At 46.6% G+C, this 144179-nt stretch overlaps 2 protein-coding genes and 2 long non-coding RNA genes across 4 annotated transcripts; 2 read left to right on the top strand and 2 right to left on the bottom strand.

Moving 5' to 3' along the window:
* Nucleotides 1-38076: 38076 nt before the first annotated feature.
* On the bottom strand, nucleotides 38077-96147 carry LOC144128119 (histone-lysine N-methyltransferase PRDM9-like). Its single transcript, XM_077661204.1, has 7 exons — nucleotides 95929-96147; nucleotides 64125-64226; nucleotides 63626-63702; nucleotides 54831-55019; nucleotides 54169-54421; nucleotides 40368-40533; nucleotides 38077-38821 (listed from the first exon to the last, which is right to left on the bottom strand). Exons 1-7 carry the CDS (start codon nucleotides 96032-96034, stop codon nucleotides 38311-38313), a joined length of 1404 nt encoding a protein of 467 aa, XP_077517330.1. The 5' UTR covers nucleotides 96035-96147; the 3' UTR covers nucleotides 38077-38310.
* LOC144130247 (uncharacterized) lies at nucleotides 76113-83551 on the top strand. The gene is made up of 6 exons (XR_013314027.1): nucleotides 76113-76290; nucleotides 76698-76768; nucleotides 80311-80417; nucleotides 80547-80727; nucleotides 83050-83166; nucleotides 83401-83551. It is a non-coding gene; the product is annotated as an uncharacterized LOC144130247 (long non-coding RNA).
* A 7435-nt stretch (nucleotides 96148-103582) lies between the features above and the next one.
* LOC144129662 (uncharacterized) lies at nucleotides 103583-104387 on the top strand. The gene is made up of 3 exons (XM_077663771.1): nucleotides 103583-103737; nucleotides 103846-104025; nucleotides 104109-104387. Exons 1-3 carry the CDS (start codon nucleotides 103630-103632, stop codon nucleotides 104385-104387), a joined length of 567 nt encoding a protein of 188 aa, XP_077519897.1. The 5' UTR covers nucleotides 103583-103629.
* Nucleotides 104388-133878: 29491 nt separating this feature from the next.
* On the bottom strand, nucleotides 133879-141411 carry LOC144130246 (uncharacterized). The gene is made up of 2 exons (XR_013314026.1): nucleotides 141359-141411; nucleotides 133879-134077 (listed from the first exon to the last, which is right to left on the bottom strand). It is a non-coding gene; the product is annotated as an uncharacterized LOC144130246 (long non-coding RNA).
* Nucleotides 141412-144179: the final 2768 nt, after the last annotated feature.

Genomic DNA, 144179 nt, shown 5'->3' with positions numbered 1-144179 from the left:
ACCAAAGTGGATTAAGCTGTCTCTATGTTTTTGTTGGAGGCCTGTTTGCCAACTCGATTTTGTCAGTGCCAAACAGTTGTTCAGCAGCAGCGCTAATGCTATCAGCTGCATTAGTTTATTTGATGAGGCTTCATCGGAGCCTTCAGCAAGAGAAGTAATCCATGCTCATTTGCATGTTTATCTGCTGTTTGTGACTCGCCATGAATACGATTATTGGCCTGCTGAGTGACAGTACTGGTTGGCCTGCAAGAACTTATGTGTCTTCAATGTAGTATGCTTCCGAGATTTTCTTAGCCCTCCTCGCATTTTCCACTGGCTGAAATTTATTTGCTCTTAAGCAAATTCACAATTGTACACTCCTCATTTATCAGATAAGTTGCCTGCAACACTTATCCGATCATATTTGTTTCATGGTCATGGCAGCACTATTCCTGCACATGTTCTCAAACAACAGCTACAAAGCTTTTTTAATTCCTTGAAATGGGCTATACACTGTTGCATGGTGATTGACTCTGCAATACCAATGCTCACTCATTCCTGCGAGCCCTGCAGTATTGATGCAACTGTGGATTAGTCGAGGCTGACACCAGATATAAATTGAACCCATTTCTTTTTTGCTTGGATCGGATGAAATTGTTGTGGTCATTAGCATTCACAGATTCTCCGCTTAGCACTGGAACCAAGTTCTGTTTCTGACTAACGTGCACACCTAAAACCAGAGCATTGCATTTTTCGTCTCTCAGTGCGCTGTGTTTAAACTTAATGTTGTGGGCTGCGGGAAATCATCTGTGAGGTTATAAAAGTTGTGAAGGAAGAAAGCAGTTCTGCTCTTTTTTTTTCGCCAGATTTATTTGTTTTGTGAAATGAGTTGTGTGTGCCAAGTAGGGAGTGGCCGAGCCGCGGTCATGATTTTGATACCAGAAAGAGAAGTGCTTTGACAACCAGAAAGAGTGTGAGCAGGAGCAATCAGTGTGCCTGGCAGTTCAGGGTTTAAGGTAAGAGCAGTATGAAGAACCCAGTGCAATAAATGGATATGGTTTAGTATGTGTTTGGCTTGTCCACTAAAATAAAAACATTCGTAACACTCTTTTCGCTGCACATTATTGTCTTGTTAGCAGAGTTGAGATTTTGTTCACACGGCTGTGCAGGTTAACACGAAAAAAAAAAAATTCAGGTGGCCACTATGTTGACCTAAAGTGCGGCGAGGTGAAAACCTTTAGTGCTTTCTTGCTGCTTGTGTCACTGGTGTGTTTAAGATGTTGATTAAGCACACAATTGTTTGTGAATCCTAAATGCTGGAGACACTGGAGGGCGTTTCATGGGCATCCGTCTGATTCGACACCTGTCTACAAAAACTCTCCGGCGTCCTTACGCTAGGCATACATTATTGTCGGCAGAGAAAAAAAGGAGAACTACATATGCCTTGGCAGGAAGTAGCGTGGTTGTTTGCTCGCTCGGCTGCGGATCGCAAGGATGGTGGTTCCAATACCGTCGTGCATTTTTTTCCGCTGATGTCAACGGTGCGACATGACTTGAGACCGGACATGAGCAGAGACCAGACAAGGTCATGGTTGCAAGTATGAGCCATTAAAGGCTTTCGCCTCAATACGTGCAACAATGGGCTGTATGCATTTTCACCCTGTCCATTGTGTGATCAGCGACTTTCTCTCGTAGTGAGGCGTACATGCTTTCAAAAAGTATAGTCCCCACAAAAGATGAACCTAATTCCTGTTCATATTCATGAGTTCTGTACTACCGAGGCATGACTGTATAGATGAAGTTTTAGCTGATCATTTACTTCACATGATGTCAGCAGCAATAAATTTTTGTGTGCCCTAACTATGTGACACAAGAAGTAAAGTTATCTTTGCATACTTTGAAAGCTGATGGAAGAGTGCGTTTTGTGGCATATGAGTGTGGTGGTTGAAGAAAAATACTTGCCTTCACCTGACAGCACTTTTAAAGGGCACATTGCAAATTGAGAATTGTGGAGGTGGTAAAACTGCATTAGGAACACAAATGACGGGAAAGAACACGACCACTGCATAGGGTGGCAGTTATAGCTCCGTTGGCCGCCAGTCACCTAGCAGTGTAAACATGTATTTATTATACGCTGTCCAGACACTTTCCTGCCTCAGCCCACTTTTCCCTCTAGATGCGTCCTACCAATGATCACCCTGCTCCAGTCACTCTACTTATGCCATTGGTGTGATGCAATCATAAATTATATTATGTATTATTGTTCTGCTAAATTGTTTTGCCCCATTAAATTGTTTCATCAGAACTGGCACGCATTTAGAAAGCATCCCTGTAATAGCCAACATGCTCTCGGTCTTCGTGACATGCACTTGCACCTTGAATGCAAATTGACCCTTGATTTTTTCTGGCTTTTTGAAAATAATGTGATAGGATCCCTCATCTGTGTAGGCTGACTCAGTCATGTTTTAACTTGCATCTAATCAATCTGAGCTGAATCCACTTATTGCCAGCCAGGCGTCGATACTTTGCCCGTACTAATTATTAATCATCCTGATTTCTTCCTGCAATCTCGGGCATCGCGCAATGCCTTGCCTTTGGCCCTCAGCTCTTTATTACATATATTCCAACCACCCTTAGAATGTTTCGCCTAACAATTCTTGATTGGTAACACTGTGGCCTGCCATCTTTCAATTTATTCCAGTGTTTCAGTTCTGCAGCGCATTCGTTTGCATGCACTTAAATAGCGCACTTCCCAATTTTACGAAGACAGTGTGCGGTAACGTTTTTTAGTGGCAGCATAACTTATCTGTGCCTACTTATAAGGGCTTGCCAAGCGGGGAATATTCACTGCATAATTGTTTTATTACTCGGCATTTATTAAGGCATACAGTGTAGCGTGCTCTCACCTATAAATCCATGTACAACTACCCACAGCGTATGACGTTTACGCATGTCCTTAGCATTGTCATCTTCCAAGTCTCTTTCAAATCTCCTGTGTAGCCACAGCCTGTGTGTAATTCCATATGCCACAAATCATGCTTCATAAATCAAGCTTCCAGAGATGCGCTCAAACCTGAGCCGCTTGTATTATTCCCTCAGACTATTTTACGAGATCCACTGTCACAGCACTAAACGCTCATCTTTAAATCTCTTGATCTCATGGCGAAACTGCAGGTTTTTTTGCTCCTTAAAAGCATACCACCAGCTAGTCTGTTCCAATTCGTGGTTCCTTCTGCACTGACCGCATTAACGCTCTTAGCTCATGCCACTGCATCTCAAGATTCATTTTTGTTCATGCCACGAAAGACTCCAATTGTCTTGTATCCCACAAGGCTGTGTAACTTACTGTCCTTCGAAGTGGTCACTTCAGAATTTATGCTAGAAATGACGAACTCTTCGAGCTCTTACCTGGCGCACCATTTCAAAACTCGCCACTCAAGCATGTAATTTAAGACTACTAAGGTGTGATACATACTAAAAATGGCGTGCCGTCACTCGGTCACCTCAGAAAACCAAAACAATGCTGTCTTGTCCATAACGTGGTCATCAAGACTTTTCTTCGTAACTTATTTCAAGCAATATCGGGGCAGATGTACACAATATTAGCATTTGGGCTAACCTCCACACTGCACAAGCTAGCCCTATCTACCTACATTCGCACAATGCAAAGGTAAACATGCATTAGTGCGCCCGTCTGTGTTAACCAGTCTTTCCTTTTTGCTTGTCTGTTCTGTTTAGCTAAGCAACTCACAGACCTCATAATGTGGCTCAGTGAGGTTTGTACATGTGTATGCTTATGCATGTAAATGTTATATATACACGTATACTGAGGATAATACTAACTGAGCAGTTGGTTAATCTTAAACTTAAAAGCTGTCATCATTAGGCTGCAGCACGTGCACTGACATCGCACAGTATACAGTCCTCTGGATTTTCGCCTCCATCGAAATTCGACCGCAGCGGCCAGGATCGAACCAGGGCCCTTCGGGTCAGCAGGCCAAGTGCCATAACCACTGAACCACCGCTGCAGCCCCGGAGAACGTATGCATGTATGCCCCAAACATACTTGAATAGCTTATTTTTCATTTCATTCTATCCTGCGCCCTCATAGTTCTCGTTAAGGAAATCCTATACAATGCATTCCATCCCAGCCGCAGCCAGGATTAGCAATGTCAAACTTTAAAATCGGTTCTTGCATTCCCTTAACCAGTAAGCCGGTGCACTTACTCCTGTATCTAACTATGTATACATTACTACGGAATGCACATGTTGGCTTTTCTGCAGTACTGAGCAACCGCTTTCTTTTTAATTCAAGCGAAAGTTAAGAATATGCTTTGTGGCCGCAAGCACTAAACGCCACCTTGTTTCTGTACATGTCAACATTGATTGCCCCTCAACAGAATGCTACCTTGTTTCTGTACATGTCAACATTGATTGTCCTCAACAGAACTCCCCTCAACTGCTTACAATGCTGCACACTTCTTTGCACAAAGTTCTTAGAAATGCAGCTCAGGAAACACTGGAAACAGCTCAGGAAACTCCGTTGCGTGTGCAATGTGCTTCGACCTGTTGCCGGAGAAAGTGTGGTTTTCGTTAAATATTTCATTGTCTTCTCGCGCTTGCAATCTCAACACAAGTCACAAATCCCTCGTAGTATACGCAGCAGCGTCTGCGCATGTATTGCAACGGCTGCCTGCATAGCAGACGAATTTTTTTAACGCGTTCGGCGCATGGAGCGGTTCTCTGCGTGCGGAAATGACGTTCTTGGTGGCGATTCAGGAAAGCGGAGACACAGCAAACCAACATTCCTTCTGATGCATCATAATAACTACGCTGCAGCTGGACGATTGCGTCGACAGCGAGGAATTGCGCGACTAATTGCAAGTTCGCCCTGTTTGTGTTGGCCATGTAACCACGCCAAATCTCTACACAGGAGCTAATCATCTGGTATCTGACGAGAGCCACCGACAACAGCAAAAACTTCAAAACGCACGCCATGGCGATGCCAAAGTTAAGCCTAGATTCAGCCTATGTGCGGATCGCCAAGGAACAGAAAAAAAAAACCAAGTGACCACGTTCTCGCGAAGGCTAAGTTGCCATCAGCCGCAGAAGGCTATTGGACAGACGGCAATACCGGGCGCGTAAATCGGCATTCACCTCGCTCCCAACCGCCAAAGTGATCGTACACCTTTCCGCCTGACTTCCTCCTGGCGGCCGAAAACGGCTGCCCGCCCGCCAAGCGGGCCTGGCGGAAAATGCTCTAAAACGATCGCACGACGGCCCTTAGACTAGCGAATGCTCTGTTAGGCATCGTTATCCAATCTGACGCCTTTCCATATCGTTAAGATGATCAGATTGCGCTTTACGGTGACGACACATCGTCAAAGCACAAGTTCCGACACGTTGCTCATCCATGGCTTTGTGTGAAGGTAAGCACACGTTACGCACTTTCATAACGCGAACGGCACGTCAGGCGATTTCCGGCAGTTGCGAGAGTACCATCGGATCCGCATGCGCAGCTGTGGTAAGGCGCAGCGAGCCACGCGATTCTATAGTTGTGAGGCGAGTTAGCGCCTTAGGCTCAAAGTGCGCACCTGTGGTGAAGCGTGACGAGTCACGTGGCATGACGTCAGAGCTAAGCCTCCACTCTTCCTAGTTGAGGGTCAAATTTCATAACGACCTGACCTTCAGTCTTGTATGGAAGGAGCGCAGTCTCCCTCTAGAACAACTTGCACAGCGTAATTCATGGTGCAAGAGTATTTGTGCAGATTCTTTGTGGGAGTTTTTTCCGCCTGTTACCAGGCGCGGTCGTTCTTTATCGTTCATAATAGATTATTTCCACCCGCAATATTAGAGGCGGTGCAGTGGAGAGCTAGCAGCATGCTGTCTTCTTCACTAAATGAACCAAGACAGGATATTTTTTACCGCCAGTTTAATGTGCAAGTGTCACCGTGGTTTGAGGCTTCTCGGAACATTCTTTATGCCTTCAGAGCGTCAATATCCCAGGCATAAAGAGGGCGCTGTTCTCTGACTACCTAAAAATAACGCCATTCGCAATCTGTTTTCTGTGATACATAAAGTGGTTTTATTCACTTATTTAAATTGTTGTCAGCAATAGGTGTCTTTGGATGTAGAAAGTAATGATGGCTCTAAGACAAATCTTGGCATCCCACTCCTTATCACCAGCTACGCAATCGGTGTGATAAAACCTAGATTACCACTGTCTAAGTTACTACAGTTTTTCTTTTTCATTTTGTATTATGTCTCACTTTTCAATATTTCGTCTACATATTTCAACTCTCCTCTGTCTGCACGTGGCATCCATTGTGGCTCAGCACCAGCCAGTGATCAGACCCGTGCACTCTCCTTTGGCTCGTTCATTCAGTCGCAACAACAACAGACACCTCAGAAGCATGGAGCCAGAATCGGTCACCGAGGCGAGTTCTTCGACTGAGCACTGCTAGCGCGGAACTGCATCTAGCGATCGCTACGAGAGATAGCGTCATGAAGTCCCGTTGGCTAGGGATAAGTGGCGAAAGCTGGTTCGTCGAGTTCATGAAACCGGTGAAGAAGGGGAAGTACTCTCAGAGCTGCAGCGACACAAGCTACGGGGCTATCTCAAGCGGAAAAGAGCAGCGGCTGCTGCCAACGTGCCCGCGTCGACTTCGTCTGCTTGTTCGGTTGCCTTTTGCTCTATATAATCTTGCTGAGCCGAGTTGAGCCACAGCCATTTTTTCGATGACGGCTTTATACAACCTTTGTCCGTAAAGTTTCGAGACTGATTTATTTTCTTCTCTAGAAATGACTCCACAGAACAAATGTGTATGCGTATGTGTAGCCCCATCTTTTCGGGCTAACCTGAGTTCTTTATGTTAATTGCTGTGGCAGCCGCTAGTGACACTACAGGTAGAAAATACGTTTCCACTAGTCTGCGCATTTTACTGTTAGTGAATGTGGAGAGATGAACGTTAACTTCCAAAAGCGTGTAAGCATAAAATTCTTTGTGAAGCTTGGCAAGACAGCAACACAGACTATGAGCACCTTCGGGACGCTTACGACAACGAGACATTATCGCGGACGCGAGTTTTCGAGTGGCACAAAAGGTTCATTTCGGGGAGGACGCCTGTAGAAGAGACACAAATCAGAGGAGCCCTTCAACCTCACGGAATGAAAACAACGTGGCTCGGATCTGGGAAATCAAACAGCAATACCACACCATTACAGTCCGCATGCTATCGATGCTCTCGACATTATTAATACAGCAGGCCACTAAATTTTGCTTGAGAAATTAGGGAAACGAAAGCTGAATGCCAGACTTGTGCCGCACTACCTCACACAGGACCAGAAGGACACGCGGGAATCAGTGAAATCTGATTTGCTCTCTGAAGCAGAGGAGAATGCTGCATTCGTCGACAGCATCATTGCTGAAGACGAAACATGGTGCTTTCAATACGATCCTCAAACAAAGAGCAAGAGCGCTGAATGGCGGTCCGCAAGCTCCCCGGCGTCGAGAAAGGTGCGGCGACAGAAGACGAAAATAAGATACTGATAGTTTTTTTCTTCGCCAGAGGTGTCATACACCACGAGTTCGTCGCACAAGGGCAGACGGTGAATCAGGAGTTTTATATCCACGTGCTCCAACACCTGCGTGATGCACTCCGACGCCGTTGCCCTGACTTATGGGCATCTGGACAATGGAGCCTTCTCCACGATAACGCAAGGCCGAACACTGCTCTCAGCATGTCAAAAATTCTCGTCAAGCACAGCATTACTGTACTTCCCCATCCGCCATACTTGTTTGACCTCCCTCCGCGCGATTTTTTCTGTTTCCTCCCTTGAAGAGAGCCCTAATAGGTCGCTGGATGGGGAGCGTGGAGGCCATTCAAAAAGCCACGACAAAGGAGCTGAGAGTCCTGCCAAAAGAAGCGTTTTTCAACTGTTTCCAAGACCTCAAGAAGCGTTGGAAGCTGTGTACAGACTGCAAGGGAGACTATATCGAAGGGGTGCTGCACATATGATTTCAATGTTAAACGCATTTTTTTAATGCACTCACTCTCGAAACTTTACGGAAAAATAGTGTACATAGTCGTGATCGTATAACTGCTGAATAAACTTGCAAAATGAAAAAAAGTTTTGTAAGTACGTGCCGTCGCCGTAGGCTGTAGCCTGAAGCATTGGTGCGCCGCCAGTTTTTACGCAGCTCGGCCTGCATAAGGCCACAATTTACGCGCGGTAGGTAATCAGCGACATCCCGGTTGTTTCCATCGGTAACGTTCGGCAGCATAGTGATGGCTTGCCTGCTGTGCACGAGCTTGAATAGAATTGTTGAGGTGGCCACCTGCAGAATGCTGTTGTAGGCGAAGACGATGGAGAGCAGGAGGATTAGCTTGATTAGCCGTGCTAGCGATGGCCTTGTTCAACCCCTGCGTAAGCAAACTGGTCAAAAGATAATAGAAATGTGTACTCCAGTGGCTTGTCCTACTCTATTGCAAAATGGCTTGGATCTTCTGAGCAGCGATCGCTGTTATTTTTTATTTTTATTATTTATTTAAGCATACTGTGAGCCTAATTAGACTCTTAGATGAGTGGGCAAAATAATGGGACAGTTAAACAAAACAATAGTATATACAGTATAAAATAAACAAGATAAAAACATATCCACTGCATTAGGACAGACCATAGCATGTAGGTTGAAAACAAATATACAATGCGTTAAGAGAACATCTACTGTGAAAGAGCATGCGCATTGCCATACGCGCTCATTTAGATGCATCTAAAACGCTGGAAAGAAGAACGACGAAACCACGAAGAGATACAATCAGGTGAACACGATAGTCAAATGGCACAAGTAAGAAAAAAATAATATTATACTGAACACTGGCGGTGAATAACTCGAGACTTCTTTGAAGTGTTTTTTTTACTGTAAGTTTTCTTTGTCAAAAAATGTTTCTACGATTTCCAAAAAGATATCAAGAGACACGTCGCCCATGAATTCCTGAGGCAGATTATTCCAATCTTCAATGGCTAACAGAAAAAAATGAGAACTTATATGTACTGTATCGCGCTGCGATGGTTCTGATGCATGGTTTAGTCGCTTTAAACGATGAAAAGTTACCTTGATGTACTGATTTCTATCAATTATACGATCATTGTAAAGAGTAAATAGAAACGTCATCGAAGCAACGCGTCGCCGACAAGTAAGGGCTGGGATACGCGCTTTAGCTCACAGGGAAGATACGCTGTCATGGCGTGAGTAGCAGGAATAAATAAACCGATTGTCCTCATTTTAAATTTTTTCTAGGTGTTCACTTAGGTATGACTGATGAGGGCTCCGAACGATGGTGCCCTACACAAGGAGGGGCCTTATGAGGGTATTATAGGCTTTTAGCTTTACATGACGAGGAGCTGCCGATAGTTTTCTACAGAGAAAACCTAGCTGTTTGAATGCTTTTGCACGCGTGTTGGTTACATGAGTGTTCCAACTTAGCTTATGGGTAGATTTAACGCCTAAATATTTCACCGCATCCACCCTCATTATTTGAGATTCTCATAACTTCTAAAGATATACAAAAGGCCCTTTGTATGGGTAAATTAGGTGCTAGACGTTCTGCTGATATGAATTTATATTCCCCATATTTCGCAGCACGTGGCAAGGTCATTTACAGAAGAATTTAATTTTAACTGGTCGTCCGATGCACGTACTGTAGTATACAGATTGGAGTCGTCAGCGAAGAGCATTATTGTTACTGCAGGTTCCGCGCAGGCATGGATATTGTTGATATATATTAAGAAAAGGATCGCTTCCTAAACGGATCACTGTGGGACCCCAGAGAAAAGTTTCAGTCGTTTGGATTGTGCATTATTCATTTCAACATATTGCGTGCGACATGTGAGGTAAGATTTTATCCAGGTTATCACATTGGAGTTAATGCCAATAGTACGGAGCTTGTCGATTAATATAGAATGTAGACTTGATCAAATGCTTTCCTAAAGTAAATCAGAATGGCATCTGCTTGAAGCTGGAAATCGATCACTTGTGCAAAATCGTTTGTTATTTCTAGTAGCTGAATAATTGTTGACAATCCTTTTCTGAAGCCATGTTGTCTGCTGAAAATAAGCTTTTTTTTCTTCCAAATACGTTGTGATGGATTAGTTGATTATATCCTCCACTAGCTTGCAGCTGCATCCAGTTGATGAAATTGGTTTATAAATATCTACAGATAGTCTGCTGCCGCTTTCGTGAATTGGAATAACCTTTGCACATAGCCAGTCGGATGGAAGCGCGCCTGTTACTAGGGAAAGTGTAAAACGTTTCTGCAAAAACGGGGCCAATTGTTCCGCGCATCGCTTCCGAAATGCATTTGAGATATATGGACCAAGACACTTTTTGACATCAATCTGTAAAACTCAAGTTCGCTATACCTGTCTCTGTAATCACGATATCCAGCATCAGTGATTGTGGCTCACTTACGGTAGCGCTTGTAGAAGGCTCACGAAAAAATACTGACTGAAAATATTGATTGAAAGAATTTGCGATAATGTGGGTATCTGTAACTACCACACCGTCTATTTCAATTTGTGATACACGGGGCTCAGAGCTCGAAAAATACCGTTAGAACTCTCCTGGATCGCGAGTAATAAAATGAGATAAAGTTGTTGAGAAGAACGTTTCCCGCGCGGTCTTAATTTCCAATTTTAGTTTGCTCGCAAGTTCGCTGATCTGAAAACTATTTCCTTTTCTTCTGCGCATTCGCTGTATATAGTCTTCGTTTCAGATGAACGATGGCACGTGTAATCCACGGGGTTTTCCTTTTTGTTCGTTTTATCCTTGTAGGTACACACTTTGCTTCACACTCTGTTATCACTGCTTTTACTTGTAGCCATAGTTTATTTACACTGGGTTAATCTGCACAAGAAAAACTGTCGATGATTGTTTCTAAATGACCTATAATGCCGGCATCATCTGCCTTGCTGTAGTCTTTAATAGTGACAAAAGAGTTGCTGTCATTACAGTCAGCGTTGTGGCGCAGGTGAGGGAAAGTGAGAAAAAGGAATTTATGGTTCGAATTCCTGTTTTCCACACTAATTTCAGGACAGCAAAAACTAGACACAGGGGCTAGATCTAGTACGGAAATAGCTTTTTCTTGGGCACGCGTTGGCTCATTTACTACTTGAGATAGCGAAAAGCTAAACATTATATCCGAAAGCATTTCGCAGTTATTTATTTAGTTCCTTCAGATTGCTAAGTTTCTCCAGTCGATACCTGGCAAATTGAAATCGCTCGTGACGATTAATTTTGCGCGAGTTAAAATTTGCTATGAAGGAAGTCGCGCACCTGAAGAAGGTAATCAATTGGTGCATTCGGTCGTCTATATATACCGCCCACTAGTGCTAAGTTGCTCTTAATGTTGACAGTGCACCAGACACTTTCTTGGTTTGGCATGCCTCATTATTTCTGGAAAGGGGGGTTCTGTTTTACTGCTATGGCTACACCGCCTCCTCGCCCACCGCGGTCTGGGCGGATCAAGGCATAGTAGATAGGAACTATTTCTGAGTCATGAATACCGGAATGTAGCCAGGTTTCCGTTATTACCGACGAGTAAAGCAACAACAGTTCTTCAAATTGTTCTGTTTTATTAACGATCCGTTCAGCCTTGAAACATAGCAGTGTAAATGGTGCTGAAACCTTTGGTCAGTCGCTGCTATCTGCGGCACTTTTGGCTAGTGCACCCCCGGCATGCTTTAACAGCGCTCGCTTGTTTACGCTTTTATCGCGCATGTACAAGTCGTAGTTTATTTTCAGTTTATTAAAGATCATAGCCACCTTTTTATCCGTTGTCTCTATTTATCTTGGATGATAGCCATAGCGTTTGGCGTACTTCACGAACCGGTACGGAATAGTCCTCGGCGATTTACCAGTCGCTATCTTTCAATTTGAAGCAGTTTTGCAGGTATTTTTTTCCGAGAAGTCGTGCAATCTAAGTATGAAAGGTGGTGCACGATCTGCGTTACTTTTTCCCAGCGGGTGGATACGCTCGATAGATCTCGCATCAATTCCTGGAGCGCCTTTGAATATGTCATTCTTTACCGGCTTCCAAAGTTCCTCGGTGTTTTCGCCTTCGTGTTTTTCTATGCCAAAAATCTAAATATTGTTCCCGCGACTTCTGTTTTCAAAATCATCAAGTTTGTTGTTCATTTCTTCTATCTGCTTGCGCAGAACACTCAAGGCTTCCTCGCCTTTTTGTACCTTTTCATTGTACAGCTGAAGGGAGGGAAGACTCGTTTCTATTTCGGAAACCGGCTTTGCACACTTTGCAGACCTGTTTTTAAGAGATCCTGGGAAGCCTTTATGGATGTGACAGTACGAAGAACTTGTTCTATTTTATCAGCATTTGGACCAGGGTTTTCCTCAACGTTTTCACTTAGTTATAACAGCAGACAAATAACGCGCAACGATTCTGTCACGGATTGACAAACAAGGCCAGAGCTCGGCAGCACCACCAGACAAACACAACTGCTTCTTAGAGAATCATGAGAAGGTGGTTTTTCACCAACCTGTGCGAAGCAAAGCACGAAGTTTAGAATTGTGTTCCGGGCGATGCTCCCATGCCCACTGGAATGCGCCGAGGGATAGACCGGGATATTATAGTGCTTAGATGATGTCACTGGGGTCGCTGTGGTGCCGAAGGTACTCTCCAAGGTGTACGTCACAGCGCAGTTCTCCACATCCGGTAGTTTTGTCAGATGCAGCGCGTCTGTTGGGCAATCAGGCAGTTGCTGCCGCGATATTGCTCTTGTACGCTGCAGACATAACCGTCGATGGGTGAAGGACTGCCGCCGGTGTATCCGAGCAGTATCCGCAAGAACTGTACGAAGCAAAGCACGAAGATTAGCATCGCGCTCCGGGAGATGCTGCCAAGCCCACTGTGATGGTTATTGATGATGGCCTATAATGGCCATTGGAGGATGCATTGCATGAAAAAAATACAGTATCTGAACTGCTCTTTCGCTTTACAGAAATTTTGTGTCGACTTATCGGATAAGTTGGTCTCCGGCGACTATTATGCACTTGTTTTCTGACGTCGAAGCCTGGAAAAGGCCTAGCAGGTCAACATTCATTGTCTGGAATTGCTTCGTGGATAGTGAAATTGGTCTAGAAGCCACCCAGGCTATTTCATTTGGGCCTTCCGTTGGTGGGAGTTTCCATGGGCTCCACCCATTCCGCATCATCGGATCGCTGACGTGGCCAATAATGTTTACTTTGGATACGGCATACGGTACAAGTAAATTCCAGTTGCCTAGCTGTCGAATCATCGTGGGCAGACTGTAGAATTTCTGGAAAGCTTGAAAGAGGGGAAAGCAGTAGACGTCCTTGTTGAGTGCAGTGGTTCTTCAAAAGGATGCTAGTTTGTAGATCTATAGAGGATCGCGAGCACTTGAGCGCTGTAGGGGAAAAATAAGACTTCGACTGGAGGATTACACGGTTGCAGCTTAGGGGCTGAGCAGCTGTGCTGAGATTAAGTGCTGGCGCAGAGTACCTCCAGAAATGCATTGCCATCTTCATATTTCGGCATGGTTTCGACAACAGGCAGTGAGCTCAGTGGCTCAGTGGTTAAGGCGCTCATCTACTGATCCGGACTACTCGGGCCGAACCCGACAGCAGCGGCCGCGTTTCGATGGAGGCGAAACTCAAAAGTCGCGCGTGTGCTGTGTGATGTGAGTGCATGTTAAAGATCCCCAGGTCGTCGACATTATTCCCGAGACGACCACAACGGCACCTCTTTCTTCTTTTCTTCTCTTAGTCCCTCCTTCTCTTAGTCCTGCCTTACGCCGCGGTTCAGGTGTTCGCCGATACGTGACACAGATACTACGCCATTTCCTTTATCCAAAAACCAATTTTCAATTTTTTGAATGTTCAGAACCCACCGAAACTTGTTTGGCGCACCAAATTTTAGAGATTAGTATTCCAGAAACGCTAAAATTATGCGGCTGCACTTTAGTCTGTTGAATAGCGGAAATGCGAAAGCCTTTATCTTTCCTCTCTCTAGTCAGTTTCTTATTTGCGGTTTGTTTCTTTTTCTGTATTATTATATTTTTCATATATATTGATTCTTCCTATACAACTTTTATTTTAATCTTCATTTGGCTTATGGGGTTCAACGTCCCAAAGCGACTCAGGCTCTAAGGGAGGCCGAAGTGAAAGGCTCCGGAAATTTCGACCGCCTTGGGTTCTTTAACGTGCACTGACATCGCACAGCACGCGAGCCTGTAGGAAGTTCGAGAATTGAAATTGAAAATTGGTTGTTGGGGAAAGGAAATGGCGCAATCTGTCTCATATCTCGGCAGACACGTGAATCGCAACATAAGAGAAGGGATTAAGGAGGGACTCAGAGAAAGAAGTAAGAAAGAGGTGCCGTAGTAGAGGGCTCTGGAATAATTTCGACCACCTAAGGATCTTTAACGGGCGCTCCCAGCACACGAGCGCCATAGCCTCTCACCTCCATCGAAACGCTGCCCAGGAGGTCGGGTTCGAGCTCGGGTGCTCCGGATCAGCAGCCGAGTGCACTAACCACTGAGCCACCGCGGCGGTAAATCCTTCTTCCTTTTTTCCGAGTACACAGCAAAGTTCTCAGCCTATATCAGCGTTGGTAATCTGAAGTAAGAGTTGGTCTATTTCGTGTTGTAATTCTCTGAGGTTTGATAATGGCAACAGCGTATCGACAGAACAGAGCAGTGAACAGAAAAAAATCCATAGACTGTTTACCTTCCGGTTAATCACGAATTATCGTGCGTTATCTTGGTTAGCCCCGCTTTTTCATGTTTTATCTTGGCTTTCTGTGGAGTCATGTTTGTCCGTGAAAATTTTTATGTTAATCAGTAGAATTGGTCATCCTGTATGATCATGATGTATGAGTGGTATAGGTATCCTGATGCTCTCCTGTCGCAGTGGTGCAGTGGTTGAGTACACCACTGCCCTTCGATGGCAGGTGCTACCATTGGTGGGGCTTGTGAAACCCAAGTTGGCCTTCCCGAGCACACTCTTGCGACCAGTCTGTAATTGAACTCCCGCTTGCCACGGTGTTGTACACCTGTCTTATGTCCACACCCCGGTAGGCAAGTGACCAACCTGCCACAAGAGCGGGGACCGCACAGCAAACTGACAAACATTCGGTTTCCGGCTGAGTGGAAGCCTTAGTGCTAGCGGTCTAGAACTACGTACATTATGGAAATCCGCGTCTTTTTCCCATGTTCCCTGGCAGGTGCCGTATACCGACACAAGTGCGCTCGCCAACCAGGAGCTTTCGTTTGTCCACTGGGGCGAGCTAGCTTGTTGCGAGAGATTAGACCTGGGTCAGCCGCGACAAACATAACAATTAAAAATTGTGGCTCCAATACACGCTGTGAAGGTGGTTGGACAGTGAAGCTGCAAAACGGCACCGATATACCCATTGCGATGTCGGTTGAAAATTCACACACGTGGCTCTACAAAGAGTGAAACCAGAGAGAAGCTAAATGTACTTATATTACCCTTTATTAATTCACAACGACATTCACAACTGCTTTATGACCAGTACGATATACACTAAGATTTTCAGTTCTAACTATAGGAATATTAGCTGCTCAGGGTAAACCAGTTCATTAACCATCAATGGTGCATGGTTGAGTCGGATTGGCGAAACGGTGTTCCCATTGTCAATACGCGCCTTATCATCCATAATGTGGTTTTGATGCTTGGTTTGTGCTTTTTCTTAATGAAAACGAGTACTGATCTGTATGCGATATGCCTGTTTTCAAAGCAGGTTTACAATTATTATATAGTTTTATATTTTTGTATCTTAATTTTTCATTTTTTATTTCTAATTTTTTTCCCCAATTTATACAGGATTTTTTTCTTTTATTTTTAACTCTGATCTTTATTATTTTTGACATTACAACTGCTTTATAATCAGTATTATATACGACTTGTATACTGTAGGGTACTATTGCGCTTCGAGTAGCACTCAATCTTTAGCCCGGCGTTTTTTGCTGACAACGCCGACGACACGGCAATTTTCTTGACGGTAGAGGTATACGGCTTCGCTGAAGAAGTGTTTCTGCAAAACGTATCAAGAAAAACACAAGCACTTGACAGGGTCCCACATGATAAGTCTATACAAAGCGAATGTGTGCTCGTTAATAGAACCCTAAAGATGAACTCAGTTACACTTTTATCAGGATGAAGAGGTCATATGCGTGAAAACCTGCCATTGAGTATGCATTTTTCCATGGAGTAGGGATGCTGACACTTTGGCGTCCAGTCGGAACAGTGCCGATCATCTGTGCGAAAAAAGCATTTTCTAAAGTCTTGGTTTTTGTGGCACTCAAGCACAGAACTTGAAAAACCCAACGGCGTTACCTGAAACTGGTTCCATTGCGTGTGCAAAGTTTCCATCGCTCTCTGCAATAACTTGCCTAATTTTATTGAATTGCTTTTAATGTGATTCTTTATTTATTACGACCATAAAGAGCAACAGTCCTATATAGGCATACAAACGCTCCAGTCCAGCTGCTAGCTAATAAAGCTGTAGGATAGCAGGCGTGAGTTCAAACTCATTCTACAACAGCGGCGGTAGACCTAGGAAACTATGCGAAAACATGCCGAACTGCCTCACGGGTCCTATTCAGCTCATGCGCAGGGCACCTTGGCGACCATGCGGCGAACTATGCTGCCCGCTGAGTCATAGGGAGTCGACATAATAAGCCCCTATTTAATATCTCACGGAACGCAAAAAAAAGAAATATACAGCCAAACGTCGGCTCAACTGACAGTTTTCTATTCACGCATGAAAATATGCCCCGATTACTTGCCTCGCCTGCAAGCCCTCCCCCCTTCCGCCCCTGCGAACCAAACAGCATTTTACCTTTGGAAATGAAAAGCCGTATTGCTTTTCAGCTTTTGTGCTTGGTATGTTGAACGCGCTCACCAAACTGTGAAAAAAAAAGGTTACTAATAATATTCATACACGGAGTTTCAATTAAGACTTGAAACAATTAAAGAAAAGGCTTCTTCAGTTACAAGAGGGCTTGTTTCGGCACAGAATTGTCGATGGTGCAGTACATTTTAATACAGCTATGATGTGCTAACTAGCATGCTGCTTAAGTAATATTGAATAGTGAAGTTTTTAACTATTACTGTTACGCTCCTTAACTATTCAGAGGCGTGTAGCCGAGCACAAGTAATACTGACATCAGTTTTTACAATTTATAAAACTGGATTACTTTCTGCACTGCAGCCCCAACAAATTTTGCTACGTCGCGCCAAAATGCGTGCTTTCGAGAAGCTTGCAGGCAAAGCAACCCTTCTAGTGCGGGTAACTCTTCGAAATGGCCAATAATTGTTGGCCTACAGCACCACGAGATACCGCTTTTTCGAAATTCTAAAAACTGATATGGATATTATTTACGGGTGGCTACACACCTCTCTATAATTAAGGAGCCTAACAGTAATAGTTCATAAGTTAAAAATTCAAAAGTAGTTAACAATCCAGCTAGTTACCACGTCTTAGTTTAATTCTCATATTCTATAGCGCTGACAATGCTATGCAGAAAAATGTGCTCTAGTAAATCAAAAAGCCCATTTTCAGGAATGGTGTAAAATTTTAGGTGGAACACCCTTTATATACCGAGAAATACGGGCAGGACGCAGTAATTGAAAAGAATGCGATCATCCTCTGAACTAAGCTCAGGTGTTTATCGCAGTGGCTCATTCTTTTGAAAAAAAAAAAAGACAAGAGCACCGAAACCTTTCTCTTTGTTCGGTCGCAGGCCCTGATCTGCGCGGCACTACGTTGGGAAGTTGAATACGAGGATGATCTCACTACAGACACTATAACAGAAGCATTATTACGCTTGCTAGGCGTACGGCTCACTTTTCAGTGATTCTGGGAAAAATTACGGAAGGGGGGGGGGGGTGCCGCGTTTTTAATTGAATTAATGAAAAAAGAAATGAACAAGTGACGATTACATGCAATGCGCTGTGTCAGCAGGAAAATCTTGAAAGGAAACTGCTCGTATATTAGGTTTTAAATCCATTTTAAAGAGTGAAAACGAGGTATTGATCATGACATGGGCAACCAAGCTATTCTGAACGCAGCATTAGATTAAAAGTAGTCCTTGAAGCTCGGCCCATTCTTTAGTGCTAGCGCAGTGACAGGCGAAATTAACGGCATGGCAAAATGAATTCCCCAATGTATGTTGATCAGACTTGTCCCTTCGTCGTTTAGGTTAGTCTTTTCTGCTGTCTGAAGAGCTGCAATAGATGCCTTCGCGTTATGCTAAGTGATATGCCCACTTAGCTGTCTCCGTATCGTAGAACCCGCATATATCAAACTCGAAGAAGATAATCAAATAGTTCGACATGGTGATAACTCGATGCACGAAGAAGAGCAACAGACACGCATATCTATAACCTTGAAGCAGGAATACGTTCCGCACAATCTTTGTGATGCGCTTGTTCCAATGAAATGCAGCCCACCCATGTGTGTGGAAGCGCAGGAGCTGCTATGGGCAGCCTGCTTCGCATCGATGGCCGGCTACGGCCTTTTCTATTCCTCCCGGAATACCACGGCCTATTGGATGCTTAATAGGCTACGTTTAAACGTCGCCTTCATGCGCAAGTACTTGCAACTAATTGGACAAGTGGACTCCCCGCCCGGACTGTACCGCATGTGTCGTGCTAGAGACTGTAGAGCATGTTTTAGTGGAGTGCCCAGCATATGCACGAGAAAGACTCACGCTAGCATCTGCTTTGAAGTTTCTTTACTTTTTTTCCCAAGCATCTCACCCAGATGAGCCGAGCACCAGGCCGGGGGAAATCTTGTACCTGTTAAAAACCAGTGGGCACCCGACGGCACTGCGGATCGAACCAAGCACCTCCCGAATGCGAGGCGGATGCCCTACCACAACGCCCCTCTCGGAGGATGTGATCCTCGGGGCTTGGCCAGATAGTTTGAAAACTGTAAAGGCAACGCGAGCGCTCTCACGTTTTTTAAGCGTGCATACATGCAAGCATGATGTACCTGATCATGCATGCATGATGTACCTTAAAATAATCAAAACTGTTTAGTATTTACGCGAACCCGTGAATGCAAACCACTATCACATAATGGCCTTCACTGACCATACTTATAATGCAACGCCAATAAAATGAAGTAACATACGGCTGCATAATCGGTTCCCATCACGTGCCAACTCTTGTAGGCCAAACTCGGTTACTTATTCGTCAACAGCACTAACTAAATCATTCGTCATATTCCACAGCGTCGAACTGTGCGGCGGCTCCTAAGAAAGCGAGCGCAGGTGTACCGGTTCCCGTTGTATCCGTGAGGGCCTGGCTACTCTCTTCGCAGTTTTGAAGGTCACCAACACAATACGAAACACCACCGTAGTTGTCGCAGCACAGACATCGTTAACACATGAAAGAACACGACGGCAAATTGTCTGTGACCGGCGCCCGAGATAACGCGCGACTGATGGAGTTCGCGAAACTCAAGCGAAAGATGCGTGGAGCTTGCGACGTCGCGCGGTTCGGAAATTCAAAAGGAATGGAGAGTAAGAAAGAGAGAGAGAGAGACCGTTTCCTTTCGGAACCTTGAGGTGGTTAGATCTTGTCCTCTACAACTGACGCTAGCGCCAATTCATCCCTCAGTTATGCTCACGGCAGCTGGTGTGCAGACTTACGGCTTCAGAGGATGTTTTTCAATTAGCCGGGACAGAAGTGGCTCGGCGCTTTCCTCCACCTGATCATACTACTACTGGCGCAGTGGTGCAGTCGTTAAGCGATGCTCCACTGCACTGCGATGGAAGAGGCTGCCACCGGTGGGGAATTGTGCTACCCAGGTTGCACTTGCCAAGAAAACAACCTCTCACGACGAATCATATAGCTGCCACCTGGCACAATGGTCAGTTCGCTCACAATTTGGTGGGCAGGTTGTCATGACGCTACAAGTCCATGTGACATAGGTGGCACACTTAGTTTGCAGGAGTGGCGGATTGCTCCGGCCGCTTTGGCTACGAGGCTTCGAACTGTCGCCAACGCCGAAATTGGTTTTGGGGGAAAGGATATGGCGCAGTATCTGTCTCGTATATCGGCGGACACTTGAACCGCGCCTTAAGGGAAAGAATAAACGAGGGATTGAAAGAATAAGGGCAGAAAGAGGTGCCGCAGTGGAGGGCTCCGGAAGAATGTAGACCACCTGGAGATCTTTAACGTGCACTGACATCGCACAGCACACGGGCGCCATAGTGTTTCGCCTCAATCGAAACGCAGCCGTTGCGGTCGGGTTCGAACCCGGGAACTCCATCGCCGACGCCACAAAATATTTTAGAACAAGGGTGTGTTAACGATCACGTGTTTTAAACAGCATTGAACAAAAACAGGCAATCTGATGGACGTCCGCAGAAAGGTCCGTTTGATTTATTGTCGAGGGGGGCATTAGTACGTGGCTAGGCGGCTGCATGGACGCGCACGTTGACTGAAGACAAAATACATTGAGAAATACTGACATGCAAGCTAGATTATAGGGCTAATACATTCCCTATAACTGCCGACAGAACTCAGTGGCGGCAATACCGGCAACTGTTCCCGGCGTTCGTCGATGATCAGAATGAAGACCGCACTGTGCAGCGTTCGTTTCAAGCAAGGTGTGAACTTTCAAGATAAGAAGCGTCAAACACCGACTGTAATCTCGAACACCGGAGTGGCAGCTGGGCGCGGATGATATGTCAGAGAAGCCTGGTGCCCCCTCTCACGGGTGAGAGTAAGGGAGCGCTATGTCAGCGATAAACAAGTAGCTTCTTTTTTTTTGCCGCGGTGGTCACATTTCGATGGTGGCGAAATGATAAAGGCCCGTGCAGTGTGTGATGTGAGTGCAGTTTAAGGAACACCAGGTGGTAGAAATTATCGGGAGCCCTCCACTACGGCTTCTGTCACAGCCATAGCCGCTTTGGGAAGTTAAAGGAACACTGAGGACATGCCATCAAATTGAACTCGTACACTAACACTGCAGCTGCGCATTAAATGATTCGCTTGCGTCCACTGCACCCGCCTTATCTGCAGTGTTCATCTTGGGTATCATCACCTTGCGACTGTTTTGAAACGGGTGAAGTAGATATGTGGGTGAAGTAGATACACATAATGACGAAGTCTTTTGAAAAATCAAAACGCCGCTAATTATGCACAAGGTGGAAAGAAATACTTCCTTATACAGATCGATACTTCATGTCGAAAGGAAGGATGGTATAGTTACGCGTTGGTTATGTGCTTTTCTCCAGTACACTTTGCGTAAATCAAACCCTCCTCAAGAGCGCTTTCGGAGGGCGTCTTCCAAAAATGACTGAAGACTGCACTGTACGCATTGTTCCTTGAACAGCGCTTTGTCGACTGACGACGCCAATAACTTTAGTTCACTAATACAATGTGGTATCATGCGTTTCCTGAACCTATACAGGCTCACACGAGGTCACCGCATGCATAGGCGTCAATCTAGAACACGGAGCTTTGTTCTCAAGCGTAAGTCAGTCAGAAATTAAGTGGGATAACTGCGATACTCAAGACTTACTACACGACAGTCATGTACCCAGAAAGCGCACGCATATCTGTTGTGGCTAGACAAAAGTATACCACTGCAGCCGTCGTTCATAAAGCTAGTGTACATACATTTATAACGGCCAAGTCACCTTTGATCCCTTTTGCGCAAAGAAAATCTTGGTTTTAAGAGTGGTTGCTGCTAGAGATGGGTTAAGAGGTCCACTGAAAGGCAGAAAAGGTTGAAGCTTATTCCTATCAACGCCTGCAATTTCCAAGGCGCAACGAAAATTTGCATAAATTTGACTGAAATATTAAATGAAAACCCAAGAAAAATTTACTTATTTATAGTTGTCAATAAAAATTCATACCCTTCGTCTCCCCGGCAATGTCGACGTTCGTCCGACAGCAAAAGACACTCTTTACACAGCCGCCACCGTGGCTGAGTTGTTATGGCGCTCGGCTGCTGGCCCGAAAGACACGGTTTCGATCCCGCCGCGGCAGTCGAATTTCAATAGAGGAGAAATTCTAGAGGCCCGTGTACTGCGCGATGTCAGTGTACGTTAAAGAACCCGAGGTGGCCGAAATTTCCGGAGCCCTTCACTACGGCGTCTCTCATAGCCTGAGTCGCTTTGGGAAGTTGAACCCCCATAAACCAAACCAACCAAACCTCCTAACACAGAGAAATTTGGACTTACAAATCTTCCGCCCTACGATTCAAGCTCACTACCTCACCAACAAGGACGGGTTGCTAGCGATTTCAGGCGAGCGACCTTAACTCGGTGTCGAGGCATGCATACGTTCTTTTGCCGAAATAGGACGCTGATGACGCCGCCTGCATTTCGTTTTCAGGCCTTATGCGGCTGATAAAATCTCCGTTTTCAGGGAGAGCGTTCTCTGTGATGGCGACGTGGTGCCTTATTGATACAGGCAAACGTTTGTTTGGCGCCAGTGTTCCTATACGATGAACTCATGTTTCAAGATTTCTGAGCTGACAAACTGGCAAAGGTCTCGCACTTTCAGCCGTATTAATAAATAAAGAAGATGCATCTAGAGACCGTCGTATCTCTGAACGCCGTAAAAAAGTCTTGCAATTAGGTTTGCTAATTGGGATGATCTTGCGCTTTTAAATACCCCTTCTTGACAATTCGAAAAAAACGCATCTTCAGGCAGTGTTAACGTTACTGTGAGTCGCGCCATAGCTGTGTTATAATAATAATAATAATAATAATAATAATTGGTTTTGGGGGAAATTAAATGGCGCAGTATCTGTCTGATATATAGGCGGACGAATGAACCGCGCCGTAGGGGAAGGGATAAAGGAGGGAGTGAAACAAGAAAGGAAGAGAGAGGTGCCGTAGTGAAGGGCTCCGGAATAATTTCGGCTACCTGGGTCATGGCCGGGCTAAAGGGGAGCGGCGCGCGCTCTCTCTTACGGCCTGCGCGCCGAACGAGGGAACAATAGGGTGCTTTCTCGACGTCTGGTTGCCACCGTCGCCTAGTGGGGGCGCTTAGACCCAACCCAACCTCTCCTCAGCAGACGCCTCGCCTCGCTCGGACAGGATTCACCGCACGTGTTTTCGAGGCACCGCGAACATTCACCGGACATCAACGCACACATTCGCTGCTGCCACGTTCTGCCAAGTAAGTATAGTGGTTTTGGCACTTAATTTGTAAGATTTTTTTCAATCGATTGCTGATTGCGCTCTTAAAAATTTTCAGGGTGGTTCGTGTTAAATCGGTGCACGTGGACTGATCGGCATCCATATGGTGTACTGCTGCGTACCCTTTTGCCGCTCGCGCTCTGGGAAATGTCCGGGCGTGTCTTTTCATCAGTTCCCAAGTGACGGAGAGTTGTGCGCGAAATGGCAAAAAAACATCGCAAGAAAGGACTTAATTATCAACGACAAGTCGCCGTCTACGGTCGTGTGTAGCCAGCATTTTCTTTCTACGGACTACGCTCCAGAGAGCCGCATCAAGAAACTTTTGCCTGGCGCTGTCCCCACCGTTTTCGAAGGCTATCCAACCTACCTGGCACCTCCTGCGAAAAAGCCTCGCAAAGAACCTGCTGCTCGTACTGTTCCAGTTCCAAAACAAACCAAGCGGAAAGCTGAGCCGCTTGAATCACTGCCTTTGGAGTGCAATCTGTCGGACTGCGTCGATGAACATACTAAAAGCGTCAGTACGCAAGCCACAAACAACGATCGCCAGCGAGCAAGTCGTTACCTCTCTCTGATCTCAAAGCTTCGCTCTCAAGTTTCCTATCTCCGCTCCAAGAGTCAGAAGTGGGTGGAAAAACTCGCGACGGAAGAACAACGCACTGCATTCTACCATAAAAACAAACATCATGCTTCGGTCGGGAGAATCGTGGCGGACTCACAGAATGGAGACAAAAAGGCCATATTTCTGCTCCACCAAATAGAGCGATACGGAAAGCAACACCAGACATATCCTGAAGAGGTTATTCGAGAATGCATCATATGGCGATTTCTCTCACTGAAGGGTTATGATCATGCTCGAAGGTCAAGGCTCCTGAATTTGCCAGCAAAATGCACCCTCCAGAAATACATGGGCCCAAGTCCGACCTCGTCCGGAATGAGTGGTGCGATGCGAACAAGACTGGTTCACGAGGCTTCACTTCTGAGCAGCAGGCAGCACATGTCATCATTAATTATTGATGAATCCAGCATAAAGCAGAAATGCATTTATGACCGGAAAGGAGATGCTGTTTTCGGTCTTAAGGACAGACCCGACAGCAGCACGTCGAACACGCAGGTGATTTTAGCAAACAGGGTTCTGTGCTTTGTTCTGTGCGCTACTAACAGCCAATATAAAATACCCTGTTCTTATTACTTCACAAAGCAGCTAAGTGGAAAAGACCTTTTTCAATGGACGAAGGAAGTGATTGCTGCTGTCGAGTCGTGTGGATTTGTCATAGTTCGAATTGTGACCGATAACTACTCGGCGAGCACCACAATGTTCAAGCACATGGGAAATGGTTGCTTGCGTACAGTTTTGACGCATCCGCATGACCCCGAGCGGGTCATCTCCCTTAGCTTTGACCCGTGTCATGTGATAAAAAATGTCCGAAGTCAGTTCCTCGAAAGGCAGCTCATGGATGGCAGCGACCTTATAACTGGCACATACGTTCAGAAGCTCTACGAGTATCAGAAGCCGATGACTGTAAAACTCGCTCGAAACCTAACAAGGAAACATGTGTATCCATCGAACCTAGAGAAGCAAAATGTGCTGCGTGCTGTTCAAGTGTTTTCACCGCAGGTTTGTGCGGCGCTACAACACCTGCAGGAGAACTACCGAGGAGATAGAGCCTTGTATGATTTTAAAGAAGCGGATGCCACCATTCGTTTCCTGAAAACGTTGAAGGAATGGTTCGATATACATGGCACTTCGTACGCAGGAAGTGGCTACAAGGCGCCGATCTGCAATACGGACGATCATCGTTTGCTGTGGCTTGAAAACGAGTTCAGTGTATACATAAAGCATGTGCAGTCATGTTCACTCGCCTCAGGCAACGGCGCACTCACAGAAGAGACATTTCAAGCCTTGCTCTTCACAACGCAGTCTACTGTGGAAACAACACGCTTCTTGCTGCAGAAAGGAGTCAGTTATGTGCTGACGAAAAAGTTAAACAGTGATCCAATTGAGGCACTTTTTGGAAGAATTCGACAGATGTGTGGCGGCAACGATCAACTGGATGCCAGAGCTGTTACGGCTGCCCTTGATAGGATTGTGAAGGCCAAGTCGTTAAGCCCGAAGGAAGCCGAAACACCCGGTATTGATGCTGAACAAGTGGCTGCAGTACTGTCTGAAAAGTTTAACGACGAGCTGGAAAACCTAAGGGAATGTCAAGACGCTGCACCAAGGTCGGTAACTTACTCGGGCTTGTCATATGTTGGTGGCTACATTGCTAAGTTGATAACAGATTTTGGTTGCGGGTCCTGTCAAATTGTAACAACATGCAACAAAGATGATCCTCTGTACGCACTTTTACAAGGCCAAGACAGGAGTGGGCTATGCTACCCAAGGCCAGAGTTTCTTGCTCTTTTGAACAAAGTAGTGATTTTTTTTGAGCGCGTGGCAAAGGACTTGCCACGAACGAATACGCTTGAAGTTCTTCAATTTCTCGTGGAGCGTCGGCTTGAAAGCGCGCCAGTACTAGGCTGTCCAGAGTGTGTTGACGACAGCCACGCAAAGCGATCAGCGGCTTTAATTGCCGAAAAATTCATGAGAATACTTCTCATCAACCATGCAAACAAAATAACAGACGCACAAAATAAGCCTTCCAAATATGTGCACAAGCCATCAAGGAAGTTAATCAGATTATGACCATGACATATATGAACTCAGGATCTTTGATGAAGAAGAAAAGGTCCAACTACAAGCTGCTTATTTACGCAGTCTTTACTTCCTCTTCTGAGTGACTATTTTTAATCGAAGTTTGTACCCAACTTTTCTGAAATCATGATGTTCGAAATGAAGCAAGTGTGATTCAATAAAAAGTACACTGAAGTGTAATTCGCATCATTTGCTTCATCTTCTTTGCGTTGAGCGTTTCTTCCAAATTTTTGTGATTCGAAGCTTCTCAAAGATAATTTAATGCTGTTCCGCCCATAAGCCAAGAATTCCATAAGTGCGAAGCAAATCACCCATTTTCAGGACGCCCATGGTAAAGGGAATGTGAATTGGAGGGGCGTCCGGTTCAGTCAACTGAACTGGCCAGGGTTGGGTTACAGCGCCACAAACTGGCGGCGGTGAAAGGTGGGAACTTGCCCCGAAGAGCAGGCCGTAAGAGAGCGCGCGCCGCTCCCCTTTAGCCCGGACATGCCTGGGTATCTTTATCGTGCACCGACATCGCACAGCACACGGCGCCTTAGCGTTTTCCCTCCATAAAAACGCAGCCGCCGCGGTCGGGCTCGAACACGGGAACTCCGGATCAGTAGTTATGCGGCAGTTTTTATTTTCGCTACAGAGTGTAACCAAAGTTTTAGAGAGCTGGCTTTTAGCACTGAGGTCTCCGGGAAAGTCGTAGTAGTTTGTGTCGTGAGGAAGTGCCCACGGCAAATGCAAAAAACTGTGGGTTGCCCCCTTTCTCTGGCGCCGCGCTGGTGTTGCAAAGAGCACGCATAACAACGAATGAGGCGTTACCGCCAAAGGAAAGGCCCTGCGAGTCTTTGGCCGAGGGCGCAATCAGAGGTGTCGTCTGCTGCAATGTCTGCTGCGCATGCGCAAGCGCACTGAGGCGGCTGCCAAGTACGGGAGAAGCAGGAGAGAACCGACTTCAAAAAATGTGACGTGACCGCCTCCCGGGAGTACGAAATTTGAGTGCCGCCATTTTGAAATCTCTGTAGCGTCATCTGCTGGCCGCGGAGTGAGCCGCACCACTTTCGGGCTGCCATGCGAAGCGACACGACACAGGGCGCATACGGAAACAACTGGAAAAAGGGAGTTTGTAAACGCTGCACGATGACGCAACAAACAGCATAAATTCCAGTTATATAATTGATTAGCCTGCGACATTCAGCGAGGCCGTTGGGTCAATTGGCGATGGCTTTTGCAGGCCCCTTATCCGTGCACCACCGATGTCTACGGTGAGCGCAAGGCGTTCGCATGAGATTTACAAAAAGCCACATGTTCTTAAATTTCCGCGAAACAAAAAAGCTGGCGGCAATAAAGCAGCGAGCTTTGCTACACACTGTTCGTCGTCATGCCTGCATTTGCGCGTTAGTTCGGGGATACCTGTACAGATAGCAAAAAACGAAAATTCTTTTTGCGGAAAGAAAATGACATAGTATGTCACATCTCGGCGGACACAAAAACCGCGCCGTGTGGGAAGGGATAAAGGAGGGTGTGAAAGAAGAAAGGAAGAAAGAGTTGCTGTAGTGGTGGGCCCGGGAATATTTTCGATCATCTGGGCATTTTTAACGTGCCCTGACATCGCACAGCACACGGCCGCCTTTGCGTTTCGCCTCCATCGAAACGCTGCGGCCGCGGTCGGGTTTGAACTCGCGCACTCCAGATAACTGGTCTCATATGGTTTTGTCAAGCGGTATGTCAAAACGTCCAAGGCTGGCACTTGCTGCGAACCATGACTTCAGAAGGCGCTCAAGCACCATGTTCTCACGAAATCCGGGGTGTAGACCAACAGTGATCTGTGACCCATGCAAGCAAGATGCGGTGGCGCGACATTTGCCATTTATAATGACTGGTGAAAAGTAGGCTTAGTGCCTATAGGAATACATGGAAGCAAAAGATTTAAAATCAGTTTGCTGATTTCACAGTCTACCTGTGATAACCTCCCTTCGTTCACAACAACAAAATTCGTCCTAGAATAAGGACTGGAAGTATGAGCGTCATTTTGAAGACGATGTATATTTAAAACACCTACGCACGGTAGTGACTCCCTGCTAGGACGTCTGACATCTATGATGTCTAACTCCCTACTAGAAACTAATGTCTGTGATGTCTAATTTAAACGGCAGTACTTGGGAGGAAAGGTAGTCTACTAGGCAGCATATTTCGGACTGCACTTGAAGCATGCGCGATTCTGGGCAACACGCGGCGGATAGAGTCCATTTTGTGGTAAGTCCTGCTTTATAAAACAGATCTATGGTGGTGTTTAACAAAGATTGCTTAGAAATGACGCAGCATACGCTGTCTCATCTTTCTTCAAAGCACTCGACAACCACGGTGCACTTCGAGCATGCGTCAGTTACCGCATAATATATCGATCTTCAGGTCACACAGTTTGCTTACATCGTATCTGCTTGCAATTTTGTCTACTTGTTGACAACTAAGTTCAATGTCTGCGGAGAGCATTTAAGCCATCCGTTAATTTAGCATACGTAAACAGCCAGCCATCTTGTTCGTGTAAATCAGTTCACATAGTAATTATAAAGTCGATACGCGCAAATGAATTATCAAGCACTGCGGAAGCACCGTATCTTCTAATTTAGTTCCACTTGTACTACACCTTGGAGCACCGAACAGAATGCAATGAGTAGCATAATAATTAACATCACAAGCAGTTCATGCGAAGGAAGGATCTAGTGATTTTATGTAAAAAACACGAAATATGTCAAACAGTAATAGGCAGATGGGGCAAGGCACCTCGACCATGCGTCGTTTTTTTTTTTTACTAATATGCGTGCAGTTACGATAGCAACTGATACAAGCAGCAAAACAAAGTATAAATAGAGGAACTAGGCAGTGCCGGACGCAACTGTGCAGTTTTCTGGTGCATCGCCCGATTGTGATGATTTCCGATTATGAGTGCTCGCTGTGGTGGAAGAGGAGTTAGATTTTCTTAGTCTTCAAGATGTTCGTTTCGTGCTCGGCTTGCCCTCCCAAACAGTTCGCCGGCTTCTCCCACGGTCGTCTCCTGCGACACATGTGGCAAACTGTACTCTGCTTAAGAGCTGTTGGAAGAGCACCAGTGAGACAAACATCTGCAGAGGCCGCAGGCGAGACATCTCTGGGCCTAATGACACTACAGCAGCGATTACAGATAAACCGAGGTATGACCACACCATGCGCATTTGCAATTGATTTCTTGAATAAGTAGCCAGCAGTGGTGGCATTGGGCTAAAGCCAGCATCCGCAATGCTACCTATCCGCAATACGAAGCATTTGGAAGCATATCGCTTCTGTAAAAAGAGGATGAGTGCGATAACTTAGTATTCTGTTCATTCAGGAAGAAAATGAGCTCTTAAACATGCAGGATGCCTGCCGATGCATTCCACAGCAAAGCTCTCATACGTTCCGTCTTCCTTCAGAAGGAATTCGTGATTAAAATGACATTTATATGGCTGAGAGATCCAAGCTCCGATAAGGGTTTTCCTCGCGCCTTTGTGAATCACGCAGGGACAACCTGTATACCTATATACGGCGTGTTTCACCTATGAATTTGCACAATCATTAAAAACAGGGTTTTTTAGATGGAACAGCGCTTCTTTGCACATAGTCTTGGCAGTGGTGAAGTACATCAGAATACAACTAAGACGTGCTGTCTTGCAGGCTGGTTAACTAATATTAAATAGTTGACTATTACAACTCGACTCCTTAAATATTATGAGCCATGTAACCCAGCGTAAGGAATATCCATATCAGTTTTTAGACTTTCGAAAATGTTTCCCTCGGCGCTGTGGCCCAACAAATTTTGGCTATTTGAACGAGTTTAGTGCACTGGAGAGGATGCTTTGGCTGGAAGCTTCTTGAAAGCGCATGCATTTTGACGCAATGCAGGTAAAATTTGTTGGGTCACAGCGCCGATGGTAACTTCGTTTTCGATATCCTTGAAACTGATACAGATATTCTTTTACTTTGAACCTCATACCCAGTAATTATTAAGTAGCCTACGAGTAATTAATAGTTAGAAATTCACTATTCAATATTAGTTAACTAGCCTGCCAGATAGCACCTCCTAGCTGTATTCTCATGTACTACACTGTTCACAATGCTATGCCGTAAAGAGCGCCCTTCAAATTCAAGAATATACGTAACAAACATTTTTAGAACCAGCGGTTAAAATTCTCTTCTGAATGCTTGACTGTGCACCTGGTTATTTTTGTATTAATAATGTTTGTTCGCACACTTAATTTTGGTTCTTCAGTACGGCAGCCTTTTTGATAATGCCGGCACATAGCTCTCGACGGCATTCGAGCGCCGCTTTTGAGACCTATGCAATTTGACTTTAGTAGCGCCCACAGTACAGTTCCCACGCAGAGGGGCACCACTAGCATCGTTGCGTATGTTTTCGATTCTGCAAATGCCGCGGTAAGAGTTCAAACATTCGCGCTTCCTATCACTAATAATTCTAGTTTCGAACAACCAACTTATATAAGAAGAACACAATGCGTGTGCGTTCTCCAAGATCTAACGTAAATAAATGTAAAGAAAAAGGTATGCGTTTTAAAGGCAGGCTGATCTCATAGGCCTCATGCGCTGGTTTTCCAGCGCAATCGTTATTTCATGCTTCCTCCCCTGAGCCTGCAAAAGGGCAGTTATGCTCAGCGCGCCACACCTCCTTCTTTTCTCATCATTTCTCACCCAGATCCAATGTCACCAGACACGAGCGGACCCACATGGGCGTGAGACACTTGCGGCTTTCGACTGCGCGGTCATCTCGCCCAACACCTGCTGGTCCACCAAGCATCCAGCCTGTCGCGCCGCCACAGAGAGCAGGGCATTTTTGTCACCGCGCTTACTTCGCTAATGCATCCCCGCTTCAGAGAAGAGTTTTCTCAGAGGCGAAACCTTGAGGACTACCGGTTGACGCACCCGGAGAAAAGACCCATGCGTCAGATATTCCATGCGGCGCCGGAAGAGGTTCCCGCAGCACAGCCAGGCTCAGAGGCACCACAGTGGCATGCGCGGCCGCCGATGCCCTACGCACAGGAGGCACTGTGGGATGGGCATATGTGATATAAGGGATCGAGCACGCCATGCACGCTGAACAATACGAAGCTCAGTGGGATGACTAGAAACGAAGACGCAAGTGTATGAGAAGCCCCCCCCCCCCTCCCCTCCTCCCCAAAAAAATATCAGATAAGAAATGAATTAGTTGCAATGCTGACATGAGCCCGATAAATAAAAACCTGCAACGAACACCGAAATGAAGTTCTGGTATTTATTTCGATGTTACAGGGCAAATTCCAGACGAGTAGAAACCATATGTCGATGCACAGCGCCATTGAGAGCACACAGCCACCTGTAAGTATGCCGCGTGTACAGACTTCAGGAAAATAGACCACGAAAACGCAAACGGCTTGTCAGCGCTATCTGACGGAGCGTGCCTGACGTCGAGGTGTGCGCAGTGCACCGCACCCTCCATAATATGCTGGCTTCTTCACGCACATGCATTGTTTTAGGACGCGACTTTTTCAAAAATAATGCCGCAAGAGACCGCGTTTCACTTCCGCAGTGGCATGATTACGGGGCTATAGCGAGTAAGCGCTCGCGAGCACTTGCATCAGTATATCTCTAATGAAAATCTTTGTCACGGCACAACTGTGCACGCACGCTGAGCATGTGTTCTGCCCGAGCAATTTGAGAACGGCCGGGATGGCTTAAAAATATTTTTTGCGCTGTGTACAACCTTGAGAACTGAGCTCCACGACACGACGCCTTCCGTTCACAGGCATTGCTGTGATTTTCATAGGCACCGTACCTCTGCACGAGAAAATATATTCTATATTTGCAGCTTTCATTATGTAGCATAGTCACGTGGGAAATTACGCCTTCGAATGGCAGTCCTGTGTTCCTTTAGACAGCATGGATCATCTGCACGTCACATATTGCTCTCAAAGCGACTTGCGATAATCGCTGAGCGATTAAACGGTTCCCCCGCTCTCTCAGTTGACATAGCCTGCTAGCGCTGTAATTGTAGTTTTATAATCTTTCAATAAAGCAGTTATGTTGGCTCATTTTCTAAGCTGTTTACTGATCCATACTCAAGCAAAGACGTTGCTTGCAGCGAGTGCGTTTTGAACTGTTTGCAGTTTCCACTTTCGGGTCATTTACTGTATGCAATTTTTCTGTTACTTCCCCTTCTCAAACAGGTTGAGCGGGACATGTCAACACATAGCTGCATTGCTGTTGCGGTAGTGGGTTTGAAAACACAATCAACTACAGACCAGCAGTGTGCATGGATTGTGTCATATGAACGTATCTTTCATGCTCATATTGACAGCAATGAGTGAATTTGAGACAAGAATTCGCAAAATGAATGAGGTGTGAGATTTTTATGGACAAGCGACAGAAAAGATTGAGCAGTACGAGCGAAGTATAGAAACCCTAGATCGCTCGTTGGTACCCTGCACTGTGTAGAGCTCCTTCTCGTATACATATTCCCACATGCTGTCGCATGTCACCTCCTTGTGAGGCTTTATCAGAAAGTTATTGCTCCCTTATTAGCTGCTCGTTCGCCAGGTAAAACTAGCAATTTATTAGTTACCCCTACCAAAAACCCTCACCCTGATACAATTGCATGCGAATTTCACTCGTGTATTAAATCAATGAATACGTCAAGAAAGTAGTACACCGTTGAGCACTCGCTGTGGGAGCGCCAAACTCCGCCAGGAATGCACCGGTTACAACTACTGCGCCCATGCAATGCTATGCTATTGTTTACATAACTGCATATACATTCAGCCATGTAATGATTGTTTCACTGCATATACCGCAAACTAAGCTCACATTATCTAAAATATTTTCTTGCGCACCGGTTGTATTTTTAGTTGTATAGACAGTACAATAACGCTGCAAGAGGCGTCAATGATGCGATCGCCTGCCTGGGAAAAGAAGCTTCATGGTCGGTTTTGCTGACACCGCTATTGACCAGCGTTTCTCGCTGACTGCATCTTCTTTCTCAGATGGGAAAAATACTTGATTTTAAGCGGCTCTATGCACTAGCGTTTTTGGTGACCGTTCGCATTTAATAAAACACTCAGGTTTGTTAACCACCGGCGGCACCAAAAACTGGCCTTGGCAGCCTGTAGATTTCGTCATCACACCGAATCACTGCAGTACTTCCTGCTTATTGTACGCGCTCTTTCGACGTACACAATGTTCTATTTAGGTCGCCGTTGACAGAGCTACGCTAGATGATCATTTGAATTAGATAAAACTTGTGAATTCGCTCTCTTCATCATCGAAATCGCAACACGAATCTGCGGACTTGCTAGGCTTACTCGTCAAGGAAGAAGTCGGTCTGGCCGGCACCTTATAAAATTTCAGGAAAGCCTCATCACTTGGAAATGTTAATATATGATTATATAATATTTTCCCATTGTTTCGGTTTTTCTAAAAAGCATAAGGATGTGACAAGCGCAGCTATTCATCTCGTCAGCAGGAATATCTTCATCGAGCGGCGATTGCAACCTCGATCGTAGACGAAAGAAGGCATGTCCACCGAAACCGCGGCCCGCATTGCGGACGACTCGGCGGCCTGCACGTCCTTGCGACGTCCGGTGAGACTTTCAATGCGGCGGTCGCTGTCGGCACGAGGAGTTTCCAGATCCCTATATTGATCGCATGGGCACTCTAAATTTTGAATATAATCGCAGCCTTTTATGTCTTTCCGTGAAGTACAAAACTGCAATACTTTGAGCAACCATGCCACAACCATAGCATGATTTGCGTGTTTTCAAATGTCCGCCAAAACAATGCTGCAGCAGCCGCTTCAGTATCTCAGAGATTTTTAAAAATTGCGCTTTACTTTTCTGATGATGCTGCTGATGAGAGGAAGAGAGAAGGAAAGTGCAAGGGACTGCCTACTGGCTCAACCCGAGCCACGCTCACTGCCGCGTGCTGGAAGTAGGAGAATTAAAGCATAGGAGGGGAGAGGGAAGATAGAAAGAAAGGGCGCGAGCTAAATGCCCCGGGCCAATCCCGGAGGCAGTGCAATACCGGGCCGACCCGTGCTAGAGTGCTTCAAGCCTAGCACATCGCTTTACCTTCGCGTAAAACCTGTATACATACTCAGCTTGATGCTTGATGTTTAGCAGCTTAGATGCGATGTGCGAGGTTAGATGCGATAAGCAGCTTAGCAGCTTAGAGCTTAGATGCCATGTTTAGCAGCTTGAACCAGGAATTTCATTTTATTATGCCATCTGAAACTCGGTATGACCACAGCACTCCTCCCTGGCGACCCCTAAATTATGATTGTCTTAGTCGAATCAGAAGTGTTTCACGTTGCGGCGGTGTCAGCATGCTAGGGCGAAACAATTTCAACGTGCAATGTCTAGTGGAATTCTCATGTGTTTCCGATGATTATGAAGTGCTGTCTGCTTTGTACGCCCGTACAGTTTACTTGTTTTTATCGTCCACCACAAGGAAATTCTGATTGTTTTTTTCTCTTCCTACAAGGGCTTTTCGAATACATCTCTAAATTTCAGTACAACATCACATGTGGTAGTGATTTCAAGATTGATTTCTGTGCTGATAATGCAGTGAGGCATGAATGTGAACTGCTGCGACGATCTTATGGTTGTTTTAACGTCATAAGTGGCCCTACTAGATTTATCTGTGACACTTCAACGTGCCTTGATCTCCTCATTACGAATTCTTGCCAGGCTGATATCAGGTCTGGTATTCTTTCATATCACATCAGCGACCACATGCGAATTTTTTTTTATTTTAAATCGTAAACCAAAAAATAAACATCAGCGTTCTCCTATATTTCATTGAATCACCAGCGAAAACCTTGACCGCTTTCGGGGGGAAGTGCACAAAGTTGACTGGAGTACTTTTTATGCCTCTCAATGTTCGGATACCGCGAATGAACTCTTCATTGATATTTTTACCTCATGCTATAAGAAACACTTTCCTCTGTGTTCCAGAAGGCTTAGATCTTTCCAAAGTCGAATGACCTATTTAAAAAATCAAAGAAAGAAAACAGCTTTTTAATAAGTTTATTAGGTCTAAAGTTCGTGGTTATCTGTGGATTTTTAAGCCATTTCTTAACCGGCTTACTAAGGAACTACGTCAGGCAAGAGACTCATATTTTGAAGCGAACCATCTCTTGTGCCAAAACGATAGCCGCAAATTATGCCACAAGCTAATGTTTTAATGAATCGAGACTCGTGGGCAACACCCGAAATCCACATTGTTGTGAACGGCATACAGATCAGCGCTGACGCACTTTACGGTTGTTTTTATGACCATTCCAGCACTAATGGTCGCCAAACTGCTTGTGTAAATGCATGCCCTTATTTTAATTCACACTGCACAGAATCCATCTCTCTTCCCCCTACAAACGACGGTGAATTAACAATGCTTCTCAAAGACCTGAGCAACAGTACTGCATGTGATGTAGATGACCTGCAGATCGGGCCCGTGAGGTATGTTCTTAACCTAATTTCTCCTGTTCTTGTTCATGTTTACAGTATTTGTCTTTCATCGGGCCAATTTTCAAAAAGAATGCTGGTGGCAAAGGTTCTAGCCCTTTTTAAAAATGGGGACAAAGTTGAAATGTTTAACTATAGGCCTATATCCATACTTCCAATTTTTTGCAACGAACTTGAGAAGATCAATTTTTGTAGGCGATGTAGCTTTCTCGATAAGCATAAGTCAATAACCACGCATCAACATGCCTTCCGCAAAGGCGTGTCTACCGAACTGACACTCCTTAAAGAGAAAGATCTATTCCAAAAGAATTTTGAGGAACGCTTATTAACCTTAAGCGTTTTTGTCGACTTGTCCAAAGCCTTCGATTCCATTAACCACAAACTTCGGCTTTACAAATTATCTTACTATGGCATTCCTGGCATCGCCCTCAACTTGACTGAATCATACCTAAGTCAAAGAAGGCAGTTTGTCCATGTGAATGGCATATCATCTAATGTACTTCCTGTGGTTGTAGGTGTCCCGCGTGGAAGCATTTTTGGTCGTCTATTGTTTAACATTTTCGTTAACGATCTCTCTAACATTGATCCCTGTACGAGATTCATTATGTATTCTGAAGATTCCACACTTCTCTTCTCCACATCTCCAGATGACCTAACCCTACATGCTAACGACGTGCTTTCTAAGTTGCATGTGTGGTCTATTGAGAACGGCCAGTTAATAAACACTTAAAACTAAAGCTTTACTCTTTCAACAGAAAAACATGAACACTATGTTACCTAGTGATATACTACTAAACAATTTTAAAATCTAAGTTGTACGAACATTTAAATGTTTTGGCGTGCACTTTGATCATAATATGTCCTGGCACTCTCATATAAACTTCCTTATCATCGGTAAACTGTCTCTGGTGCTGGGTCTAGTCCGTTCTGTCAGATGTCTTCCCTTTTCCGTAAACCTCTTAATATATAACGCACATTTACTCACTCATCTAAATTACTGCTGTATAGTATGGGGGACAATTTGCACAAACATTCACAGACTGCTTGACATGCAGAAAAAATTCTTGGCGTCATATGCAATAAGCTTCACGACTTTCATTCTCCTCCCCTTTTCCTTGATCTTAGAAACCTGACACTTCCCGCCTTATTGAATCACCGCCTTGTTTGGTCCTACCGTGAAGACACTAAGAATAGAATAGTTAATCTTCGCTCTCTCGCAAATCTCACAAAATGCGTTGCCCCCTACACTGCTTGAGCTCCGGAGACTTGGTGTATTCCTCATCCGCGAACTAATTATAGTCAACAAATGTTGAACTATAGGTCGCCGAAGTTACTACATGGCATGACTCAAAATAACATCGACATCCACACTTGTTCTTTAAGAAACCTGCTTGAAACATTTTTGTACGCATGTCTGTGTTTCTGTAATAAGCTGTCTACTGCGTTTTTTATTTATTTTCTCTTTTACTGTTTGAATTGTATCTCTTTGGGTTTCTTGCATTGCCTTTGTTTAAACTCTAGTCTATAATCAAGCCTAAACTCTGCCCTGCAGCAGGCGCTGTAACGGTACTTGGGGCCAGTCAAGTTGCCCCTGAGCAGCCTCTTCCGCTTATATCCCCGACAACCATTGTATATCCTTGGTTGTGGAAATAAACTTAAGCTCAAACATGCGCGCATGCCGGCATTCGACATAAATTTTGTGCTCAACAGGATCCTTTCAGGCGCTGTAATGCAGTTCAGCAAGTGCTGGTAGCGGCAAGCAGAAAACGTTCATATTTAGAAAATTAAACTAAGGATCATGGGGAACTTTCTGCAACTAAGTCGAATTGTGAAATACTGATTGCAAGTGCAGATATAATGAAAGCACATTCAACAGCCAGTGACTGCCACACATAGGTTCTGGGCTGAGGCGAGAGAGGAATAAAACAACAGTGGAAAGAAGCTAATGGCGAGGGGCGTAGTACGTGATAGAAATTTTCCAATGACATGTGGGAGGAAAAAAAGCTATGTGAGCTTTCCAGTTGGCGGCGAGAAATTAGCCCGCCACCTATTTCCATTCTTTAGCTTCAGCTCTTTCAGATCTGCGCCATTTTAGAGAACGCTGAAAGCGGCTCCGAGCATCGATAGCCGAGCAGAACAACATCAACAGGACAAGTGTTAAGAGAGCAGTGTCAGTTGACAATTTTGGATGGCCAATTCATCTGCGAAGACCACGCTGACTTCTGCGGCGTTATCCTGCCAATTCAATTCCACTAGTGGGGCGAAGCGAAACTTATCACCTATCATAGTGTGAGCATTTACACTAAAGGAAAAACCCTGTTTTTTTTTTCCTTTCGCTGAAAAAGTACTAATTGAAGGTAGACTGCTACACCCAAGAAAACCGTTCTTATTTTTTTTGTCTGCTTAAGTGTTTCTGTGTTTCTCTAGACGCTATTCTCGTTCGCTTTCTTTGTTTTTATTGAACACTTTAGGAACTACTTTCGTTGATATGGGACGTTATAAAAGTAACAGACCTCCTCATTCAAGTTCCGACACCTTCCACTCTGCGTGACCTGACAAACTATTTCAGCTGTCGAGACCGGAGCACGGGGCCCTTCATTATAGTGCATTAGATAGCTTTTCAAACCCCCCCCCCCCCCCCCCCCCCCCGCACTGTGGCACGCAACATTAAGGGGTGGTCGGCTACTTTTGCCCACGATTGTAACTAGGCTCTTCCAATGGCTTTCAACTCTGTTCGGGTTTGTCCTGCCTCTTGGAGGTCCTCAATCATTCCTTTCTGTCATAAAAGCCTAACTTGGCTTCAATTCACTATTCACTGTGCGTTTTATCTGTCATTCACGTCGGCATTAGGACAGAAGCGCATACCCTTTCCCTCACGTGTGGGCGCATAATAGAGCTTGCTCAGTCCTCGCTGTACTGCGGTTCCTCTTTCTCAGCGGACGAGTGGTGTGTGCGCACGTGGATTCTCAGATTATTCATGTACGCAAGGCCCTTACCACAGTGCGGGCAGTGCAGCGCATACTGGCGGCTGTGAACTACTCTCTCGTGCCTTTTGGTGTCGCTGCGTCTCGCGAACCTCCGCCCACAATGCGAGCAGGCATGGGGCTTCTCTCCCGTGTGCGTCAGTACGTGTTGTTTGAGGACGCCGAGGTGTGAGAAACCCTTTCCGCAGAAGCGACACATGAGTGACGCAAGCATGCCGCCGGACGAGTGCTGCACTTTGCGGTGACGCGCCATATTAAAGGCGCGTCTAAAGCGCTGTCCGCAGTCGATGCACTCGTGAGGTCTCTTCTTCGAATGGGTCAGCAGGTGATTGGTGAGGTGATCCCTCCTTGCAACAGCCTTTCCACATTCCTTGCACACGAAGGTCCGCTCGCCAGTGTGGGTCCGCTGGTGTGTGGTGACATGGGTTCTGTGTGGAAACAAATCAAAGGAGGAGTGGAGAGGGCATATTTACACCGGCATAGTTGACAACGATTATCAGAAAAGCAGGAATAGTTCCTGCATAATACATAAACAACCTAAGCCTATCCAACATCATCGTCTTCATCAGTCTGACTGCACCCACTGCAAGCTAAAGGTCTCTCCCATGTCTCTTCAATTAACCCTGTCCTTCGCCAGCTGCGCCACCCTCTGCCTGAAAACTTCTTAATCTCATCCGCCCGCCTAACACTCTGCCGCCCCCTGCTACGCTCGGCTTCTCTTGGAATCCACTCCGTTACCCTTAAGGACCAGCGGTTATTTCGCCTTCGCATTACATGCCCTGTAAAGCCCATTTCTTCCTCTTGATTTCTTGTAGGATGTCATCAACTCGCGATTGTTCCCTCACCCACTCTGCTCGCTCCGGTCTCTTAACGTTACACCTATAAAGAATTGAGCATAAAGAATTGCGATTTTTGTTCCCTCCAATGCAACTACACGACTCCGCCAAGTTTCTTCTTGTAACAACAAAGTATCGATCGTCTCCAACTCCGTTTATTCCAGACTGAAAATCAATAATTCCAGAAAAGAATAGCAGACGGGTGAGCAAGGCTCAGGATGTAATACCGAGCAGGAGCACTATAGTCAGAGTGCTGTAATTAAATTCCGTCAACGGTACAGCGCACCAACTCCTGGTCTTGCCTCCTGGCTGGTCTGAAAGGTTTTTTTTTTTTATACGGCGATTTTCGCTGCAAAGCCCGTCAGAATGCAAATTGCATACAAGGTAAGGCATATCGCGACGAGGAATAGTAAATTATTTGTGGATGCGGTAATTGTTTTTTCACATAAGTTAGAAGCAAAATTGGGTTGTATTCAGTTGCTTAAGCAAGAAATTTTCGCTCGGATTTCAGAATGCCACCAAACAGTCAGCACAATCACCAGAGAAAATGAGAAATGGCTTCCATCGTGTAAATGGTATAAAAAACGAATAAAAAAGTGTTCTTGCAAAATTTGGACTCCTACGCGTTCCAAATCTGTGCTCTAATCAACTTTGTCATAGAAGAAACGGAAATCAGCGGTGTTCACTGTGCATTTACACGTTCTCATTAATATCCTATATTCCACGTGCTGACGGAGCTGGGTTGCTGCGCTGTACCGTCGACGGTTCAAAAACACGTGAAAAAACAGTTCCAACGTGACGGGGCACAGAAGAGAAGGAAGATACAACACGCGCGCCGCCTTCTGCGTAAAGCGCCTTCCTACTCTTCTGTGTCCCGTCCAGTGCGTGCTATTAGTGCGTAAGCATTAATTCGACGTTCACCAACGCGTAGAAATATCGCCCATTTTCTGTTGTATGTCTTCTATGTGGAACTAATTATGTGGTTATAGCTCCGGCGGCAGATATTCTTCTGCGCGCTCATCAGCGTCTTCTACGCAGCAGAAATCCCTGCTTGCGCACTAATTCGAAAATACAAAAAAATTTCTATTTTTTTCTGTAGCATGTCAAAACAACAATGGGAAGACATAATTTGGCTTACTTGTTATCGCTGGTATAGGGGCAGTATCTACAGCTGTGCCTCCCTTCCGGCTTCTGCGGGTGGTTGGTCTGCCGATGCTTCTCCAGAAGCTCTTGTGCGGAGAACAGGACACCGCATGTCTCGCAGGGGAAGGCCGGAACAGGAGCAGAATTAGTGTTTTCACCCTCTGAAAAGAGATCAGAGTAGAGAGCGATCTCCTGATTAACACCGAATACTTGGGAGGCTTTTCATTTTAGCACTGCTCTTTCTCTATTCCGCAGAAAAGCACATCGGTGACGCACGGCAACCAAACAGGAGAAGTATATAGTCTGTCAGAACCTCTGTTTTTCTTCTTTTTTTGAAGAAAGAATGGAATGAAAACTTCATGCCACTGGATTCTGTAAAATAATTACGACGGCTCATCCTTTGGAAATATTCACGTGACGTCGCAGGCGCCATTTTGTTGTACAGCACACAGCTTCAGCGGCAAACACACCGGGTGCCTTTCGCTCGGGTGCCCCATGTACACCAATATGGTGGTCTCTGATGCTCGGGTGAATTCTCCCTATACTGCTGCTCCTACAAACAAAAACCTTGCCCGCAATTTAATTAAAGCACGATTATAGATAGGGTGATAGAGAGCGCATTGATTGAGTGTTCATTACACCTTTTGTTTCCTAACACCACCCAATCCTCTCCCCTTTTCCTATTCTGAGTTTACGCAAGTGCGGGGGGGGGTTAATTTAAGTTCGTTCACTTCAAAACGTATCTTTATCTTCTGACCAGGATAGATTTGCTTGCAAGAAAATATATAGGATGGTAGCAAAATATTCAAAGTTGGCTGGCGCACTTGAATTACCGTATATACACGATTGTAAGTCGACCCTTTTTTTGAAATTTAAAATTGGAAGTGGGGGGTCGACGTACAATCGAAACGAAACCTTGAACTGCCAATAAAAGCAAGAAAAACAATCTATCAGGGACGCTACTGCATTGTTAGAAGTTTTTGTTTGCTGTACGGCTCCAATCGTAGCATTCAGGTATTCCGCGGGCTTCTTGGCCAGAATTTTTCATTTTTTATTTTTCCTGCGCACACCGTTACCCACCGCGATGGTTCAGTGCTACTGAACAGGATACCCGGGTTAGAACCCGACCGCGGCGGCAGCGTTTCGATGGAAGCGAAACGCAAAGGCGCCCGTGTGCTGTGCGATGTCAGTACAGCAGGTTAAAGATCCCCAGGTGGTTGAAATTATTCGGGAGCCCTTCACTACGGCACCTGCTTCTTCCTTTCTTCTTTCACTCCCTCCTTTATCTCTTCCCTTACAACTGGGTTTCCGCCAATATTTGAGACAAATACTGCGCCACTTCCTTTCTCCTAAAACCAATTTCATTTCATTTCACTCGCGGGACGGGCCGCTGTCCCGCTGTTCCAATCGCGGAGTCTGCGCCAGCGCCCGGGAGTGTCGCTAGCTGATGGAAGAGCCGCTATTTCAGTTGGTTGCGCTATACGTAACAGCGGCGCTTCTGGGGAATGCCGATGTTTGCTGGAAGAGCCAACGCCCCGACACCTATCACTCTTTGTTTATTGGTGCTTGGAGTTGGTGCTTTTGACTCGACTGCCGGCCGCGTGCTTCGCCATGAGCTCTCCAGGTTCGAAAAGCATTCGGCGCTCATTCACTGCAGCGTTCAAGAGGGAGGCCATCATTTACGCCGAAGGAACCAACAACTACGCGGCGGGCCGCAAGTTCGACGTTTCTGAACGGTTGGTGCGGGAGTGGCGGAATCAGCGAGACAAAATTTTCGATTGCGACTCCAAGCGAAGAGATTTCCGCGGGCCGAAGTCGGGACGCTTTCTGGAGCTGGAGGTCAAGCTTGCACCGTATGTCACCGAAATACGTGATCGGTCCCTTCCAGTGACATGCGAAATGATCACGCAACAAGTCCGGGTCTTTGCTGCGGAAGCTGGAATACTCCGAACAGACTTCAAAGCCAGCAGGGCTTGGGCTTCGAAATTTATGAAGAGGGCTGGCTTCTCTCTTCGTCGGCGTACTAGTGTATGGCAGAAGCTGCCTGCTGCTTACGAGGAGAAAGTTCTCGCCTTCCATAGGCCCTACCTCAAGCTCCGCAACTCGCGGCGATACCTGCTCGGCCAAATCAGCAATGCGGAATAGACTCCCGTCTACTTCTACACGACGAGCAACACAACAGTGAGCGTGAGGGGAGCTCGCGAGGTTAAGCTTCTCACGACAGGAAACGAGAAACTTCGGTTCACTGCTATGCTATCATGCTTGGCAGATGGCACAAAGCTCCGACCTTACATTGTTTTCAAAAGAAAAACTATGCCAAAGCAAATGTTCCCGAAAGGTGTGATTGTGCGAGTGAACGAAAAAGGCTTTATGACGGACGACTTATTTATTGATTGGTACCGTCGGGTGTGGCTTTTGAAGCCAGGGGCATCCCTCAAAAATCGCAATCCGAACCTCCTCGTGCTGGACTCATTTCGCGGCCACCTTACCGCGAAAATGTAGGCAGAGCTCCGAAAAGAAGATACAGATATGCTGGTGATTCCCGGCGGTCTGACGGGGCAGCTGCAGCCGCTAGACGTCGGCATTAACGAGTCATTCAAGGACTTGCTCCGGCGTGAGTACAACGAGTGGCTGGCGGAAGAAGGGCGGGAACTTACGCCAACGTGGACGTGAAGAGAGCCTCCCTGGCGGCTGTGTGCGGGTGGGTGATCTCAGCTTGGGCGGCCGTTCCACGCGATGTCGTGGTGCGGTCATTTAGGAAGTGCGGGCTTTCCATGAGGGACGATGTGCTCTGGGATCGCAGCGGCGCCGACGACGACGACAGCAGTACCACTGAAGATGACTCAAGTGAGGATGAATAGCCCATCTATGCAATAAATTTTCGTTTTTGAAACGATCCACACGTATTTTTTTTTTTCGGACATGCGATTGGGGGGGGGGGGGTCGATTTACATTCGCGTACACTTTTTCTTTTCGGACATGCGATTTGGGGGGGGGGGGGGGAAGGTCGGCTTACGTTTGAGTCGACTTACAATCGTGTAATTACGGTACAACTTTTTAGCAAAGTGGACAATTGTAGTTAACTTCCCGAGCTCGCAATTGAAGTTTAAATGAGCTGCTTTGAAAATAATTATTAAGTGGGTGATTAGTCAGTAATGAAAGCTAACGAGTGTTCATATCGCGTACAAGTCTGCAAGCGAGCCAATAATTTATAAATATTTCTTTCGAGCGTTACCACTTGTTGGGGTGGTAGTGGGGGCAATAATTCCTTCCTTCATGACCCCAACTATTCGGAGAAGTCACAGTGGGAGACCAGGGTGACGACATTGCGACCAGTTCCAGAAACAAGTGACGCACTCTGGAAAGCCTAGGGGCAAGAAAAGTCGCGGCCAGCCACCCCGCGACACGCTTCCGAACGCAGCTGCGATGAGAGCAAAGGCAACATTCTGACGCTGCGGATGCAGTGCCAGTATAAGTTAGGCACATATGGTGGAATCAGCGAAACTTACGTAGGATAAGACAAAGGTGCACACAAACAAACATGTGCATTATGTACCAACTAGCCCAGCAATTCACTCTATCGAAATAAAATAGGCATATGTGATAGCGTGGTTTAAGGTGTGCGTGCGCCAAACGCTATTTCATATGGAGCATTACATTACCTTTGCTTTGCGTGCCCTATTTTCCCAGTTTATCGTACGCGGCTTTTGCGTGTTCTAAAACATATTTTACAAAATCGCGGCGAAAATTGAACCAGGACCCCTCGGACCCTCGCCTAGGACTGAATTCGTCGTCTTTACTCTCCTCTTCTGTGCATTCAATGGCCATAAGTGGGGCACCGGGCTTTTGTTTCGTCTCATCTCATATATAACAAAACCGATGAGCAATAAATTTGCTTTATTTTTACTTAGACTGATGATTATGCCTCCTGTAGTCTCAAAAATGGGTGTCGATTAGTTGGCAAAAATTATTCCAATTCTAACAACCAGATGGCGCCACTAGTCTGAGCTTATCGTTACATACGTTGCATACGCTGAACTAAATGTGTTGATGTGACAAATCGCGTAACGCGCCGCAATATACGTGCGTTTAGCGTACACAAACGATCATGCGCTTATGGTACGCAGACAGCGTAAATTATACTCTTTTCGAACCTTAACTGTGTACGCCGCGAGCAGACGAAAGCACACAGTTATGCGCAGAGGATCACATTTAACGTGCTCTCGTGATTGGCTAAGGAGGTCTCCGCCTTTGTTAGTGCTGCAAGTTAGCTACGGGATGCTGTTGTTTTTCCGTCGAGATGATGTACTTGTGCCTGAATGGGGTCCCAAAAATCACTACATAGGTTTGCATAATTGATTTCATAGACTCAATAATAATTAGTTTTTGGGGAAAGGAAATGGTGCAGTATCTGTCTCATATATCGTTGGACACCCGAACCGCGCCGTAAGGGAAGGGATAAAGGAGGAAGTGAAAGAAGAAAAGAAGAGGTGCTGTAGTGGAGGGCTCCGGAATAATTTCGACCACCTGGGGATCTTTAACGTGCACTGACATCGCACAGCACACGGGCGCCTTTAGCGTTTTTCCTCCATAAAAACGCAGCCGCCGCGGTCGGAGTTGAACCCGGGAACTCCGGATCAGTAGTCGAGCGCCCTAACCACTGAGCCACTGCGGCGGGTTTCACAGACACAACGAACTTGGTTTCATGGTTCCCAAAAACGCTGGTTTTACAATTCCGCATGAAACCAAGTTCGCTGGGTATACGGAAAGGATTGTGTATAGCATACCATTCAGTTTCGGAAATAAATGTTTAGGTAAAAGTTGAACGCGCCTAAATGTCCGCCTTCGTGAACATCGTTATAAAGTCCAAGAAAAGAAGGGTGGTTTCCCTGATGGGAATTGCATGAAATGCAAATAGAAGATCAAAACTACAAAGTAACTATGAAGAATGCACTGTCGTCACTAGGAATGGTTGAGAACTGACGCACAAAATCATTGAGCTAGAAGTCATAGATAGCTTAGGTGACACGTGCATCGGTAAACTATCGGGCTAGAGCTCTCAAAGAAGTAGAATGTCTAAGAAATCACTGAACAGTTCGTCTAAGGGCTCTTCGTAATGTATGGCCACGTCGTGTATATCACTCGCTGTTCACTATAAACAATTGGAAGTTAGCTCTCGTGGGTGTGCTTTCTTTTTCCTGTGTGATGTTGCGTTATCTCCGTGTTATGTTAGCAGTACTGTTCCTCACGGACGGCAGATCACCTACCGCTGATGGTTTGAGCCCTTGCGAGCGGGTGGCCGGGTGCAAATATTCTATCAAAAATTAAATGGCTGCGGTTTAGCCCGGGTTAAACCTGGAGTGACTCGATAGCTACATCTGGCCGAGTGGAGCTCGCTCAGTAGAATTGCAAAGTCAGTCTTTCGCCACTCCTTTTCGCTGGGAGTTCCTACTTCATCTTCGTCCCTGGACGAGGATACACTCTGTCCCCCTCTCCACTCCACCCCACACTCGGTTTCGTCGGCGCACCGCGTCGCGGCAGCTGCTCCACACCATGTGACCAGCCACGACGCTGCCACAAAGCTCAAGGGGGCCCACGCAGCTGAAGAGGTGCCAGGATGAAGGCTCGAAGTGCTATCGTCATTTAGCTATCGCAACAATAACAGTGTTACCGATAGAACTCTCCACTCTCCCTATCCAATCCAACAATCACACTGGGCCACTTCGATTTACCGCGCTCGGGCAGCCCGCTGGCTGCCGGCAAGTTCGCCCCTGACACGAAAGAGCATGATGGTCACAAGGGCTGGCATCCCCCAGAACCAGCCTGCCGGCAATCACGGCGGCAACTGCACCACGAATCACGGAGGGAAGATGCTCTCCGTAGCTTTGCGTTCTGCTGCGTCTTGTTGCTACGCACGCGTACGGTAGAAATAGGCTACCTGGGAACGAAAACAATTACCTGAAGTTATTGAGGGCTGCATAAGAATGCAGAACAAACATCCCATCGCGCTCGCACCTGTATACATCGGCGGCGACGCCGTGGTCGTGTGCTTTCGGTGCGCTGTGTGCTGAGAAAGCTTCGAGAAATCCTCAAAAGCATTCAATCAGCAATCGCAATCTAACACCTTTCAGTCGAAATTATATCGAGGGAAAAAGTGCCCATGTGTTCCTCATGAAACCACTCACCACACTCTCGGATTATCGCGTGTTATTTTAATACGCAGTTTGACTGGTATGACCGCAGACGATCGACCCTGCACGGCGAGTGATTCAGCGCTGTGGTCATTGCCATTTCTAGATTCGTGGGCTGCTTCCTGCGGGCCGTAATCAGAAAAGAATCGAGATTCGGGATACGTTTCGTTCAACTGTGGTCTGTCGGCCACCGAATTTTGCTGCCGGTTAGAAATGCACGCATAATCATTGATAAAGGCGCATATCAGCTGGTTGAACGTTCATCTGTAGCAAACGGATATCCTGTACAAACTTTTCTGCGTATCGTATCCGCAATGCTACAGGTTTACAGAAGGACTGAGCATCAAGTTGTACGGCAATCGCAGACGACGGAATCAGCTCTCGTTTCGGCTGCCAAAAGTGCACCTGTGGCACCACATATATGCTCTCACACATTCCTCGAGCAATGTGCTCGACGGGACTTTTAATAAGGGACATTTTTTACTCAATAAAGCATTTCTCAAAGCAGTTCAAACCTTTTCACTGCTCAGAACGCCGTGAAGGACATACGCTGCCGTATCGAGCTACACGTGCCTAACGAAACATTCCAGAACATTCCTATATGCACGCGTACTGGGAGCTAGAATCTGTGGCCGCTCTCGAGAAAGGCCTCGAACACCTTCTCAATATCAGCTGGTCGCACAAAATTAACAGCCGATATCATTTGGGAATAACTATGCTATCGTAACATGAAGCGACTACTTGTGCTTGCGAGGTGGTCATACCAACGACTGCGATCACACACATGTAAGCAAAAATAAAAAATAAATGAACAGCCAGAACAACCACAAAGGTGCTATTGCAGGAGACACAGATGATATGCACCGCGGACGAGTTGAAAAAATCGCCTCCATCGCAAAATCATCGCATGAAGGACCGCGGTCCTCCTAGTTCATATAAAAATGGCGCGTGCGCTTCCCGCTACCATACACCATCACACCGTCGTCTCCTTGTAGCCCGAGTGCTGCCAGCACGTCACGTCGTCACGTCACAAAACAAGGCCCACAGTCGCCGCCACTTACGTTGGGGTTGGTGGAATCACGGCCGGGATTACCTAGCAGAAGTAAGCTTCCATTGATCAATACACGCTTTTTCGGCTGCTAAACGCTGGAATAACAGCAGACACTTTACGGCGCAGTTATTTAGAGCCAATAGGCATTAACCAGCTTTGTAAAGATTGTTTATAGGTACTAATACCAGCCACTGTGTCGCGTTCTCGTCTTTCTTAGTAAGCGTTTATCTTTGTACATTACATTAAATAGTTTTACCTCTGTTTTAAAACGTTTACCTTCCTTATTTCTGCACCTACAATTTTATGGACCGCAGCTATACTAGGAAATGAAGCACCCTCAATTAGCTTCACAGTTGCGTATGTAGTTTCATTGCGGACACCTGTATTTGTTTTAATTTCGCTCTCATGACAAACATATACACTTCCGGTGTCCAACTAATTACAGCGGAGCAAGCAGATGTCTTCGTTTGCGGATTTGGGACTTCGTGAGAGGTCGAAGCAGCTGGTCTCAATGCTCGCAAGCAGATTCACCGCTGATTTCTTGCTGTTTTGCTACAGATAGAATGGAGAATTTGGTGCCCGTTTTCACTATCGGCGTCTTTACAAAGTAAACGGGCATGATAAAGTCAGCTTCTACTAGAACTGGATGTTTGATGCCTGGAGTTGGGTCTTCAATATGTACGGCCAACCAGGCGTTCATTTCCTTAGATAATATGCCAGAATATATCTTGCTGGTTACATATTTCGTCAAGTTTAGAATCTTATCCACCTCCGGCACTTTTCGAAATACTTCGGCAGATTCTTTAAGCGCGTTTTTCAAAGCAGCAGACTCAAGACGTGTTCGCTTTGAGTCGAGGACGTCCCTTGAGGTGCATGGCTTAAAAAGATCAGGGGAATTCTGGAAACTTTTTTGGATTGTGCCTGTGCCAAAGCGCCGCAGTTGTTGTCCTGTCTGTAAGCTCGTCAGTGTGGGAGGCCTGTCCCACGATGTCGGCCTCAATAAAATTAAGTTCGCAAGCCTAGAGGCGCGTTCAATTTTGTTAAACAGCAGCTGTAACTTGACGAGGAAGCTATCTCTTGAAGTGCTGCATTTCTTTGCTTACAACTGTAACAAGCTTCTTAGATTACAGACGCTTTTCTATAATGCAGCGTTAAGTCTATCCTATTTTTCAGGAGAGACTATTATTTGGGGACGTTCCAAACACCTTACAGTAGAACTAGTGCGGTGACAACGAAATCTGCTCGTCGTATAGCCCTAATCCAGGAGTTCTGGTCTTCATCCCAGGGAAACTTCAAAACGTGGTTTTTGGGCTCCGGTTTACAATTAATCCGGCAACTGGGCAAGCAGCACTTGTTAGCATAACCTAACAGGAGCGTAATCCGCAATCCACTTCATTTAAAGCAGTACCACATCACCTCGATGGACACACAACCGCAAGCGCAGCGCAAGGCATAGATTATGCCTGCACGGTCAACGTAAAGAAAAAAAGTTCGTTCGGATTCCGAAAGATGTCGTGACGTGCCACGACTTTTCTTGCCATGAGGCAATAAGTGAGTGTCACGTGTTTGCGGAGCCGATCGCATTGTCGTCGACACACACGATGCAACACGCGTGCATCTCTCGTGCCTTCGAAACATGCTGCACCGAACTGTCAAAGCTACCGCTCTTTGCGCTGCCTGCATCCGCGGCAGAAAAGAAGTGCGTTATTTGTGGTGAGTGAAACATAGTAAATGCTTTCTCTGTAGGCTTACCACATGACACATTTGTCGTGACCTGATTAAATGCACTGTTATTGCTGACAACACGCAGTCGCTTTCTCGTGCCATTGACCACACGGGCACAAAACAAGTGCGGAGTAACACGCCTTCGTTTATTTTCTCGTCCGGATTACTTCAGTACCTTTCACAGCGTTGCACCTAATGTATGAAACGGAGTACACCTAGGCCTCTTTTGAGAGACGTAGCTCGGGAGGGGGGGGGGGGGAGGAACCGCCAGAAGGGCCTAAGTTCTTTAGAGGGTGTTGATCTGGCTGCCCGCTGGCAGTCGAAACCGCCCAGTTAGAGAACAAGAAACGCGTTCGGGGCGGCCACCGGAAGTGCGCGGAGCAGCCCTAGAAAAAAAAAGTGAAGGAAGAGAACGTTGCGGCCGCAGCAGTTTCTGTCTAATAACTTATACCTCTGTCACACGCGAGTTTCAGTGTAAAATCGAGTCGCGGGCCTTCGAAATTTTCAATCGCCATTGAACTTGAAGGAGTTTTGTTGCTGCTAAACGGCAAATTTCAGTGGCCATTGAAATAGTTCTCGTGTCTAACGCCAAACTTGTGTGGAGCCACGATAACTACTTTGGATTTTGCAAAAATAACAAATATTTGATAAATGTACACTAAATGCTGAAATACACGCATCTGCGCCGGTTGTTTAAGCCCCCTTTAAATTGCACGTACGCGACGGACAGATGTAGAGAGATGCAGACACTGCTGCAGCCACCCTAATACAAGACGAGCTGAAACCAAGCCAGTCCAACTGCGTTGGCGCATTGCTTGGTCCCACTAAGGCCTGGTAAAGGGGGGTGGGAGTTTGTCAAGCTGCTGTTCAGCAGCTTTTTCATACATCCCCCCATGTTTTGAACAAACATGAAAATAAACCGTATTCGTATTCGTAAATCGCCTTGATATCTGAAAAACAAGATCTATTTTTCCCTTGAAACTTTATGCGAGGGTAAAATAGGCATGTTGAAGGCGAATACAACAGCTTAGAACATGACATTGCTTTGAGGGATTTGCGACGAAGCTGTTATCGCTGTGAAGCGGACGGGCAGGGCGCCGCCATGTTCTCAACGCTAAGTACGCAAGCAACACAAAGACCGAAACGCAAAATTAATGCGCTTAAAACAAGTCTGATTCACTATTAAAGTTATTGTGCGGACTGCTTGCATTTGTGTTTAGGTGAATAATGTTTGTCCATGCTTTTGTTCCGTGAATGTGTCGTGAACGAAAGTGCGCTTGCCGCCACTCGAAGCAACGCTAGCAACCTTGGACAGCGCTCGAAGGCCCTCGAAATCTTGAGTTCCGCGCTGCTCTGTTGACTCGATAGACTATTGACCCGATGGCCATTGAAAGTGCCCGTGTAGCAGCGCTCGATCGCCTCTGAGTCGATAGGCTATCAGTTCGAGGGCCTTTGAAATGCCCGTGTGACAGAGATATTAAAGGGACTCTGAAACACAATTCGAGGAGAGGACATGAATTCCCTCAATCACTGCATTGTGTTGTCATGAGCAGCTCAGCCAAACAATTCTCTTCTACCGGCAGGATACAACACACAATTACGCGCGAAAGTTAGCGAGCCCTTCCCGGCGACTTTTTCATGCTCGCACCCTTCTCTATCGCTCGCATCCACGCATACATGTTGAGAGATGGCTATTGTTTAGATTCTTTCAGACGTCAGGCAGCCAGCAAGGCTGCGGCCAATAAGCCGCGTAGCTCCGGCGGGTCAGGAAGCTCTTCCACGGAGGTGGGGCCGGCGGAGGAGCGCCGACCTTCCAATGTGCAAAAAGTGACGAGAGGAGAGGGAAAAGCGCGAAGACGCTGAAATTCAAATTTTGACTACAGATAGTTCTGGTTCTACAAAACGCATTAACAAATTCTCCGTGGACAACATTCATGAATCGGCGTGCTTTGACATCCCAGGTAAACCGCAACTTTATTAGAGCCCCTTTCCAAGCCCCTTTAAGCACCCGAGCTGCAGCCGGCAGAGGTGAAAGGGAAATGGAGGGGAAAGCGAGAAGTAAATATAAAGAGGACCGAGAGCAAGAAAGAACAGGAGAGAGCTTTTTACAATATTTACAAACTACAAAACAGTTATCAATTTCGCGCCGCTCGCTCGTCAATGTCCAGGTTCTGTTCGCAAATATTTGCGCGCGAGCGGCCACTGTGCGCGTTTATTTGCAGAAAAATAAACTACATACACGGCCGCACGCACGGCAAGTGGCCTGGGCCGCCCAGCCGCGCGTACCGTCCGAGGTAGCACCCACGGAGCGTTCATATCACGCGTGCACTACTTGGTGAAGAGCAAGCGGAAGTCAAGTCCGGCTGCTCGATCTACGCACAGACGATCACCATTGTTTTGTCACAGGTGCGCGCACAGCCGTGGGGCAACAGGAGCGACGCGAGGATGTGCGGGATGATTGCCAGTGCTCTGTAGGCCGCGAGCATCTCGCGAAGCGGCACTGGATAAGCTGTGGAGCGAAAGAGCATGTGCTCCAGTGCTAAGGCTGACGCCTTATTAAACTGAAAACAAACTTTGTGCAATCATACAAAACATTCCTGATGAATATGTGCAGCTATGATGTGTTGTTTTTTTTCGTTTTTCTCAGGTTGTGTACGCGCTTTTCTTTATGCCTGTTGAGAATCCTATTTTTATTTTATGAACGCAGTGTGTCGTCTTCGCGTGCCGCTTTTGTACTTTACAATATTGTGATGGACCCGAAACTAGCCTTGAGCTATGGGTCCAATATCATTGTGCGTAACTGTTAATTCATTTTTAATGAAATATTTGACTCCACGCAGTTCATTTTGCACTAAGCAAATCACCCCTTGACCAAAGAGTGGCAGCTATAGGACAAGCGTAGTTCAGTTCGAGACCGACCCATTCTCGCCGTTATACGTTCGTGTACCAGACGTGTTAGATAAACTTAGCAACCGATATCCTGCGCGAGTGGAAAAATCCACTACGAAACTAGTGTCGAGAGTCGACTTAACTTTTATCATTATCATCATCATAAGCCAGACTACGCCCCCTGCAGACTACGCGCACTGCCTCTCCCATGTCTCTCCAGTTAACCCTGTCCTCTGCGAGCTGCACCCACCCTATACGAGCGAACTTCTAAATCTCATCCGCCCAGCTAATCTTCTGTGGCCCCCTGCTAGTTTTGCCTTCTATTGGAGTCCACCCCGTTACCCTTAAGGACGAGCGGTTATCTTTCCTTCGCATTACATGCCTTGCCCAAGCCCATCTTTTTTTTTATTTCAAATAGGAATGTATTTACCCGTGTTTGTTCCTTCACCCCATCCACCCGCTTCCGGTCTACTAAGTTGCACATATCATTTTTTTCCATAGCTCGCAGCTTTGTACTTAACTTAAGCTACACTCTTTTCGTAAGCCTCCACGTTTCTGCCCCGTAGGTGAGTACCGGTAAGATACACCTTTTGCATGTTTTCTTTTTCCTGAGTGATATTGGTAAATTGCCATTCATAATCTGAGAGAGACTGCCACATGCGCATCACCCCATTGTTATCCTTCTAGTTATTTCCCTCTCATGATCCGCATCAGCAGTCACTACATGCCCTAAGTAGACGTATTCCTTTACCACTTCTAGCACTTCGCTTCCACTTGTGAACTGCTGTTCCGTTGCTAGGCTGTTTAACAGTACTTTAGTTTTCTGCCCGCTAATTTTTAGACCCACCGTTCTGCTCCTGCATAACTCATTGATCATGCTTCGCTGTTCATCTCCTGACTGACTCAACAAGGCAGAGTCATCAGTGAATCGCAAATTGTTTTGGTATTCTCCGTTAACTCTGTACCCCAACTGTACTAGTTAAGGCCTTCGAATACCTCCTGTAAACAGGCGGTGAATAGCTTTGGCGAGTTCGTGTCTCCCTGCCTGACGCCCTTCCTAATTATAATTTTGTTGCAGACATTATGGAGGACATTGGCAACTGTGCAGTTGCTACAAATATCTTTCACTATTTTCGCATTAAGGTCTTCTACACTCATAGAGCCTGAACGCTAGCGCGCGAGCGGCGAGAACTTGACTGCATCATGTATTTTGTAAATAATGTACAAAGCTTGCCCCTGCCATTTCTTGCTATCGTTCGCTTCTATACTTCTCCTCGCTATCCTCTCCCTTTCCCTTTCACCTCCGCCGCCTGGAGCTCGGGTGCTAAAGATATTAGATAGCAAATACCGCTGCCGGCAACACTCTTTTCCGTTTTTTTTTTAATTTATTTCTAAATAAACCACTGCTACTACTACTTCTACACTCTGTTTAAGCAGACTGCATGAATGCTGAGGTTTCCATTGAGTCAAATGCTTTCTCGTAATCAAAGAAGGCTATATATAGGGGTCGGCTATATTCTGCACATTTCTTTATCACCTGACTGATAGTGTGAGTATGATCTGTTGTGTAATGTCTTCTAAGAAAGCCTGCCTGACTGTACAGTTAATTGAAGTATAAGATGGCCCTGACTCTATTAGCGATTACAATAGTAAATTCGTTTTTTGGCAACAGACAGTAAGCTGATCGGGCTTTAATTTTTCAAGTCCTTGGCATTTCCTTTCTAAGGAATTAAGATAATAATAGCGTTCTGCCAAGCTTCTGGTGTGCTCGAGGTCATAGCTTAAAGTGTTCTTGCGTTTAAGCACGTCGCTCGGGCATTCTGCACCCGCAGGCATCTTATACCATGGGCATAACATTGATTTATTGTTGCGAGAACGAGGTGATATCACATTGCCCTCCTGAAGTGAACCACATGCGCGAAAAGTGAAGGACCCCTCACCGTCCTCGGGTGGCCGCAAAGCTCGTGGCCTGGTGAGCAGCCCTCGCTCCCGGTCACACGATGGGCTGCATGACACGAGGAGCTCTTCGCCCGTGCAGACAGCCTTGCACGTCCTGTAGTAGATGTTACCTTGGCGCGTGTAGGCCACCAAGTTAGGTTCCCGCGGGCTGGCCGCACAGTTCACGTATCGCATCCAGTTGGAACTGTCGAGTGGACGACCGTCCACCAGGAACTCCTTGCCGTTCTTGCGAACCTGGGAACACCGCGAAGAAACATAGCTGTGTGTCAGGTCATCAGCTCAAGATAAAAAGGCACCATGAAATTCTATTTGGTGACGGTGGAAATTCTCCTTATCCATCTGTGCTGGACACCGCTATCCCGCTGGAAGCAACAATGGAAGACCTAGGTCTGTATATACAGTGTCAAACGTAAACTCGTCCTGGGAAAGTTTAATCAAGAGTACTTGAATGGCAGCGCGTGATATGATCTGCTCTTCGTAGGGGTGGAATACACTCAGACATTTCTCTGGCTCTCATCAGATGGCGACAAAGCCACCGACTAGAATTTATTTCACCTTTAGAGCTATTATAGTAGAAGACAGAAGATTCCTGCGCTCTAAACGCGGTCACGGTGGTTCTAAACAAGCCTCGTAATGGACACACCTGCCAGGTGTAGGCGTTGCTCTCGCCGTTGACTTCCACCCTTAAACCCTCGTAGGGGCCGAAGAAGACCCTCCTGGGTAGCGGTTTTAGCGTGAACACCCCGAACTCGGTGCGCTTGAGGCCGCAGCGGCGGATGAGCAGACCTTTCGGGAGGCTCTTGTTGGCACGCAGCGGATCCCCGGCTTCCACCTGCGAGCGGCACGCCCTCTCGTGGATGCCTGCCGTGGTGCCAGCTTCTGTTTTTCAGAGCATTCACTAGAAAACCACACTCACTACAGTACTTAGCCTCAGTGGAGTTGCAATTTAATACACGAAAACTCTATTCATTTGCATTTGAATGAACGCTGCAATCCTTGGAATCTATGCTGAAAAGAGGTCAACTTGATATGTGATATGTTCGTGGGTAATCATGATAAAACGAAGGGAGCAGTAATTGACTCAGTAACGGTTGTTCGCTGAATCTCGTGGTCAGGGCATACCTCGTCACTGTGAGAAGTGGCTCAATCACACTCACGGCCACTCACACTCACATCCACTCATAATCACGGCCACTCACACACACAACCATTTACACTCACAAACATTTAGTGACGCTCATGTCCACTCGCGCACATTTCCGTTTACTCACTGTTTCCTTGTTTTCGAAAAACGGAAGGAATGAGAGATTTATTGCCCCGGCCGACTACGCTCGAAGCTCCCCTTGCAGGGCCTGGTTCGCACAGATGTGTTGGTGAGCAGCCCAGGGCTCTGTCGGGTTATTTAGCCAAATTTCGCAGTTTCGATGATAGAAAGAAGTGGTCATGTATCACGCATATTCATGTCTCGGACCAATCTCACGCACGTGTACTCCCGCGCTTGCAACTATGATGATGAGTGCGTGTTTAGCATCAGCTAAGATGCTTAGACACGTTTTCGAATGGTGTCCATAGGCGTGCGCACGGTTCTTCATTAAGGGGAGCAAAGTTTCAGCGAAGCGGCCCCTACTTCCCAACTTCCTCTCACCTGGGGCCTTAGGATCAAAAATCAGCGCTAAGTTCAGGAATGATGCAACTGCAAACTATACAAAATATTATTGACTAGTAGTTCATACTTTCATGTGTAACATACGGAGAGGAAAACATTCCCTGCGCCGCTGCGGCCTACTTTAACAACGTGGTTCGGAAGATAATCTCACAATATCTAAATTAACGAAAATATAACTTGAAAAATTTTTTTGTTAACTGGAAAGGAGAACCTGAAAAGATCGCCTCTAATTGAACTGGGAAGTAAACACTTCTTGGAACGAAGCTTCACGGGACCTCGGCCACTAGTTTCGTCAAAAAACCTGCATGCACAGAACAGTGCACTATAAGCAATGAAGGAAAGGGTCTAACAGAAAAAAGAAATGGGGAAGACTTGGCCCCCTGTAGATGATAAGGGGCTAACGCTGCACCTAATTATTCTCACCGTAGTCTGCCGCGTCGTTGGTCGAGGAAACGTCGTTCGTGGAATGATGCGTACAGAGCTAACTTTTTAGCCATTTTGCGATATAAGCCCTTTTGAAACGGCACGTGCAAATCGGAGCGTGCAAACAGAAGATATTCCACTAACATACAGAATTGAAAACACAAAGGCAAAAATTCAAGAAGCCCATTCCACTCGACCAGTGCTGTTGCTCTCGACGCCTGCCGCAAGGTCGCCTATTGACCTGAAATGAGCTGCTTCCTGAAGCCAGCCTTGGTACAGTGGAGGAACTTCAGTAATGAATGGTCGCTCTCGTGTAAGGCCGGTAAGCAGAGAACGTGGCCCACGTGGCGGCGAGACGCGCTCTTGCGAATGAAGCAGGGGAGAGTTCGGAGGCAGTGACAAGGTAAACTCTTTTATTGCGCCCAAAAACAGGGGACCAGTCAAAGGACCGGTTGCGCTGACTTAGAGGAGGTCGGCGGGGATCCTTTGGGATGCCGCGGCCTCCACCGCGCGCTGGATAAGCCAGCGTTGGTCTGCTGGCTTGGAAGTACACAGGAGAGACTCCCACGTCTCTGGGGTGTTTTCGTTGTCTGTATTGTAATGTGTACAAGTCCACACCATGTGTATGAGTGTGGCCGGAGTTGAGCAGTGTTTACACATGGGGACTATCTGTTCCGGAAAGATCCTGCTGTATAAGAGGGGGTGTGGGAAGCTGCCAGTTTGTAGTTTGCGCCATTGGACGGCCTCGCGTCTTGTTAGATCGCGGTGTGCGGGAGGATATGTGCACCTTTCGAGTCGGTAGTGCTGGAGTATGTCCGTGTAAGTGGTGAGCTGCCGAGCCGAGAGTATGATCAGCCACCCTGCTTCCGCTGACACTAATATCCCACGAGGCAGTGACAAGCGAATGTGGGCAAGAAGCAGGCTGACGACCCCGTGGTAGGTGACTATGGGATAGGCTCTAGAAATAGCAGGGGAGAGTTATTAGTTGAATGCGCGGATAGAAATAATTTACGGATCATGAATACTTTCTTCCGCAAAAGAGAAAACAGGAAGTGGACCTGGAAGAGCCCCAATGGTGAAACTAAAAATAAAATCGACTTCATACTATGCGCTAAACCTGGCATAATTCAGGATTTGGCCGTCCTCGGAAAGGTGCGCTGTAGCGACCACCGAATGGTAAGGTCTAGAATTAGCTTAGACTTGAAGAGGGAACGGATGAAGCTAGTGAAGAAGAACATCATTAACGAGTTAGCCGTAAGAGGGAAAGCACAGGAGTTTAGGATAGCGCTGCAAAACAGATATTCGGCTTTAACTGAGGAAGACGATCTTGATGTTCATACTATGCACGATAATCTGACATCAATAATTTTGTAGTGCGCAGTAGAAGTAGGCAGTAGTACAGTTCGACAGGATACCGGGAAGGTATCTCAGGTGACGAAAGATCTAATTAAGAAGCGCCAAAGCATGAGGGCTTCTAACCCTACGGACAGAATAGAACTAACAGAGCTATGAAAGGTAATAGATAAGCGCAAGGTAGCTGACATAAGGAAGTTTAATATGGAGAGAATCGAGCATGCTCTAAAGAACGGAGGTAGCCTAAAAGCAGTGCAGAGGAAACTAGGCATAGGTAAAAACCAGATGTATGCATTAAGAGACAAGCAGGGCAATGTCATTAGCGATATGGATAAGGTAGTTAACGTTGCCGAAGAGTTCTACACAGACCTGTACAGTAGCGAATGTAATCAGAGCGTTAATGAGAAAGACAGCAGTGCACAGCAATGCGTCATCCCGCCAGTAACGAAAGATGAAGTAAAGAATGCCTTAGAAGTAATGAAAAGGGGAAAAGCAGCTAGGGAGGATCAGGTAACAGCAGATCTGTTGAAGGATGGAGGGAACATCGTGCTAGAAAAACTAGCCACCCTCTATACGAAATGCCTTATGACCTCGACTGTACCAGAAGCTTGGAAGAATGCAAACATTATCTGAATTCTTAAGAAGGGAGACACCAAGGACTTGAAAAATTTCAGGCCGATCAGCTTACTATCCGTTGCTTACAAAGTATTTGCTAAGGTAATCGCTAATAGAGTCAGGGCAGCGTTATACTTTAATCAACCAAATGATCAGGCAGGCTTTCGTAAAGGATACTCCACAATAGATCATATTCACACTATCAATCAGGTGATAGAGAAATGCGCAGAATATAACCAACCTCTATACATAGCTTTCATTGATTACGAGAAAGCATTCGACTCAGTGGAAACATCAGCAGTCATACAGGCATTGCGTAATCATGGGGTAGAAGAGCCTTATGTCAAAATACTGGAAGATATATATAGCAACTGCACGGCTACTATAGTCCTCCATAAAGTCAGCAATAAAATTCCAATAAGCAAGGGCGTCAGGCAGGGAGACACGATCTCGCCAATGCTGTTCACCGCATGTTTACAGGAGGTATTTCGAGGCATGAATTGGGAAGAGTTGAGAATAAGAATAAATGGAGAATACCTAAATAATCTGCGATTCGCTGATGACATTGCCTTGCTGAGTCCCTCAGAAGGTGAACTGCAAATAATGATCAATGAGTTAGACAGGCAGAGCAGATCGATGGGTCTAAAAATTAACCTGCAGAAAATCAAGGTAATGTTCAACAGCCTAGCAAGGGAACAACAGTTCACAATTGACAGCGAGAGCATAGAAGTTGTGACGGAATACGTCTACTTAGGGCAGGTAGTGACAGCTGATCCGGATCATGAGTGGGAGATAACTAGATAGATAAGAATGGGGTGGAGCGCATATGGAAAATTCTCGCAGATCATGAGTGGCAGTTTACCAATTTCCCTCAAGAGCAAAGTGTACAACAGCTTTATCTTACCGGTACTCACATACAGGGCAGGAACGTGGAGGCTAACGAAAAGAGTTCAGCTTAAGTTAAGGACAACGCAGCGAGCCATGGAAAGAAAAATGATAGGTGTAACGTTAAGAGACCGGGAGCGGGCAGAGTGGGTAAGGGAACAAACGCGGGTTAATGACATCCTAGTCGAAATCAAGAGAAAGAAATGGGCTTGGGCAGGGCATGTAATGCGAAAGCAAGATAACCGCTGGTCCTGAAGGGTAACGGAGTGGATTCCAAGAGAAAGTAAGCGTAGCAGGGGACAGCAGAAGGTTAGGTGGGCGGATGAGATTAAGAAGTTTTAAGCCAAAGGGTGGATGCAACTGGCAAAGGATAGGGTTAATTGGAGAGACATGGGAGAGGCCCTTGCCCTGCAGTGGGTGTAGTAAGGCTGATGATGATGATGATGATGATGATGATGACGATGATGACAAGCCATCTGCACGCGGTGGCAGCACGTGCACAGTGGCGAGTCGTCGCCGGAGTCTGAAGGGATTAGCGCTGGTGTCGTGCAGTTTGGTGACCCCACCCCCGTGCACACCGGGAGGGAGCGTGGATCGAGTCTCACGCTTGAAGGCCACGGGCTTTGCGGCTGTGCTACTGCCGGGTTGTCCCATGTGGCAGAAATTGACCATTTGCGGAAAAGTTTCTGCGCATGCGTGATGACGGTGCAGCCAGCGCTCCCTATGGGCGATTTGGTTTTGGTTGGAAAACATGAGCCGACCGTGCATTCCTGCGCTGTAGTGCGGCGACTGATGTGAGCTGTAACTGCCATGTAACTGCGACGCTTTTCTATCTAAACTAACCACGCGTTTTGCAAATGCGAGACTTCGAAGTAATAAATGCCGCGACGAGATACAAGACACAAAAGACTAAACCGTTAATGGAGCCAGTAAAGCGCGCATCCAGCACGTTTCGAAACGGGTGTTCCTGCTACATTTCGCGCTTGCTGCCAAGTCTACACAGCTCGGTCGTTCTAGAGGAGTTTTGGCATCGTCGCACGTGCGTAATCGGTGAAAACCTAATGATATATATACTACCTAGTGTGATCATTCACCATAAATGTTACAATGTCAAGCATTCAACACTCCCGCGGCCCGTTAGCACGCAAAGCAACGCTCTGCCGTATCAGCACGAGCCGGGATTGAGATAGTACAACGAGTCGTTTACTAATCTGTTAAGTGTGGCCTGCGGCAAAAGGTGCTGCATGAAGTTAGCAGAATCTCCTGCCCTATAAAGGAAGCACAAACATAAAGGTCTGTGCGCATTAGGGAAGGGAATCGTTACACTCGCCCGCACATAGGCGCACATTCATGCTCATTTTCATTTGGTCATTCGGCGTTCCGATGAGGTAGTAGAGAGCAGGTATTGCCACACATGGTTGTTTTTCAGGCTACAAAGCGAAAAGTCTTCGCACCACCCAGTTTCTAAACACGGAAATGGGATGTTCTCATCCTCTATCACCCTCTTTTGTTATCAAACGCACGTTTCCGGCAGAGAAACAACACTAAAACAACAAAACAAGCGCGCGTTAACTGCTGAACGCTGCCTTGCACATGTTTGCTCGAGAGCCCCTTTCCAACCAGAAGTGCCGGCGGAGCTTCCCTGTTTGCTCGACAGGAGGCGCTCGCTTTTCCGCAAGTGGTCAATTGTTGAAGAGTTTAGCACTGAGGTCCTTGAGCGGGTGGGATACACGAAGGTTTACGTCCAACTTTGATGGAGACAGCAGCTGGGCCGCGGCGGTGATATGCAGAACGCGCAGCTGAGGACCAGCTGTGCGATGGTGTCACGTAAGTGGCGAGACACTGTATCCGATGTTGATATGCCGCCATCTCCGATGGCAAGAAGGAATATTGCCGCAGGACGGGCGGCTCCGCCCCAGGGCTGAACCTTCCCCTATTGGTGCGCATTGTGTCTGAAGGATATTTATTCACGTAGAAGGAGGGTGTAGGAGGAACTTTTGATTCGAATGATGATGTGAACGAATAAATTTTAACTGCTACCCGATGCTTCTCTGGGAAGTTCTTTCCATGTGCCGACAGACAGACAGAGCGTATGAAGAAATATAACTAGTGTTGATGATTGGGCGCGGGAAAACAGAACCATGCCTTGACCACATGTAGCGGAAGCACGCATGATGTTGTTGATTTGCAGGGCAGCTTCCAGCAGCCAAAATCGCCGGCGGCGTATTTCTTCGTACATTGATGCTGACGGCAGGCTTTTCATGACCTTGAATAAAAAGGTTTTTTTTTTACTCAGGGAAGGTTGCAGGGGAGCTTAATCCTAAGCTCGTTCCTGCTTTTCGAGCACAGTCAATTCGCTTCTATAGCTTTCTTTCTGTAGTTTTCTTTTTCAAGAGCGAGAAGAGACGTTATGTTTTCAAACCTTCTCCCGAGTGTAGAAGAATTAAGTTAGAACTCTACGTTCAGCCAATCAAAATGGGTGCGGCCAATTTGGCATCCACCTCATATCCCAGAAAATCGCCGCAATGTTTCGTCACCATCGGCACGAAAAAATCAGTTATCGAGAAGATTATTGCTCAAAATATTACCACTTCGTCTATCTCCTTGATTTCAAGGCGTTACTATGTCTGGCGTTAAGCATACAAAGATAAAAATACATATATGCTTGATTTGCAATGAAGGGCTCCTTAAGTAAACGATAGGAACAATTAAGAACCACTGGGGTTACCGAAAAGAGCACTTGCTTTTCGTGCCTTTTCGAGGCTTGAGCCGAGCTTGTGAGTTCAAGAGCCGGGCCAAATTCGTCTGGTTCTTCACGTGGGCCCAGTTCAATAAAAAAAATTAGGGCCAGAGCAGAGCTCTACGATGCTCACACCAGGGCACAGGAAAAATTGCAGGGTACACTTATGCTCTGCCAAGAATATGACGTGATATCATGAGTTAATTCAATGTTTGCAGAAATGGTTGTTTTCTTCTATGCATTCATAGAAATTCAGGCCCAGTGGAGCTCTGTTTAAGCGATGCGCCACAGCCCTGCGATGGCAGGCGCTGCCATAGGTCGGCTTTTTGAGCCCCAGGTTGCTCTTCCCGGGTGACCAATCATTTTAACTGCCAACTGCCACGACAAGCAGTTGCTCACAACCCGGTGGGCAGGTTGGGATGACAACAAGAGGTCACGCGGACCTGGGTGGCCCACCTGCATTCTAGGTTGCTTTTCTGGGGATTCGTGGTTTTTTTGCTGCTCATGTTCAATGACAACGCCAGATTTTCTGCGACATAATCTCCTTAACGCTCTCGCGTTAAAAACCTTAGTGTCCACTCCAGTACTTGAGATACCACCTTACGCTAGTTATTCCAGGTCATTTGAACGCCGTGTTTTTAGAAGCACGCACTGAAACTCTTCGTATAAGACCTCAAGCCATGTAGAAGCACTGACAAGAGAACCTACCTTTCTAGAAGTGGCAAGGCGAATTTCGATCAAAGGATCTGACACAATTCGTAGCGACTCATTCCACCCGCGAAGGGCGTGCGCCCACGCCAGCTGTGAACTAGTAATGCGAACAGTAACGATAGATTAACGTTCCTGCGCCAGCGAAAAGCCCTGCTGCGGCTTGATGCCTTATGCTGCCTCGAGCGCCCTCGACAATGAATATTTGCTTCCCTCAGCTGTGAACAACATGAATAGCGGATACCTTGATCACGGCCCACTCGCGACTAACTTCGCTGTTGCGTCCACACGCCACTCACATCCACTCACGACTACTCGCATTCATTAAACTCACATCCATACATCACTCATGACCATTCACCACTGATCACTACTCACACTCAATATCCACTCACTCACACTCATCTCCACTCGAGCCGCCGCGGTGGCTGAGCGGTTATGGCACTCGGCTGCTGGCCCGAAAGACGTGGGTTCGATCCTGGCCACGGCGGTCGAATTTCGATGGAGGAGAAATTCTAGAGGCCCGTGTGCTGTGCGATATCAGTGCACGTTAAAGAACCCCAGGTGGTCGAAATTTCCGGAGCCCTTCACTACGGCGTCCCCTCATAGACTGACTTGCTTTGGGACATTAAACCCCTAAGAACCAATCCAATCTTCTCCACTTGCACTCATATCCCCTCACTCGCACTCACACAGACATGCACACCCACTCCCAACCATTCACTGACACTCACACTCACAGGTCTGCGTGTGAGGGACTGAGGTGATGTGAGTGCACTCATAAGCGATGTGCCTCCCGATGGGTAAACGGTGAAAGGTGCTGTGAAAGGGGAGAAACAGGAAGAGTGGCTGCAGTGGACAGCTCCCGTTACGTATGCATGCTATGCCAGGTGAAGGTAAATTCTGGAATCAAGGACTGCCCTCTTCACTCGGGACATTGTCTGTCGAGTTCTGCGTCGGCTCTGTCCGTGCGGACTGAAAATAGCCAGATACGACTTGGACTCCAAGGCAGCGTTTCACTCTCGGCATGCACGCTCTTCGCACTCACCTCGGTGTCCTTGATGTGTGTCAACGGTCCGTGTACGGGGCAGTCGCCGGGCAGGTCGCTCCCGCAGTCGTCGCAAACTGCAAGCATAGTGTCGAGGCCTGGGTTTCCAGAAGGCGCAACTTGAAGGCCGATGCAATGCTCACTGCTTAAGTCAGGGCCAGGCACAGGAATAGAAAGCAGTTTACACACACATGAAATATGTGTGTCTATAGGTGCCTAACCCTCATTTGGTCATCAATTATTAGGCAAACTTCAACGAGTTCCTTCAAAGTGTGAGACATAAACAGCTTAAAGTAGTTTTCCAAATGCTGCTCCGGAACGTAAGACAAGCATACCGAAAGGTCAGCTAGAAAGAGTCTTCTACGGAGGATTCGCGCAGTTCTGTAGATTTCATCCTTCATTGCCGATGTCCACGCAGTTACTAACGACTAGCAAGCTTATTTACGACGTTCGCGAGTATCTTAAGGAAGCTAGGAACAGGTTTTTGTGCACAGCTCACACAGGTAATGTCCGTCGGAGTTCTCCTCGCAGTCCATGGTCTTGAATCTCTTTCGTTTTCTTCTCGGGTAGCGGGACTCGCCGGTATGCTCCCTGGAGGAAACTGCGATTAATTGCAGGAGAGTTGCTGTAAGAATGGTTTTGGCACAGAATCTTGAGAGAACTTGTAAACGTAAGCTGCGATTGTGTGCTAAGGACAAGTGTAGCGGCTTGAGCCAAATGAATTGTCTATTATTACAGATGAAGTTATAGGGGGAAACCAAACCCCCCCCTCCCGAAAAAAAATATGGTTCCCAGTCTAAGAAGCGAAGAAGTGATAGCATAATTGCTTCAGTACTCAGTGTCCTGTGATGTATCACATTAGCGCAATACACCGGAGGAGACTGGCTAAACTTCTTTGTACCAGGATCAAAATTACTGTTTGTACATTTCCGCGTAAAGTTCTATGCTAAGCGCGAGCTCCGCTGTGAAAGTGCATATTCTGTAGCTCTTTGCGGGGTAGCGTTACGTTTGAGAACGCCATCTCTGGTAGAAAGAAGGCTGGGCAACCGCGCCCTCTCCTCCCAGCTGCTATTTTTCTCCCTCTCACTCGCGCTTGGTGGGAGAGCCCAGTTTGCTGTGCGCCGCGAGATCCCTTCCCCTCACACCTTCCATCTCACCTCAGACGCTTTGCCACACCCGATGCAAAGCAGTTATGCTTATTCAGCGCGGTTACCATTGCATGTGCCATTAAAAGGCGGCCCACAAAGACCTCACACCGTGAGAATTATGGCGAAAACTCATCATCAAGAAGCACTGTAGTGGCATATAACTCAATAATGCAGCGGTGAATGGATTTCAACAGACGCCCTCCAGCAAAGCCATCGACCGGAGTGAGATAATAGAGAGTTATAGCATATCGTTACCGTGTTTGCGTTACCGTTTACCGTGTTATCGGACGCCGGATTTTCCGGTTAGCGCGGCGCACGCCAGAAGACGTTTTAGCGCACTGTCTATCCCGTAACTAGTTACCGTAGGGCTAAAACGAGTGATGATGATGGCAGATGCCCCGCTTTTAATGATAAAAAATACGGATGCATTGCAATCATTTCTATGAAATGAAATGCTACACTTTAATATTTTTTTTTCTCTGCATATAAAGACGTACCGACTACACTTCAGCTAACAGCCGACTCAGCGGCTTTTCAAATGTGCCCGTGAAGCTAGACACATTTGCCTACGCTGGCCAGTAGACAATTTCACTACGTAGTCCTCAGTAAGCTTGCATACACAGCACACAATGCGTTGCGAGCGCTGTAAAAAAAGCACAACTACAACACTTGTTTGCCGTGGCGCATCGTCGCTTTTTTATGTGTTTTGGATAGATACTTGAGGCCTTGCCCTTTGTAACGGGTGAACACTGTGGCGCCATCTTGTGGCAGTAAATTAAAGCACGCCAACTCCGGCCAGGAGAAACTTTTTATTTTCTGCAATTACTGATGAATATACCAAGAGAATTACCAGTGTTTTCTTTTCGAGGAAAAAAATCATGAAAATATAGAAAAATGTTAAATCGGGCACAAAACTGAAGACCTGCAGTGTAGTCGTTGCTATTTGGCTGTGTACACGACATATAGTCAGGCTTAACTGTTCAAAATTCGCAAATAATCTCGAAAACATGGCCTGGTTGTTACTCAAACCTCGACATATGAGTGAGATTTTTGCAAATTAAAAGCGAATGTTTTCATATATAGCGAGAAATGGTGCCGAAGAACGCGGCGACGGTGCTGTATTTGGTCCGAAGCGGCCGTGCAGGGCGCCGCCATGTTTGCTTACAAGCGAACGCTAACTCTCCGCAACGCTAAGTGAGATTCCTTAAACTACTTGCGGACCGGTAAGTGGCGGCGCATACGCAGACGTCGCTTGCCGGGCCCGGTAAACGGTATCGTAAACACGGTAACGATATGCTATAACTCTCTAATGTTACGAATAACTTTCTTGCGCCTGTCAGCTACCATCAATGTCACGCTAGTAAGCAAGGGGATAAACCGTTGCCTACGCTAAGCCGTTGCGTACACCGTTGCGTACGCAAGGAGTTTGCGGGGACGGTAGTGCGCATGCGCAGAACGCAAGCTCGAGCCCTGCGTCTTGCGTGCGTGCGCTAGCCAGCGGACTTTGCGCTGCGGCGCATGCGTGGCTTGCGTACGCTTTGACAAGATGGCGGCGCCCTGCTCGCCCGCTTCGGAATAAATACATGTCGCCGCTGGATTCTCCGACGCAATAGCTCGCTCAAATGGTAGCGGTTCGCTTTTATTTCGCCTACGCTTGCCCACACAAAGCGGTATAAGCGATAACTAGCCCCTGTTTTTCAGATAATTTGGCGATTTTCAAGCTCCTAGGCCTAACTATATGCAGTGTGTATTCCTCGTAGCAACGACACCTGGCGAAGCAGTTTTCTGGCTTTTAGCCAGTTCTTACATTTTCTTCGGTTTGCATAGTTTTTTTTCTTGGATCAAAAAAAAAGGCTCACAATGCACTCACACTAGTTATCATTATTCACGGATGAAATTTTCTTCAACCGAGCGTTGATGTGCTTTGACGTCTTATCACTAGATGGCACTACGTGCGCCAGAAGGACGCTACGGCTCGGCCAGCTAAAACTATACTTCGGAGCGGACAGTGTACCGCACGCAGCGCCGTAGCGCTTTGCGTAGGCAAGCACGTGGGTACGCACAGCTAAAACTGTCTACTGTCTAATAGGAGGACCGCGGGGCTCTCGGCAACTCTTTTCTTCGTGGCTTGAGGCTCCTTGAGGTTCCTGGAACATTTCTTCGCGGTTTAAGTGGTCCTTTCAGCGCCCCCCAAATCCACTTTCTTCAGGCTTGAAATTCATTCGGTCGGCTCGAGAGGGGGAACGCGCCAGCACAGGGAGCATGGAGGTGGACGCCTTTTTTCGACGCCTGTCGCGGCGCGGCGCTGGGCGCGTAGGCGCTCCGCTGTACCCTTAAGCCCCAACTCGATGGACACATCCTACGCGTACCGGCGGAGCGCCTACGCGCACGGGCGTACGCTGGATCCTGTCTGCGCATGCGCAAAGCGCGACGCGCGCGCAGGCGCGAGCAGGGGCAGATATCTGTCCATGTCAGATATCCGCGCCTGAGCGCGCGCGCTTGTGCGCGCGTCGGAAGCGGGGTCCGGTTTACAACAATAGGAGGACGGCGGGAGCTCTCGGGGACTCTTTTCTTTATGGCTTGAACCTATCCCAGGTTCCTGGAACTTTTCTTCGCGGTTTAAGTTGTCCTTTCAGCGCCCCCCAAATCCCCTTTCTTCACGCTTGAAATTCCTTCGGTCGGCTCGAGAGGGGGAACGCCCCAGCACAGGGAGCATGGAGGTGTATGACTTTTTTCGACGCTTGGCACGGCGCGGCGCTGGGCGCGTAGGCGCTCCGCCGTACGCCTAGGATGTGTGCATCGAGTTGGGGCTTTAGGATGTGTGCATCGAGTTGGGGCTTAAGACACATGTGCGCAGGGCGCATGCCGCAGCCCTTCAGACATCTCGTCGAGTTTCTGTACTCCATGCAGTTGTCATCTGTGCTCAGAGGCGGCTTGCCCCAACCAAACTCCGGACACGCGACGACCAGCATGTATCCCCATCCCCCTCATCCCATTGACTTCTCTCACCCTCGGCTCTAAGCAGTGAAGGGCAACCAGGCGGTATCATACTATTGCTCACCAATGCTAGCGGCCCAAAGAGGAGGCAGTTTTGTGTTCCCAATGTAGTGTATTGGCAGCCATTGCGACAGTCGATGGTCGTGTTTTTGCGGGATTTTCAGGGAGACGACTCGTTTCTTCCTTTTAAGAACTTGGCACGATATTACCTTTCTTTGGTTTTAATTCAACGACTTGGGTGTTAATCGCGGCTTGTCGCTGTAACTGTTTCCGCGATGCGACGGTAATGCTCGCCAAATTGTACCTCGTCGTAACTGAAGCTGCAAATCAAGCGCCAGCATTTTATTTTTTTCCTCTCTGCGTTCTATATTTTTGCATCGATCTCTATTTGCTCTAATCACTCCTGTTTATCGGTCTGCAAAATAAACAAAAAAAAACAAACCTAAAGGAACTACCCTACCCACGCCGTCCATATATACTTCGAGGGCGCACCTCGAATCGACGGTGTCAGGCTCACGACACAAAGGTACAGACGTGAAAAGGCTTGTATGGTAGCGCTCAGGCGGTCGTCTGCACAGCAAACGGAGTAAAATTTTACAGCAGGTGCTGTGTTTCGTAGCCTGACCCGGCGCTTACGCTAAGCACCACTGAAATAAAAGCAAGGAACGAACAGCACTTGCGCGCCATGATTTGTTCCGCAGCACACCACTCCAGCGCTCTAGACAGGTCTTCTCACGAATGTTATACCCCTGTCACACGGCCAGTTTCAACGCCGATCGAGTCGAGGATCATCGAGATTCTCAATCACCATCGAACTCGAAGGAGTTGTGTCGCTGCTACACAGCAAATCTCAATGGCCATTGAAATGGTTCTCGTGTCTCACGCTACGCTTGTGTGGCGCCACTATCGCTACTTTAGATTTTACAAAAATAACAAAAATATTTGATAAATGTACACGAAATGCTTAAATACACGCATACGCGCATGTCCTTTGGACCCCTTTTAATTGCACGCTCGCGACGGACAGATGCAGACACTGCTGTAGCCACTCTAATACAAGACGAGCCAAAACCAATCCAGTCCAACTGCGTTGGAGCGCTGCTTCGTCAGGCTTAACACATGGGAAGTCGCTTTGATATCTGAAAAACAAGAGCTATTTGACTCTTGGAACGTTATGCGAGGGTAAGAATGGGCAAATCGAAGGCGAATACAACAGCTTAGAACACGATATTGCTTTCAGGGATTAGCGACGAAATTGTTATCGCTGCGAAGCGGGCAGGCAGGGCGCCACCATGTTGTCAACGCAAAGTACGCAAAGACCGCAACGCCAAATTAATGCGCTTAATGCGCTTAAAACCAGTCTGATACAATTTTAGAATTATTGTACAGACTGCTAGCAATAAAGTCTAGGCGAATAATGTTTGCTCATGCTTTTGTACCATGAATGTGTCGTGTACGAAAGTGCGCTTGGCGCCGCTCGAAGCAACGCTAGCAACCTTGGGCAGCGCTCGAAGACCCTCGAAATCTCGATGAAGTTCCGTGCTGCTCCGTTGACTCGATAGGCAATTGACACGATCGCCATTGAAACTGCCCTTGTAGCAGCGCTCGATCGCCTTTGAGTCGATCGACTATTGGTTCGAAGGCCCTCGAAATGCCCGTGTGACAGGGGTATTACATATAAGCAGGTTGCTTGCTCAACTGAAGTGCTCGCCACACGTAAATGCTACCGGGATTCAGCTTCCTGAATTGAAATCCAAGCAAACGAAGGTGGAGAGCGAAACAATGACAATCCGTTCTATAGCTTTCAGCGTTATGCAGCGATTTCACAAAGCCCTGCTTACCTTATCAATGCAACGCAACAATGCCGTTTATGACACTCAGTGCTGGCGATATTGACGTCAGTAAAAACGTCCTGGAGGTGTGCGATGATAGTTCGCGGTCAGCCTGCATGCTAGATGTTTGCAGGCACAGGTCAATGACCGCCAGTTTGTAATCTGTTTTGTGTATTACGCCTACTATACAAAGCGTTTAGCTGAACCTGTAGGCGCCTACTTTCAATGCAAAAACATGAGTCAATCGTGCAATCAAGGAAACCTGTTAATGCGCCCAAGCTGGTCACAGGCGGAGTCCTCTTTACGGTTGCCATTTTATCGCGACTGCGACGCCGCATGGTCACTTGCATTCACACCAGGGTTTACGGGATGAAACTCTGCCCCTTGCATGCATACATTGGTCGGTGGAGGTCTCTGTCAGCGATGCTGCAGTGTTCAGCTGACTTTTTGCTGTCATGACACACAATTTTCTTTTCTTTTAGCGCAAAATCCTTATTCGCAAATACCTTTAGAGAGAGTGCCGAAGAAGAATACATTATATCTGAAGAAATTGCAAAGCTCATGAACAATTTAGCGCCAATCTGGAACCTGCATAGCCAACTCCTTAGCTGAAGTGCCGTAATTATTCAAACGGTCGTGGCAGGGTGCGATAACCGCACTTAACTACGTCGCAAACGAACGCCACTTCGATTGGGCAGTTGCGCTTCTTAGCGCTGCTCGAGCCGGTTGACAAAACAGGCACAGCGTCTAAAGTTGGTCGCGGGTTTGGTTGCCCTGCATTCTGGGATCCAATCTCGGATAGCGGTCAATGACAGCAGCGCTTCCTTGAAACCAGAGAGCCCCATGTAGTTCAGGCACATTCACGGGGAAGAGATCGGTGAACCGGCCAATCGATATCTGCGGCGCGTCTGCGCTGCGTCATGCATGACTATGGGCTGAGTATATATGCAGACCCCTTGATTTCTTACCTCCACTACATATCTGCTCTTCATATAATGCTTCCAGTGTTAATCTTAGGATGAATCGCTAATTTTTACGACAAACTGCACCGCAAACAACCGTATGGCAATCACCCAATGTTTGCTTCAGAGTTAAATGTGACCTAGTTTTGTATGTGACCTAGTTTTGTCTTGGGCCTTGAAGTGAATTCTTGGGGCATGCACTTCGTTTTTCGGTGGAGTCGTCGCCACCGAGGCGGCATCTCTTTATTGTGGACGATGCGAAGTCTGCGCTTGCGTCATGGTGATACTGCTAGCTCTAGAGCTGGCGCAGGCGAACAGCACATAATTTCTGCACAGTGCTCTGTGCTGTGAGAAGCCAGCACGAAAAAAAAAAAACACACGACACTGAATAAGCGCAGGCTATCAAGTGTCAGCTACCAGATACTCTATTGTTGCTATCTGTGAACACGGCGCAGAGTCGACAAACACAAGTAACTTCGTAGCCCACTTTGCGGTCTCTCTAGCAGCCACTTTGATAAGCTACGACCACCTTTGTGTAAAAAAAGCGACTTTGCCAAAGTGGTATAAAGGCTTCCCAAGTCTGGTCATACGTATGCGTTGTTTGTAGAGGACTCCCACGCTAGGCAGAATTGTCGTCATTTAGGCAGATTGAGTGGCAGACATCGCGCGGCTGATTTAGGCCAAATAGTTAGGGTTACCAAAGCACTAGGAAAACGGGAGGGAGCGTAGCAACTCGACTTAAAGCTGTCGCGCGGCGGCCGCAACTCGAGAATGTGAATCCGCCTTTTCTCCGATATTTAATGCTGCTTTTTTATTACTTTTTTTTTGGGGGGGGGAGGTTAGGCGGGGAGGGGGATTAACTACCCAAAGCTGCTCCGACTATGAGGCTCGCCGTAGTGAAGGGTTCGTGAAATTTCGACCACCTGGGATTTTTAAGCGTGCGCGCACTAACATCGCACAGCACGCGGGCGTCTGGAATTTCGCCTCCATCTAAATTCTACTGCCACGGCCGCTATCGAACATATTTAAGGGTGGTTAATATACAAGCGCCTGAGCGATTTAGCGGCACGTCGCAGAAAAATTTGCTACTTGTAGCATTCGCTAGTATTTTTGCTTCCGTGTGAAACAACCATTAACAGGTGTGCTCATGCCCAGCTTACGCCGTAGCGAGTGCCCAGACCACCGATCTCGTATCTTTAAATGTCCCTGAAAAACGTGCGGCTCTCTGGTTTCACGGAAGCGCTGCTGTGATTGACCACAAGCGCATCTGCCCAATCGCAGTAACGTTCGTTTCAGGCGTAGTTACGTGCGCCTATCGCGCCCGGCGACTAGCGGCCGAATCTCCGATGCACGCGGATTCCAAACGGCAGTCCGAATGCCACGCGCGAAGAAAACGTGCGTGCGCAGCAAGAGTTCGTATGCCATGTGCACCTCAAGTTCACTCTACCTCAAGCATGGCGGCCAGCGGCGACCCCCCCACAGCGCCGCGGGTATGCGCAAATTTTCTTTTTATATTGTTGCTTTGATTATCCCTCGATATGGATAATTTGTCATCATTCGGAAGTCCGTTCATTTCCTGCTTGCAACCTCGCGCCATGGAAATGCTCAATAGGTCAGTGCATCATGGAAGTAGTCCACTAGATATGCGACGCCGGAATGGAAAGGTGTTCCCCCTGACTCACGGGCATTTCGAAGGCCCTCGAATCGATAGTCTATCGACTCAGAGGCGATCGAGCGCTGCTACACGGGCAGTTTCAATGGCCATCGAGTCGATAGCTATCGATTCAACGGAGCAGGGCTGAACTCCATCGAGATTTCGAGGGCATTAGAGCGCTGCCCAACGTGGGTAGCGTTGCTTCGAGCGGCGCCAAGCGCACTTTCGTACACGATACATTCACGGCACAAAAGCATGAGCAATCATTACTCGGCGAAACTGTAATGCAAGCAGTTCCTACAATAATTTCAAAATTTTATCAGTCCGGTTTTGAGCTTGTAAAGTGCGTTAATATTTACGTTGCGGTCTTTGTGCTGCTTGCGTACACTGTAAAAAAATTCCGTACCTATAACGTAGACTATGTACGTTTTAAATACAGAACCACTTCTGCTTTCAATGAAACGTAGGGAATGACCGTATATTCAGTCCAGTATTGAAGGAAACGTCCGTGTTCCTCTGTAGTCGTTGCAGGGAAAAATACTAAACATTCAATTTGAGGGATCAAAACTTAACACGACAGGACGGTTGACCCCATCGACAATGTGTTGCACCAACCGCACTAATAACTTGCTTAAAGGCAGCAAAAACAGAAGGTGCTTATGATGTGACGCCACTTTTACACGATGAACTGCTGGCCCGCAGACTATAGGCATCACATGACGTCCGATTTTTTATTTGTCTGGTTTACTCAGCCAACAATGTCCGCAAACTAGCATGGCGAACGACCGTGAGCATGTCTAATGTGATTAACACAATGAAGAGCCGAGGAAGGGTGATAACGCATTACGTTGCTTCAAGGTTGAGTGATTGGTACAAATTGTGAGCAACGTTAAATAACAAAGGCCTTAATTTGCTATAATGTTAAAAGCTGACTTGATGAAAAATTTTTTCGCTACATTGCTAGCCACATGATAGAGTAACATTTAATAAAAATGTTACTGCAACGTTTGCTTTCTGTGAGAAATGCTGCGTAATGAGGTCAACTGTTTGAAAACATTTAGACACAGACAATGGTTGGACAACTTCTCCAAAGTGAAACTGAACACCAGCTGAAAGTACATTGCAAACATGATGAAAGTGCACAAGTTGAAAGCCGAATTTCCATCTGCCATTTGGTAAGGAAATAAACAACTGAGTAAACCAAAAGCATGGGCACACAAATCTGTGAATGCAGTGCAATGTAGCAGTTACATCTTTGCTACGCAACCATTAATCAAAAACACCAACTCCTTCATGGATAACAAAAGCACCGACACAACAACATATTGCTCAATGCAATGTTTAATTTAGTAGGTACCTATTGCCGCCCATTCATGCCTGCTCTTCCTGCAGATAAATGAAACGCCACCAAAAAGCAGCGAGCAGCCATAATTGCTGCAGTGACAAGGAGGATGTGCACCATCGATGCTGTTCCCCCATCCTGAGTAGGAAATAATAGCAGTTTTGCCTGGAAATACTCTGAAGGCACGAATTTTCTATCAATCGTTTACTTAGCTTGCACTGACATGACCCATTGTGTACTCGGTACCTTTGACAAACAAGGGGCCAGCCGATAGGCACACAAGACTGTAGAACCTTGCTAACTTGCAAAAAATCAATGCACAGAAAGAAAAAGCTGACAAAAAAATGAGGAATTCCTTATTTGCACTTTTTATACAATACCAAGAATGTGGCTAAGATATGGCATGCACATTGTTTTTTTCTGTTCACTTACAAACTTTCCAGCCTGTGCTAGCATATTACTGTGATGTAAATAATGAAGCATGCCAGCACTGTACAATATGCTGTAACACTTATGAAATACTCCCCTTCAAGGCTACCGCATGCCTCTTACATGCGGTAAAGTTTAAATCTGCCAAAACTAGCTAGTCTGCAAGATGAGACGCCAAGCCACTGACATCTGGCGATGTGTACCTCCCATTTAATTAGAGTGATTGGAGATGCTCCTTTTTGATGGCATTTCAGTTGCTGGGTGTGGAAGGACCAGATATGAAGGGCAACAACTAGACACCAACTTTTTAAGCAACATCACAATAAGCAATGTGCCTTAGCTTTCCTTCTGTCCAAAAAGGAGTTTCATTTTCTATGTTCTGTGTTCACATAACTGCTTGCATGTGCACATTTTGGCTTGCTGGGAGGTGCTTTCCTCTGTTAGACTACAGTTTTAACTCTGGCCTCAGTCTTCTGCGCCTTAATTTTTTGCTAGCGTTCACCTTAAGTCGCGTACAAACTCACACAGATCTCCACTTTTCTACGTTTCCAGCTGTCACATCTTCTCTGCCTTCGTCATGTCCACCACTGCATCCAATGCCTTCAAGTCTGCTGTGTATAATCATTTTAATTAATCTGCCTACACATGTATTTATGTTAGTCGCTCTCCTCTCTTCGATGCCAATTGGCCCTGAGAGTAAATAAGTGAAATGGTAGTCTAATCTAGGTCTGAGCAATCACGCATTATGTTGAGTTTATTTTACCACGTTGGCCAGTAGAGAGTGGAAGGAAAAAAAGCTGCTAAGTGGAGCTCGACATGCCTCTCGACCCCTACACTGGAAAGCAGCAGACACCAAGGCATACGTAATCACTAACGACAACAGAACATGACAAGTGTGAAGTAATTCAGTAACGTTCATCGCATTTACCACAGTGCATACTCGCTGCTCAGTAATTTATTACCTCATTAGACATTCTTCAAAGAGAGTGTACAATTATGTGTTTTGTTTGAACATGGCACCACAGTACAATGACAATCATTAACCTTGTGCCAACACAACATAAAATAAACTTCTGCCCAGTAAATGCATTGCTTACAGTGCCACCACGGCACCTGTTTAGAAAACAAGCTCAAAATATTAGTGACATTAAATTTGAGCAGACGGTAATTCCCCCACCCCCTCCCTAAAAAAATGAAAAAGGGTGCTCTTCCGACGGTACGTTTGTACGCTGTAATATTTGCAAGTCCAACTACGTGTGAAATTCAGATATAAATAATTAACGCCAAAGCATTCGGTTGAATGCGAGGCGCCAGAGCGCGGGCAAACAGTAATCGTCTTCAGGTATCCACTGGTGCCACGCCCTGAGGGCCACTGCTCGGCGAATACCATTCATGGCCACGTTCACATCCAACAAGCTTGTCACAAACATCACACAGGTGATGATGCAGCAGCAGTTCATCATTGCTGTTGGCCAGTGCTGAATTTTTTGGCGTGGTAAACGGAATCATCCACCGAAACGCGCGTCTACTGTTACTCGCCAGATTCTTGCAGTCCCACGAGGGAGAGCAGCTTTTCCGTCGGCTTCAAGTCTCCTCTTTCGTGCAGGGCCACTGGCATTGTAACGCACATTCTGCATGATCGTTTTACTACGCACCGATGCCGCATGGGACAGCGAGCTGTTGTATGTACACTCTAATGCAGCGTTCCGGCCACACACATACACACACACACATACTAAAGACACACAACGCGCAGGTCGCACGCAGCGAACACGGAAGAACAAAAACCCATTCCAAAGCGCCTGTTCATTCAACTCCACACTGCGCTAACTGCGCACATGTTTCCAACTGCGGGCTCGGCTAGCGCTTCGACTTCGCCATGGCTAGCCATGGCCAAGCTGCGCTGCCGCTGGTGGTAGTAACGTTCATGCAACGAAAAGAAAAAACAATATATCAAACGATTCAGGTTGTCAGCTAAAAAAGCTACCGTAAAATTAAATACATCTTATATGTTTTTGCCGTTGTGCGCCTTTGCGACATCAGCGACGTCAGCTTGAGCGCGAATACGCGAATGGCGCTATGAATTTCCCGTGTAGCTCCGTAAATTGCAAATGGCGTGGCTGCGTCGCTAACTTTTAGACATGCTTGCAGAGGTAGTCGGTGCGAACAGTTCGAAGTTCAATCGACTGGAATTGCTCAAGGAAAGTCAGCGGCACTGCATTTTTATTATTTCTGTGCATTGCGAGTGACTTTGGCGGCAGCCACTCGGCAACGTCTCCGGTTTGGCGAACTTGTGAGAAGGTGAGCCTTTTGTTCTCAAATTTTGAAAGCGGTTTTTTGTTTGTATTGTAACCCTGCGTCTCGTCGCACGTTATGTTCAAGATAACATCAGTACAACGTGCATGCGCTTTCTGTCTCTATCTAGAGTAATATTGGTCGATCAGCGTAAACTTTTGGATTCAATTAAGCACGAACTGTCCATGTTGGTACTGCGTGTCGAATGTGTTTTGAGATGATTCTGAGCGGGAGATGGTGCTCTGATAATTTGTGTACTACCAGATATAGTCTAGAGATTTGAAACCATTTATCACACTGAAACAAAGTTGGAAAACTGTTTTGTGTTCATGCATCTGCTGTCCTTAAACTTGACTTTTCGGCAATCATTCGCATGGCTCCGTTGGATCTGGAAAATTGACTACTGTTGCTAGGGGTGCCTGGTAGCAGAGCTCCTGGGGACGCCCAGTGGGTCATTTGTTTGTCCAAGTGCCCAGTACCAAAGGTACCATTCCTGACATTTTTTCCCAGTCCGTTAACCTCATATTCCTTGCAAAGATTACAGTATGTAATCAGGTAGTAAAAAAATTGGCAACTTCTGCATATTTCAGAACAGTTCAGAGAAGTGCACATGCAGCATCAGTATTCTATCGGTAGAATTTCTGAGACCTGGATTCATTTCTTCTAGGACTGTGGCAAGCAGTAGGTCAACTGTACATAAATTTATTTTCCTCTGGTGCAAAGTAAAGAGTGCAAACGTCATAAGACAAGTCTGTAGTCTGTTTCATTCTCACGGCATTTGGCCAAAGCATAATATGAAATGCTGTATGTTTTATGCCCTAGTTTCCTTTACTTTGAGCAGTAGATATTGACAGTGAATAGCAAGGCAACTCCACTCGCTGACGGTTTTGCCTTCGGCAGCAAAACAGTGAATACCTTACCCCATGTGTTATCTCGACAGACTCAAAACTGCGATGGACAGCTGCGTCAACAGCTGCTATCACCTCCCAAGTGCATGCGCTCGTAAGACACATAATAACTCTGGATTGCCATTAACATAGCCTTGCTCATTGCAGTTGCCGATAAACACCTCATAAGTGGTACTATTATGCACTCTTTTCTTTGGCACTATGTATGAGCTTCTGTTCTCGCACTTTCTAGAAATAATGCATGCAGTTTTGAAGTGCGAAAAGGGAATTTACGTGTAACTATATTGTCATGTCAGTATGTTACAGCCAAATTGTACATTGATGTCAGTGCTGGTGGTTTCTTTTCATTATTTTAGGAGAATGTTATAATTTTACCTATAGCAAATAATAGCCCTCACTAATTAGCTGATTTTGTCATGTCCAGTATTTTGATATGCTAAGCCACCAAAGCATGATTCAGAATGTTGTCAGAACTAAAGGCACTGAGTCTTTCGTGTCAGTAAAAAATGTGCTTTATACCCCTGTCACATGGCATTCCTCGAAGGCCTTTCCAGCAAAGGCACCATTTTTCACCAAAGGAGCGAAAGCTTAAAGGAGCAGCGATGCAGCTATACGGTGCAGCCCAAAGGTGAAAGTCGTTCAGGCTTAGCACCCGCTGCTATACTCGAGGTGGCTGAAGTGAGTGTTCTAAAATTAAAGTGGTGTATTCTGTTCATTCGTTGAGCTTTGACAATTTTTTTATTCTGATTGCTTCCTTAAAAGTACTGCAACAGCTACTCTCATCAGCAGGAGCAGGTTTTGTACGTGTATTGCCTTGGCCACCATGGGCGCTCGGTGTTGCCGCAACACCTTCACTGTCTTGAAATTTGAACATAAAACATAAACACCCGTACAAAAACCAAAGCCAGACACACCATTCGTATTTGAAACAAATGTTTTCAAACATTATTAGCTTATCTATTTTTTTATTGCTTTTACTTTTTGACTTTGGATGGTACTGCGATCACAGCATCTCGAATGCCGCGTCTTCGGGCTCCGAAGGTCTCGGTTGAGCGCCTTCGCCTCCAAAGCCCTTAGCGACAAAGGCGCAACATTTGTACCGGGTAGCTGCACTCCTTACGCCTTTGGATATGATTCTCAAAGGCCTTTGCGGTGCCCGTGTGACAGGGGTATTAGTGTGGTATGGCTGCTTGAACACCTGTCCCTGGTATCTCACAAACTGAATAAGGAAGGGAAAAGCCTCAGGGTGCTTGCTGACGTTTCGACAAGAGGACTTGTCTTTGTCTGGCAAAGTGTTCATCATATGTCGGGTTTAAATAAGGTTTTCACTTCGAGGCGAAAGGCCTGTTGTGTGGGACGAGAGTGCGATATGGGAAGGGCGTTACGATGGGGAGCGTGAACCTTGACCAGGCATGATAGCTGCTAAAGAAGATTAACCGGTTGACCTGCAAAACTGTGAAAACAAAAAAGCCCAATTCAGTAGAAACGAATCTCGGGGTATGAAGTGTGGATAGTGGGCTTGAATGGCTTTATGTCCAGCCGCAACAGTTGGCTTGGTATAGCTGGCTGCCTTTTCCTGAAAAACTAGGATAAAGGAATTAAGCAGCATGGCAGAATAAAATACCAGGGGGGGGGGGGATAATTTGAAGGAAAAAGAGCAAATGAGGGCAGGTTCGGAGAAAAGGCAAAAAGAAGGGGGAGGAGTATGGCAGCCAAGGTTCCGAGAAGTGATGTCAGGAGGTGCAGGGCGTAAGGTTAAAGTATAACGATAAATTAAAGAAAGCAGGAAAGGAGGGCGAAATTATGGGTTGGGAAACCTCTTATCATGTGCAAGGCCTTTTCAAATAATTATGCCAATTCCGGAATGTAAAGAGCTGGCCACATTTAGTGCAAACATGTGAGCGCATGGCCGCACTCTTTAGAGGTCCACTGTGTGCGGTGCAGCCACTCATCGCTGCAAAATGGCGCAAGAGGAGATGCACCTGGATGTGGTGCTTCGTGTCATGTTACACTTCGATGTGTGGCAATGTCAGACACAGTGGCCCAAAGAGCACAGACATGTGCTCGCGTGTTCGCACTAAGAGTGGACAACCCTGTACTTGATTCTAAGTTTCCTCTGTATATGTTGACCCCAGACGAAAACAAGTTGTCTTGTCGAAACGGCAAGCACCCTGAGATTTTTCCTTCCCTTGTTCACTTTTTGAGTGTCAAGAAACCATCTGCCTACTCTCTCTGTACCATGCACTCCACATCTTGTACGGTTATCTTTGTATGTATACACCAGTGATAAATCATGAAGGAAATCAAGGGATTTGTATTTGTATTGCTTAACACTTACTTTAAAGCTATATCATGAGGGTATAGTTGAAAATGTGCTACGGGGGCTTGGTTGTGTGTCGTGACTGGTTTCTCTTTATCAGGGCTACTTGACAGCCACCATGAAACGCAGGCTTTTGAAAAGTCATTCCTCAAATAAAAGAGCGTTTCCACTGTTACAATGGAAATGTTATTTGCTAAAAACTTCAATCATTGCAGTTCAGGGATTGATATTTTTCAAATAACTAACCTGAAGTTCAAAACCTGCAGAAGGAACTATGTAACTTCTTTCCTGCCTTAAAAACCCAGTACCTATTTGCCAGTTTCAGCAAGCAGAGGTCTGTTTCATGGCACATACTTTCCACTACCTTGCATGAAAATTGTGCAGTACAGGCCCACCATAAAACTAGGGGCATAGTATACTGCTTGTATGCAACTACTTTGGCATTAGAGCATGCATAGCATGGTCTTAAAGTTATTCTTTTCATTTGCAACTGGTTCATAAAAGGCCTATTCTGGCAAAAGGCATTTAGCAAAATTATATTCCTCTGAATGCTTCTAAGGATAACTTTAGTTCATTCAGGAAAATATATATTGACAATATCTCTTAAAGGCATGATTGTCCTTATTAGCTCTTGTTACCTCACAGTATTTAGTTTTGTGCCTCCAGCATCACTGACTTGCATCATATGTTAGAGTAGTAAAAAGCTCTCTGTTAGTTTAAACCACAACTCATGATGGGGCTGTGCACTTTTTGTTGTGTTACATGAAATATACTTATGTATGAAACAATTTCTTTCAGCTGCACCTCACATGATTCAAATTCCACCAGAAGAAAGGCTGCAACACAACATTGCTCACTATCTGTTGCTTTCCCAGCACATAACATGCCATAACAGCACATAGCAGGTAAGATGTGAACAAAAACAGTGCATGTATATGTTCCACACATGCATTTTGTGTACTACCAACCCTATGATATGATTAACTATGTCATGTAAGAGAGAGCACACAAATCATTTTTTGTATATATTGCAGCATGGTTATTTCAAGTTTTAAACTGGCCATTGAAACGACCCATTGTATCACCGCTGGTTACCCGGTGGCACTGGGGATCGAACTCCGCACCTCCTGCTTGCGAGGCAGATGCTCGGACCACTAGGCCACTCCTGCGGTCCCCCCACTGATGTTGCTTACACCAGGTGCTGTTAAAGCCCCGGTATGTATGTTAAATGCATTTTAGAAAGCCATTCACTTCCAAAGTACCATTTTATCTTTATAGCAAAACCACAGTTCGCCTAGCTAGACAAACCTGCTGCATAGAAGCCAGCAGAAGGGTTGCACGTACATGCTTCGTTAGGAAAACATAAAAATCAAGCAGAGCCTGCCCTTCATGGTGCATTATACCCTGATTTTGAGCAATGATCAAGATAGGCAGATGGTCATTTCATTGAAAACTTGCATGATACATTCGTAGAATCGAAAAGACAAGTACTATTGCAAAATCTTCAAACAGTGTTTATTCTCAGAGAAAACATATCACGAAAAAAGTGTTGGATTAGTTATGGTGCACCTTGTATGGGGAAAGGGGCTCCCACTTTGTGAAAGGCTTAATTTTGGAATAACGACAACGTTTAGACTAATTGGGTTACCATGTTTAGATAGTGGATGTGCTCAAAAAGACACTGGAAGTTAGCGCACTGTGTGGAAATCTCTTTCTGTATCCTTGTCTTTTTGAGCGCTTTCACGATCTAAACTTAATTTTGCAAGAGAGCAAGGAAAACGAATATTTAAATTCTGATAATTAAGGATAAAAGATCATGTTTCATTGCGTTGCTTAAAGTGTACATTGTATCTCTATTGCTGTATTGCAGCACTTCTGTCATGGCCTTGCATTGCAGCCTCTTGACTTTTGTTTATATAATAGGCAGTCCTTTTTTTCATTCGATTGCAACACTTTAGGAGTTACTACAGAGTTGCGTGGTAGCGAACTCTCAGATTAACGGTTTGCATTATTACGCCAGCATAACTTGCTAAGTGTTTCACTGCAGTCTTGTTACTAGAACAGCCTCTTGAAAGTATTCAGCCTGGTGGTCATTGAGGGTTACTGTTCACATATCAAAATGCCGGATCAGCTGTATACTCTTTACAGCTACCAGAACTATGGTACATTTCATGACATGCTGGTTGAAGAGTGCTGGAGCACCAGACTGGGGATTTGGATGAAACAATTTTCAAATGTGTGCTCGGTATCACGCTGTTTTGTTCCAGTTGTGGAGAGGTTTTCTTTTCATATTTGTTCTGTCAAACATTTAAATTTTGGGCAATATGTTGTTGCCTTTATCTTGTGTTCTCTTTGTTGTTGAGGTTTAGTATTTTTAGCACAAGCACTCCACTCTATTACTTATCAGTATAATTTAAAATTTGTAGGGCACGTCATGAAGAATAAAACTTCTACTTGAATAATCTGCATGTGTTTATGTTCTCATTGTTGATATAAAAACTTAGTTGAGACAGCTTGTATTTTAGCTCTGGCTAGAATTTTTAGGAGAGCCTCAGTAACATAATCACATGACCAACACAAACTCGGTATTATTGTTTGTGCAATGAAAAACAGTTTTAAAATAGTTATTAACAGCTGTCAGTGTAGGACTGGCCTAAAATGTTTTGTGCTCTATGTAGCGCTTCTCTGAGGCAGGATTAATTCATCTGCACCTGCAGCCTGATACCGCCAAGATACCAATTCTTGGGTGAACTTATGATTTTTTTTCACTGAGCAAACTTGCATCATCTTGAAGCATGGAACTTGAGCTGATTCTTAACAGCTCTAGTGTAGCGAATTTCATTATCCTCATTGCTTAGTTTACATTCACCTCAGGACAATGGCCTTTCCCAGTTTAATTATCTGTGTCTTGCACCAGCTACATGCCACATTATCAGAAATCACCTAATCTTATCTAGTGAGCTTATAATCAGCTATCTCCTGCTATATTTTCCTTAGGGTGAAATTCATTTTGTTGCGATACAATGCACAAGCTGTTTCCTGGCGTGGTGCTCAGCTTATCTGGAATGAAATGCTTGGGAAATGGGTCTCTGATTTCACCTTGAGTAGACGAAATTAACTTGTGCTAAGGCACTCTTTGGCCACAGATGCCCTTGTGCCATTAAAATCCATCAAATTCATTCTGTTGCCCTAAGATACCATTGGTGATTCATTCTCTGCATTGTATGCCCTGGCCAGATCCATTTTCTTCTTTTAATTTCTGCCAGAATATTAACAACTTCCTTGTTCATCCCTGTTATGGTTTCACTCGGTCAGTTGTTCTATTAATAACTATAATCACTTTATTGAAAACATATTTTGGGCTAAATGGCATCAAGTTTGCCACTCTGCACAATGATATATATGTTTGGTCTTGTATGTCTTTACTTGTGTGGTGATGTTTATTTTGTGCTCACTGTCTAAACAACCTTATTTGCCTATGATATCCTAAGCCCTTCTATACCTATTTTCCTTCCCCCTGGCTCTTTCTCTTTTCAGTCATTCCTCCTCTTTCCTTTACACCGGCCATTGGTCACAAGGCTGCTGTGGGAACGACAGTCAGCACTGGGCCCTTTTTTGTTCATGGAACCTGCACTGCTACTATTAACACTAATAGTACGTTATCAGTATTTTTGTGATACTGCATTTCTTGTTATTTATGAAGTAGTTGGCTAAGGCAATGGTAGCAGTGTTGGATATTGCAATATATTATGCATATATCTCACTTGCAATATATCAGTGTGTTCACTATTACACTACCCTCTATTTCTTTCAGTTCAGTTATTTGGCTATAGTGCTGCTTTCCTAGTTTAGTCCACTCAAACTAAAACTTTGCTCTTTGTGTCACAGGTAGAATCTACAATGATTGCTGCTCTGTGTCTTGTAAGCAGGAGGCAGTGTTCAATGGAGCCATGAACTTTCCTTGGAATTGAAAAGCCTTTGCCGTATTATGCGCTGAACCACGAGTGTGAAGAGGAAAATGTCACGCCTTGGATTTCTGCAGAGGTGAGCCATTGCGGTGAATCCACCAGCGCGAAAGACAGGGATGAGAAAGGAGACAAGACAGGTGCTGACTCGCGACTAAAGTTTATTGGCGTGAACAGGAAATATATAAACAGCCAAGCAATACCATAAACCATGCAGTTACAGATAAGCATACAGGACAACATAAGTCAAAAATCGCCCTCAACATTTCCCTGATCGAGGTAGTCCAACTCATTGTGTGTTAACACGATAGACAAAACACACATTCTTCATGGAGTCATAAGATGTGTCTAGCCTCGATAATCTCCCATTTAATCTCTCTGAATTTACTGCCAAAACGAAAGGGTAGCAGACTTCACATCCCGTGCAGTGTACAGCAGAGTTACCCCAACCACCTAGACAAGCCCCTACCCTCTTGTGTTCCTGTAGTCTTACATTCATACACCTTCCAGTTGCACCTACGTAAACCAGACTACAAGATAATAATATTTGATACCACATTCATTTTACAAGGTGCATATACATTTCACTCTACACGTGTACTTTTCTCAAGCCACATTCACAGAATTTTTCTTAAAATTTTACGTGCTTTAGACAACGTATTAGGGGCCGAGAAAGCCACTTTTACATCATACCTTCTGGCCACATTTTTCAAATTGTGCGACAATTTATGTACATACGGTAACACAACTGGTCTTTTGGCATCTCGCTGGCTGGCCCCAGCCTGATTGTGCCGGTCACCGCAAAACTGTCTCAGCTTCTTTAACAATTTATCATATGCTCTTGCAGTAACAAGGTTTGGAAATCCTGCGTTCGTTAACCTTAAATCCTGCTCTTGGAAACTAGTCGTCATGCTGTGAAAGCATAATTTCATCAATTCTGAGCCCGCGCTAGAAAGTGCAATGCTATCTTTCACTAGCTTGGAATGGTCGACATGTAGCCGGGTATCAGCTTAACACTCGCCAGCACACATGAAGTGTGCTGAACATCAAGGTAAGGTCCAGAAACCACAGCTCTTTTTCTTGGGACATTTGCTCCAAGGTAAACCTGAGATAAAGGCCTTGCTCCTTAAACAACTTGAGAAGATGTACAGGTCCCGAACTATCACAACCTTTATAAAAGACCAGAAAATCATCGACATAGCAAAAGATTTTTCCCCCAGCTCATGCACATTCTGGACAATTATTCTATCCACCCTACTCAAGAAAATATTGCTTAGCACAAGGTCAACCTTCGAACCACTACATATTCGAGACTTTAGAACACATACCGCACTGCGCTACTCTACAAACATGCTCTTCAAATAAATGCTATTCAATAACATGCTCTTCAGATAAATTTCAGAAAAGGATTCATGCAAAATTATCTCTGGTTATTTGCAAAAGCATCTGTCTACTTCGCATCTTGAAGATCCATTTCTTGCACTCAATTCGCAGTGTGGTTGAGTATCTTAAGAATGACAATCCAGCGGATTGTCTTGTGATTAGTGTTGATGTAGAACTATTTTATTCTATCCCGTATGAAGATCTTGTGAAAAGCTTATGAATGTGTATATCGGAGCACAACGATGAGCTCGTGTTTAGGAACGGGTGTGTAAAATAAGTCTTTTTTGGCACTTGCCTCTTTTTATTTGAAGTGAAGAGCATGTTTGTGAAGTATGGCAGTGCGGCATATGTTCAAAAGTCTGCTAAATGTATCGATTCGAAGGTTGCCCCTGTGCTAAGCAATATTCTCTTAAGCAGGGTGGAAGGAATGATTGCCAAGAAATTGCATGGGCTGGGGGAAATCTTTCACTACGTCTATGATTTTCTGGTCTTTTACAAAGGTTGTGATAGTGTGGGACCTGTACATATTGTGAACTTGTTTAAGGAGCAAGGCCTTTGTCTAAAGTTTACCTTGGAGAAAATGTCCCAACAAAAAAAGCTGCGGTTTCTGAACCTTACCTTGATGTTCTGCACACGCCATGTGTGCTAGCGATATTCACCCAGGAGTGTTAAGCAGCTACTTGACTGTTGGTCGAACGATTCTAAGCTAGTGGAAGATAGCATTGCGTCGTCAAGTCTAGGCTCGGTATTGGTGAAGCCATGCTTTTACAGCGTGACAACTGGTTTCCAAGAGAAGATTTTAAGGCTAATGAAAGCATGATTTCCCAACCATGCTATTGCAGAAGCGTGCGATGAATTGTTAAAGCTGTGCATATAAGATTGGGCAAGTTGGTCTGACATGCTAAAGATAGGAATGGCGCAGCATCAAGTAACGAGGACAACAGGAGAGCACACCCACGCACAAGTGCCATCCTTGGAGCGGATGCAGAATCTAAGAGCGTGTACTTGACATTCAGCGTTGGCAGCCAAGGATCGGGCTCGTTCAATCTTTAGCGTTCAAATTCGTGTTTCCTCGTTTCCTTGACTGTCAACGCTGAATGTCAAGCACGCGCTCTTGGATTTTGTATCTGCTCCAGGGTTGGCACTTGTGCATAGGTGTGCTGTCCTGCTGTCCTCGTTACTTGATGCTGTGCCATTCTTCCCTTTAGCATGTTAAAAGCTGAAACCCCTTCGCAGGGACTGGCATGATCAGGCTGGGGCCAGCCAGTGAGATGCCAAAAGACTGACTGTGTTACTGTACATACATAGATTGTTGCAAAATTTGAAAACTGTGGCCAGAAGGTATGACGTAAAAATGGTGTGTTCGGCCCCTATTAAGTTGTCTACAATCTGTAAAATTGTTAATAATTTTGTGAATTTCATTAGGGAAAAGCACATGTGTCGAGTGAAACGTGGCAACATATATGTGCCTTGCAACCATTGCATGCATTGCATACCATTATCATGTGGTTGGGTTTATGTTGGTGAAACTGAAATGTGTATCAATGTAAGACTACAGGAGCATGAGAGGTATTTGGATATTGGTAGGGGCTGTAACTTATCTGCATATTACAAGGGATGTGAAGGCTGCTAGCCATTCCTTTCGGCAACACGCATTTTGGCACGACGTTCACAGCAGATTAACCAGAAAATTATCGAGGCTAGACACATCTTATGACTCGGTGACGAATGTGTGAGTGTGCTGCCCATAGCGTTAACATGCAGCGGGTTGGACTGTCTAGATGAGAGGAATGTTAAGGTCAATCTTTTACTTATGTTGTGATGTAGCTTATGTGTAATTGTGTAGTTTGTGGCGTGTGGCTTTTCTGTATACTCTCTGTTCACTTCAATAAACTTCAGTTGCGAGTCAGTGCCTGTTTTGTTTCTTTTCTCATCCCTGTCTCGTGCTGATAGATTCAAGTACTTGTAGAGTAGATTCACTGAATTGTGTACTTGCAGAGGCTTGTGAAAAAAACGAGAGGAATTTTCTTTCCTTTATGCAGAATGGAAGGTTGAAATTTTTTTACTTAAATGTTTGCAGCATTAAATTCTATTCGGAAAGGTAAAACCCACTTTATTGTACATTTTGTGTGCAATGGTGCCGGTGGCTGCATGCAACTGAAAACATTCGTCCAGGTTATCTAGCTAGCGTCCTTCTTCCTTGTGCCACATTTTCTGAAATAATATTTTGTCAGATTTATTTCAATCAGAATTTCTAAGAACATATTGGTGATCACATAATGGTGATCACATAATTTGATGATCACATATGACATAATTCAAAGTGTGATCATTGGTATTTTTTAGTCTGGGGCAGTACAATGAGAAGCACATAGTATATAGTAAAATTAAATATGACCAGTCTAACATAAACAAAACTACTTTTTTTTTTAAAGAATATTTTGCTACCGAAGTGCTGGAGTGACATGGCATTATGAAGACGTGGACAGTGTGCTGTATTCATGATGGCACGAGAACTTGCGTACAGTGCTTCAGGCAACTGGTGAGTACCTTGGTGCTGTGCTTCTGCTAATGCAGCCAAATTATGTTTTTAATCTAAGAGTGTATCTGAAAACTTAAGCAAAAATTGAGTAGTATTTAGATATTCTTGCACCAGATACCACTGTGAGAATTAGTTATTATTGATTTGTCTCACATGTACCCTTGTCTGCTGAATATAGTAAGCATGGCTTTCGAGCTGAGTGCCTCCGACGTATGAAAAAAAAATGGCCACTGGGCTGCTCCACGACGCGTGGAGCAGCCCAGTGTAGCACATTCAGGCTTCATGGAGTGGAGAATGAAGGCAGTAAATAATTTAAGAGTAGAAAACACAGCACAAACCACAGGACCAGGAAAGTGACAGAACACACTGACCCTGTTGACACTCTTTGCATGAAGGGTGTTATAAAGTTGCCTGTCATGTAGTGCAAGTTGGAGGTCGCACAGGACGGGTGTTAAATATGAGTTGATGCAGACACCTGTCATTACGTAGTACTCGCTGTAGAACTCGAGCAAGAAGCAAAGGTAACAGCTGAGCATGGCCACTTTTGTGCTTTCCTCCGCAAGCAATCTGGAATTGCACTTAGAAATCTTTTATGCTTTCTCTTGACATATACATCATTGCTGCATGTGGCGAGGAAAAGTACATACCCTTGATGTCAAGTGACAGTGAACTCACAGGGCTGGTAACAGCGCACTGAGGTGTTGTGATATATCTACAGGGCACCTCATGAGAACAAAGAGCCCTTGAAGGAATTCTCTCAAAGTTTGTTGCCGCATGGACCTCTTCGTAATCAATGACTCTAAAAGGCAAGCCTTCCTTTAGTGTCACAAAAAAAGGCCTAGGACATGGGTCTTTTTCCTTCTCCATTAGTGCCAAAATGTTTGCTAGCGAGATCTTTCGCAGATACCGTAAAAACCGGAATATAGGTCGAACTTTTTTTCAAAAAACCATGTGAAAAGTCGATCCCCGTCTTATATACCGGTCATTGGCGGAAAAAATACGGAAGTCTTGCAACAATGGGTGGATGAAGTCAGCAGCCTCAATCACCATCGCCATCAGCAGCAGTGCCGCCATTTTGCGTTTCAGTAGATGCAAAGCGGAAGCTAATGGCAATTTACCATCGCCTTCAAGAAAAACACGATTGAGTACGAGGAAGCTCACGGGAACCTGGCGGCACAGCGCGAATTTGGAGTATCCGAAAATAGCATTCAGTACTGGCGGAGGCAGAAGCTGCGTATTACAACTTGCAGCAACCAGAAGAAAACATCATTTCGTGGGCAGACCGTAGTGTGTCGAGAATAGGAAGGAAACGTTGCGCTGCGAGCAAGATCGCTGCCTGTGACTGCCAAATGCATCCGCGTGAAAGTGGCAGAGATCGCGCGTACCTCTAGACTCACGAGGGCGCAATTCAAAGGCTCGCCATCCTGGTTGCGGCGATTCATGAAGAGGAGGGCTTTGCTCTACGGCGCCGTACTTGCCTGTGCCAGAAACAAACACGTGGGCCGATTAGTGCGCAATATTGTTAAAAAATTTGCCGGGTGTACATACAAGCAGCATTTAAATGAAATTAAATACTGTCAACATTGTGCAACCTCTCGGGTCGTATTTGTTTCAAAGTAAGGATGTCTTTCGGTACTTTTCCCATTGAAAAAGAACTTTTTCATTTTTAGATTTGGTTAGTTAGGGGGTCGACCTATATTCCGGTCCGACCTATAGTCCAATTTTTACGGTATAAAATTATTTCACAAAATGTCAAGAAGGAGACTGAAGCTGCACCAAGCAGTACCAGTAAAAAACTTATCACAGGTGTTCAAAAAGCAGAAAGACTCATGCCTTCATCCTTCTTTTGCATCAGACACATGGGGACACTTCGTCTTTCTGGGTCATCATTTTGAAAAGGTTCACATTGCAACGGCCTTTGGTTAAATTTCTGCCAAGAGCCCTTTTTTGAAACTTGAGCATCCGTTCCTTGTGAGGCACACTGCAGAGATATTGGAATGCCTAGTGAGCTGCTTCCGGTACATGTGACTGCATTTTCACTGACATCAGATATTAGTACATTTTCTTGCACATGCTGAGATAATGGAAGCTATGAGTGAAAACATGCGGTTTTGGGGAAGTGTGCTTCCTGGGGCCGTATTCCAAGTTTGTGTCATAATAAAAAGCGTCATAATCTGCCGCAACGGGCATGCCCGGGAACTGGATATAAACTGAGTGCGGGACTTTCGCTTCGTCTTGTCTTGCCTATAACAAATTGGATGAACGATAAATTCGGCAAGCGTCTCCCACCTTTTTCAGATGTTACCAATGTTCCTTGCTCGCTAAGTTGTGCATTTAGTACTATGTACAGAAAGGCACCTGCATTGAATTGCATCTGGCCCCCATCCTGAGCTACTTTCTATTTGCACAAAATGATAAGCAACTGTAAAGACTTTCATGCGCACAGTGCCGCCCGGGAAAGCGCATTTTGTCTGCTTCTTTCTGGACCTGTGGTTTTTACTGTTTACTGTTATGAGAAATGAATTTTGGGCAATAAATTATAACGGGTTGGTTCTCGGTGAATGGCTTTTGAAAGCTTCTACGAAAGCCGATTGTTCAATAGCGGATGGTTGAAATGTATTTGTAAAATTTATATTTGGTGTTGTGTGACCACTAAATGAGGATTTTTTTTTATGCTTTTCAGATGGATCCGACAGCAATGTGCAGATGTACAATGTGTGTAGTTTGCCATGAAAATAAAACGTATGTACTTGTGCTCACCCGAACACTTACCACTCTTTCATTCTAAGCTGCATTCTTTGTACGTATGCACTACATAATATGCGTAAAGGAAAGTCTTGTACATAATACTTATTTCTTCGGCACCTGGACGGCTATATCTTCAGTGAACATTGCGGGCAGAAGCTATACGAAGACGCATGTTCATGTACTACAGAAAGTACATAATTACAATACAGATAATTTCCGCTCTAGATGAAATGACTTCCGAGTGAACGGAGGACGTATGCATACACATTGCGGAAACTTCAATAAGAACAAAACATAAGCATTCGTTGTGAAAAAACGATTTCGGTCTCGTGCATAGCATGGCGTAACTTTCCGTTACCAAGAATGTGACAGTCGTCATACGGAGTCTCTGTTTCTGACATTTAGCCCGTACCTCATGTTGCGGAAAACCCTCCGGCAACGCATTACCAGCGGGTTTCTCTGTACTGCGGAGCATTTTTTTTTACAGTGTACGTGGCGTTGACAGCATGGCGGCGCCCTGCCCGCCCGCTTCTCAGAAATAACAGCTTCGTCGCTAATCCCTCAATGCAATATCGTGTTCTAAACTGTGGTATTCGCCTCAGGTTTCACCATTCTTCCTCTTGCATAAAGTTTCAAGACACAAATAGGTTTTGTTTTTCAGATATCAAGAAGATTTCCCAGGTTTGTTAAGCCTGACAATGCAGTGGTCCGACGAAGTTCCCCTCATTGAATTCGATTCGTCTTGTATTAGAGTGTCTGCAGCAATATCTTCATCTGTCAGTAGATGGCGCTAGGAAAAACGCGCGGCATATGTCGCGTACGTGCAGCTAAAAGAGTTTTTAACGACATGCGCATATTCGTGTATTTCTGCATTTAGTATATATTTAAAAAATATTTTTGTTATTTGCGCAAAATTGAGAGTAGCGATTGTGGCGCCACACAAACTTGGCGCAAGACACGTGAATCATTTCAATGGCCAAAGAGATATGCCATGTAGCAGCGATACAGCTCCTTCGAATTCCGATGGCGATTATGACGTTCGAAGAGCATCCCTTCTTCAGGGAAAACCAGCGCGATCCCCCTCTCCTCGTTCTGTTCACAGACACAATATGGGGCTTCTTGAAGGACACAATAGCGACTGCGGCCGAGTGGTCGGGCAGCAAGAAGCTCAACCCTCACATCCAAACCGTCACTTTTGTGCAGAGTTGTCCCTAACACGTTGCAGGCAATCGATTGCAGCTGACAAATGGAATTTTCTTCTCATTTTGCAATTTTAGTCGATTACATTTTTTTTAAAGGGAAACGTTTCGCGTAATTCATTTACTTTTGTCTGTAATTGATTACTGGTGATAATTTACTTTTTCCAAAACAGAGTGTTAACGGCCTGTACAGGTCGGAGAAACTAAACCTTACGGCAAACACAGGTGGCAATGGAGATAATTTCGCCGTTACACAGCAAAAACAGACCGGCTGCGGAGGGGCATCTTGTGTAATCATGGCCGTACCACATCAAACTCCAGGCCATCACCGACGCATTATGCGGAAGTCCCCGTCATGAGAAATATCATGTTTCTGCTCTGAGCTACCTTCGTTCTGTCTTATAGTGCCGCAGCTAACCTCTCACTACGCGCAGAACTCGGATGATTCCACACAATGCACGGAGGAACAACGAAGCACGGCGCTTCGTAGAGGCCTTTCACAATAGCATCGAGGTACTGCCCAACTACGCCCTGTTGCGTAATGTGTTCAAACGTTCTAATGCCGTGCTACGCTCCAGCGCATGCATTGAGAGGGGTGAGTGCAGCTTTAGAAAATCAATTTGTATGAAGGATTAACAACGAGTAACATAATATCAAGTAAGCCGCAGTTGTTCATAGTATTCTGAATAAATTGATGCAATGGCTTCAAAGGTTGTAAGGAGAACAGCGCAATAATAAACGATTATTTTTCTTTTTATGTTCAGTTATTTTTCTGGGAATTTAACTGTCCACTGTAATCAGTTACATTTGAGATGGAGTTATTGTAATTGGTTACCTATTTTTTGTAACGGTTACCAAGACTGCTCTGGAGTCTCAAACCAGAGCTGCGCGGTAATATTACACGCGGCACAAAGCTGCTTGCCCTAGCATTTAACTATGAGCTGCGGGACGACCGCACATGCGGCTTGTATTTACACTTCAGCTAGCCATTCACACCACTGCGGGTAGCCCCGCTAACGCTGTCGGTTTCAGAAGGAGAAACGTGCAGCCTTACTTACTGCGTAGAGTAGGAGCAGGTTGAGCGACGCTTGGAACTCTGGTAGTGTTCTCGAGACATTCCCGCATGAACAGGTGAGACCAAAGTGCCTGCTGAAACTCATTGCTTTACGCGATACCTAAAGAAACCGTTGAGCCATTTCCCGTTAGCTCATGTTGCAGATCGCGAAATAATTTAAATGAACAAAAACTACATAGCTGTAACGCAATTTGATCCCACGCCGATACGAGCAGATCCGTTCCGCTAGCCAGTGCTTGAGACAAGTATGTATAGACGCTTTACAGCGCGGGAGCATGGGCGCCGCCATGTTTGGTCACGTGACCATTTCGCCATCGCCGGCCTTCGGGCCTTCTCGTTCCGACGGCTGCCGGCGCGCTGGTTCCCTGCTGCAAGACGCTTCTCCGGCTCTCGCTGCAAATAAAGAGCTGTCGGACGGCACAAAAACTTAGTATGAGTGCTCATAGAACGTATTGGTACAGTCAAACGTTTGGTTCGACCAGCTCATTTACTCGTCTCCTTCAGACCGCCCGCATCGGTTCGAATGTGTCAACAAACCGCGATTAGCTACCTGCGCGTCCATATTTATTCAGTCAATTCACCGTATAACGCAATTTGAGGACCGCATAAATTGCTGTCCAAATGCAGATCAAAAGCGGGACAATGCCTGGAATATGGGTTCACAGCTATTAAGAACGTTCACTGCTCAGCACTGTGCACACGACTTACAACCGAACGTGCGCGTGATCGCCGGCCGATCGCCCAGGTATTTACTTTATCCTCCGTTAACATTCCGGCTTCCAAAAGAAGAATATTCATGTTTTTTTCAAGGGCCCGTTCAGAAGCTCGGCGACGTTCGACTGTGCGCTGTTGTTAATTACGTAAAACTGAAAACTGCTCCGGAGTTCATTACCCACAGATGTAGCCAGCCAAAGTAAGCGGAAATATGCATATCTTGATAAATTTCACCTCTCTCCGGTGCATTAGAGTAGTTCTGTAGAGCTTTGCACTGGGCGAGAGAATTCATGTCGAAACGCCGGCTCCTCTGAGGACTTTTGAAAAGCTCCGTTGCCGCTTCCACCATGCAAGCGCCAAGTACGCACGACAGTTTAGTGAGCACTGTGCCGACGCCCAGGAAGCACTTATTGCAAAAGTCTAAAATAGCCCCGATTATATACAGAAAAAAATCCTTAAAGGAAAAACATAATTTATCCAGTGCTTGAAAATCTCTGGCATGCTACGCTGCGCAAGGAAGAGAATTTGGCAGATAAAGGCGGAAGGAGAATGGTGCAGAAAAGGTAAAATAAAACATACAAAAAGAGGAGAAGATAAAATTCGGCCATGAAATGCGTATTAAGCTGCACCGGCAAATAATGTTGTAACGTGTTCAATGTATTGGATCCTTGTTTGTCGAAAATGAGAAAGGTTGCAGGCATCTACGCTCGATCTGGCATTCCCGCACCTACTGCTGGCTCTGAAATAAACTGGCGCATTGCATTTGTGAGATGTTTAACATCAACGTTCTGTTCTCTATGAAAGCGTCATGAAGTCGTAAGACAGCTCTTCAAAAGACGGCGGCAGTTGTGTCGCGAAGTTTACCATATGTAACAAGTGCGACTATTTTTTCCGACTCTAGACCATAGGGACATCAGCTCTAGATATAAATTAATCAATACGCATGACATCCGTATTACAGCTAGATGGCTTGAGTCGCTTGGCGTTCATATACAAGAAGCGCAGCAGCGTTCCGCACTGCGCGCCGATGCTGCTAACGACGGCTCCGAAGGCCAGAAGTGGCGGCCGTCCTAGTGGCGCCGCCTGCCGTGGAGAGAGCAAACTGCTCTCTGTAAACGGTCTATAAGAATGTCTGCAGCAATGTCTGCATCTATCGGTAGATGGCTCTAGGAACAACGCGCGCGGCGCTTTGTTGTTCATGTTGTACCTGCAAGGGTTGGAGACCAAACTAGAGGGGAGTGTACTAGGCTTCAACGTTTCTTTTTTCAAGCAAGGGGAATAGATTAAGCAGTCATTACCAGGACTAATATACGCGGATAATATAGTGCTAATGTTTGACAACAAGGAATACTTCCAGAATTTGATTGACATATGTGGTACAGAGGGAGATAGATTAGGCTTCATGTATAGTAAGAAAAAATCTGCAGTCATGATATTTAATGAAGAGGGCAGCGAGCGGCTGATTTGCAACATTCGTGGACGTGCATTACAGGCTGTGCTTATTCGTGAATTGCAGAGAAGGGAATCATGCGTGTGAGAGCATTGCTAAATCAGTGGACGGCTGGAAACAAGGACTGCGACCATTGGACGTTGTAGGCTTGTTTATAATCAGACGATGCTGTCTCTTTGAAACTTGATTTTATAGTCGGTTAAGGTTAAACCTAGTTGCTGTATTTGGTTCCCCTCCACGTACAGACGGCTAGTTTTACGCACGCATATGTTCCCTTTGCTGTAGTGTCTCTATGAAACCATCTTGTGCATAATCATTTTTATTTACTGTCTCGCAAGAAAAACACACCTGACGATGCCAGATTGCTGCACCTTAATTCTAGACAATTCAAGGTTATAACTGGTAGATCTTTGAGTTTCTTACCGGGTGACGCGGCAGACCGCAGGTGCACTGGCACGCAACTGTGTGTTTCACTCGCTGCAGTAGCTGTATCATCTTTCGCGCTCATTGTTTTTATCCTTATCGTCACGAAGTCGACGCTTGCCGTTTTATGTTTGAAATTGGAAGGCAGTGCTTAAAAATTTTGATCGAAAAAAATAGAAATAATGATGACTCGAAGATAAGCGACTGTACACGACACTGTGCAACAAAGGCAATGAACTTAAATTTTTACAAACTAAATTGCTTTTGACTTGCCTCGGACACACGAATCATTTTTAGCGAAGTCTGTACTTCGCGAATGCGGCTGAAGTTCATGACTCCGAATACCTCGCAGGTAATAAATTTTGCTAAGCAGGCGCGACAGGCCTCGTAGTGCTCCCCCCTTTCTCGGAACGCTTTCAAATGGTTGTATGCTACGCGTGCCTGTACACTCTAGAGCATGCGTGATGAAGTCCTTTTCAAGAAGCGGCATGGCTCACTTCAGTGTGCCGCGAAATGTAAGGGTGGGAGGACACAGGAGTAAGAGATATCGTGCGATTGGCATTGGGAAATCAATGTTTTTGAGCAGTTGTGAATTCATGGCTCAGAATGTTCATTGTTATCAACTACATCTTGAAGACGGGACCAACGCGCTCTTCTTCGAACCATTTTAGAGGAAACTCAGATTCCGTCATATTGCTTCAATTATTTGCGATTTGCAGGGATACATCAGCATTATGCCCTCGCGAATATTAATCGACTGATGTGTGGTCAACGGAAGTTAAGTTCCCGCCCTTTCCCACCAAGCCCGAACGCGCACAACGGAAAGCAAGGAAAAGTTCGGCAGAAGCCTCGCGACACAATCTGCAGTAGGCTCTAGGGGCCAGCCACCGCCGCGAGCATAGTGTCGACAAGCTCACCAGTTGCTGCGCCGCCGCAGTCGCGGAGGCCGGCACGTGTCCGAGACTGAGCAGACGGACGTCGCCGCGATGACCGAAGCTCCATGGCATCCGCCGCTGGTTGCATCCACGAAGTCGTTCAGCACGCACCACCTCAGTTCGCGCACACTCTGAAGCACTCACTGTACCCCTCAAGAGAGGCAAACGTCGGAAATAAAACAAAGATTAAGCGCACCAGTGCTGAGCTCCTTGTGCATGCCAGCCACGCAGAATGGCGGAGCGATACAGGATGAAAAGTTCGTCGCAAACACAGGCCGCGGTCAGATGGCAGCGACTAAGTCGCAGCGGAGCGAGTTGGCACAGCGTAGGCTGCGACAAGGCACTGTTTGAATAGCAGCGTTTGCGGGTAGGTAGGCTGGAAACGCCGATTGGTCGGTGGGATGCGTGTCTGCGTAGAAGCGTTTCGGTGCAGGTGGGCTGGAAACGCTGATTGGTCGATGGGATGCGCTTCTCCGTGACGTTTTTCTGCTTCTCCCTCGTTCTCAACCGGACGTGGGTTCGCCGCGCCTCTCTCGGCCTGTCCCTAGAGTGCCTAGGGAATCGCTAGGGCCGGCTGGCCGGCCGCCGGGCGTGCGTGGAGAGAGATGGATGTTCTTGGGGAAAGGAATAAGAAATTGGGGGGAGCACGACGCGTGCGGTAATTTCTCTCTTTCAGGTGAGGAAATGGTCGTTGCGCCGCGCAGGGGGAGGGTAGGAGGAACAGGATAGTGGGAGAAAGTAGAGCTCGCAGACGCGCAGTCGCGATTCCCGTCTTCGCGTATTCGGGCCGGCTGCCCCGCCGCGGTGGCTCAGTGGTTAGGGCGCTCGACTACTGATCCGGAGTTCCCGGGTTCGAACCCGACCGCGGCGGCTGCGTTTTTATGGAGGAAAAACGCTAAGGCGCCCGTGTGCTGTGCGATGTCAGTGCACGTTAAAGATCCCCAGGTGGTCGAAATTATTCCGGAGCCCTCCACTACGGCACCTATTCTTCCTTCTTTCACTCCCTCCTCTATCCCTTCCCTTACGGCGCGGTTCAGGTGTCCAAAGATATATGAGACAGATACTGCGCCATTTCCTTTCCCCAAAAAACCAACCAATTCGGGCCGGGAGGGGGAGGCCGCGCCAAGAGCAGAGCGCCGATGCGCACTCGACTGGGAGACAGAGCCGACTGAGAGAGCGAGGGGCGTGGTTTGGAAGCGCGCGGACCGCAGGGAGGCGCAGGTCTCTCGGCCAATAGGGAGGTGGCTGGATGTGCGCGTGAATGCCGGCAAGCGGCGTGTTTACCGAGCATGGAATGCGGGGCAGCAGGCCTGAGTCGATAATCTTGGTACACAGTTACCGTTACCCATCACCATCTGACGTAACTGTGCGGCACTTCAAAAGGTGCTGTTTGTAGGGGATATCCGCCAGGGAGGGGGAGGTTAAAACCGCTCCAGCAGTTGGGCATCTCGTACATATTGGAGCAGAGCCCCGAAGGCGCGTCGCGTTTTCTCGCGCGGGCCGGCTGGGAAAAGCAGTTGTGCGCTCTCGCAGGGTAGGGCCAGGCGTCTGTAGCTTGCCTCCAGCACTTCTCTGTGCTTCTTGAGGGCAGGACACTTTGAGAGGAGGTGATCGAGCGTTTCCACTTCTCCACAGTCTTTGCACATGGGGCTGGCTGCGCCTCGTAGACGATGCATGCGCTCGGCTGTCCAGACGCAGCCTATGCGCATCCTAAGGAGGGTGGTCCGGTCAATGAGATCGAAGTCACGGGAGCTTATGGGCTTCGGTGCTTTGCCTGCGGCTACTCTGGCATCCGGGTGTTGTGCGACGATGCGGGCTTTGATGTTGTGCCGGGCCACATCGAGGGGGGATATTGCAGTGCACTCCGGTGTGCCGTCGGCGTGAGCTTGCTTGGCCAGTTGGTCAGCCTGCTCGTTGCCGCTGATTCCGACGTGGGACGGGAGCCATTGGAGCAGAACGTCGCGGCCGAGTGCTCGTGCCTGGCGTAGCTTGTTGTCCAGGTTGGCATACATGGGCAGTGTATGGTGCGACCTCCGCAGCGTGGTGAGCGCAGCCTTGGAGTCACTGAGGACGACAGCTGGAGAGAGGTCTGGTGTCTCCAGGATGAGATCAGCTGCCAAGTGCAGGGCGGCAACTTCTGCGGTTGTGGACGAGGCACTGCATGTGAGGCGGCTCTGCCTGGCGATGCCGAGAGAAGGGACTACACATGCGGCAGCCGCTGATGCGCCTCCTTCCAGCACGGATCCGTCGGTATATATTTCCACTCGGCCGCTGCAATCCTCGTGGAGAAGCGCAGCGGTTTCTTGCTGTAGCGCGCAGACGGGTGTGTCTTTCTTGGATCGCACGCCTGGGATGACGGTCTGGATGCTGAGCGGGGCGCGCAGGTGGGGCGGAAGTGCCGGGCTGCAGCTAGAGGGCGGTCGGGCGATGTGCGCGCCAAACAGCTGTGCTGCGCGGCCCATGTGCGAGTGGCGGGCTTCGGACAGTCGGCTGAGGAGTTGCGAAGTTCCCGGAGCTCTTTGCATGCGCTCGACAGTGTTGAGGGCTGTTAGTTGTGCCCGGAGAGAGATCGGCCATGTGGCAGCTTCTGCATAGGTGGCAGGTACTTGCGACCAGCGCGGCAGGCGCATAAAACGGCGGATCGCAGCGCGTTGGTCTACGTCGATGGCGCGCCACAGGCTGGGGCGCAGGTCGACGAGCGGTAGAGCGTACAGGAGTTTAGGTACCGCTATCCCGTTGTAGAACCGGTATGCCAGCTCTGGGGAGCAGCCTTCTCCTTTGGCTTGTAGTCGGTTAGCCACATCGGCCACTTGGCGCGCCTCTTTCCGCAGTTTAGCTACAGCTGGCCGCCAGGTGAGCTGCGCGTCGATAACGAGTCCAAGATAGCGGGCACTTTTTTTCCACGGAAGGGGCACCCCTTTTAGCTGCAGGTTGGGTATAAGTTTCCATGCAGCAGGACGAGGGTGGAGCACGAGGGCCTCCGTTTTGGAAGTTGACAAGCTGAGCCCCACGGTGGAGAGATATTCTCCGACACATTCTAGTGCATGTTGCAACTGCGCTCTAACTGCACGACCAGACAGTGTGCGGCCACTGCAGTAGAGGGCTATGTCGTCAGCATATATGCTGACGCGCACCTGATACAGAAGGGAACGAGGGATAATGTTCGGGATGTTAGCCAGCACGATATTAAATAAGAAGGGACTAAGAACACTGCCCTGCGGAACGCCCTTGGTGATGTGGCGGGGTGTGCTGAGCGAGCCACCAACTTTCACACGCATTGTTCTGCCTGAGAGAAACGATTTGACATAGCGGTATAAATTCTCAGCCACGCCTATGTTTACCAGAGCATCAAGTATAGATGCGTGGGCGAGCGAGTCAAAAGCGCTCTGAATGTCGAGGAGGACGAGGTAGGCAGCCTGCTTCTTATATTTTGCTTCCTCTAAGAAGGCCGATATTTCCGCTATGCAGTCGGCGGTGCATCGGGAATGGCGGAATCCGCTTTGTTCTGGTGCCAGTGCACCTCTCACGTCCGCCATCCATTGAAGCCGCTTCAGTGCCATATATTCCATCGTTTTCCCTGGGACTGAGGTGAGAGATATCGGCCTGTAAGAGTTGATGTTTGCAGAAGGCTTTCCCGGCTTCAGGACAGGAATAACGATGGCAGTGCGCCAGGACTGGGGGACATCTCCGGTTGCAAATACTTCATTGTAAGCTTCAAGCAGGCGCTGACGTTGGTTACAATTTAAATTCCTCAGCATCTGGTGAGTGACTTGATCTGAACCTGGGGCACTTCGCCGCTTGCGCCTGTGTTCGAGCGCGACATCCAGCTCGTGCGTTGTGAAAGGCTCAGTGCACAGGGCATGAAATTCGCGCGAGAACCATACGAAAGGTACGAATGGAGAAACAGAAAAGATGGAGGCGATGGGCGTGTCACTCACCAGAGTGGGGACAAAGTGTTCAGCAAGGAGGTCGGCCAGCGCAAGAGCATCTATCCCTTTAGCCACCGCTATGGAAAGGGCAGGGAAGCGTGGTGCTTTGGAGTGCAGCATTGATGAAAGAATCCGCCAGCCGCGAGCCTGAGCACGGGGTTCGTCCAGGGCACGACACACTGAAATCCAGCTGCGACGACGCAGCCGTTTGGCGTGACGCAGGCACGCAGCATCCAGACGCTTGTAGATAGTCCAGTGTGCGGGCTTGTTCGTGCGCCGTGCACGGCGTTGAGCCCTTCGACGCGCAGCACGCAGGTTCAAGAGTTTGATGTCTGGCACAGGTGTTCCGGGGAGCACAGCACAGCGTATTGTGGCACCACTCGCACAGGCGGCAATGTGATCGAAGAAGTTATGTGGTTCACATGGATTTTGCTCACATAGCTCGCGGAAGCGCGACCACTGCACTACACTGTATGTCACTTTGTCCGCAGGGCGTTCAGTTCGTGGCAAGATGTCAATAGGCAGGTGGTCTGATCCTGCAGTATCGGGGTGCGTAGACCAGTCGTAGGCACAATCTGGGGAAGCCACGCTGAGGTCGATAGCTGTAGGAGTGCAGCTCGGACGCACAAACGTTGGACTACCTGTGTTCAACAGGTTCAGTCCCGCAGCGCGAATAGCGTCTAGCACGTCACATCCCTGTCTGGATGAGGTGCGGGAACCCCACTCAACATGGCGACAGTTGAAGTCACCACAAATGAGTAGGTTTTGCTTGATTCGTTGAGTGAGACGAACGATGAGCCGTGCGTCCCACGGGTATCCAGGCCGCACATAGACACTTGCAACGGTGGTGTCAGTTCCCCCGAGTCGCACTGTGACGGCAACACACTCGACGGGGCCACCGGTGAGGTCTGCAGTAGGCACTACATGGTGCGCAAAAGATGCACGGACATATATAGCTGCCCGAGGGGATCCAGGTGGGTGTGCGGCGTCGGTGCAAGGAATGTCAGCACAGGACACCAGCGCGCACTCGGTTGGGCTGCTGTAGCCCAAGTATCCGGGAAGTACGAGGTCCTCTGCGCGCGTGTAAGTCTCTTGTAGCGCGATGACGTCGTACTTTTGTAGAGGTAGCATGGCTGCTAGCTCAGGTTGACGGCGGCGTAGATGGCAGCAGTTCCACTGCAACACACGCGGCCGGTTGACGCGACTGTTTCTAGCCATGATGGTTCAGAGCTTGCTGTGCTGCAAGTGCAGCTGCACATAACTGGCGGGCCGGAGATGCGCTGGGCAATTCCTCTATGAGGGCACGAACGGCAGCGGCAAGCGCGGCGATGACAGCATCACGCTGGTCGAGCTGAGCGATAGGTGCGCTGTCTGGCTTCCTCCCTACCACCACGTCTCGGAAAGACCGAGCGGTATGCGGGAGCGCTGGGGCACAGTTGCGTGCAGTGACACTTCCAGTTGGAGTCGCAGTGACTTCCGTCGCCGGTTCACAGTGTGCTTCGATGTCGGTATTGCTTCCCGTTTTTGCTGCTGGTCTATTGGGCAGGGCGTCAGCAAGCGTAAGGTCCTGCTGTGTTGGTGCAGGGGGGCCCTTTTTGGTTGAATCCGCAGGAGCTGTCTGGCTTGAAAATGCAGCAGATGTTTGTTTTGCAGTAACTGCACGGCGAGCGTCACGGCGAGACATGGGGTGATGCGATGACGCCAGGAGGACGGCCACTTTGCGTTCTTGTTGCCAACGGGGGCAGCGCGGCTCGGTTGATGTGTGCGTGCCGTTGCAGTTAATGCATCGCGGCCGGGGTGAGTCACATCGGGACTTGTGGTGATCGCGTCCACAGCGGAGGCACCTCGGCTTTGCGGTACACACAGCAGTGGCATGGCCGATGACACCGCACTGCAGGCATTGGAGCGGCCTCGGTAGTCGGGCGCGGACGGGGCGGCGCAGTTTGAAGAGGGAGACCTCTTCGGGTGGGTGGGTGCCCGCGAAGCGGAGTATGATGTCGTTTCCGCTTCTCGTGCAGGCTAGCACCGGCACCTTGCACTCGATGCCCGACATGATGTCCTCGGTCGAGAGCGCGCGGTCCACGCGAAACACTCGACCGGTGCAGCTGTTGCCGCCGGCCTCCTTGGCTCGGACCTTGATGTCGCAGATGGTGGTGATGCCGAGGAGTGGGTCGAGGTCGGCAGATGCGTGCGCGTCCACGGCGACCACGTTCCGGCGGAAATTCACACGCACAGCTTTCACCCCCGGTAGTTTGGACAGTTGAGCGGCGATGGCGTCTCTTGTTGGCTTTAGATAGTTGGCCATCCTGTCCACGGGATAGTAAAGAACGGTGGCGATGCCCGACTTCTTTCCCTGTTGTGGTGGTGCTGCGGTGAAGCGCGCTGCCGACGGGTGAGCGGCAGGAGCCAGGGGAGCCGCTGCGGTGGTTTGTATGCGGCGTCTTGGGGCATTCCTCGCTGGCTTTTGTACTGCGGCGCCAAGCCCCTTCGCTGTCGCTCTGTCGGGCTCCGCGGGAGGGGGAGTGGGGAGCCGCCTGGCCGGAGGGGCACTGGCTCTTTTTTCTGCGTAGGCGAGAGCAGCACGTTCGTAGTCTGCCTCTGTGAATGCTTCGGCCGGGGCGGGGTTTGTTGTGGCGGCAGGAGCGGGGAGCACATTGCTGTCTGCTTCTGGAATGGCTGGATTTTGGGAATCCAGGCATGTCTGGGTGTCATCGTGTTGACACGCCGCGTCAGCTGTACTCGGCTTGGTTGAGAGCAGGGCTGGGCCGTGGGCTGCTTCGCTACGGCTGATGGTGACAGGCGTGATGCTGTCGAATCGTTTTAGCCGCGGTGGCGGCGGTGTTACAAAGGTTTCAGCGCATCCACCTTTACTTGCTTCCTGGCCGCTGGCCGCATTCACCGAGGATGTGCTGGCGATTGCGGGTGCGTCGCCAGGTGGAGGGGTCCTCTGTATCGCAGTGACCAGGCGGGCCGCTTCTCCTTGGCGCTGAAGGGTGGCGTTCGCTTCAGTGATCAGTTTCCGCAGGCTGCGGGAGCACCCGAAGCTGTTTAGTCGCCTGTGACGATGGAGGGCGTTTCGGATGCCATCCTCATCGAGCATGTGGAGGGCATCTTCTTCGTCCGCCATGGTTCAGATGGTAGGGGTGCCGATGGTCAGGGGGCTGGAGGGGCCATGGCACACAGGCCACGGGGAGTGGGCCTGAGCTAGGCTATTGCGTAATGGAAAAAAAGAAAAACTAAAAGAAAAAAAAAAGGAAACTCTGGGCACGGGAACAGGCGGACTCGATGCCGCGAAGGGAGCGCTCGGGTAAACAGGAGAGGGCACGAAAAACACGTTTTCTCCCTACGGAGGTCGACGATCATCCCCGCGTGCGTGGAGAAGCATTTGCGTGTCGTTGGGCTGGAAACGCCGATTGGTCGGCGGGAAGCGTGTCTGGTGACGTTTTTTTCGCTTCGCCCTCGTTCTCAACCGGATGTGGGGTCGCCGCGCATCTCTCGGCCTGTCCCTAGACGGCCTAGGGAATCGCTAGGTCCGGCCGTCCGCCGTGCTTGCGTGGTACGCGGGCATTCGCTTCGTGAACCTAGGCGGCGGCGGGCGCGTTTCGGGAGCTGTCCAGGTATGGCTTTTTTGCGTGGTGCGCTCGTCGGCGACAGCCAGCTGAAATTTCTGTGCAATTCTCGCTTACGGCTTTCGCCTTTAGTGAGAACATGCACTTTCAGCTTTAGCGGCCACGACGCAATCAGCCTAGCTGAAATGATTCGAGAGACATGCTTTCGGCACGCCGATTTTGTTGTCCTATATGTTGGCGGCAACGATCTCGACAGAGGGGATGACCCGCGAGAAATCGCCAGCCTCATAAAGGTACGCATTTTATCTCAAATTTCGCTTCATGAAGTGCTGGTACGCATTTTATCTCAAATTTCGCTTCATGAAGTGCTGTACCGCTTACGTACATGTCGCGCATTCCAGGACCTCGTTTTGCTGCTGCAGGAGCTCGTGGCTAGTGTCGTGCTGGTGTTCAAAGTTTTGCCGCGCCATTGCGACGACCCACATAAGGCGCGGTTTGAGGACCGCTGTCGTTGCCAGCTGAACCGCCGTCTGACAGCCACGATGAAGCGCTTGTCGGGCGTGCACGTTCTCAACCCCGAGGTAAGGGTTGAACAACGTTTTCGCAAGTTTTCTCGTGCAGAACTCACCAAATAGCGGCGCTTGTAACGTAACTTTTTTTGCAGCATCGTTTCCTGGATGCTTCTGGTAAGCCGATGCTGTCCTTATTTGCCGCGGACCGATACCACGTGGCGAGAGGCCGGGGCATCGACCAGATGTCAAAGATTATCGTCGCGGCCCTCGTCAAGATCTACGGACCAGGGATCGCGTCGGATTCAAGGGCAAGACCAGGAGAGGTGTACGTCGTACACCGGTGGCGTCGGTGCGGAGCAAAAGGGCACAAGACGGACCACTGCTGGGCCTACTGCTCACCGCGCCGCCACGGCGCTGCAGGTCGACGTTGAAGTGCTCCTGTCAACGGCCCTTTTTAGGGCCACCTAATTGTTTCCTGGCAGATCGCGAGTGTTCTGTTTCGTGCCCATGTTCCCTCTCTTTGTCGAAATCGGCGCCAGGCGTCAAAACTCGCGCTAGCCCTTGTTGAAGGGTTAGCAGAGTGCAGTGCGCCATTGTTCCTTTGCAGTGGCAAGTCCAGGGTAAAAGTTGCCGCGATGATTCTGCCACTATAATCGGCCCTTTAGAATCGCTATCAGCTTCAACGGTAAGACCAGAAGTTCCGCTCGCGCATTGTGGAAATCGTGCTTGGCCTAGGTATACAGCATTCACCCAGTGCAGTGCAGCCTTGTTTAATTCCTTAGAGACTTATCGCGCTTTATCGAAATCGATGGCAGCCATGAAAATTTACATGTTAGGCCTCGCTACAGCATTAGCGCGTTTTTTTCTTTGCGTTGGCAAGCGTTAGAAGCGCGCGCCGTCTCGCGCTTTGTCCAAGTCGGCTCTAAAACTCACGCTAGGCCTCGTTGCGGGTTGACAAAGTGCACGGCTTTGTTCCTTTCAATGGCAATCCTCTGCCACTACAGTTGGCGCCCTTAATTTTATGATCGCTATCAGCTTCAACAGCAAGTCCAAGAAAAGTTATGACGATCGCGCGGTGTGGAAATCGGCGGTAGACAAAAGGCCGTGCTTGTAGCTACAGACTTAGCCAGCTCCAGTGCGCCTTTGTTTATTTCCGTGGCGACTACTCGCGCTTTGTAGAAATCGACGCCAGCCGTGAAAATTTACAAATTAGTCCTCGCTACAGCATTAGCGCAGCGCGCCTTCGTTTCTTTGCGTTCTAACTTGTATGCAGCGCACCTTTGTTTGCTCGTTACTTTTATTCTTTTCAGTCGTTTCCGGATTCCGTCCAAAGAGCCGGGCTAGGTGGATGACTGTTCGCCGTGAGTGGAACCACATGGCGATGGCACTGCATACAGCACGACTTTGGTCCCTGTGTTTTTTAAATAAAAACATCAGATATCGAAGGTCATGGTCTTGTCCGAGGATTGCTTCGACAGCTGGGGCAAAGCCATCGGGACCGCACACGGTGTGTCGTCGCTGCCAAGTGAAGAGGCACAAAACGGCTGTCATCCTTTTTCGGGGTCACCGCAGTGTTTCCTGGCAGATCACGCGCTTTCCACCATGTGCACGTGTTCTCATTTCCAATTAAATAGGTCCTTCAAACACTGCAGAAGGCTTGAATTAGGAACCGCTAATATCAAGATGGTACTTGAGAAACAATAGCGGCTACAATGACAAAGCTGAAGGACTGGAGTTACACGCAAATAAAAAAAGGTTTGGGGTACCCAGATAACAAGCTGAAATGGTTGTGGACAGGACTCCGAGTTGATTGCATTTGGAAGAGAAAGACTTTCATTTTGCAGTGTAAGCTTGCGTCTCTAGAATGAACAGAGAACGTTGCCTCACCCTGCTTGGGCCTGTCTTACGTTTGACCCCTCGTTGACCCCACAGAAAAAAAAGGACGTCTCTAGGAAACTATTTGTGGAATCTTTCCCCCGCTTCAGGAGGGGAGGGGGTGATGGCCTCCCCTTTGTCGGGTTCGCCGCGAGACGCGACGCACGATGGACAAGACGACAAAAGGGAGCGGGCAAAGCCGCCTTTCCGAAATTAACCGTGACTTACAGGTGCCTAGCTGTGTTTGGATTCCAGCAAAGTAGCAGTGGACCTCCGAATCCTCCTCACCCATTCCCACGGGGCTCCGCGTGCCATGTCGCCATGTGCGGTAAAAAGAGCAGTGTGCAGAGTTTAAATGAAACAGGTATGAAGCTATACAATGAAGCCAATTACAGACAGCTAGAGGAATTTCAAGAGCATGCTGTGTGATGCTAGTCATCTCAGTCAAAACTAATGCAGAAAACTATTATTTCGTATCTTTTTGACCCAACAGACATGAAATGTCTGAAGATGAATGTGTACCATACACATCGGTGCATCAGTTGTGATGCCTGAAAAAATTTGTACCAACATATAAATGCCCATGGCGTGATAATCAGGAATACTGAAGAATTAAGAAAAATAAAACCAGTTTTTTTTTGTTCTGGCTCACACAACTGCTACAAACATCTTTATACGTAGCAATTTAAATGACTGTAGGAAGCTTTTTGGGTAAAAAGTACAGTATGGCAGAAAGGAGTCTCTAGGAAATGCACTGTGTAGAAATAGCCATAGCAGTTCCATGTGATCGTTTGATAAATGTAACAAATACCGTGCAAAGAAGCTTGCTGCATAGTGTAGTTTTTTTGCAAGTTACAGTTTTGTGACATTCCGTGTATGCTACGAGGATCCACGTTCGACGGCGCGGCGTAGACGGAGACCCGTGACAGCGGCATCATCAATTACCCAGCCATGCTCTTTGAGTGACGACCAGAAAAACCGGTCCCGCCGCCGCCCCGGGGAAACAGGCTTTATCCTCCCCAATTTCCGGGCCACTGGGACAACATTCTTTCCCTCCCCCCCCCCTTTGTCGTGGGCTATCGCCGGGAAGGCACCCACAGCTTCCCAGAAGGGCCGTGACGGACACCTGTCAGACAGACAGGCAGTACTCGCCAAGAATGTGGAAAGACAGGCGCTAGTGAATTAGCTCCGAAGAGAGAGCCTGTGTATACTCTCACTTGAGAGAGAGTGGTGGCGTTTTTCTTGTTTATTTAGTTTGTATTGTTAACAGACTCTGGGGTCGAGGCTAAGCCCAGCCCAAGGGGTGGTCCCCATCTCGCATGTTATTTTGGATTGGAGAATTGATGCTTTGGGCGGGCCACTGGAAATGACCGCCCTTAGTCCTTTGTTAATCAAGTGCTTAAAAGCGCATGTAAACGGATGCAGTTCAGTCTGAGCAGGAGCTCCATGCTTAGCATGTAATGTGATGCTACTTAGGCACTAACCTGCCCGGTCGATGAGTAAAGTAGTGCAAAGTTTGTTCTGTTGTAAAATTATGATCTGCTGTCATCATCTACAAGCTCGCCTCCTGTTCATCTTCCAAGCCGAACGACACTAGAGGAAGGGTTTGTGATCTATCCTCGAAGAAACGGACGACTATTGAAATTCTACTGCATCCACGCCCAGGACGACATCGTTAGCGAAGAGGGCCTTCAGCGCCGAAGCCCGACGGCGTGCAGCTTCTGCCAGCAACCGCTCGAGCCCAACTCCGGAGCCACTCCATCGCCCCCATGAAGTCGTCGGCACGTAAGCTCGGACGCCCCAGCCTCTGATGTATAACCTTAACCATGTGTAATTATTGAATATACCTGTTTGTTTAAACTGAGCCATACGGTGTCTCTTTGCCTCTCCGTCCCGTGTGGACCTGCGCATTATGGGGGTCATCACACTGGTGTCAGAAGTGGGGTCTCAAAAGCAAATGTCCTCTGAATGCTGTGACATTCATGACTTCAAAATTGTAATCAAAAGGGAATCACGGGACTGATTGTGGGACTTTTACCCCCACTTGAGAGGCTTGAGGCACTGGAGGGCTTGAAAAAAAAAATGACTGTATCTGAGGGAGCTCCCACTCCACAGCCGTCGCTCGGAGCAAGCATGCTGGCATTAGGAAGCGTCATTCCGACGTTTACGGGAGATAAGACAGGGGTTCCAATCTGCGATTTCTTTTCCATGCTAGAAGAGATTGGGAAAATGGGGGAATGGTCCGATGCTCAAATGCTGGGAATGGCGAGGTGTAAGATGGCAGGAGCTGCTCATGATTTTGCATGGCGAGACGAAAAAGTAAAATCCACAAAATCATTTGCGGAATTTAAGAAGCTCGCGTTTGAGCATTTTGACACTGAACCACGTCACGTGCGAGTACAGAGGTTCCGTGACGCCGGACAGATGGTAGGGGAGGACGTGCGAACGTTTGCGTCGCGGCTTCAGCGCTTAGCGCGCGATACGTTAAGCAGGGAGGAGGAAGGAGACCAGCTTAAGAAGAAATACGCGGAGGATATACTTAAAGAGGAAATGACCGCTTTGTTCGTGGCTGGTCTACAAGACCCCGTGCGCCGGTTCGTGCTCTCGCGCAAGCCGAGCAATTTCGACCAAGCCGTGGAGGCCGCATTGGATGAGGAACAAAATGAGGCGTTAACGACAGCCGCAGTGAGAGTACGCGTCATAGAGAGAGCGGTGCTCAACCCTGAGGTTGCTCTCTTGACAGAGCGGTTAGATCGCTTAGAACAGCTGCTATCTCAGCAGGTAGAATGCCAGGTTGAAGCGCGCGCTCAACAGCGCCCATTCGCTGGAAACCGGAGACCGCCACAAAGCTACAGGCGCGGTATGCGAGATTTTGAAGAAATCGTATGCTTCGCTTGCCAGGGTCGCGGACACATCGCCAGGTTCTGCCAAAACGTGCGCCGTGGGGAGCCACAAAGAGAAGCAGGCGAGACACGCCCTAAGCAAGCCTACAGCGGGGCTCCAGATACCGAGTCAAAAAACTAGTTAGTCCTCCCCAGCCTGAGGAGCGTGGGGAGGGAGCAGTAGATGATGAGGTGGTGGTAGTTTGTGTGGCCGACGAGGCATGCCCTGTTGTGCGTTGCAAGTTAAATGGTTGTTGTATGGAATTGTTGATAGATACGGGGTCAAAGGTGACATTGCTTAAGGAGAGCAGTTTTAACACACTTCGAAGGAAGGGGGACCGCGAGGTGTTGGAAGCGTCTGGTGGTATGGCAACCAAATTTGTAGGCATAACGGGGGATCCTCTTGGCATAAGTGGACTCTACCGGTTACACTTCTCTCTCGGCGGAATTGCATTGGAGCACCCCTGCTACGTATGCCCGGACACGGTGTCTCTGCCAAACGGAGTGTCAGGTATATTAGGGCAGGATTTTTTGAGAAAAGGGAAGGTAGTAGTCTCATTCTCTGAGGAAGAGGTTAATGCGGGCGGCTCAAAAGTTCCGTTTTTGAGCAGGAGAGGGGCTGAGATTCGCATTACCGATATTGACACCCGTCAAACAGTGGGATCATTGGAGAAGGTATATTCGCGGGTTGCCGTCCGGCTGGTCGAGGAGGCGGTCGTCCTTCCTTGGTCGGAGCACATTTTGTACGCGTTTGTGCCTTCAGATGTAGAGAGCGGCGCCGTGGGAGTGCTTGAGCCGGTCGACTCTCTCAGCAATGGCCTGAAGGCAGCCGCGTGCCTCGTGACAGTTAATGACGCCCACAGAGTGCCCCTACGGGTGGTTAACTGTAGCCAGCAGCCAATGAGCCTTCCCAAGAACAAAACATTGGCTTTCTTCACCTCTGCGATAGAGCAACGTGAGCCCACCGATACGGTACTCGCAACTGTAGAGCATGCTAGTCCTTCGGCTGCTCCAAAGGTGTCGTTCGATCTTTCTCACGTAAAATCCAGGGAGAGGGAGGCTCTGGCTGGTTTGCTGAACGACTACTCGGAGGTATTCGCCGCGTCCAACCTGGATTTGGGCTGCTGTGGCGTTATAAAGCACAGGATAGAAACCGGCACTTCATCGCCCGTTTACCAGCGTGCGTACAGGATTCCTTACTCCCAACGTGAGGAGATGGAGCGGCAGGTGCAGGAAATGATTGATCGCGGCATTGTCGAACACTCAAAGTCACCCTGGGGAGCACCAGCACTATTGGTGGAAAAGCCAGATGGCTCGTATCGATTGGTAGTGGACTACCGCAAACTAAATGCCGTAACTCGCATCGATCCATACCCCATCCCCAATATACAGGAGACGCTTTCTCAGCTGGGCTCTGCCAGGTACTTCACGGTAGTGGACATGGCGGCGGGATTCTGGCAGATAGCAATGGATCCGGCAGATGCCGAGAAAACGGCATTCAACACGCCCTCAGGGCACTATGAATGGAAAAGAATGCCGATGGGTCTGGCCAACAGCCCTGCTGTCTGGCAGAGAACCGCTGATGTTATCCTGGCAGGTCTTCTGGGGAGGCTGTGCTTCGTGTATATGGATGACATTATCATATACAGTGGCAGTTTTGATAACCATTTGCGCGATATTGAGCAGGTTTTGGTGCGACTAAGAGCAGCGGGTCTCAAACTGAAGCCCTCTAAGTGCCAATTCCTCAAAAACGAGGTGAAATACCTCGGGCACGTTGTTTCAGCTGACGGCGTGCGACCGGACCCTGAGAAACTAAGGTGTGTCTCGGATTTTCCATCCCCGACTAGCGTCCGCCAGGTCCGGCAGTTTCTCGGCATGATCGGTTACTACCGAAGGCACATAGAGGAGTTCGCCAAGCTCGCTAAGCCGCTCACCGCCTTAACAGCCAAAAATGTCGCCTTTCGTTGGGACGAAAACGCGGAGAATGCTTTTGGGGCCCTGAAAAGGAAGCTAATGAGTGCACCGCTGTTACGCCACCCGGATTTTAGTTTGCCCTTCGTTATGGCCACAGATGCGTCAAAGTTCGCAGTTGGTGCCGTGCTATCTCAGGTTATCAAGGGCAAAGAACATCCCGTTGCTTTTGCTAGCCGACAGTTGAGCCCCACAGAGCAAAAGTACGGAGCTACGGAAAGGGAGTGCCTCCCGTTGTCTGGGCAGTAAAGCACTTCAGATGCTACCTTTACGGCCGCAAATTCAAGCCAGTCACAGACTGCCATCCTCTGAAATGGGTGATGAGTGTCAGGGACCCTAGCTCGCGACTCGCTAGATGGAATCTACACCTGCAGGAATACTGCTTTGAAGTTGAGCACAAGTCAGGAAAGACACATCTGAATGCTGATGCACTCAGCCGCACAGCTGCCGTGGCAGCTATAGAAGAGTTTGTCCCCGTAGTCGACCCCGCCGAATTACGCACAGAGCAGTGCAAAGATCCTGACCTGAAGCGAATAATCGAAAGCTTAGAGGGCGCACTGTCTCATCCCGAACAGCTAGGTTATTTCATTGACAAAGACGGCACCCTGTGTCGGCGCACGAGGCCAACCAGGAAAGGGAGACCAGAGAAAACCGCTTGGGAGAGAGTCGTCATACCTCGGTCGTGGACAGAAAGGGTTCTTCGCGCGTTTCACGATGCGCCATGCGCCGGTCATTTTGGCGTAGCGAAGACACGCAGGCGTGTGGAGCGTTTGTACTTTTGGAGTGGCATGCGACAGGATGTTAGAGACTACTGTGCGAAGTGTCATTCCTGTCTCGAAAGAAAAACACCCAAGGGACGAAGACCAGCTCCAATTCAGCCGTTCCCTGAGGTTTCGGCTCCCTTCGAGCGGACAGGTATGGACATAATGGGCCCATTGCCCACGACCACTTCCGGAAACAAGTACATTTTAGTATTTGTCGACCACCTTTCAAAATACGCGGAAGCGGTAGCACTCCCAGATCAGAAGGCAGACACGGTTGCAAGAGCATTTGTCGAACAGATCGTGCTCCGACATGGACCCCCGAGGCAACTCTTGACAGATCGGGGAACGAACTTCGTGTCGCAGCTAATGAGGAGAGTTTGCGAGCTGCTTAAGATCGCTAAGAAGCAGACAACACCGTACCATCCGGCTTGCAACGGCGCGGTGGAGCGACTGAACCAAACCGTGGCCGGGTTCCTGTCGCATTTTGTTTCGCGCGACCAGCGGGACTGGGATTTGTGGCTCCCGTATGCAATGTTTGCCTACAATTCCGCAGCACACGAGAGCACGGGCGAATCGCCATTCTTTCTTCTCTACGGCCGAGACCCGGACCAGCCTAGTGAAGTGCCAGAGGGCCCCCGTCGTGTCCCATACGCTTCACTGGACGACTATAAGGTTGAGCTAGAATCGCGCTTGCAAGTGGCGAGGGACATCGCAAAGGAGTCCTTAAAGAAAGCGGCGAAGCGCAGGAAGGAGGTGCACGATCGCAGTGCTAGAGACGCGCCGTTTGATGTGGGGGACAGCGTGTACATTGAAAACTGCCAAAGGCAGATTGGGCTAGCTCGTAAGTTCCAGACGAAGCGGAGAGGACCGTGCGAGGTTGTCGAGAAGCTTTCTCCGGTAAACTTCAGAGTCCGAGACGTGAACCGGCGTTTGATAAGGATACACGCAAATCGCCTCAAGTCGGCACCGGTTCAGTATTCACGAAATGAGGAAAGGGAAAGCGCGGATTTTGATGGGGACAGAAGTGAAGCGGAGCGCGCAGATAGTTCGCAAGAAACGCCCTCTCCTGCATTTGTTCGGCAGGCGCCCGAGGTGACGGCCGGAATGCCACCGGATTTACTTCATGCATTGCTAGAAGAAGAAGCGCGCGAGGTTGCCGCGCAGATAACGCCAGGAGAGGCTCCTGCCACGAGCCCTCGCGAGTCCCAAAGCAGACAAAGGGGCACAGACTTACTTAGTATGACTCATGAAGGCCGATATCCGCTGCGAAATCGGAAAGCTAAGTCGGACTAATGGCGTAAACAGAGCGGAGTTGTGAACTGGTTAGAATTGTGTGATGCCGCAGCTCATAACATTGCTATGTGCTTATGTGTTAAGTTATCGGAGTTGGTAGTTAAACCTTTCTGTCATTAAGTAACACCTTCACAGGAGAGCATGCGGAGCGCATGCAGAACCTGCCCTACTTCCTTTCGTTATCTATATTTTTGTCCGTGCCGTGATCGTGCTAGAAGTGGGAGCTCCTTTGTAACTGTGGTAAATTTATTTCGTCCAGTTTGGACTAGAAAGGAGAGGCTTAGGTGCTGAGTTTCATGTTTATCTGTAAAAGAAGATCAGTGCTGCCCCTGGAGACGCCAGTATTGACAGCGGAGGCATATGGTGTTGTGCAGTGGTGTTGAGTGCAGCGAAAAGTGTTTTGTCGGACGCACTGTGCGAGGCGATTCAGAAAGACAAGGGGAGCTGCGTGGACTCAAATGTTCGGAGAACATTCTTCTGGAGGGTGAGCGAGTGTGACATTCCGTGTATGCTACGAGGATCCACGTTCGACGGCGCGGCGTAGACGGAGACCCGTGACAGCGGCATCATCAATTACCCAGCCATGCTCTTTGAGTGACGACCAGAAAAACCGGTCCCGCCGCCGCCCCGGGGAAACAGGCTTTATCCTCCCCAATTTCCGGGCCACTGGGACAACATTCTTTCCCTCCCCCCCCTTTGTCGTGGGCTATCGCCGGGAAGGCACCCACAGCTTCCCAGAAGGGCCGTGACGGACACCTGTCAGACAGACAGGCAGTACTCGCCAAGAATGTGGAAAGACAGGCGCTAGTGAATTAGCTCCGAAGAGAGAGCCTGTGTATACTCTCACTTGAGAGAGAGTGGTGGCGTTTTTCTTGTTTATTTAGTTTGTATTGTTAACAGACTCTGGGGTCGAGGCTAAGCCCAGCCCAAGGGGTGGTCCCCATCTCGCATGTTATTTTGGATTGGAGAATTGATGCTTTGGGCGGGCCACTGGAAATGACCGCCCTTAGTCCTTTGTTAATCAAGTGCTTAAAAGCGCATGTAAACGGATGCAGTTCAGTCTGAGCAGGAGCTCCATGCTTAGCATGTAATGTGATGCTACTTAGGCACTAACCTGCCCGGTCGATGAGTAAAGTAGTGCAAAGTTTGTTCTGTTGTAAAATTATGATCTGCTGTCATCATCTACAAGCTCGCCTCCTGTTCATCTTCCAAGCCGAACGACACTAGAGGAAGGGTTTGTGATCCATCCTCGAAGAAACGGACGACTATTGAAATTCTACTGCATCCACGCCCAGGACGACATCGTTAGCGAAGAGGGCCTTCAGCGCCGAAGCCCGACGGCGTGCAGCTTCTGCCAGCAACCGCTCGAGCCCAACTCCGGAGCCACTCCATCGCCCCCATGAAGTCGTCGGCACGTAAGCTCGGACGCCCCAGCCTCTGATGTATAACCTTAACCATGTGTAATTATTGAATATACCTGTTTGTTTAAACTGAGCCATACGGTGTCTCTTTGCCTCTCCGTCCCGTGTGGACCTGCGCATTATGGGGGTCATCACAGTTTGCAGACCGCTCTGCAGTCACTGGACTGTGATTGTATGTGTGCTGCATGACAGTGTGTGGATTGCAGAGCAGTTAACCAACAAAGAGATGCTTGTTCATATCGTTTACCACGCAAATAAACATCATCAATGAAACAGGATGCTATGTGTAACATTTGGACATGTTCCTTTTTGGCAGCCCCTAAATATGTTTCCGCATAAATGAGCTAGCTTGTTTTGCAGCAATATAACCACGGGACTGCTGTAACTTGCCACATTTTCAAATTGTGTGAAAATCGTTGCATGTGAGGGGTCAAAATCATATCCTGTTTCTTGAAGGCCCCGTCGCTTTGTTGGCAATGCTTGGGCAACCATTACCAGCTTTCTGCATTCATGTGCACAGGGTATGCCCATTACGTGCATTCCTTTCTGCCTATTAATGGCTTACAATGCAAACAGACAAAAAAAATTACAGAGCACAAGCACAGATAGTGTTTGTAGTCCACACTCTTCTTCTTCTTCACCTCAGTAAATATGGCACATACACACGCGGGGGGATTGGCCGAAGTACAGTGGAGATTGTCAATGAAGTATTTGCACGGGGAAAGAAAAAGGATGTGAGGCGGTGGCGTAGAAGACTGAATCAAGATCAAAATAGAACAATTCAATTAAATTTAAGAAATATGAATTACCAGGAATTTAACGAAGCATTTTGGACATGCAACAGAATTTTGTATACAGCTAACAGGGTGACCGATCAGTCGCACTTATGTAATCATGAAGGTAGCCACAAACACTGCTTAACGGGAATTCCTTGGCGCTCGCACCGAACGAGAGAAGAACTGGAAGAGACAGGGGGAGTCCTAACCTTGAAAGGGGGACCTCCAAATACTGCTTTACTTGAACTGTGAACCGCCGGCAGAAGAGGAGAAAATGATCTCATGTTTCGACTTGCCCACATGAGTCACAAAGGTTTGTCGCAGCGAACCCGCATCTGCGTAAGTACAAATTTAAGTCAGAGATTCTGCATCGCAGAAGCGGCATTGACACCTCACAACGCCTTGATTTACCCCACCGGACATTCCATTGTACTTTAAGTGGTGAAAATCTACCGTATTGAGCAACGGATCACTCAAGCTGAATGAAATATTTTGGAAAAGCTGGAAACGTGAAGTTTCCAACAGAGTGAGGTGAGGGACGGGATAGATTACAGGAGCGCTGAGAGCTGACATTGCCTATAAATCAGCCACCTTTTTAAAATAAACACCCGAATGCCTGCAGGTACCCGGACAAAGCGGATCTCACGCACTCTGCACGGAACAAAAAACCTAAGCGACCGATTCAATAAAGATTTTCCGGAATTTTGGAGAGAGACTAGAACTGAAAGGCAGTCTGCAAGAATAAGAACCCGTGCTACATGCCTGGGAATTTTGAGAAGAGCCAAACCAATAGCCAAAAACTGTACGAAGAATATAGGAGTATACCCAGGGATACGAACGGAATAGCTCCAAGCCAGATCCTGCGAATATATCCTAATCGCCGCCTTAATTCTCACAGCTGCCGGAGGCATCAGTGGATAGAACAGTATGATGAGGAAAATTCTGTAGGTGTTCAGAAAGACGACCATTTAGGATATCTGCGGGCATATGTTTCGCATGGGACGGGTAAATATGGTCGTAATAGAAGACGGGGTCAGCCTGCGTATCAGCAACTCGTGGCAAGGAGATCAGATCGACCTGAAGCGGAGCTTGCGTGAATCTAACTTGCGGAAGCTGATAGCGTGACCAATGCCTCCCATGCATGCCTACTGTCTTTTTCATGACAGCATTCCGGCTCACCCCTTTCTCCATGCTTACACAGACATTCCTCACAACTAGCCGGCCGTAGTATGGAATGAGCTTAGGGAAAATTACCTTTTTAGTCGTTCTATCTGCACCGCTTAGAAGTATGTGAAATGTAGTTTGGCTGTGGGTGCTTTGGCCTTTCTCTCTCATAGTCCTTTTGCGAACTGAAATGGTGGACTATATTAACTTCTTCATTACATATTGTGCCATCATTGTCGCAATAACAAAACTTTTGCACATAGTAAAGATCTGCAAGCGCTGAGGATTTGTCTTTAAACTCTGATATCATTATGGATGGAATCAATACAATCTAGAGAGCCGCCGCGGTGGCTGAGTGGTTATGGCGCTCGGCTGCCGGCCCGAAAGACGTGAGTTCGACCCTGGCCGCAGTGGTCGAATTTCGATGGAGGCGAAATTCTAGAGGCCCGTGTGCTGTGCGATGTCAGTGCACGTTGAAGAACCCCTGGTGGTCGAAATTTCCGGAGCCCTTCACTACGGCGTCTCTCATAGCCTGGGTCGCTTTGGGACGTTAAACCCCTACAAGCCATAAACCAATACAATCTAGAAGAACAAATATAGTGCAGCACATGAATGATTGGTAGTGAAAGACGAATGTTGTTGATGTTCTTAGCCTATCAAAACATGACACATACCCACACTGGGCGATCGGCCTAGAATACGGTGGCTATTCACCTGTACTCAGTAATAAAAAAGAAAACCACGCGGGAACGGAACACCGGTGGATGTGCTGAATTTCAGGAACAAACCGTGCAACAAGTAGCAAAAAATATTCCTGAATCAGATTTTACATTGCATAATGAACCATGACTGTACCAAAGCAATGAGATATAAGTGAAGCATTTCATTCCTTTCGTGACAGAAATGAGTTATTAGGTTTGTTGAATAATTAAAAAAGTGACTTTTGATGGCAGCCAGCATGGGTCGTTTCAAGTTATAGCTCAAGATTACAATCACATCTGATATAGATGACACGCATGCTATGAAAGCAAGATAATTTTTTCCAGTTTTGTGTAAAATGCAGAGGCAGTTTCAAGGCTTGCTTCCCAATCTGATTTCTGACGTGTACACAAAGGCATGCCTATAAATTATTCGTGTGTTACACCAGAACCAACACTACTTAAGTTGGTAAATCATGTTCATTACCTGGGTGTCATTAATAGCAAAAATATACTAATGCTGCTAATCTTATAGAAGAACAAACAGCGGTTTTATGAAGACGTTAAGTAATACGTGATACTGTTAATTGTGTCCATCAGGTAATGAACTGTGCGGCAGTTTCAGTTTCTCTTCTTTTATTTTCAGTTTCGGTTCTCTTACTTTCAGTTTCGCTTCTTCAGAGTTAGTTTCAGTCACATGCATATATTGCTTGACACGTAGAGGAGGGGGGTCGGCGGAAACTTGGCGTCAGCATGACATCGCTCGCTCCGGTGTGTCGTTCGATCTTGCATCTACAATACAACAACGTGCCGGCGAGGTAAACCTTTATGAGTTTCACGGGATCCGCGCCCTTTGTACATTCCTGAAAACCCCGGCCCAGCCACCAATACCATGGAACCAGTGGAAGGCACTGTTTTCTACCTATACTTAGAGGCGCCTGGCGCCTGAGTTTGCTGCATTCAAGCGCTAAGATATATATGCTTCTGCATTCGCGCGGCGTCGAAGGTCAGCGTCGTTCCGGAACGCCTCGCGCCACGAGCGCAATGTTAAAACGAAGGAGCAGGGAGCTCAATTAAGTGAAGTTATGAAAGGCGAAGATGCGTTTCAAACAGTGCTCAGCACTTGCGACCGTCTGTTCTCAGCCAAGACGGAACACCACCGCGGTTCAAGATATGTTTACAGAACCCTGGTGAGCCTGTCAGAGGTTTATATTGCTCAGTTACGCGAACTTGCGAAGAATTGCGAGTTCGACAATTCCGTGAACACTGTTGTTCGTGATCAGCTCGTTTCTGGCGTTGCGTCGGACAAGCTCCTAGGATTAAATTGTTGCTCGAAGGTGCAGGGCGAACCGGGAAAAGGCGATTAATAGCTTGTACGAATTAGAGGCGCTTTTTTTAAAATTCAGTGATCACTTTGGCGATGTAAAGTGCGCGAGGCGAAAGCCTTTCTGCACGCACTGTGGCTCCTTCTTTTAACTCTTATTTAATTATATTTAATTTTTGAAACTGCATTGTCACATACATTATTCTTCCTTTTTATTTTTATTTTTCTTTAAATTTTTATTCGTTTATTTATATATTTATTTATTTATTCTGCCGCCGCGGTGGCTGAGTGGTTATGGCGCTCGGCTGCTGGCCCGAAAGACGCAGGTTCGATTCCGGCCTCCGCGGTCGAATTTAGATGGAGGCGAAATTCTAGAGGCCCGTGTACTGTGCAATGTCAGTGCACGGTTAAAGAACCCCAGGTGGTCAAAATCTCCGGAGCCCTTCACTACGGCGTCTCTCATAGCCTGAGTTGCTTTGGGACGTTTCATAAACCAAACCATTTATTTTTATCTTTAACGTTTTGTTTCTTTCTTTGGTTATTAATTTATTTCTCAAATTTATTAATGATTAATTACAAACTAATGACTAATTACTAACCACCCATTACTTAGTAATTTCTAAGAGTATATGGGTTATAGCAATTATAAGGGTGATGACATCATAGTGTGACAGATTTCGCAGATGGGCAGACAACGATGAGCCATTAAAGGCTTTCGCCTTAAAATTTTCCATGAAATCGCCTCTTCTGACAGCGTGAAGCAAATATGTAAAGGCAAGTTCGAGCGCCTCTCGTACACGCGCCGTATCGTCATGCACACAGCTCTGAATCTGGACGCTGCTCACTTGCCACCGTCTACTCCGATGCGTACGTAATAAAGGTGGACATTGCTGTATACCTGGAGCTCTAATTAACATTTGGCCGATTCCACTCATTAGCAGTGCAGAAATTGTTCCAAATGCAAGAAAGTTTGTCATTTCCAAAAAGTACAGTTGGGACAGAGCATCAAGGAAGTATACAAGGATGGAGATGATGGAGAAAAAAAACAAGTGAGTGAAATTCGTGGCTTTTCAGTGCTGCTGCATGGATTTTCAAAATGCCCGTGTTGGAATTCTGCCCACCTACCGCTGTAGCAGTGAGGCTGGTGGGTCTTGGTGGCCCACAGAATCAGTTACTGCGACTTTTTCAGGGTTCTCTGTCCATGTGAACTAAAGGTTTGGCTGATAGTCTATCATGTAGACCCACTGCAACCACGACCATTGCAGGGGGGAACTGCTGGCGGTTTGGCCACAGCACCAAGTGATCTAAGTCGGCAACGCGCTGTCACATATTTGCAAGGACAATCATCCATCAGATGCATTTCTGATTCTCTTAGCTGCTGTGGTTGCCACTGTGGTCACCCAGCTGATTATCTCATATGTCCGAAGCGTGTGGATGAGCCGACTGTCCTGGAAATTATTCAGTGCGACAGGTGCTCACGAGAAGCTGCATATGCCCTGCTGAATAGAAAAAGCTGCTCATATGCAGGCATTGTCTGCACAGCTGGTAGTGATATAGAACCTGGATTGGCAAAGTTAGTTGTTGCTGCTGTGGAAAAGGCTCTTGCTGGTATCCTCGATCATATGATCACGTTCATTGATGCCCTGTCCCAGGTGATCTCAGCACAGGTTGCATCATCTGTTGTGAGCAGCCAAACCATGTCCTTCCTCCTGTGGACTCAGTCCAACCTTCAACCTCTCTTACATAAATGTCAGTGTTGACAAATGTCAGACGCAGTCTCTATCTCTAACGTTTTCCCCTCTGACACAGAAATGTTATGGCCAACTGAGAAAACGTCGCGCTTTGTCCTTGCCATCAAAATATGATTGTGCTCATGCCAAGACCACAAAAGGGTTAGCCTTTGGGTATCATGAAGAAAACTGACGTGTTGATAGAGGCTGTTGCCGCCTCCTTTCTAAAGCAGTAATTATGGTGAGATTAGCAGTCCTCTAATAAAATTGTTACTCAATCGCATCCTCCTTCAATGATTTACAGCAGCTCTTACTTAAGCATAGCCCAGACATTATTTTATTGGAGGAAACCTGGATTTCTCCTAATCAGCTCCTCACTTAAGAATTTCCGTGTGTTTAGAACTGACCGCACGAACGGCAGGGGTGGGAGTTTAACATTGATTTCATCCATAAATGTGTCACAAAAACTTATGCTCAAGAATTGTGAGATGCTTGCAGTGGATATCCTTGTACTGCAGTGTGACACTCTAACAGCTGCGAATATTTACTTTTCTGCTGACGTTCATGGGATGGATTGCTTGGATGTTTTATTGTGCAATAACTCCAACGTGGTTTTTGCGGGAGACCTCATTTCACATCATGCTATATGGGGTTTCTGCACAGATGTCAGTTGGCAAGTACTTTGGTGTTGGATATCTGCAAATGATGTGCATTGTTACAACAGCTGTGCCATAACTTGTATGTGGGCTCATTCGCGTTCAGCGGTTGATTTGACTTTCACTGTTAATGGGGTTGGGATATCTTCATGGTCGCCAGTTGACTGTGGTACGTCGAGTGATCACTGCTCGGTAAGTTTCATTACAGTGTGAAGCCCCCTTAGGGTGACCGGTTCAACTCAAAAATTCGTTAGCACTGTACAGTTAAAGAAATTGCTAGGTCAAACGCTTTCCTCTGTAGAGTCCTCAGTTAGCTCAAACCGAAGGCAGAAGGAGTTCTCAGCTAGCTCTAGTTACATTGGATATTGCAAAGGCATACGACAGTGTTAAACACAGTATTTTGCTTCATAAACTAGCTGACCTCAAAGCTCCTTCGCACCTACTGGCATAGATAAAAGAGTTCTTCAATGATAGACATTTCTTTTGCAGTGGTGGCGATTACAATGTCAACGCATACGCTTGGTTGAGGGGCATGCCTCAAGGTTCAGTGCTCTCACCGTTACTGTTTGATATATTATCCCATCTACAGCACCAGAACTCCAGAACGATGGAAAGTTCCAAAATGTCGTACTGCCTATGGACAACAAACACTCCGGTATAACCTTCCGCGATTACTGAATGCTGCAGAAAAAGAAGGCGCTGATGTATCCAATATGTCTCTTCCCAATATGTACAAATATTTTGCTACTCATACTCTTTTTTGTGAATGAACGCACAGGTCTATCTTTATGGTCAATTACATTGCATTGTTTACTTTTCAAAAACAAAAAATGTTTTTCCAGGAGTCCAAACCCAGTGTTGTATTGAAACTCTTATTTAGGCTTATTTTATTTTGTGATGCGATATAGTGCTGTTTATTTTTTTTTTGCCTCTTTGCAACAAAAAAAAATGTGACTGTCTATTGTCCCGCTCTGCTGCTGTATGCACTGTAAGGGGGCAGAGGATTTTTCAAGCCGCAAATGTACGGCTTTTCCCTCCGCTTCCTTCCACTTCTTTGTGGAGAATAAAACTTGTATGTAAAAAAAAAAAATGTTCATATGCGAGATATTCCTGTCCGCCTGGCTGTCAAGGCCTAAGTGTACATAGACGAAATTGCATTTTTCGCTTCTGTGAAGGACGTCCACACTCTGTTTTGGATGTTGCAAGCGTACCTCAATGCTGGAAGCCTGGCTGTTGCCTAGGTCACCTTTGATTGTTAATAAGAGTGCCCTCCTTGTTTTCCCATCAGCATCCCCCCTTTACATCTCCTTGCTGTATCGCAATACCCAAATCCCACAAGTTGATAGTCTATAAAATACCTGGGTATTACCTACGATCTGCAGTTAGACTGGTGACTACAAATAAAAAAAAAGTACTCAAAGGTGAGTACGTCCTTGGCAGGTTGGTGAGAATCAGCCACAAAAATTCCGCATGTACCATGACACTCCGCTCTTTTTTTTTATAAATCTTATGTAAGGCCACTACTTGAGTCTGCCTTTGTTCTTTTTTCTGGTTGTCCAAGGTGCAAGCTTCAACCTTTGATTCTTTTAGAGAGACATGATCTGCGTCTTTTCCTTGGATGACCAAAAACTGTGGCCAATGCTGTGCTGCTCTTGGAGGTGCGAATACCTGGTTTAAACTCATGGTTTCAGCTTCTTACTCTGCAAACTTTCCTTAGAGCTTTAAAGCCTATTCCAGGATTGGCTAGCCCCATATATTTATGATATCCCCGACTCAGTTCTTTAGTATTTGGCCTAGCTATAAGCTCCCTCAGATTAGGTTCACAAATTCTCTGCTATCAAACATTTTCATCACATTCAGTTTTGTATTAAAGGTTCACAACCTGTGGACCAATGCTGGTATTTACTTTGAGAACACCCTACAAAGAATTACATGCAAAGAATTTTCCTGCAAATGTTTTAAATGGGCTTATAGAAGAGTGTCTGGACAAATTTCCAGCTCATACTGCAGTTTTCACAGATGCCTTTCAAGAAAAGGAAACGGAAGCTATTAGCTCTAGATAGCACTTATTTGTTTCGGGCCCCTGTTTATACACCTATATTTGCTGTTGATCTTCTAGTGATTTCGTTGGCCCTAGATAAGGTCCCTTGCACCGTTACTAATGTCATAATACTTGCTCACAGCCTTTCTGTCTTGACTGCACTCGAATGCTCGAGGGAAGCTCGTCTGGGCCATTCTCTAAGATTTTTCATTCCACTACATGTTAAAGAAGTGGGCTTTCACTGGATACCTGGACACTGCGGCAAAACAAAATCTGCCCTTTGTGGGGCTCTGGTACCATTTACTCCAAACACTGTGCATTGACAACAATCTGCTTCCAATAGTTCCTGCATCTGCATTCCTTCAGTCATGAACCTCTCCTTGCTGCAGCGGATTTTCAACATTCCCTTGGAGTGTGCGCTTATGTTGTTCATGGCAGTGCGAGGTGTCTATGAAGTGGGATTCCAAACGGCCCCACTTGTTTTCAAGTGGTGCCACTTCAAAGCAAGTGGTCCCACTTCAAAACAAGTGGTCTCGCTATGTGAACTTGTGGTCTCACTATGCAGATGTTGTTGAGCATCTGTGCAGGCTATTGCGACACTACGTTGCTTTCGCTTGGGACTCTGAGGCACCTGAAAGCTGTCATGAAGTGAAGCAACTATTTTCAACTTGTAAGGCAATGCACTTGTTTGATCCGGCTCTACTAGTGCCCGTGGCCACGGATGCTTCAGAGCATGGACTTCCTTTCCTTCTTTCTTTCTTTATCTCTCTCTTTCTTTCTTTTCATTTCAGATACTACAAAACGTTTGCAAAAACTGCTGGGCCAATAGTTGAAGCTAGTATAGGCCCAATGTACACATCTGTTATTACAACAGAAGATGCCAACATGAAACTTGGTTGTAAATGATCTGTGAACAAAGCAACAGCAAACAACACTCAACAGCAGACATAAAAAGATTGACAAATATAACCCTCAACCTTCGAAAAGTAGAACTTATTAGCAAACAGGAAAATGTTAGCCATTTTGATATCAAGTGGTACACTATTCCATATTTTCGCCCCGCAATATTGAATTAGGTGCTGACCATAGGCGTTTCGAGATACAGGGTAATTAAAAGTAATATTGCTTGCATTTCTAGTATTCCTGTTAGGCAACAGAAAATATTAATTGCGGGTAATTATTTTTTATAATGTTATTTACTACCATTTCAATTCTCATTTTATATAACAAAGGAAACTGCAAAATCTGTAACCTATTGAACAAAGGAGCACTGGGCTGATACCTGTTCGAGTATATTATTATTCGCAGTGCTCTTTTCTGCAAAGAGATAATTTGTTGAATCTAAGATCTGTGTGTACTAGCCCATGACTCGCAGCAGTAGGTCCAATGACAATGAGGAAGAGAAAAATAAATGATCTCCAGCACAGATATTTCCCCCATGTTCTATATAGAATGTAACAAGCTGAAGCAAGCTTGGAGCACAGGGGATCGATATGTTTGTGCCAATTAAGGTTCTAATCTAAGATTACGCCGAACAATTTAATGGCGTCAACTTGCTCAATTAATACGTTATCGAGGCAAATATGTAATCGTGTATCTGTGATGTGTTTTGCCTTGACCTAAACAGGATGTACATTGTTTTCATAGCATTTATTTTCAGCTTGTTAGCCTTAAACCATGCAGAGATGTTACTTGACAAGCGTGTCTTAGCCTCAATTTCAGCTAGTGTTGCCTGTAAAAACTATTGCAGTGTCATCAGCGTACATCACCGTTTTGAATTCTGCAAACAGAAACGAAAATTGTTAACATAAATAGAAAACAGCACAGGGCCTAGGACTGACCCCTGGGGGCACTCCAGCACAGACAGGCTGTTGAGATTATTTTAAGTGTTTTATGTGGACAAATTGTTTTCTGTTAGTAGCGTAGCTTGTAAAAAAAATCAAGGACAAATTATTTTCTGTTAGTAGTGTAGCTTGTAAAAAAATCAAGAGTGGAATGCCTAAAACCATAGTGCTCTAGCTTCTGAATTAAAATGTTATGACTGACAGTATCAAATGCTTTCTTTAAGTCGAGGAACAAGGCTACAGATATTTCATTATTATGCAAAGATGAACATACTCTTGATCGAGACAATGTCATTACTGCTGTAGATGTAGACCTCTTATTACTGAAGCCTTATTGGCAGTGAGATATGATTCTAGTTCTCTCCAAGTAGTCATTTAGTTGCTTTGCGACAAGTTTTTCGAACACAGTGTTAATGATACTCAAAACCGAGATTGGACGGTAACTGCCTGAATCATTGCTATCCTTTTTTGTAAACTGATATAGCTCCAGCAATCTTCAAAATATTTGGATAAATACCTTCGTAAATTGTGTGATTCATTTTTGTTGCCAGGAATGGTGCAAGATAGTGAATGCTCTCTTTTAATGCTCTCACAGTAATCCCGTCATGTCCGGTTGCCTTGTTTGCGGCGAGAGTTTTCACGATTGCTGTGATGTTGCAATCGGCAATGGCTTGCGGTAAGAGCTAGGTGTCATGAACACGTGGGTCATTAACAGAGCACGGTAGATTAGGGATATGAGCGGCAAGCTCAGGGCCAATGTTTGTGAAGTAATTATCAAACTTATCAACTGTGTTTTCATCAATGTGTTCAGGAACTATGTGCTGTTTTAATTGTCGACCAATTACGCTATTTACCACGTCCTAGATTTTACAGGAGTTTCCTTGTGCTTTCTCTATTAGCATACAGTTGTATTCTTTCTTTCTAATCTGTATTAATGCCACTGCATAGTTTCTGGAGGATCTGAACTTGTTTGAATAATAAATGTTTTCTTTTTGACGTTTCAACTTATGGTACCATTTATCCTTCTCTTGTATAGCCTCAAGTATGTTCTGATTCATCCACAGGAACAAAGATTGTTCGTACCTACGGGTAGTGTATAATGTGCATTTCGATATGAAATACTCAAGAGCCTCAACAAAATTTTCAAATTCAGTATGAACATTGGTATGATATGTGCTGCTGAAATCTAAATTGTATATTTTCTCCTGCAAGAGTTGATAATTAATTCACACAATTGGTGCAGAACTCATTCAAGCTGTTTTGTAACAAAAATGCAATGGAGACCTGCGTACTGCTGCATTCGCATCTCAACTCTTCCAGGCTGAGTGTAAACACTCTGCCGTACAGAAGAGAGCACTTGCGTGTGTATGGGCATATGAATATTGGTATTACTTTTTATGCGGGAGGAAGTTCGAATTGAAGCAGGTCATGAAGCACAGTTCAACCTACTTTCATCACATGGAACAAGTCGTTGATCGACACGTAATGCAAGATTGTCTGCACACCTGCTGTACTATGACTTCGATGTGCATTACCATCACGGATGCGAAAATGTACGGTGGCAGATGCGCTGTCACGTTTACCACTGCCTGCATTACAGGAACAAGAAGAAGAGATTGGAAGAGATTGTCTCCGTCGTTTCATTATGTATCACTAAAGAACAATTGCAAGAAGCTGTACAAGCAGACCCAGTGCTGCAACATGTAATTTTGTACATAACAACCAAGTGGCCTGCTAAAGGTGCCCTCTGCTCTGAGCTGTTGCCATTCTTCAATGTATGGGAAAAGGTGGCAGTAATGGAAAATCTGTTCTTACAAGATGAGTAAGAACATTGACGCCAGCTTAGCTGACAGCTGAAAATGAGTCACGCTGCGATATTGTTCAAACAAAACAGAGACTATGCAACCAGTACTGGTGGCCAGGACGTGATAAACAGGTGGAGGATCTTGTTCCCTCTCGCCATGGCGCGAGTGAACATTTGTACATTTGCAAATGTGCACATTTGCTAAGCTGCAGATAAATCTGTTAAGCCATCGGTGGCATGGCTACAGCCAATTTCACTACCAGAACATGCCCAGCAGAAATTGCCACATTGTTGGTCTATTTGCAAGGCTAAGGATCGAAAGTTGCAAGTTTGCACTGACCGTGACTGACTTCTACTCCATGTGGCCAGAGGTCTGCTTTGTTAGAAACGTAACCTCCGAGAGTGTTAAGCTTCTAACTGCGATTTTCAGTCACGAAGGATACTGTGATGAGGTACTGACTGATCATGGGCTATAGCTTACATCTGAAAATTTTGAAGACTTCCTTCAGCAACAGGAATCAAGCACACTTGCTCATCTGTTTACCACTCCCAGAGTAACAGGCAGGTAGAGCTCTCCAACAGAGTACTCAAGGACTTTGTCCAACTTGCAGCAATGGAACAGCGTTCTCTTGCGACTGCAATATTGGAGTACCTGGCTGTTTACTGCAGCGCGCCTCATGCGACAACTGGAACTGCACCAGCTGTATTGCTGCACAGTTTCACTGCAAGAACTATGATGGACATTGTTGGTTGCCCGAGTACAGGGTTCTCCAATCCAGGACCACAACTGACAAAGCTCCAGGAAGGAGTGAGAAGCAAAACAGCATTTCAGCGAGAAGTACGCTGACAGAAAGAGGGGTGCAAAGACTCCATCCTTTTGTCGTGATGACTGTGTGGGTGAAAAAGTCTCTCATTGCTTATAAGGGTGATCTGGTCTACAGCAAGGCATTGAAGGTTGTGGGACAGAAGGGGCCTGGTTCATTGCTCCTTGAAGATCACCATACATGGAACGCATCCAAGTTGTGTCAGGTGCCGGAGACATCGGCCTGATAAACGCGTTGCAAACAGGTATGCATGTCAACTCTCCCAGTGGGTATTCCTGGGAAGCTATAAGCCCTTCCAACTTCCAAGGACTGGATGAAGATAGCGCAACAGGCTGAGAGTTTGGAAGCTGAAGATGTGGCATCAGAACACGCAGGAAAAGGTGAAGTCCAGTAGCCAGACAGGTGTCCACTCGAGTATCACGACCGCCTACATGATTGAATGATTATGTTGTGAAATAGGACTTTCATTCTTAGCATTGTCTAATTTTTTTAAAGGGGGAAGAATTAATATGTGTACGTGACGAAGAAAAATAAAAGGGAAGCGGGTACAAGATGGTGATGCCATAGCATCATGCATCCGGTTCGTCATTTGATCTTCGACTTATTATACAGCACAGCACATTATGCACGGTGGCGTCTAAGCAGGAATCAACTTTTTCCCCTAGTATCACAGTTGCGCACAAAGTTCTTGGGGTTCATTCTGCAGATTGGACACTGATGCTTGCAATAAAAAATTACTTGTCAAATTTGTAATGCCGTTTTTCTTTGCGCAGTTTTTTCCTGTCACAGTTACCTTTGTGAATAATACATCCGTAATGTTTTGTGAAGACCACTCACTGGAGTGTTCTTTTGAAAAAGTGCATACTGTCTTTTGAGCACAAAATGTGCCTAAATGCATAAATATCACCTGAAAGCCACATAACACGTCACTAATCATACTGAATTTCCTTTGGGGAAACTAGTAGCATAGCAAGCAATTTGGCTGAATGGTGACTTTTTGGTTAGCTGTGATGAATTGATAACACTCAGCAACAGACCATTAGTTGTCGAATTAACCTGTGATATTATAGATCTTGCAATACAATTACTTGAAATAGAGTAAAAAATTATCCTGACAACTTCTAGAATGCCATAAAGCCAAACCCCTACCTGGACCTAACCGCTTTGAATGCCTACAGCACACCAGCCCCCAAGTCTCAATGTGCTCATCTACTCAAAATTTTTGTAGCAGTGTTGACCTATATGGACATTACTTCTCCTCCATTAGGTGCATTGCACAGTACAAAAACACAAAGTAATCATCACCTCCATTTCAATGAAATTGTAATGAATACATCTTACAGTGTGCATTCACTGCTTTCATCGGCGCTCAGTCATTATCAAGAGGTCTAGTTCATCTTAACCAACACTAGCAAGCCTGATTCTAATCTTAAAATTTGATGATGATTCATCTACACTCAATCATCACCACATCTCATTATTGAGCACTGCTTTAAACTTCAGAGCATGGCATACATATGCAAATAATTAACTACCTCACGGAACACAGTTTCTATAAGCACCGGCTTTTCATAATTGCTATGTGTGTAAAATGCTACTCACCAGATTTGTTAATGGCCAGGTATTAAATACATGTTAATATTATTCCTCTCTACATTTCAGTTCCAAAGCTGACACATATTTTAGATTTTATGGCATTTGGCTGTGTTTCCCACCTCGGGCTGTTTTTACAATCACCCTGACGCCTTTGCAATGATACAGTTTTCTATCATTTCAAATTACTTTAATTATTTTAGTTCTTCCCAGGAAAATTAACATGTAGACTCTTTCAAGGTTGTCTGAGTGAATTTGGCCTTTTGCTGTTTTTAATCTAGATATGAACAGCTTAATACTCATCTGTATGAAGTCGCGAGCTAGATTATTCACTGATGATGCTTTGATTTACCTCAGTGTGATTACTCATATGGACTGCTAATATTAAAAGTCACATCTCAAGGTAACAATTTCTTGTTCCTCAATGCCTCTAACTGTCACTAAAGCTGAATTCATCATTCACACTGTACCCGAATATCCACCAGATAGTTTCCAGATAACAGTAGTGTGTACTTATCACAAGATATGAATATCTTGGTGTTCATCTTCAGTCATATACCTGTCATGGAATCAAAAGAATAGCTGTGTTCTGCTAACACCTCCCTGGGATTTATTGAACATCTAGAATAAGCTCCTGTAAATGAAAAAATGACTTGCATATATTACACTAATCCTAGCCCAAAACTAGGACATGCATCACACATTTTGGATCATGATCAATGTAACCTAATTAGTGACATTGAAGGCTTGCAAAGCCGTAATGCTTGTTTAATCTTTTCTCATTATTCAAAACACTTCTGCATCTTAGTACTAAAAAACTTGGCTGAGTTGCATAAACTGGCATATCACTAAAAGCTTCTATAAATTTAACCCTTCATACATTGTATCATTAATGTTTTCCTGCAGGTTTCTGTCGGCTACCCTCCCCGTCATCCCTCAATTCATCTTTCTGCATAGTGACCACCCCTGCAAAGTTAAATGCACCATTGTGTCTCGCAACTCATTTTGCAAGATCATTCGATCATGCCGGCCAAAGTCATACACTAGTACAACTTGATGTTACACATCACAGCAAACACAAGCCTAACTAAATTTTAAGGTCAAACAGATTCAGACATTGCCATGTGAACTGTATTCTTTATATTGTGGGAACAATTTTCGTGGCTTATGTTTTCCTTAGTAAACTGTTCTTTGCTTGTCTTGGTCCCTTTACATGCCACATCCCTTTGTGCCGTACTGTGTTTAACCTTCCTCTTTTATCAGCACACCACTTTGTTTTGCAGCTTGCAATTCTGTTTCTATTGACGTTACTATTCCTTTTTTAGCCGCCTTTTTACTGCATCGCATGAATGCGGTTTCTTTGTACCTTAAAGCTCTTTTTTCTTCAATTTATTTTTCTTACTTTTACTGTATATAATATTTTAGTCGTTTTTGTGCTTCAGCTACCCCTCCCCGCCCCACGTGAAAATCATTGCAATGAGAACCTTCGGGGATACTTTGAATGAATGAACAAATAAAAATGAGCAAAATGGCCACTGTGCAAAGCTGCCTTTGTGTGCCATGAAGTGCACATCATTAAAACTGACAGAATGCCTCCATGGCATTACTCTTAAATGAGAATGGGTCAGAAAGCAATGCTAGATGCAAACAAACTAATCATGTCATGACATACCATGAAAACAACACAGATACGTACTGCACCAGCCTTCTGGCATACAATGAAACATAGCTGGACTGAAAGCAAGTTGTATAATATATGGATATCATCTTGAATACTGAAAATATGCATCATGCCAATGAGACATTAATGAAGCCTTAAGCACTGCCTGTAGCTGCTGAACCAGCATGCTCCATTAAGCAGTATTGTGAGGGGGATAAGATTTTGATGCATGGTTCTGTTTCACTGAAATATTGGCTTTCTGTGTTGCGTAGCTACGTAACCTTTTAATTTTGAAGCAGTGCGGGCATCAGATTTTTGCGTTTTCATATTTCAAATAACATGTTGGACATTAGTATAGATAAATAACCCTCTTGTATTCCCCTTCCAGCTAGCATAATTTATAAATGGATTTCTTCTTGCTGAATTTTTGGTTCTGGTTTCAGCTACCCAATGATGGCGATGACATATGTAAGGTGTGTTTAGGTCATGTCAGGAATGAAAAAAAAGTACAGTATAAGCACTAAAGTAGACTTTTACTCCACTACAACGCTTAAGCCAGCCTGAAATTACAGCGAACAATGTATCAGCAATTATATTGCTTTTTTTTCATGCCCGACGTGACCTAAATGCACCTTAAGTGCCGGAACTGAAACATTGTCAGGAAGAAATTTGTTGTAAATTATTTAGCGGCCGTAGGCAAGTGCCAAGTGATGACCCGTCTATACAGTCAAACCCCGTTACAACGAACTTCAGGGGACCGCGGGAAAACGTTCGTTATTCTGAAAGGTCGTTATAGTGAAAGCCCAAAAATTAGCCATAACAATAGCATTACAGTAACGCAAACGTCCTACCTTTGAAACGGTACCTCCTTGAACTCGTTTCTCACACAATGCACACCTGATCGTCGGACAAGGCACATTTATTTGAAATAGTGATCGTCTTCTGATGGGTGCAGCAGAGACTCTGCAGAACGAACGATTCCAGACCGTCCGCATTCTTATGCACGCCTTCGGTCGCTGTGCCGCTTTTGGCTATAAATATGCGGAGTTTTCGCAAGCAGTCCAACGCATCTGTGGCCGACACGGACTCGTCGCGGTCTTCGGGTGCTGCCGTAACGTCATCGTCCATGTCGTCGCTGCATTCCTCATCTTGAGTCGCCGTGCCCTGGACGCTCTGCACTATGTCACCAGTGGTAAGCTCCGCTGAGGTCCACGTCGCCTCGTCACACTGGACATAGTCGTCAAATGTGACCGAAGGATTTACGGCAAGCTGCTCGGCCACCTCGCTCCAAAGCTCGCTCGAACTGTCCTCCGCTGCCGGTTCATCGGTTTGTGGTTGGCCATCTGTGATCGTCAGGCCGGCCTTCTTCCAGCAGTTTTGGATGGTGGTGGACGTGACGCTCCACCATGCACCTGTCAGCATTTCCGCAGCCTGTAGGACGTTGATGGCTGTCGAGCGCTGCAGGCGCAGGTTGATGAGCAGCTGCTGAACAAGGCGCTTCCGGCAGTGCGACTTCACGCTCCTTATTATTCCTTGGTCCAGTGGCAGAAGTACTGACGTGCAGTTCGGCGGCAGATACTCGAGACGCACATTCGTGAGCCGTATGTTGACAATGTGCGCCGAGCAATTGTCGACAATCATCAAAATGTGCCTCCCCTCCTTCCTCATCTTCTCGTTTACCGTCAGCAGCCACTCGGAAAAGAGCTCGCGGGTCATCCAGGCACGCTGATTCGCCCTATAATGGCACGGCAGCGACACTACATTTTTCATGCAGCGCGGCTTCCAAAACCTCCCGATCACCAGAGGCTTCAACTTTTCAGTGCCATCTGCATTGCAGCAATACAGCACGGTGACGCGAAGCTTCGACTTTTTGCCGCCTCTGCACTGTTCTCCTTTAAAATGCATTGTCTTGTCCGGGAGCAGCTGATCTCGTCTGCATTAAAAACATTAGCTGCTGCGTAAGACTTGACCATTTCGTGGAAGCTTTCCTCCCTCCACGTGGCTGCTGCTGCTTCATCTGCTGCCTTCTCCTCGCCAGACACAGACTGCCAGGTTACGCCGTTTCGTTGGCGAAAACGGTGGAGCCAGCCAGAAGACGCTTCGAAGCCAGTAACCTCAAGAATTGCAGCGAACTGCCGCGCCTTCTCCTGCAGCATTGGGCCTGACACGGGCACATTCTGTGCTCTCACGTCTTTAAACCAAGTCAGCACTGCTGCGTCAATATTCTGGAAATCGCCAAGCCGCAGTCGCTTCCTTGATGGGGTAAGCTGAGATTCTTGCTGGTGCCTAAAGATTTTCTCTTTATCTTTGAGAATCGTGGCGATCGTCGACCGCGCCACTCCACGTTCTTTAGCCACGACGGATTGCTTCTTCCCGTCTTCTATCTCGCGAAGAATGCCTACCTTCTCACTCAAAGAAAACTGCTTTCGCTTCTTCCGCGTGGTTGGAGTTGTTGAGCTCATGGCAACGCGATCGCCGGCACGCACTTCGAACACAATAAAAACCAGAAGAAAAACAAGATGGACAGGCCTGACACGGGTGACATCACGCGAACAACTGAAAAAACAAGCAAGAAAAACGTGATGCGTACCTCCCGCGCCATCTCAGGTTTTTGCGGGAAGCAAGTTGCAAGGCGCCTGCTCTTCGCGCTGCGTCGTCTGCTAGCTTGGAGCTCCGGCTGCCGTGACGGATACACTGAAATCTAAGAATCCTCGCATTTTGGGATATGAGTTCGTAGTACTGAGGTGTTGTTAAGATGACATGGAAATTAAATAACGATCGTTATTCTGAAATGTTCGTTATTCTGAAGTTCGTAGTAGTGAAATATTTTTGCATTTGAAACTATAAGCAGTCGGCGTGGGATTTCTTAAAAGTTCGTTAATCTGAAATGTTCGTTAATGTGGTGTTCGTTGTAACGGGATTTGACTGTACTGATGTTTGATGCATCATTTCAAAGATGCAAGCAAAAATTTTGTGTCTATACCTCTTTAAACTCAACTCTATACGCATATCAGAAGACGATCATCCAAGCTTTTGTTACCAATGTAGTCTATTGTAATGTAAACAGTAAATATTTGTGCAGTGCTAATTCAATAATTATTCCATAAAAAAAAGGCTGTGACAACTTGCATGCATTCTTAAAGAGTTTGCCATGCAGCTGTTCTAATGACTGTCACTATGAATGCAGGCTAATCCATCTTACCTATTCGCTCAGTGAAATGCTGTGTGGCCCATTCGGCAGATTCTACAGTACTGCAACAACATAGCATTTTGAACAGTGTTATGCATAGTGTTATTGTGGTCGCTTTGTCTATTTTGACGCTCACTTAACCATATCTCAATTCACACATCAGTTCAGTTGTCACACCTCAGTGTATCTACTTTCATTTATATGGGTGCTTAAGAGAATAGGTAAACAAAATCTACAATGCATCAATTGTTTTTATTGGAAAGAATAATTTACGAGAGCTTGCGGTGACAATTTGCATCTTTAAAAAGTGTTGCAGCTTTGATTATTTCTACACTGCATGCCGGACAATGCTGGCGATAAATTCAAATCTCTGGATGCATATACCTGCAAAGAGATTGGACGACAACACAGCTTCAGGAACAAAATAGATATAGGTTTATTTCAGTGCTATGACAAGCAGATTGCAATATACTAGAATCTGAAGAAAATGTAAGGCATAGTATATGTTGCGATCTTCTAATTATTTCAATAACTGATGATAATGACATCTTCAGTACAATCATGAAAGGCCACCAATGTTGTCTTCACGTCTCTCTTTGGTTGTTTGTCACCTGAAAGACATCACAACAGCACAAATTAGAACAGTCATCCCTTTTAGCTCTGCACACACTTAACTCTTATTTGACACCGCATAATAGTACCATGTGTCACTTAGAGAGTTGTTCAGAACATGTCTACATCAAGTTGCACCCGAACATCAACTTTGTGAATTGCCAGCAATGTGCAACTGTAGACCTGACGAAAAAAGAAGCATGTACAAGTGAGGAATGTGTCAAGGCAGTGAAACCCCTGTTGGTCCGCGGGTGCATGCACCACTCTTACCAAGCACCTTGTACTTATAAGACACACCATGCCAGAAGGTGCCCTCAATTAAACAAACTTATTGCGCCTTTTGCAAGCTGTACACTTCAGGTACTTGGTTAGAGCCTCCCTATCCGCCACCTGGGAGACGCGCTCTCTAGCAGTCAGGTTCTGCCGAGAGAAAAAAATGGTCTCGCTTAGCCAGATGCAGCAAAACCATTGTGCTGCAGTTGTTTCAGTGTGCAACACACTGCGCTGAAAGGAAAATATACTTACCTGCAGCATATATGGCCGGTATGGAGGTGCCTCTCGCGCTCTAACGCACACACCATCCTACTGGCACCACAAAGCTGCTGCTGAAAGGAAAATATACTTACCTGCAGCATATATGGCCAGTATGGAGGTGTCTATCGCGCTCTAACGCACACACCATCCATCTGGTTCCAGACAGCGGCATACCTCATAGGTGAGGTCTATAAGTGCACAGATGAACTTGTAGAAGGGTTGTAAATCTGAAGAGAGTGCCATAGAGTCGATCCCATTTTTCATAAGTAGTGGTGTCCTGGAGATGTTATTATAACAGTTGCCTCAGCATTGCTGTTAAGGATGTGCTTTTTTATGCTCTCCTTCTGAAGCTCAGTTGGCTTCGAAAAACTTGTACTTGAGCTGGAAAGCCTCTGCTTCTTCTTTCTTCTTTCTTAGTGCCTTCATAAATCTTCAGTACAGGGTCCAAAAGCTTGCTGGCCTTGTTGTGCACTTCTTGAGGAATTTCTTTCTCTGCGACATACTCTTTGAGCACTTCCATCTTGGCCAAGATCAAGTCAGAGTTTATCATGCTTGTGGAGGCTTGTGCTGTTTGAACACTTTCTAAGATGTGGAAGGCCTCGCTTGTCTTTGAATTGGATGACACTGCTTCAGTAGCTTTCAGGATCTTCTGATCTCTTCCTTCAGGTGTGCCAGCGATGACCACACAGTGAATGTGTTTGCAGATCGTCAAGCACATTCGGTGCTCCTCACAATCACATGAATAGCTATGCACACACACCATGCACTCGCTGCACTTCCTGCAGATCCTGTATGTGAGGCCTCTTGTGGACTGGGATTGCACAGTCCATGTTCCGTCTTCATTCCTCTTGGCAGGCATAGTAATTGCCACAGCAGATCTGTGGTTCTTCTCGATGCGGCTCATCTTGCTCGTTCTCTTTCCTTTCACAGTGTGTTCTACCCTCTTCATCAAAGACTCGTATGTCATGTCCATCAATGCAGTGATGAGCCTGTCAACACGATGATTCTTCTTACCTTCCAGGAAACTATGCTTTAAAGTCCTGTGCATCCTTTCAAGATACATGTTTGTGTTGATGCCAAGCCCAGTTCGAAAACTGTAGGCCCACATCTCCAGGCGGTGAGCATAGTTGCCTCTGAAGTAGTGAAGAAATTCCTGAAGCCTGGGGTCTTTGTTGGCCAGAAATGACTCGAGAAGCTCAGCCACCTCATTCTTTTCGGGGCACTCTAGCAGTGTACGAACAGCAAGGTAAACATCTACTGCGAGTTCTTTTCCTTTTATCTTCTCAGTAATCCTTCGCTTCCAATTTTTATCCACATGCCATGTGCAGAGTAGTCGATGTTGAGGTGGACCCATGACTGTTGACCAGGCCTTGAAGTATTCGGATGCATCATCTGTCATGAAAGTTCTAGCTGAGAGGGCTCCTGTGGAGGACTTCAGGGATTCAAAGAGTGCTGCCAGGGTTTTCTCATTCATCGTGCTGCACATGAAGTAAGCCATAGGCAATCCTGCTCCATATTCATCCAGCACCAGAACAGTCACCAGTTCAAATTGGTACCCTGTTGTTCCATGTGTGGAATCAACACAGACTGTTCCTGTACCCAAAACTTTCAGCAGCTCTTCCTGTGGCTCCGTCATTAAGGCAAGAGCAAAGTCTTTTGTACTAAAGGTATTCGTTGGGTCAACAACTCCCTGCTCTTTGTACAAGCGAACAACAGGTTGCCCCTTGTTTCTCATGCCTTGCACCCATATGCTTACACTCAGAGCATCATTATCGTGACATCTTTCAGGAACTCTGAGGTTATATTGCCGCTTGATGTTGTGCAAGTCCATGCGATTTGTCATATGCAGAGGAGTTAGCTTGCTTGTCACTGATTCCCTTATTTTCTTCAATATTGTCCTCATGGGCACTCCTTTCGAGAGGTCATCCGCAATGCTTGCTTTTTCCTGGTCAGTCATACTCAGGTGTTCAACATCTGCATCATGCCCATAATGCGTCCTTTGGTACGAGACCTTGACAGTACCCTCGTCTCTTGTAACGATCATAAAAGAAAGGCATGTCTTGCCGCACTTGCAGCTTCCCTGACTTTTCATCGCACGAATTTTGTTGCCTCGGCCTCGTCGTGCCACTCCTGACCTCTGGCAAGTGTAGTAGGCCCTCGTACATCCGTTGGCGAGCCTTTTTTCACCTGTGGATATTATGAACTTGCACAGCTGGCTCGCTTCCTCCTGTCCTTTCCAATCATGTAACTCTGTAAATTGCATAAAAATATACGTTAGAAAATATTGTTTAGAAAGGTGTTAAAACTGAAGGCACTGTAAATGTCAGTGACGAATGAACAATGCTTGAAAAATATTTGACAAACATTGAGGATTATGTGTAGCATAATTTCATGTATACACTGTACATACCAAAAAGAGGAACTTTGTACCTTGCAGAATATACAGCATTCAAACGCCCAATGCAACTATATCACTAATGTTCGCGATACTTGCGCTATATGCTTCTGTTGCCATCACCTGGCCCAATATCTGCACGCGTGTTTGCTAGGTGTCCCCCCCCCACCAAAAAAAATTAATTTGGAATTTTGGCACAAAAAAATCGACTGCGCTATGCGGAACAATCCTGCGGAAGCGCGGCCTCGAGCTCCCGCTCAAGGCAGTTTAAATGTCGCGCCGGAGTGTGCCGCGCGCCCTGGCGTTTAAAAATGACGAATGGAGTTCGGAGGCCGGTTTGTTTATCGTTGTCTTTGGCGGTTTTCTTCATTATGGCGTGTTTTTTTCTTGCTTGAGTGTGTGTGTGTGTGTGTGTGTGTGTGTGTGTGTGTGTGTGTGTGTGTGTGTGTGTGTGTGTGTGTGTGTGTGTGTGTGTGTGTGTGTGTGTGTGTGTGTGTGTGTGTGTGGCAACTAAATGGTGTATACTAAAAGATAATATATTGTTGTAAATATTTACTTTTATGGCATATATGCCGATAGAGGTGCTCTTGTAGCGTGTTTTGTCTTTTTGTGAAAGTGTGCGAGTGTGTGTGTGTGTATGTATGTGTGTGTGCGTGTGTATGTGGCGCGTGCGTGTATGTGTGTGTTTCGCGTGTTTTCATAACTGCGGTCGTGATCGCTTCTGCTTCTGTTTCGAATCTCAAATATAGTACTTGCCCAGAAGATGGAACGATCAAAAATGGCAGATGGCAAAGGGAGCATAAAGAGAACATTAAAAATAATCGCTTCACTAGCAAGAAGGGCAGTCATAAACCGGCACGATGACGCGCGCAAACTTCACGAAACCTGATCCTCTCGGTGGTGATCTTCTACGATTTAGAAGGCTCAAGTACGACTGGCTGCCGTCTAATCGACTTTTCTCTTCCCTGCAGCTTCTTGCAAGATGTTGCTGTGAGCAATACCTCTGAAACACGTGGGGCAGGGGATTCCTCCTTTCTGTTTTGTTCATATGCTTCGATCAGTGATTTGATGCTCCCCTGCTCCACGTGTTTTAGAAATACTGGCGAAAATCGTACTCGAATATCACAACTTCGAATTCAACAATGAACACTGTTTACAAATTAACGGCACAGCCATTGGTACAAGGATGGCCCCCACCTACTCCAACATCATCATGCATAGTATTGAATCTAAATTTTTGAAAGATTGCCCCATTAAGCCCACCTTATACAAACGCTACTTGGATGACATCTTTTTAATTTGGACTGACACAGAGCAAGAACTCATACATTTTATTGAAAACTTCAACCTCGTCAACCTCAATATATCTTTCACTTACACGTACTCCCGCACTACAATTAACTTCCTAGATGTTGAGATTTCGGTAAACGAAGGCTAACTTAATTACCACTTCTGTACATAGAAAACCGACGGACCGTCAACAATGCCTACACTTCCAAAGCTGCCATCCTCGTCACTCTAAAACAAGCATCCCATACTTCTCAGGCACATCGATTTAAAAGAATATGTTCTCATGATGAAGACTTCGTAAAAAAATTCCAAACGCATATGCGAGAAATCCTCATTAAGCAACGTGTGCTGTGCGATGTCAGCGCACGTTAAAGATCCCCAGGTGGTCGAAATTATTCCGGAGCCCTCCATTACGGCACCTCTTCTTCTTTTCTTCTTTCACTCCTTCCTTTATCCCTTCCCTTACGGCGCGGTTCAGGTGTCCAACGATATATGAGACAGATACTGCGCCATTTCCTTTCCCCCAAAAACCAATTATTATTATTATTATACCCCCCCCCCCCCCCCCCCCTGCCATTGTCGGCGATGCCTTTGAAAAGGCATGCATCTAAACTCAACCGAGAGCAAATACTGGAGGGACGTCCATCGATACAGCGAGCAAACAGATCACCGGGAAAATGTCGTACTTGCCTTCACCAGTAACCCGAATAACGTGCGTAACAAAATCCTCAGAAAACATTTCAACATTCTCGAACAAAGCGAGCGCCTCGCCAAAATTTTCACTACTCCCCTCAGACAGTCTACACGCGACCGAAAAACATTCTAATACACTCAAAAACAAATAACTGGCCAGTTTTGGGGTGTCGACCCTGTGAAAAAAGTAGATGCCAGGTGCAAACACATTCAAACATCAAGCTGTGCACAGCTTGAGGCTTCAAATTGAAAATTAATGGCAAATTTGATTGTGATTCCTGCAACGTAATACACCTCCTAGAATGCAGTGTGTGCAGTATGCACTACATTGGGCAGACCGTTAACCCTGCACGAATTCGCTTGAATAACCACCGCGCGCATATCTTATCCCTACCCAACCTTCCCTTGTCAAAACACATTAATGAGAAAAACCACCCATTTGATGCTTACCAGTCTTACAGGGTGGGTTCCACAACACCCGAGAAAGAGAGCAACGTACGCGAGTCGTACTTTATTCACAAATTTGACACAATTCCTCACGGCATTAGTGAAAGTCCGGGCGTATTGACCTTAGGAGCGCCGACTTGACCAACCTCGGTCGTTTCTCGCCAGCGGAATCTTTTTTCAAGCTTCGCCGCACATCCGCTTACTCAAAGCTCTTTAACCCCCCCCCAACCCCCAGCCCATCTTCCCAGTTCAACCACCTTGCCGAGCGGGGTGCAATTGAAGCACCCTTGACTAAATGCTCCCGCCATTCATATTTCCCCCCACACGATACTTTCCCGAACTCGGATGTTTTGCCGCTTTTTTCTTTTGTGTGTTTGTGTTTTCATGCACAGTGCACATGTCTCTAGTTAAGCTAACTGCGCCGCTTTCCGCCTTGACTATGCGTGCCGATCGAAGAGGCTCGAGGGAAGTTCCCTGCACTGTCTGCGTTTGATTCTGTTTATTTGTTTACTCGTTATGGCCAGCGGCACCCGAGTACGTGCATCTATAATTCTTATCTGTTCCGCGAATCCGACGCCGTCTTATTCTGTTCTGTAGTCGCCGCCGCTGTGCCTTGAGAGGTGCCTTTTCTCCCGTCCCGCTCCTTTTCCTTTCTCTTTTCTTTTTCTGCCCGCTGCCCGCGGCTGCTTGGTAGACAGGGCCGGAAGCGGGAGGGGAGAAAAGGCACCTCTCAAGGCACAGCGGCGGCGACTACAGAACAGAATCAGACGGCGTCGGATTCGCGGAACAGATAAGAATTATAGATGCACGTACTCGGGTGCCGCTGGCCATAACGAGTAAACAAATAAACAGAATCAAACGCAGACAGGGCAGGGAACTTCCCTCGAGCCTCTTCGATCGGCACGCATAGTCAAGGCGGAAAGCGGCGCAGTTAGCTTAACTAGAGACATGTGCACTGTGCATGAAAACACAAACACACAAAAGAAAAAAGCGGCAAAACATCCGAGTTCGGGAAAGTATCGTGTGGGGGGAAATATGAATGGCGGGAGCATTTAGTCAAGGGTGCTTCAATTGCACCCCGCTCGGCAAGGTGGTTGAACTGGGAAGATGGGCTGGGGGTTGGGGGGGGGGGGGGGGGGGGGGGGGTTAAAGAGCTTTGAGTAAGCGGATGGGCGGCGAAGCTTGAAAAAAGATTCCGCTGGCGAGAAACGACCGAGGTTGGTCAAGTCGGCGCTCCTAAGGTCAATACGCCCGGACTTTCACTAATGCCGTGAGGAATTGTCTCAAATTTGTGAATAAAGTACGACTCGCGTACGTTGCTCTCTTTCTCGGGTGTTGTGGAACCCACCCTCTAAGACTGTTAAGCATCAAATGGGTGGTTTTTCTCATTAATGTGTTTTGACAAGGGAAGGTTGGGTAGGGATAAGATATGCGCGCGGTGGTTATTCAAGCGAATTCGTGCAGTGTTAACGGTCTGCCCAATGTAGTGCATACTGCACACACTGCATTCTAGGAGGTGTATTACGTTGCAGGAATCACAATCAACTTTGCCATTATTTTCCATTTGAAGCCTCAAGCTGTGCACAGCTTGATGTTTGCATGTGTTTGCAGACCTGGCGTCTACTTTTTTCACAGGGTCAACACCCCAAAACTGACCAGTTATTTGTTTTTGAGTGTATTAAATGTTTTTCGGTCGTCTGTAGACTGTGTGAGGGGAGCGCTCGCAAGCCTTGTGTACAGTTTTACCGCAAATGAGCCAGCGGCTGAGGCCGGGAAATTTTTGAGTATTCACGATAAAAACGCACAATACTGTATATGCATTCGTACAAACTAGCAAAAAACATTAAAGCAAAACAAAAAAGGGCCAAAGAGGCATTGCAGGCAAATTAATGCACGTCGCGTTGCATACATGTCTCATTACCTTTGTCGTTCCCAAAGGACAGTTGCAGATTTTCGGCTGGAAATTTGTGCACCCCGTTGCAGTGATGAACCAAATTTTCGAGCGTTGATAGCTGGCTGCTGCATTGGTCGCAGCGAAGAAAACCTCCTTTTGCCTCCAACTTGTGGACAATCCTCATATGCTGCAGCATGTTCTTCCGCTTAGTGAAGACTTTGTCGCAGACGCCGCAACGTCGACCACGATCGTCGTGATGCAAATCATGGTCACTGTGCTCGGGTTGACGTTCAATCTGGTTTGGAAACACTGACGCCATTCTGTTCAGAAGTGCGCATGCAGTGTGAAAGCGCAGCGCATCAGATGCGCTTTTTTAATCCCGCGCGCGCTGTCAAAAACCTGGGGAATTCCGAGAAAACTCTATGGAAAATAGGTCTGTCCCTAATCGGAAATGACGCCATTAAAAGTGACGTGATTATGACGTTGCAGGCGTGACGTCACATTTTCTTTGACCAATCAGCGTTTCCAGCCCACCGACCCGCAATCGCTTGTCTCACGCCTGCATCTGCGGCGACGGGTGGCTTTTGCCTGGTTTCGCGCTGTAGCCCGCCGGTTCATGGTGAGCGCAGCACCGAAATCAAAGAAAACAAAACGCAGATGCTTAAGATGTGTATCTTCAACACAGTCCACATGTACTCAGATTCTTCATCACAAACTTTGCTCGAACAAGACGCTTAAAAGGAGGAATCACTCTCCCATTCCTCAGAACTATGTCGAGCATTTAGGGACCTAAATAAAGAAGAAAATACTCTGATCACTTTCTTTTGTACGTCTCATTGTCCGTGATTAAAGAAAAAGTTTATGCTATGCGGGAGAGAATAAAAACACAGAGCGAGAGTTTTGCGCTCATCGCATAAAATGTACTATATAGCGGAGAAAATTCTTTACGACGCGTGAGCCGTAAATCCGACAGTGTCGTAGCTGGTAGACTGAGACGATACTTGTATACTTCAAAGTCACACTCATGTACACTAACGTTGAGCTGTCAAACAAATTAATTGCTGGGAGATACGTATAGTACCTTATTACGCCGATACCGCTTTTGCATGTCGTGAATGTACTTATTTCACCGTCATATACGTCACACCATCCCTAAAAAGTGCCCTGTATCGATAGCTCAAAGGAATATTAACTACTCATGTGCGAGCTATTGTCAAGAAGCATAGTATTGCATTGTTCTCTGCTCGAAGCCACTGGCACGCGGCCTTTTAGCTTTTGTTTGTCAAACCAAAGGCCACCAGATTTCTCTGGAAGGTCTGTAGCCGCGCGCAAGTTTCTCTTCGTGTTCAAAATTGTCGTAGGCGCATTAGGCGTTTAACGTTTCAAGTTCCTTGTCACCTATCAATTTTGCAATAGTGAATGCGACCATCCTTCCAACATTAGTTGACAGCGCACATGTTTTATCGCTGCGCTGCTGAACTGCTTTCTGTTCGAGGACATGAGTTCGCTCAATAAACAGTTTTCGAGCTGGACGCAAGCTTTCTTGTCGTCACTCTGGCCTGAGTAACGTTACCAGAAGGTAATAGAAGCAACCAGAACTAGCTGCGTATGCTGCCACAGAGATTGACGCGTATATTAAAGAAATAATGTATGTCTAATGAGTAACATTAGCTACCATAAAGAACGCAATTTTTTGTTGCCCACGTATATTCAACCTGCGGCGTGTCCAGAAGGTGTCTAAAAATATTTCTTTTAAATATATTTGTAAAAGATGTCAGATTATGCAGTTGAATGTCCAATGCCCTCTATTCTCTTAAATTCAGGGTCTTTTATTAACATGTAAGCATCGCAAATCTTAATTTTTAGATCCTTGCATTTAAAACTAAGGCAGCTGTATCGCGCATTTTCTTTCAAGCGATGTTTATTGCCTCAGGGCATAAATGTAATGAAAAAAGAAATAAGGAAGATGTTTAAGTAAATGAAAAAGGTTTGCTGATTTAATGAAATCATATTGCGAACGATGATACGGGTCCTGTGTCCAGGCAATATAGTTATCCGGATTGTCCGGTGAGGGACCCACTGCCGCCAGATGCCGCATTCTCGTCGGCTTCAGCGCCTGGCAAACTCCCAACAGGTGGTGGATATCCACCTCACAATCTCGCATCTTGCAGGCTGGACACCTGGGGCGGGGATATAAATCTTGGAAATGTGGTCGCTTGCGTGTCACAGCTTTAGTTAGGGCAACCCCGAACTGTATCCTCCGAAGCGCAACCTCCTCTGCACGGGTAAGACCACAGGGGACGGTTTGCACACGGAGGGATTAGAGCTCGTGTGCGGCGCCGGAGGTGTTTTTTTCTTGTTAAAAAGAACGTGGTGTCATCCAGAGTGAGGATTTGAGGCAAAGACGAGGTTGGAGTCGACAGGCGGGTCGCAGAATCTGCGCGGCTTGGTGCGCTCAGGAGGTCTCACGGGACCCACTCAATACGGATTTGCTGTGGGATGTGTGCCGCTAGACGATAGATTTTTTAGCAGATTCCAGGGGTGCGAATCACGCGTCGTAGTGGGCGTGTGACGTGAAGGGCGTCGGTGCGAATGACAATGCGGGCCGTAGGTAGCATGGGAACGGTGGCCACAGAGCAAAGCGCCTCTTGAACCGCGAGCATCACCGCAGATTAGCAGGAAGGAGGTTCTGAGAGGCGAAACCTTGACATTTTGTTTAGGGCAGGCTTGTAAGGACAGTAAAGTGCCGTTGTAGTTTCGCAGGTTTGGATTCTTGCGTCAACGTATTTAACGATGGAGCCATGCGGCATATTGGCGTCTTGCTCTGTAATACGGTCGCGATACGACG

Source organism: Amblyomma americanum, chromosome 4 (genome assembly GCF_052857255.1).
Source record: "Amblyomma americanum isolate KBUSLIRL-KWMA chromosome 4, ASM5285725v1, whole genome shotgun sequence".
In the NCBI taxonomy this organism is placed as follows: domain Eukaryota; kingdom Metazoa; phylum Arthropoda; class Arachnida; order Ixodida; family Ixodidae; genus Amblyomma; species Amblyomma americanum.
The sequence above is the reverse complement of the archived record's forward strand: the minus strand, read 5'-3'. Positions and strand labels throughout refer to the sequence as shown.

Bases quoted from the DNA above. Each gene is read 5' to 3' on its own strand.
- LOC144128119 (XM_077661204.1), bottom strand. From the start codon at position 96,034: ATGCAACCAGCGGCGGATGCCATGGAGCTTCGGTCATCGCGGCGACGT. The intron at 64,227-95,928 runs GTGAGCTTGTCG...AATTAATCGCAG, and splicing joins CTGCGGCGGCGCAGCAACTG to TTTCCTCCAGGGAGCATACC. The intron at 63,703-64,124 runs GTGAGCTGTGCA...CTATGCTTGCAG, and splicing joins CTCCGACGGACATTACCTGT to TTTGCGACGACTGCGGGAGC.
- LOC144129662 (XM_077663771.1), top strand. From the start codon at position 103,630: ATGATTCGAGAGACATGCTTTCGGCACGCCGATTTTGTTGTCCTATAT. The intron at 103,738-103,845 runs GTACGCATTTTA...CGCGCATTCCAG, and splicing joins AAATCGCCAGCCTCATAAAG to GACCTCGTTTTGCTGCTGCA. The intron at 104,026-104,108 runs GTAAGGGTTGAA...CTTTTTTTGCAG, and splicing joins TGCACGTTCTCAACCCCGAG to CATCGTTTCCTGGATGCTTC.